This window comes from Capra hircus, chromosome 6, assembly GCF_001704415.2.
Source record: "Capra hircus breed San Clemente chromosome 6, ASM170441v1, whole genome shotgun sequence".
Taxonomy (NCBI): Eukaryota; Metazoa; Chordata; class Mammalia; order Artiodactyla; family Bovidae; genus Capra; species Capra hircus.
In genome coordinates, this window is record NC_030813.1 from 18129625 (window position 1) to 18273803 (window position 144179).

Consider the following 144179-nt stretch of genomic DNA (forward strand, 5'->3'; position numbering starts at 1 on the left):
TCCTGAATATGTCCTGAGTATCTATCTTCTCTGTTCCCACCACCACTGATTTAGTTCATTTAGTGAGCAAGCATTCATCTTCTCTTGCTCACAAAATAGCTATAAAATGGTCTCATTACCTTCAATCTCACTTTCTTCTAGATTGTCTTATACAGGTTTGTCAGAATTACTTTTAGAAAAGCTATTCATCTGCTTAAAATCCCTCATGAATCTCCGTTGCCCACTGGTTGGAGAATAAATGTTTCTTGGTAGTTTACAAATCACCCATGGTAATTTGTAATCTTACCAGTCATTTACTTTTCAGGCTTCAACTCTTGCCAGTGGTATTCACTTGTCTCATTTATCCTTGTAATTCCAGAAAACATAAGGCTTTCATGGGTCCATGTCTGAATATATGTCATTCCAACTGCATTGGGGTCCCCGTCTTTATCATGTCTGCCTGGTAGACCTGATTCATCCTGTAAAACTTATCTCAATACCTTTATAATGACCTCTTGAGAAACCATTGAGAGTTCCCACCACTGACTGATAATGGGCTTCCCTGGTGGCTCAGAGGTTAAAGCGTCTGCCTGCCACGTGGGAGACCTGGGTTCGATCCCTGGGTCGGGAAGATCCCCTGGAGAAGGAAATAGCAACCCACTCCAGTATTCTTGCCTGGAGAATCCCATGACGGAGGAGCCTGGTGGGCTACCGTCCACCAGGTTGCAAAGAGTTGGACACGACTGAGTGACTTCACTTTCACTTTCACCACTGATAATATATTTGTAATCTATTGGCTTAATATCTGAATCCCCATCATTCCTCTCTGCCAGTATCCAGTGACAGTATTGTTAATTGTCTAAATTGAAATAAAGTACAGTGTTCCTACTAATTAAAATAATGGTACCCAGAATAGTGTCTGATATTCACCATGCCTTCCCCTCACTATGGTTAGCATTTCCTACTCCACAAAGTAACTATAAATTCAGATCCACAGGAATCATAGTCAAGCTGCTCCTGAACAACTGACAGAGTCACATATAATTGCTCTCCGTAAATGCTGATTTCATAAATCCTGTTTTAATCTCATTTGAATCTGGTTTTCCAACCAGAAAGTGAAAGTGAAAATCACTTAATCCTGTCTGAGTCTTTGCGACCCCATGGACTCTAGTCCGTGGAATTCTCTAGGCCAGAATACTAGAGTGAGTAGCCATTCCCTTCTCCAGAGGATCTTCCCATCCCAGGGATCAAACCCAGGTCTTCCTCACTGCAGGCGGATTCATTACCAGGTGAGCCACAGGGAAGCCCTGAATGTGGTTACCCATGCAAATCTGGTTAGCCAGATGCAGTTATCAAGGAAACTAGACCCCGCCTCTCTTCCTTCCCTTATGCTTAGTTGCTAAGTTGTGTCTGTTTCTTTTGCAACCCCGTGAGCTAGCCATGGGGTTTTTCACTGGAGTGGGTTGCCATTTCCTTGTCCAAGGGATCTTCCCAACCCAGGAATTGAACCCGTGGCCCCTGCCATGTCTCCTGCATTGTAGGTGGGTTCTTTACCACTAAGCCCCTGGGGAAGCCCTTTCCTTATATATCAAGATTAAGTTGTTACCCATGTTTATCTTACCCATAGCTAAAAGAACTGAATCAGCATTGTTTATCAAAGTCATTATAAGTGACTTTATTTTTGGTATTTAAATTTTTTTCAGTCTATTTCAATATCTCACAGAAGATAAAAATTAATTTGTAAAAGTTTTCTAATTTACAAATTATTTCCACTTTTCCATATTGTAACATAAGGCAATTTGTGTAACATTCAATTTGTTTAACATTTTCCAAGCTATAAGATTTTATTAAATATTAAATGCTATGTATTTTTTGTTCTGATTCTGATGTTTTAATTAATAGGTCCATTTTACTTAATTTAAGCTTAGACATTTAAAAGTACTGCCCCCCTTAAACTGTGTGGAACACAGGCAGAATGATAAATACCAGCTGGCAATGTTAAATAATTTCCTGCTAAAGGGGACGTATTACTGATATCACACCTCCTCCTCATTCCGTCCATGAATAATGATGTTCTTGACAGGACAAAGCAAAAGATTCACAGACATGCTACCCTTGACACACCTGAATTTCTCAAACCAAGAATAGCAGCTGTGTATTTAATAACTTTTGCCATGTGAATAAAAAAAATCTAACTGGTATGTTTGTAAGGGTATTGAAGAGACGTGTGTCCCCACAAAACAAATCTGAAAAAAGGAACGGAGGCAATTTAGGTGAAAGAGAATTTGTTAAAGCAGCTTGAGTTAATTAAATCTCTTGCTGGCCTTATTTATTTGGTTTCTTGTCAGTACGCCTTACTTCTTCTCTCAATTTAGTGTTGGCTATCTTGAAGTTGACTGGCTTGAATGGGAGGACCACACCCTTAATTTGATTTTCCCCCTGAGTCATTTCATTCAACAAAGAAATTTTACTGGGCTTTTTTTTTTTCCTTCATAGTCTTTTTAAAATGCCACATTGTACTGTGTCTAGAAAATAACTTGGGGTGTGGTTACTGGTGTGCAGAACATGGAACTTACAGGAAGCAATGTGATTAGAAGTCAACTGAATATTTGAGGGAATTAATTCCCACCCAAAACTCAATCCTAGTTTAGAAACACTGGAACCCAGAATTTTCATGAGTGGAATATAGCTTCAGTTATTTAAGAGCCTTCACAGAGGGCATGCTCCTCAATATATCCACTTTAGATGGATATCCTCCCGGAGGGCAGAGGCAAGGACCAAGGAGAACTGTGGATGAGGGGGTTCCTCATAGAGAACAGAATCAGATTAAATCAATAAACTCTTCCCCACCCCAGAACACAGAACAGGTGGCCAGTAGAATGTCTGTCCAGTGACAACCATATGTATCCCATTTCTCCTCTTTCTGGTTGGGGTGTTTATTGAAGTTAATCCTGTCCCCGTTCCACCACTGAATATACTGAGTAATGAGTAAATGTGGGAAAAGGAGGAGCAGAAAACAGGTTGTTTTAGTCAATTCGGCATCAGTGAATAAGGAATCTTTTGCAGACTTGATGGTGTATTGAACATCACCTGAAATTTTGGATCTGAAATCTGTAACTGGTGAGGATTTGGTGTTGAACTTCTGGGGAGTGGATAGGTGTGGTCTGTGTGTGGGAGGAAGATCAAAATGGATATTTGGTGACCAGACGGATTATGAAAGAGGAGAGGCTGGCCAGATAGCAACTTGCTTCCATCTTCTTGGACAGACAAGAAAGGTAGATTTTTCAGTTTCCCGTGTATTTAGAAGTTAGAGGCATGTGTCATGTGACTATATATCATACAGATAATGGAATGTGAGTGGAAATGGTTTATGCCAATTCCAGGCTTGGCTTCTAAAAATCTCTTGTGCAATCACACTGTCTTGTCTTTTCAACTTGCTGATTGGGTGGGTGGATGGGTGAAGTGGTAGATTCCAACAAGACTCTGGAGGATAGTGGATCCACATGGTGGAAAATGTCAGCTCAAGAGTATGGCATGCAAGTCGAGCAGTCGTACAGTGTTAAGTGAAAGGAAGTGAAGTCGCTTAGTCATGTCTGACTCTTTGTGGCCCCATGGACTGTAGCCCACCAGGCTCCTCCATCCATGGAATTTTCCAGGCAAGAGTACTGGAGTGGGTTGCCATTTCCTTCTCCAGGGGATCTTCCTGACCCAGGGATTGAACCCGGGTCACCTGCAATGCAGGCAGATACTCAAATGCTTTACCATCTGAGCCACCAGGGAAGCCCTGTACAGTGTTAAGGTGATCATATACTTTAGTCTCCAAACCAGGGCAGTTTTAAGAGTAAAGTGGGGGGATGTACTATTAGTAATTGTGCAGAGACCACAGTGTATCCCAGGACAGTCCAGGACTAATTTAATATACCATTGTTTTATGTAATGTAGGTGTCTCAGGTGTGGGCTTATTTTTGTTCAGTCACTAAGCTGTGCTCAGCTCTTTGTGACCCCATGAACAGCAGCACGCCAAGTTTCCCTGTCCTTCACTATCTCCCAGAGTTTGCTCAAACTCATGTCTGTTGAATCAGTGATTCCATCCAACCATCTCATTCTCTGTTGCCCACTTCTCCTCCAGCCCTCAATCTTTCCCAGCATCAGATGAAGTCTAGATTAGTATGAAGAGTTCCTGGAAAGAACCAGACAGTGAAAGAGGCGGCAGTTAAACGTCTGTCCTGACAAAGGGCATTTCACTACCAGGAGAAACTTCCGACAGGACCAGCTAAGAAAAAGCCTTTTCCGCTTTATCTCTAATTCTCCCTCCCCACCATGACCCTGGAGATTCTAGAAGAAAAATATTGAATAGGAAAAGAATATTGAAGAGAAAGTTATAAAAACACCAAAAAACATTAATGACGTCTGATTTCTCCACTGCTGATTTGCAAAAGCCCAGATCAGCTACGTACTTTGAATTGGATGAATAACTGGACTTTTAAATATCAGAAAATGAGACTTTTTTTTTTCTTAAAGTATCTGCAAAAATTATAGGATCTACTTGAAATGATAGCAGTAATAATAGCTAATGTTTATGTAGTGATTTAGTACATTTTTCTTTATACATTATAATAGTTTTAATACATGCCAAATGCTGTTCTAATTATTAGTTCAAGTATTCACATTAGTTTAACATATATTCACTAACATATACATTAATTATAATTAATTGTGGGAGCTAGGAGCTGGGATTAGACTCTGATGGTTTGGTTTTCTCGGATCTGAGCTTCCTACTACTACATATTGCCTCCTTCAGATGAACTGCCTCTGCAGAGAGCAATCAAAGATAGTAGTGGGGGAAAATTAAATTGCTATACAACAGTACCTCATTGATTCTAACCTATTTAATGAAACAATTAGACATGCGTAAGAATGCAGTGTCAGTGTTTAAGAATCAGTGATAACTAGAAAACTGGAGAGAAATTTGTGATTCTAGAACTGTAGACCTGATATAATCACCCTAACCTATCAAAACTAAGAGAACAGATGAATTTAAGGAGTGGATACAAGGTGTCCAATTAAGAGTCTGTGGAAATACTTCCTGTCAATCATTGTGTATCTCTGTAGAACAGGGAGAGGCAATGGGGATGTTGTGAGAATGAAGAGCTTGAGAAGAGAAACAAGAGAAGCGAACAGTGTCCCTGGAGACAGGACTTCCAAGGAGAATAGTCATCAGTGTTATACAAAGCAAAAAGGATGCTAATGCAAAAAATCATGAATAGGGCTTTTGTTAGTTCTTTTTTATTTTTTAAAGGAAGAAAATTTTGCCTTGTTAAAATCAATTTCCTGCCTATGAGAGTCAAGATCAAATGAAATAGCCTTCTTTTTCCAGATTCTACCTGGACTGTGCTGAACATGTGGCTAGACCGTAGCTGGACCACATCCAGCAATGTTAAGTAATCCTGAAGGATGTGGTTATTCTGTAGCTTTATCACAAATGATTTGTCTAATTTTTATGATTTGTAATTGTGGGCTACTCCAAAGAACAGGGTATCTTAGGCTTTTCATGATAAGGCTAAACACGATTGGAAACCAATGATGTTCTTTTTCTCGGTAAAGTAAATTTAGTGTCAAATCTGGGTCAGAAACTAGCTTTATGAAAGGGGTTCCGGATGTCTCTGCAGTTTCCTCTTTGCATCAGAGGCCAGAATCTAGTCAACTTGGGCCAGATTATTGCCAGTCTGTGCAGCTGCTCTTTCCATTGCTTCTCCCCGTGGATGGCCACCAATTGAGTTGTGCTGAACCATTATGAGGTTCAGTAGTGTTTGCAAACCACACACTGCCTCCTTGTAGACCATTGATAGGAAAGAAAAATGGAGGCTTTACTCTATACAGATGAGACTGCCACAACTGTAGATTAAACTGATGAAATATATTTATAATTTGTTTGGAGTATGAAATGACAAATTAGAGCAGATAAGCACTAATCTAGCACATTGCCCCCATTCCTCTTTTCTTTCTGTGCTTACTCCTTAAACATCAGGTTCACTTTGTCTATTAACACTTTGCAGGAGCTTGCCTCCTTTCTGAGTGCCTTTAAGGTAATAGCTATTAAGCTCTTTTATTTCTTAAATTACAGATTTAGTCAACAAGATTTGCTTTATTGCTTTGTCATTTTCCATTTGTAATAAGAAATGCAAAAATTTTCTTTTTAAGTCTTTTATTAGTATTTAGTTTTAAAGCGGCAGACTCACTGTGAACCTAACTTTTTCTGGACTGTAGAGCCACCACTGAGAGAGCTGTCCTTGTTGCTAAGTTGTGTCTGACTCTTTGCGACCCTGTGGACTCGAGCATGCATGCCAGGCTCCTTTGTCCTCCACTGTCTCCCAGAGTTTACTCATCATCTCATCCTCTGCCACCCTTTCTCCTATTGCCTTCAGCCACTGCGAGAGCCTGCAGTAAAAATAAAGGGGACTAGAGATACTTCTCATTCACTTAGGACTTCCTGGTTTAGAGGGATTCCATTCATACCATGGAAACTTAGTAGATTTAGCTTCCACAGTCTGATTCTCCAATTCTTTATGCCTTAGAATCTTTAGCATAAAGGTTGTGATGGATAGATTATTAGATGCAATAAGTGCTTGGCTTTTACAAATATTAGAAGATATTAGCTGAGGTAATAACTTAATTCTTCTAGTGGATGACTGCTCACCCATCTTTTATAGTCTCCTCAGTTCAGCTCAGTTCAGTCTCTCAGTCGTGTCCGACTCTTTGCACTCCCATGGAGTGCAGCACGCCAATCCTCCCTGTCCATCACCAATTCCCGGAGCTTGCTCGAACTCATGTCCATTGATTGGTGATGCAATCCAGCCATCTCATCCTCTGTTGTCCCCTTCTCCTTCTGCCTTCAATCTTTCCCAGCATTAGTGTCTTTTCCAATGCGTCAGTTCTTCGTATCAGGTGGCCGAAGTATTGGAGCTTCATTAGCAACTGTCAAAAGTCATAGAGCCTTTTTTTTGACACGTACCCTTTGCTGTATTTATTTTTGGCTTTGCTGGGTCTTCGTTGCTGCGTGCAGCCTTTCTCTCCTTGCGGAGCATGGGCTTCCTATTGTCGTGGCTTCTCTTGCTGAAGAGCACAGGCTCTGGTCCCACAGGGTTCAGTAGCTGCAGTACAGGGCCTCATTAGTTGTGGCTCTCTGGCCCTAGAGCATTCAGGCTCCAGTAGAGTGGCTCATGGGTTCTGGAGTGTGGGCTCAGTAATTGTGGCACACGGGCCCAGTTGCTCCATAGCATGTGAAATCTTTCCAGACCAGGGATGGAACCCACATCCCCTGCATTGGCAGGCAGATTCTCCTACATATCCTTAAGAGGGCTTTATCTTACAAATGCTATTTTGGTATCTTATTTGAGTAGTTTAAAGAAGGTACCCAAAGAAAAGAGTCCAAGTTGGCCAGGCCTAATTGTAAAGATCCAAAGGGTATTCTAAAGAAACAGGTCAAATTAGCAAATTTACCATAAGAAGGCTACTTGTTCTTTTATTCCTAATGATTGGTTAAATTGTTGCTTTTCTGTATACAAAGAGGAAACCTACGCAGAGATTGTAAGTCCTAAGACCTATTGAATTTATCTGCAGCGTTGTCTCCATTGACTCTCTAAAATGCCCTATTCTTAAGGAGAATCTGAAGGAGGATCGTGAAGAAGAAACAAAAGATATCTTGGACATCTTTAAAAAAATTTTAACATTTTATAATGATTTAAATGTAAGCAAATCAGAGACACATGGATTACATTTCCCTTGGAATACACATGGGTTTGAAAAATTAAGAGAAAACAGGCTTGGCACATTGTGGTTGGGTATGACTGAACGTAAAACATTTGGGGAAAATATTTAGTTTTTTTTTTGACAAGTGCCAAAAATGCCTGAGCTCACTCATCTGCTTTCTCTCTCCTTTGCCTCCAGCATCAGCCTGAAGTTAGAGGGCTTTCAAGGTGAAAGGATGAGGTTTTGTATTTCCTTGTCAGGAAATTAATCTTGCCTTATCTCTCTCTCCCTCCATCTTCTTTACCATATCTCCCACTACATAGAGAGATGTAAGAATTAAAGATTTTAAAATTAAAAAATATAAATAAATTAAAAAAAAAAGAGTGATAACAATTTTGGGACAGTGTGTTTCAGAGTTGAGCAAATTCACATAATAGTACTAAACTTGGCAGAAGCCAGAGAGGGGGCAGTAAGAAACCCTTTCGGAGTCAAACTGACTGAGTAACTTTAAAGAATTAACTTGCCTTGCAGTCGTATTGTGCAGTTGTTGGCTGCACTGTGCCTTGCTGCCAACTCGCTCCTTCCCTCTACCACAGATATTTATTGCGCACCTATTATGTACAAGGTAATGTTCTAAACACTGCCAAAAGTTGAAGATTTGATCTTGAGGTATTGCTGAGTGGTGACAACTTAGTATGAACATGTAGTAGATAAATGCCAGGTTGAATACTGTGAGGTTTCATTCTCTTTTGGGCATTTTCAGGTGACTATGGAAAACCTATTATTTGTTCTCTACTTATTCATCAAATCTGCATTTATATGGTGTTTATCTGGCACATATGTCTCTTTGATACTGATTCTATAGTGGAAGAAACAAACGTGATTAATTCGTAAATACATGGTCTGATTCTACATAGTTGTGTTCTAAATGTACGTCTGTAGACAGAAAGCCATTTCAGGGTGATGTCACAGTGGGCAAGACATGGCCTTGCCCTAACATCTCCCTGGAGCTTGACTTTTAAAACTCAGCAACCCCTACCCCAAGTTCCCTATTGTTGTTGTTTAGTTTCTAAGTTGTGTCTGACTCTTTTGTGATCTCATGGACTGGAGCCCGCCAGGCTCCTCTCTGTCCATGGGATTTCCATGGGATTACTGGAGTGGGTTGCCATTTCCTTCCCCAGGGTATCTTCCCAACCCAAGGATCGAACCCATGCATTGGCAGGTAGATTCTTTACTGCTGAGCCACCAGGGAAGCAAGTTCTCTATTACCAAGGTTCATTGGAATTATTTGTTTTAAAAAGTGACAAGTAATAGCAGATGAAGGAAATAAGAGACTTTAAGTAGCTCGTAATAGGCAAGATAGTTTCAAATCAAGGTAAGGGAGATTTATCATGGCATAAACAGTTGAGTTGACTTTTCTGCCCTCCATTGTTGTAAAATATGGAGTCTGGAGACATAGACCAAACCTGGAAGTGCAAAGATTCATTTTTTGAGCTTTGGGGAAGGGATCTTACAAGTATCCACATTTATTAGGTCTGTAGAAAAAAAGTTCAGTCAGGTTTAAAGCCTGAGCGAACTAGGGCATGAAACCTGAAAACTGACCTTTGCTCTACTTAGTCTTTTGGGAAGCACACTAGGGTGCTTCTTGTACTTGGCGGGCAAGCAGTCAAGATTTTCAGAGCAAGAGGATATCAGTGTCCTGGGAGAATGTCAAAGGGAGTTTCTCAAAGGACCTGGCAGTCCTACTATCTGTATGTTTATCTCAGTCTTTGCTTTTTGCTCCTTTCAACAGATGATTGCCACTGAGCAAATATCTCTTTGCTTAACAGTGTACTAAAGTTTTGCAGTATATGAAAGTTACTGCCAATCACTTTCATGGAAAGATAGATTCTTTAAAAATCATTTGCTTTCCCTTTTTCTGTCGCACAAGAACTTCATTCCACGACACTGTGTTTTGGATAGCTAGATCATAAGGTAATTCTATTTTTAAGTTTTTAAGGAATCTCTATACTGTTCTCCATATTAGCTGTATCGATTTGTATTTCTAGCAAGAGTACACAAGGATTCCCTTTTCTCCACATCCTTGCCAGCACTTCCTATCTCCTATGTCTTGATAATAGTCATTCCAAAGATGTGAGGTGGTATCTCATGGTGGTATTGATTTGCATTTCCTTGATGATTAGTGATGCTGAATGAGTATCTTTTTATGTATCTGTTAACCATATGGGTGTCTTCTTTTTTTTAAATTTATTTTATTTTATTTTTTTTTTAAATTTTAAAATCTTTAATTCTTACATGCGTTCCCAAACATGAACCCCCCTCCCACCTCCCTCCCCACAACATCTCTCTGGGTCATCCCCATGCACCTGCCCCAAGCAAGCTGCACCCTACGTCAGACATGGAAAAAATGTCTGTTCAAATCTGCTGTCGAGCTTTTGATTGAATTGTATTTTGCTATTGAGTTGTATGAGTTTTTAAAAATATTTTTGATATTAACTCATCAGATATATATGACTTGGAAATATTTTCCTCCCATTCTGTATATTGCTTTTTCCTATTATTGTAATTTTTTTTAACTGTCTAGGTTTTTTGTTTGATACAGTCCCACGTGTTTGTTTTTGCTTTTTCTGCTTTGGCTTTTGGTATCATGTCCAAAAAATTATTAGTTGCCAAGCAAGAAGATTTTTTTCTTATGTTTTCTTCTGGGATTTTCATGGTTTCAGGTGCTTAATCCATTTCAAATGGATTTTTGTGACATAAGATAAGGATCCAATTTCATTCTTCTGCATGTGATTGTTCACTTTCCCCACCCTTTCCCTATTGTATATTCTTGACTAGCTTATCATAGATTAACTGATAATATATACACAGGTTTATTTCTGGGCTTTCAATTATGTTCCAGTGGTCTATATGTCAATTTTTTTTTTTAATCACAGTAACATACTGTTTGAATTACTACAGTTTTGTAATATAGTTTGAAATCAGGAATTGTGGTGGTTCCAGCTTTGTTCTTTTTTCTCAGTATTGTTTTTGTTTATCCACAGTCTTTTGTGGTTTCATGTGAATTTTAGGATTGCTTTTTCTATTTCTGTGAAAAATTGCCATTGAAATTTTGATAGGGATTGCAATTGAATCTATAGATGGCTTTGAGTAATATGGACACTTTAACAGTATTAATTATTATGATCTGTGAAAATGGAATATCTTTTTATTTATTTGTCTTGAACTCCTTTCATCAATGTCTTGTATTTTTCAGTGTACAGATCTTTTACTTCCTTGGTTAAACTTAACCCATAAGTATTTTATTGCTTTCAGCGCTGTTCTGAATGTGACTATTTTCTTTCTTTTTCAGATATTTCATATAGAAAGGCAGCTTATTTCTGTATGTTGATTTTGTATCTTGCAACTTTGCTAAATTCACTGATTAGTTCTTGCAGTTTTTGAGTCTTTAGGATTTTCTATATATAAGATCATATCTCCTGCAAAGACAATTTTACTTCTTCCTTTCTGATTTGAATGCTTTACTCTGTTGGCCTCTTCATTGGTTTCCTGAATGTCCTCCTGGCATGACACCTGGCCACCCCTGAGGAAGTGATCTGAAAGAGAAAGGGAGAGAGAGAGGAAAGAAGGGCAGGAGGGAAGGAGGGAAGAGAGATTTTGAGAGGGCGCGTGAGCTTATCAGCCCAAGACGAAAGTCTCAGTCTTCTATTCTGTAATTTGGGGGGTGACATGCCATCATGTCTGCTGGAAATTGCTGTTTCTAGAGACTAATCTTAGTATAATGTGGGAAGCTCTACACAGGATGTAGGTGTCAGCAGGTGGGACTCTTTGGGGACTGGGTTCCACAGTACATTTGAGAACCAAAGTAGCAGGGTATTCTTGGGCTTTTTCACTCCACCTATTTAATTATCGATGTTTATTTTGCTTTCTCAACTATTTTTTCTAGGTCATTAATCTTTTACAGACAGTAAAGGGTTTTATTTTTTTAATTATTATTATTCATTGGTTACAAGAATTTCTAATTCTTTCACTCTGACATTTCAAAAAGGCCTCGGGTTTTTCCACAATTTAACCAGCAGATGGAGCATGAAAACCTGACATTTTAATAACTACTTTTATCAGGTTACATGCAATACTGTCTTATAGCTTTGAGAAGGGCCTTAGCACTGGTTTAATCCTCTCATCCTACGGGTTAAAAGCAGTGATAAGAGTTAGTGCAAGAATCTAGGTTTCCTGCATTTCCCTTGCACCACATGCCTCAGCTGGAATCACTTGATGGTGCCTCCTCAGAGCATTGAATTCCATTCATTTCAATTATTTATTCAGTTCCTACTGTGGTGAATTCATTCAATAATGAATAAAACAATCCATGTCCCATAAGAGAATGCAGTTTGGTTGAATACAATGTGTGGTGCAGTGGCCAAAGCAGCAGATGTAAGAGACACAGGTTCAATTCCTGGGATGGGAAGATCCCCTGAAGAAAGAAATGGCAACCCATTCTAATATTCTTGCCTGGAAAATTCTACGGACAGAAGAGCCTGGTGGGCTACAGTCCATGGGGTTACAGAGTTGGACAGGACTGGGCATCCATGCAATATACTAAGAACCACAATATCTTAGGATTTAGGGCTGTGAAATCTAAAGGCCATGTCATAGGTGTTGGGATAACGTGAGCCTGAGCATGTATCTTAAAGAATTAGCAGAAATTATCTAGGAGGAGTTTGAGGGATAGAAGAACATTTCTGAAAGAAGGAACATGAGGAAATGTAGAAGGGATAAAAATAGCCTGGTACCTATGGAAAACCAAATAGTTCAGTATTTCTGGTGCATGAAAGAAAAATTAAGGGTAAAATCACTTAGGTTTACTGAGTAATGATTGTACTATCACAATTAATAGGACAGTCACTCTTATAATCACCTTGTAGTGACTTGCAGACTTTCCTTGGTCAGGCAGTCATTCAGTCTGCAAACTGTTTTTGAAAATGTACTGTGAACCAAGCTCTATTGTAAGTGCTGGGAACGCAGCAATGATTAATAAAGAAGAAATTCCTGTCTTACATGGAACTTACATCACAAGTGAGAAGTTAGAGATCTAGAGAAGATAATAAGTGCTTTGAAGAAAAATAAAGCAAGGAAAGGGAAAGAGGAGAGAATGATGTGTTGAGAAGACATAATTTTGAATGAAGTCATTCAGGTAAACCTTATTGAGAAGCAAAGACCTGAAGGAAGTCCTTTGTGGAAGACACTTGCTCCTTGGAAGAAAAGCTATAACCAACCTAGACAGCATGTTAAAAAGCACAGACATTACCAACAAAGGTCCATTTGTCGAAGCTATGGTTTTTCTAATAGTCATGTATGGATATGAGAGTTAGACTATAAAGAAAGCTGAGTGCCGAAGTATTGATGCTTTTCAACTGTGGTTTTGGAGAAGACTCTTGAGAGTCCCTTGGACTGCAACAGATCCAACCAGTCAATCTTAAAGGAAATCAGTCCTGAATATTCATTGGAAGGACTAGTGCTGAAACTGAAACTCCAGTCCTTTGGCCACCTGATGCAAAGAACTGACTCCTTGGAAAGGACCCTGATGCTGGGAATGCATCAGGCAGGAGGAGACCCTGAAGGCAGAAGGAGAAGGGGACAACAGAGGATGAGATGGTTGGATGACATCACAGACTCGATGGACATGAGTTTGAGTAGGCTCTGGGAGTTGGTGCAGGACAGGGAAGCCTGGCGTGCTGTAGTCCATGGGGTTGCAAAGAGTCAGACACGACTGAGCCACTGAACTGAGACTGGTTGAGAAGATTATAGAAGTCTTGTAAGTCAAAATGTGATGAAACAGTTGTTGCAAGTGGAGCACAAAGAAGGATTATGAATCAGGAATTTCACAAGACAATATATACCATTTGTTCAACATAGCACACATATATGTACTATAAAGACAGCGAGTTTGCCAGTACACCAGTGACTAGAGGAAGCCAAAAGTCTGAAGACACATGTTTCCTGGAGTTCATCTTAATGCTGCCAGTGTTGTGAAATGGATGCTTTGCAATTCTATGCCAAAGAATTTCTGCTTGCTTTTTGCTTTGTTTATTCATACTTAGTTTATTCAACTTATGTTTGAGTGTTGGTGAGTTCATAGCACTGCACTGAGTGTTCCTATATGCACTGTCTGTGGCAAACTAGTGGACCAGCTGTATTTGGATATATTTTAAGGCAGATTACAAAACAATATTCAAGTCTACTGGGGCTTCCTAGGTGGTTCAGTGGATAGAGAATCTGCCTGCAATACAGGAGATGTAGGTTGGATCCACGAGTCTGGAAGATCCCTTGGAGGAGGGCATGGCATCCTCTAGTATTCTTCCTGGAGAATCCCACTGACAGAGGAGCCTGGAGGGCTCCAGTCCATGGGGTCGCAAAGAGCTGGACATGAAGGAAGCAACTGAGTGCTAATGCGTTCAAGTCTTTTGCCTCCTTTACCTATAAAGACTGTGTATCCATCCTAAAGGAAATCAACCCTGAATAGACATTGAAAGGACTGATGCTAAAGCTCCAGTACTTTGGCCACCTGATGTGGAGAGCTGACTCATTGAAAAAGACCGTGATGCTGGGAAAGACTGAAGGCAAAAGGAGAAGGCAGTGGCAGAGGAAAGATGGTTAGATGGTCACCAACTCAACAGACATGAGTTTGAGCAAACTCCAGGAGACAGTGAAGGACAGGGAAGCCTGGTGTCCTGCAGTCCATGGGACTGCAAATAGTTGGACATGACTTAGCTACTGAACAACAACAATCATATTAGAAATGAAAAATGCAAAGATATCCTTTTAAACTTTGGTCTGTTGGCTTCTTATTTCATCTAAATCTCTATTTCCCAAGATGTTTTATTGCAAAATGATAATCTTCTAATTTTGTATATCTCTCTATATAAATAGGTATATAAATATACTGAGCATCTATTCTACTTTTCCATAGCCCATGAGAAAGACAAAAAGACTTTTATTTATGCCTTTGAGGAGCTCAGAGTATAGAGTAGATCAATAAATTGTAATAAGTTTTCACATATTCTCTAAGTTAATATTAAAATTACTTTTAATTTTCTTTCCCTCTCAAATCTTCAGGAAGGGCAGAGACTGTATTTTATTTGTTAATTTCTGTGCTTCTAGTTCTTGCTAACTGTCTAGCATAAATATTTAGTGAATAAATAGTGGACCCTTATCTGAATTGTTTTCTTTGTTGATTGCTTATATGAGAAACCCCACATAAATCAGTCTAGAGTGGTTTAAGTAAACCACTGTGTTATGTGCTGTGTATGCTCAATCAAAGATGAGGAGGATGATAATTGTTCCAATTACCCTAGTGCTGTGTTTCTACAGTCATTTTATTTGGTGCAGGCTAGGCTTGCTAATTACTTTATACCCAAGTGGAAAATCATTAAAAGGCATGTCTCTGCAAAGTAGGGGGGTAGGGGTTGCAAGCTGACTTTCAGGGTTCCTCTTTTACTTATGATTTATGAGTCTTTAACTGCCAATCTCCCTTGATATGTAAACACATGGTCCTTCTATGTTGATAAATCAAGTAAATTTTGTGTGTTTTATAGCGTAATATCCCCTTGGGACACCATATAACATTGACACTACAGGGATAAATTTGGACAGACTTAGAATAGAGTCTGTTTTTTAATGATCTTTGTGGGATTTACTGCTAATGTGGTAATTTGGAAAACTGATTTTCTTTTCTTTTCTTTTCTTTTTTTCACCAGAAACACTGTCTTTACATTGAAATAGCAAAAAGTTCAGTCATCACCGGCTCCTTTCTGATTTCATCCCATAATTTTGGAGTCACAGAGGGTTTCAGGGCCAAATGTAACTTCTGAATTAACTCTTAAGTCACCAACTTGAACTTAAACATATAGTTTGGACTTCCCTGGTAGTCCAGTGGCTAAGACTTCATGCTCCCAACAGTACTGGGGACATGGGTTCGATCCCTGGTGAGGGAACTAGATTCCACATGCCACGACTGAGAGTTTGCATGCCACAACTGAGACCTGGTTCAGCCAAATATGTAAATAAATACTTTTTAAAAATCCATGTATTTTGATTCTTAGTGTCTTAGTGTAGTCTTAGGGGTATTATTCAGAGAAGGCAATGGCAACCCACTCCAGTACTCTTGCCTGGAAAATCCCATGGACGAGGGAGCCTGGTGGGCTGCCATCTATGGGGTCGCACAGAGTCGGACATGACTGAAGCGACTTAGCAGGAGGAGGGGTATTATTATCTAAAGAGGAAGCTGGATGATAAAAGTGGTTTAAAAGTACTGTTTTTTTTTTTTTAATAGTTTCTGGAACCAAAAAACAGACTTTCATTTTACAAATGAAACAATTAAAAGATGCATTTTATTCTTGCCAACTTTTTGCCTGGAAACACTTTTGTGTGTGTGTTTGTAAAAGAGAGGAGGAAAGGAGAGCTGTATCAAAGGATTATCAGTTATGACAATCATGGGTTAATTAGTAAAACACCTTCATCTAAGATACACCTTTTCTTTTTAATTTAAACAAATAATTTTTACCCAACATTGCTAAGGCAAGGTTATCAATGCAGAGACTGTTCTTCAGGCTCTGTCTTGTTTACTGGGTGAATAATTTCTGATTGCTCTAAACCTTTCTCTAGGTTTGACTTCCTTTCTAAGTCACAGCACTGGCTAGTGATGGACCCAGATATACTGTGCCGTGCTAAGTTGCTTCAGTTGTGTCTGACTGTGTGACCCTATAGACAGTAGCCTGCCAGGCTCCTCTGTGCTTGGGCTCCTCTGTCCAGGCAAGAATAGTGGATTGGATTGCCATTCCCTTCTCCAGGGGATCTTTCTGACCCAGGGATTGAACAAGAGTCTCTTACATGTAACCTGGATTGGCAGACAGGTTTTTTACCACTAGGGCCAAGTGGGAAGCCCCAGATTTACTATGAAATATTAATAAGCAGAAGTATATCTGCATTTTCTAAAATGACTTCCACATTCTTTCTTCAGAATAGAGGTTATATTTACTCTTTAGACGTTGTTGTTGTTGTTTGGTCATGAAGTCACATCTAACTCTTTGCAACACCATGGACTGCAGGCAAGCCACGCTCCTCTGTCCTCCACTATCTCCTGGAGTTTGCTCAAATTCATGTCTGTTGAGTCAGTGATACTGTCTAACCATCTCATCCTCTGCTTTAGGTGACCTACATTAATTTTTTTTGAGTGCCCCCTTTAACAGTGGTCGGGCAATGTTTACTTGACAATATCACTTTACATAGGAAATAGCACAACTGAATGTAGTTTTAGCTGGAAAGAACTTGAGAGATCTTCTACTCCAAAGACTCATTGTGTGGATGAGGATTATCTTAGCATAGGCTGCTATAAGAAAATGTCATAGACTGAGTGGCTTAAATAATCAACACTCATTGCTCACAGTTCCTGTGGCTGAGAAGTCCAAGATGAAGGTGCTAGCCAACTCAGTTTCTGGTGAGAACCCTCTTCCTGGTTTTAAGACTGCTGCCTTCTTACCATGTCCCCACATGATGGAGAGAGTGAGATCCCTCCCTCTCTTCCTCTTCTTATAAAGCCACTAATCTCTTCATAGGAGCCTCACTCGCACGGCCTCATCTAACCCTAATTTCCTCCAAAACGTCTGATCTCCAAATACCATCACAGTGGGGGTTAGGGCTTTAACATATGAATTTTGGTTGGTGGTGGTGGTAGAGGCACAAACATTCACTCCAAAGCAAGGATTCTGAGATCAGAAAAGTCAAATGATGTGTAAGATCATGGAGAAAGTTAATGGCTCAAGTAGACCTAAGAGTCTCATCTTTTAAGTGATTTATTATACTTTGGATTTCCCCATTAAACTCACAATGGAAACACTCTAAGGCAATGATTATCTAATCTTCATCCCATCCTCAGATGATGAAAGAAGGTGCATGTCAGCATTCTAATTTTTTGCATAGATGGAGAAGTACAGAAATTTCCTCTGAAAGTCATCATGATCCCTGCTGTGAGGCCTATAAAAGGCATTTTCTTTGGGGAGGCATTAACTGGGAGCTATGACAAGACTGGAGAGTTGCTCCATTCCCTTCCCAAGCCCTTCCCCTTGGTTATAATAAATGCCAGGAGTGAAGACAAGTAGATCCTACAGCAGATGTGTTGATGAAATTACTTGGTGAGAGGGAAAATTGGAGAAGTTTAGCTTGACGGACAGGAAATGCAGCCAGTTGTATAGCTCCATTAACTCCAGATAGCCTTAAGACTGGACTTCACTACTGAGTAATGAGTGAGGCCTTAGAGGAGGAGATGTCATCTTGGCTGCCCCAGCCTTGACTGAGCTCCCTACTGAATACAGCCAAGTAAGTCAGCTACACCATCTTGTGCAGAATAACTGCCCCATTATTCTGTGAACTTAGCTCACAGAGTCATGAGAAGTAACACACCGTTGTTGTTTTAGACTGTTAAGTTTTAGGATGGTATGTTATACAACAAAAAATAACTGAAACAGTTTACACAATCTATATGTTGGCCCATGCATCTACTCTTTCCTGCCTTGGAACATCTTTAGTTCATAGACTGACCCAGTTACTTTCCCAGTTTCTGCACTAAGATAGAAATACATGAGAATCCTTCACATGACTGCAATCCTCTGTCATAAATTGTCAGCCACTGTATGCCTCTCCTCCTCTCTCCCCATTACTGCCAGTGACTGCAGGCAGTCAGCCTGGAACCTAGACATTTCAGCGAGTTTCAGGCACCCCTGTCGTTCTCAAATTGCAGCTGTTCCATGGAACCAGGCTCCTGCCTTGGTCTCCCACTGTCTGCTCTGTCCCCTTTCACTGTCTTGAACTGGACAGTCCTCCCACTAAACCTTAGAGGATGGTTGGAGTACTGGTTTCCTACCTAGCCCCTGGTGATTCTTTGTCTTTAAGAATAAATGCTATTTCCAGGCCCAGACAGTTAGCAGGGGAACAGAAGAGTTTGTAAAACACACGGACAAACTCTTTGGGATGCCTAACAGTGTTATAGAGCAGACGAAACATGGACTTTGGAGTCTTACCAACCTGGTTTATATTCTAGACTGCCATTTACTAGCTTGTAATTTGGGGTCAACTTTCTTCTAAGGTTCCATTTTCTAATTTGTGAAACAGGTACTAAGTCACCAAGTTATAGCTGTTGTTAATTTCTACCATACGACACTGCTTCTGCAGCTCTGCTGGTTCCCCATCCTTGCTGGCGGTGGAAGATGTCTTACTTCTCCTGGCCAGCACACACATTGAAGTTCCAGCTCACCTCACACCCAAGCCAGCCATGTCTAGACACTTAGGGTTTCCCAGAAGAGCAAGCTACTTGACAAGCAAAACGACAGTTGGAAGGCCACACTTAACTGATTTCTTGTAGGTCTTCTGCTGCGTTTTCTTTAGACTTGGGCTGATTTTCATTAGCTCTTGTGCACACGAGCATGTTCAGATTTACATGTCTGCCCTACTGTTCCTTCCTTCTTGCTACGATAAATCCTTTGGAAATCTGGTTAGATTTAATTGATGATTGTGAGGCAGTTTGGCACTGTTTCTAACGAGTATCCGAGTCGCTGTTCAGTCTCCCCCATATACATGTGTGTGTATGTGTGTGGCGTGTTATGTGTACATGACTAATCTTTTATGCACACTGTCAAAATTGGGGGGACAAAAAGCAAACAAAATCTATAATTTTGTAAACAAATCCAGCCCATTTTGATGCTGTGCTCGATTTTGTAAGTTGTTTTAATCACGTAGGAGAAGACAAAAGACTTTGGGAGTGTTTATTCTAACTCCAAAACTGTATCCCTGTTACTGTGCTGGATGCCCTGATGACTGGGAGTGATGCAGAAGGGAGGAGGTAATATGTAAATACACTAATCAAATCAATGCAAATCATAATACATCCTTTTAAAGGGTCTGGGAGACAGCTGTGTAAAAAATGCTTTTCGTTTTCATAGGTTTGGGTGAACCTCTTTAGCAAATCCCATCTCCTTGATTCTGTGATTCGAGCTCTGTTGTGTTTTACTTTGATTATTTTTGGCTCTTGTTTTTCTGTGGGACTACATATGGTAGAAGTTGGCACTTCAGGCATAAATGGCTAGTCTTATTTTCTTCTCTTTGTGGCCAGTTGGCTTTGTAACTTTTGTTTTCAATAACTGAGCTACAAAAGCATGCGAGCAGAGCTTTTGTGAGGTTTCCCTCTGTGACCAGAGTGGGGGATGGTGATGTGACAACTGTCTCAAAGGTTTTCTTGGGAAAGTATGGATCATCATCATTGGAGAAAGAATTTTTCTCTTTTTCTTTTATTCCTAAAAGATTCAACAAATTATTTCACTTTACAGAATTCTGTACCATCATTCCAGTGCCTTAATTAGGTCACAACTTTTGGCCACTTGTTTTATATGCAGGAAATATTGGTATCAGTGTAAAATTTAAAAATTCAAACAGATACTCCCATTTCCCTGGGATCCTAATGGAGATGAGAAAGAGGAGGAAGTGTTGGAAGGGGGAGTTAAAAGAAACCAGAATGGTCTTCTGAGTTGTCTTAAGGAGAAAGCAAGAGAACAAGAACCTTGTAAAAAACAGTTTTTCAAAGTTTTCAGTTTTTAATCAAAATAGTAAAAGACAGGCGTGAGGCAGTGTGAGCATATTTTATGACAAGGTACAAGTTTTAGTGGTGAAATGGAATAATCTCTAATGCTGAATTTTAGAAATAAGTTGTGTTGGCTCCTTCATCCCTAAATTGAAGATCCTGGAGTAATGTCTAGGGAATAAAAGGGACACAGAATCCCTCAGGATCATTCTGGAAGGTGGTATTAATAAGGTGAGGTATCTGGCATGTGTCTGTAACATTTCTAGTGTGTCATTTCCTGGGGGAGGGTAAATTATGAGAGTGGAGGTTTCTCTCACTGAAACTCTGGAAGAATCCTCTGGGTACAGTTTTTCCTGGAGGTAGGAGAACAGATAGAATGCCTGATATAGTTTCCAGAGGTCAGATGCCTATAGCTAATTCAGCCTGCTTAAATGATTTGCATTGACACCACTACGTTTGTCTTTTCGTGTACATTTCTGTCCAATTCTCTCTGTCACATGGGTAAAGAACCAAGAAAGCTCTCATATTAAGTACAGTCAGTATTTCTCAAAAACAGATTCCTAAGAAACCAAAAGAGAATTGGAAGGTATAAAAGTACACTGAACATTATTAATCGGAAAGAAGAAAGAAGATATAAGACTAAAAGTCACTTGAAATGCCAAGCCCCGCTGAATGTATTTCCTCAATATCTTCTGAAACAATCCACTTCTCTCTTAACCTGTTGCCACTACCATGGTCTATGTATATGTAGTTTCCTCTCTGGATTACTCTGACAATTTCTAATTGAATTCACTCATGTTCTGCTTTTCTGTCTCCATCCAGTATCTGCACTATTGCTATTACCCTTTGGATAAAAACCTTTCAGTCACTCTACACAGTCTGTTGCATAAAGTCAGACTTCCTTGTGTGGCTCCCAATGCCATCAGGACCTTTTTTCTTATGCTGTGTCTGTGTGGTGCTTAGTTGCTCAGTTGTGTCTAACCGTTTACAACCGCATGGACTGTAGCCCGCCAGGCTTCTCTGTCCACGGGGATTCTCCAGGCAAGAATACTCGAGTGGGTTGCCATGCCCTCCTCCTTCGTGACCCAGGGATTGAACCCAGGTCTCCCACACTGCGGGTGGATTTTTTTTACCAGCTGAGCCACCAGCCCTCAACTAGCTCTATTTAGCTTTGCTCTCACAGTATTAGACCTTTTTACATTTATGGCCTTTCTGACTGGAGTGACTTTTTAACCCCTTATTTTTCCCTGTTTCACCTCTTCCCCCCCAAAGTAGTACTTATATGTTTAAAAAGAAAAAACAAAACAAAACAAAACAGTGAAACACCCAAAACCAAAACAAGAAACAGGATCCTACAGAGGATTGGTAATGGGAGACCTTTTCCAGTGTCAATATCAGGATTATGATAACATCATGAGCCGTTTGTCTTACCTTAGGCAGAAAACCCCTCATTCAAACATCAAACACTTAAAAAATATTTTAATGCATTTATTTTAATTGTACAGCTGATTTGCAATGTTGTATTAGTTTTAGATGTATAGAACAGTGATTCAGTTATTTACACATATATATGTATCTACTCTTTTTCAGACTCACTACCCCCTTTCCCTTTGGTAACCAGAAGTTTTCTGTGTCTGTAGGTCTATTTCTGTTTTGCGTATAAGTTCATTAGAATCATTTTTTTAGATTCCACGTATAACCGATATGATAGGCTATTTGTCTTTTTCTGTCTGGCTTACTTCACTTAGTTTAGTAATCTCCAGGTCCATCCATGTTGCTGCAGATGGCATCATTTCATTCTTTTCTATGGTTGAGTATATTCCATTGTGTGTGAGTGGGTGTGTGTAGAACACATATCTTTATCCATTCATCTGTGGATGGACATTTAGGTCCTTCCATGTCTTGGCCATTGTAAGCAGTGCTGCTGTGAACACTGGGGTGCATGTATCTTTTCCAATTATAGTTTTCTCCAGACATATACCCAGGAGTGGGCTTGCAGGATTATCTAGTAACTCTGTTTTCAGTTTTTAAAGGAACTTCCAGATTGATCTCCATAGTGTGTCTACCAATTTATTGGTATGTTGCTACCGACAGGGTAGGACAGTTACCTTTTCTCCACATTCTCTCCAGCATTTATTATTTGTAGACTTTTTGATGGTGGCCATTCTGACTGGTGTGATGTGATACCTTGCTGTAGTTTTGATTTTCATTTCTCTAATAATTAGCAATGTTGAACATCTTTTTATGTGCCTTTTGGCCATCTGTATGTCTTCTTTGGAGAAATGTCTATTTAGATCTTCTATCCATTTTTTGACTGGATTTTTTTTTTTTTATATTGAGCTGTGTGACCTGTTTAGATATTTTGGAAATTAATCCCTTGGTGGTCCCATCATTTGTAAACCTTTTCTCCCATTCTGTATGTTGTCTTTTTGTTGATGGTTTCCTTTGTTGTGCAAAAGCTTTTAAATTTAATTAGGTTTTTTTAAAATTTTTGATTAGGTGATTTATTTTTGATTTTTATTTTCTTAACTCTAGCAGGTAGATCCAGAAAGATATTGTTCAGATTTCTGTCAGAGTGTTCTGCCTAGGTTTTTTTCTAGCAGTTTTGTAATATCTAGTTTTACATTTATGTCTTTAATCCATTTTGAGTTTACTTTGTGTATGGTGTTAGATAAGGTAATTTCATTCTTTTACATGTAGCTGTCCAGTTTTCCCAGCATCACTTATTGAAGAGGCTGTATATTTTTGCCGTTGTGTCATAGATTAATTGACCATAGGTGCAAGGGTTTATTTCTGTGCTTTCTATGCTGCTCCATTGATCCATATGTTTGTTTTTGTGCCAGTACCATGCTGTTTTGATTATTGTAGCTTTACAATATTGCCTGAAGTCAGGGAGAGCTATTCCTCTACCTCCCTTCTTCTTTATCAAGAATGGTTTGGCTATTGCAGGCATTTTGTGTTTTCATGTAGATTTTAAGATTATTCATTCTAGTTCTGTGAAAAAATGCCATTGGTAATTTCATAGGGATTATACGGAATCTGATATCATTACCTTGGATAGTATAGTTATTTTGAGTGATTGAAGGTCAGTATTTAAGTCTTGATTTATGTTTTTATACATATGCATAAACTGAAAGTTTAATAAGAAAAAAGCTACCATTTATAATAGCAAAAAGAAAAGGGAAAAAAGTGAGTTACCTCAAGTAGATTTTATATATTTAAGACCTACATGAAAAAATTGTTAGGGTTTCTTAAATGGAGAGATCCATTGATTTAGCCTGTTTCAGCTTCTATAACAGAGTAGTCTGTGTAATCTATCTGCAGACTGGTTAACTTATAAACAATAGCAGCTTATTTCTCACAGTTCTGAAGGCTCTGAGTCTACGACCAAGGCATTAGAGTGGTTGTGTTCTGGTGAGGATACTCTTCCTGGTCTCCTCCTTATTGTATCCTTACATGGTGGAAGGAGCTAAGGATCTCTGTAGGGCCTCTATTATAAGGTACTAATCCCGTTTATGAGGATTCTAACCTTGCCCGATACTTTGGCCACCTGATGCAAAGAACCAACTCATTGGAAGAGATCCTAATGCTGGGAAAGACTGAAGGTGGGAGGAGAAGGGGAACACAGAGGATGGGGTGGTTGGATGTCATCACCGACTCAATGGACATGAATTTGAGCAAACTCTGAGAGATGGTGAAGGACAGGGAAGCCTGGTGTGCTGCAGTCCATGGATTGCAAAGAGTTGGACACGACTGAGAAACTGAATAGCAACCTTGTCCAACCAAAAGTCTCACTTTCTAATACCATCACCTTTAGGGGTTAGGATTGTAACATTTGAATTGAGTGAGTGGTACAAACTTTCAGACGATAGCAGGTATCTTTGTTCATGAGTATAGACTCAGTATCAGAAGGATGTTACATCTTTTCCTTTCAATTTGTTATGTAGAAGCATATGAAATGGTGAGCTTTGTAGGTCAAAAACAGTTTAATTTCAAAGTCAAAGGTTTAAATTAATATATAAGTGCAGTTATAATTCAGATACAAATATGATTTTTATAGGAATTTGATAAGTTTTTCTATAATTTATATGGAAGATCAAAAGCCTAAGGATACTTAAGGCAGTGCTGAAGAAGTATAAAAAGCAAACGTACTTACTCTATCAGGTATAAATAATTATCTAGTGACAGTAATTAAGATAGTTTAGCATTGGTCCAGGAAGAGACAGTTAACCTATAGGACAGAATAGAGAGCTCCCAAAGAATCCTATGCCTATATGGAACAGGTGTCATCACAGATCCCTGAACTATGGTAGGCTGTTCAATAAATGGTGCTGCAGAAACCCCCAAATGTGTTAGCAATAAGATCACAAATCTGCAGACAATACTAAGCTCCTCTAAAGCAAGAAGAAACACTGATATAAGGAAATTATAGGAAGAGCCTTCATGACCATTGGTGCAAGGGTTGCAAATGAGTTTCAGTGTTCAGAATCTGCCTGTTCCATGACACAGAAGCCGTTCTGTATTATCCGTGTCTGGTCCAGGTCCAGGTAAATTCTTTATTCTTATTTCTGAAGCCTCTTTTCTAGTCTACTTGTTTATGGGCTGCAGGCCCTCGGAAGTTATGGATACAGGAGGCAAGATGTGTGAAAAAGTTCTTATAGACTCTCAAAGAATCAATAGCCTCTATTTAAACAAGCTTAGTTTGGGATTCAGTTCAGAATATTCTGTGCCCATCACAAACCCACACATCCCTCCTCCCCTTCACCACATGATTAAATGGAGTTTCACTTTTATTAGTGAACATCGGATGATGTGAATTTAAATAGTGAATCTGGTGAAATAAATATCATAGTAAATAATTCCAAATGCAAATAAAATATTATGTTTTTATATGCTCTTTTGAACTAAATATTTAGTGATACAGTTGAGCTCATCAAAATGATGTTTTCTGAAATCTTAGACCAGCTCATTAATAAAACTGCTCTTGCTGAGTAACATAGTAATCTACAATCTATTTGGGTGTCATGAAAGGTTGTACAATTAAATTGAAGTATTACATTGTTAGCAATGTAATTATCTTAAAAAATGATTTAAAATCATTTGATGAATTAAAATACACACAGACATCATTATCATGGACTTAATGACTGCCAGTGAATAGCTTTCATTTCAAGCTGAAATGAAACTTTCCAATCCCTAAAAAGGAATCTGTACCAAATATCCTTTAGTCCTTGAGGTAGACTACCATGGACTTTGGTAACATGCCAAAGAATGTTTAAACTACTGCACAATTGCACTCATCTCACACACTAGCAAAGTAATGCTCAAAATTCTCCAAGCCAAGCTTCAACAGTACGTGAACCATGAAATTCCAGATGTTCAATCTGGTTTTAGAAAAGGCAGAGGGACCAAAGATCAAATTGCCAACATGTGTTAGATCATTGAAAAAGCAGAGAGTTCCAGAAAAACATCTATTTCTGCTTTATTGACTATCCTAAAGCCTTTGACTGTGTGGATCACAACAAACTGTGGAAAATTCTTCAAGAAATGGGAATACCAGACCACCTGACCTGCCTCATGAGAAATCTGTATGCAGCTCAAGAAGCAACAGTTAGAACTGGACATGGAACAACAGATTGGTTCCAAATAGGGAAAGGAGTACATCAAGGCTGTATATGGTCACCCTGTTTATTTAACTTATATGCAGAGTACATTATGCAAAATTCCAGGCTGGAAGAAGCACAAGCTGGAATCAAGACTGCAGAGAGAAATATCAGTAACCTCAGATATGCAGATGACACCACCCTTATGGCAGAAAGTGAAGAACTAAAGAGCCTCTTGATGAAAGTTAAAGGACAGTGAAAGAGTTGGCTTAAAGCTCAACATTCAGAAAACTAAGATCATGGCATCTGGTCCCATCACTTCATGGAAAATAGATGGGGAAACAGTGGAAGCAGTGTCAGACTTTATTTTTCTGGGCTCCAAAATCCCTGCAGATGGTTACTTCAGCCATGAAATTAAAAGATGCTTGGTCCTTGGAAGAAAAGTTATGACCAACCTAGATAGCATATTAACAAGCAGAGGCATTACTTTGCCAACAAAGGTCCATCTAGTTAAAGCTATGGTTTTTCCAGTAGTCTTGTATGGATGTGAGAGTTGGACTATAAAGAAAGCTGAGCGCCAAAGAATTGATGCTTTTGAACTGTGGTGTTGGAGAAGACTCTTGCGAGTCCCTTGGACTGCAAGGAGATCCAACCAGTCCATCTTAAAGGGAATCAGTCCTGAATATTCATTGGAAGGACTGATGTTGAAGCTGAAACTCCAGTACTTTGGCCACCTGATGTGAAGAACTGACTCACTAGTAAAGACCCTGGTGCTGGGAAAGATTGAGGGCAGGAGGAGAAGGGGACGACAGAGGATGATATAGTTGGATGGCATCACTGACTCGATGCACATGAATCTGAGTAAGCTCCGGGAGTTGGTGATGGACAGGAAGGCCTGGTGTGCTGCAGTCCATGGGGTCACAAAGAGTCGGACACAGCTAAGTGACTGAACTGGAGTGAGTCCTCCAGGTGTCCAAATACCTGGACTATGTATCAACAATTGAGATTTTAAATTAGTACTCAAATGTTACAATTGAGGTGATCAAATCACAAGCTAAATATAATATTCCAACCAAACAACCCACTGAAGAGCATGTAGCAGAATTAAGATTTCAAACTTACCACAAATCCCAGACGTTTACATCCCTCAAATAAATGCATTCCATTCAAAAGCAAACAAAATAGCTTTTCAACATAAGAAGTCCTTTGAGTTTCAGAAAACCCCACCAAAGCCAAGTAAGTACTTCATCATGCAAATCAACTCCTTTCAGGGAGATGGCCAGTCAGCAGCATGCATGGATGATACTGAGAAAAGCAGAGATTGTTTTCATCTTCTCAGCAGGGCAGATTCCTTATGCCACAGATTAAATGCAAGCCCTTCCCTCAACGTCTTTAAAAGGAACAGTTTACAGATTTTTAAAAGGATGTTTTAAATGAAGCAGGTTTCCAATAAATATTTTTTTCTGTAACCTCTGAGTTAGCATTAGAAAGAGCAGTTGTGGTAAAGTGGATATAGACACACAACACTGGTGTTCCTGAATATGGTGACCACCAACTATTGATTTAATCATTTGGAGAAAACTAAGAGTCCTAGCAATAGGTATAAAGGGTTGTTATCATATTGGCTTCCCTTGTAGCTCAGCTGGTTAAGAATCTGCCTGCAGTGTGGGAGACCTGGGTTCCATCCCCAGATTGGGAAGATCCCTGGAGAAGGGAAAGGCTACCCACTCCAGTATTTTGTCTTAGAGAATTCCATGGACTGTATAGTCCATGGGGTTGCAAAGAGTCGGACACAACTGAGTGACTTTCACTCTCTTCATTAGTGTGGCATTGAGTGCATTGCTAACTCATCCAATTATTGAAAAATAGTGTTGATCTCTGTTCATATTCTAGAATATAGAGGAGAGTGGACTGGAGTTGAAATTGTGACTGATTCTCAAGAGAACAGTACTAAATGGAGGCTCAGATGTGCCTTTCAGGGGCTTTGTGGGAGGAAAATGCCACATTTAGTAGGTACATCTTGGATAAAAACCATACATGGACATGAATGATGAGGATCTGATAGTGGGGAAGAAATAGGGTAGGTAAACTTTCCATATTTGGGGCATTTTAGCTCCTGGAAAATTTAGGGCAGAAAATTGAGGACAGTGAAAAGAATTTTGTTAAGTATGCTGTATGTTTGGATATAGTCTAATTTAAAATTTTTTTTGAATTTTCTTCTAAATTTCTTAGAGCTAGGACTAAATTTTCTTAAGTGTGACCCTATTGCAGAACTCAATTATGGTTTCTAAGTACATAAAGCAATTGTTGTCTTGTGAAGAGAAACCTAGCTGGTCAGTGTAACTCACTGCATATGTCTTAGAGAAGACATGCCAATCTCTAAATCCATCTCAGCAACATAGGAGAGGGCCATACCCCAATCACTATACAGCTATGGTGAATGTTTGATTTGGAGATCATTTGCAAGCAATTGACACCATAAAATGAAGGTGTCTCTTAGAGGCTTAGAGAACGCTGACAAAGGAATCGAGCAGTTATTACTCCATGCCTCATCTTAGACTAGAAAAATACAGCGAAGGAAAACACTTAGGTTTAAAGGAAAGGACATGAGTCACAACCAGAGAATTTGTGACACTGAATATAAACCTGTGTTGTGTGAAGGAAATGGCAACCCGCTTCAGTGTTCTTGCCTGGAGAATCCTGTGGACAGAGAAGCCTGCTGGGCTGCTGCCCATGGGGTCGCACAGAGTCGGGCACGACTGAAGCGACTTAGCGTGTGTGCATGCATGCTTGTGTTGCGTGGGTGCACAACCTGGCTCAGGAGCCCCCTGGAAGGAAGGAGTTAGGCTCTTTCTTCAAGTAAGTAGAAGCAAGGCCAGAAAATAAATTTTGGCTATACTTTGATCATTTATTTACAATTATACCCAGCCTTCTGGTCTTTGCTCCAATCACGATAATATACTTGTTTGTCCTCTATTCTCACAAATTCTAATTGTTGCTGAGAAATTGGCTTGTCCTAGTAGGCAAATACCAAAGTGAAAGATTTTGTTTTGATCTTGCAGTCTCTTTAATGATTTATAAAGTAATATTATATACCAAAAGGTTTTGAAATACCTTTTAACTCTTTATCAAAATATGAATTTTTAGCATAGATTTTACGTCAATACATCTTAAAGTGCTGCGTTAGCTAAATCATTTAAGTAGAACATCCTGCCGAACTGTATCATATAATAGAGTGCTCATTGTCATTTTCATTTGTATTCTAAAACATACATTATACTAGAAACAAAATTGTGAGTATCTAGAGAGTCTTTCTGGGTCAGGAGTTATAGTGGATGATGATGTCATTACTGGCTATTAAAATAACAGATGCAATTGTGAAGTTAAAGCTGACTGAACCCAATGTAGTTCTTTGTTTCTTAGCCTTTGAATTCAAAGTAGATTTTCCTGATTGAGGATGAGATAAAGGAGATGAAATAGCACTTAAGGATTTTGTAGCAAGAGATTTTCACTAGAGTACCAACTCCAGTTCTGGTGGAAGAGAACCTCTGAAAGGAAAATTCTCTGTTTTTGGATGGAAAATGCACTTTGGAGCAAAATCTCATCTTGCTAACTTAATTTTAGCTTATGTTTTTTTTCTACTGTGTTTTGGTACATTAAAACATTTATTTAAGCCCTTATGAGAGTGGAAATGAGAATTATGGAAGATAGATATATTTATGGCAATCCACTCCAGCACTCTTGCCTGGAAAATCCCATGGACAGAGGAGCCTGATAGGCTACAGTCCGTGGGGTCGCAAAGAGTTGGACACGACTGAGCGACTTCATTTCACTTTACACTTTGTTGTGTCATCAGAATTCTTTTTATATTCCAATGGTCAGGTTGGAGGCTGGAGCTTTGATTTCTAACGGAATCCACTGGACTCTGTAAACCTATGAATCTTTTGTATTTAATGATTAGAATACCTAAGAATTCTATATCATTTATTAGTTTTCATCCTAAAATATAAATTCTTCATCATATTGATTATGTCTTTTGCTTGTTTGATTACAAGAACCATTTGATTCTACATTTATTTAGTGAAGAATAATGAAAAAGAACACAGCAATGGTGCCTTTCCCCAGAGAGAAAGAATTATTCGATAAAATAAAACTGCTAGCTTTTGAGCAAGAAGATCTTTGAAGAACATTCTCAAACTTGCATTTTTATTTGGTTTTAGAGGTCATCATTTCTTAGAGCAAATTCTATAATTGATCAAGGGATGAAAATTGAATGAGAAAAACAGATAGACTGAAAAACATTATCTCCAATGAGATGCTTCTGTCACCTTCAGTTTTTTTCTATGAACAAAGGCAATTGATGATGCCCATTAACAGTTGCCCCTTATTATTCAATTTTTAGTTAAGACTATTATAAATATAGAAAGTTTCTTCCACAGTCCTCAGCTGGGGTTTTGGGCTTAGGATTTGATAACCAGCAGTTAAAGAACCATTGAAATTATAGGTCACCAGTAGTTTGCTTGCTAAAGGAAAAATGAATGAAGCAGATAGCTTTGCACACAGTAGGTGCCCAACAGTTGGTAATCAGATGAATGAATAGGTCAAAAACAATGTTAATTTATTTTAGTGACTATTTTGATGTTTTAGGTTTGTTCTGGCTTAACAAATTTGATAATTGTTGAAGTAGTTTGTTCATATCTCCTCCTTTCCAATTCAAATCAAGTCTAAACACTAGTTTCAATATATTACCTCCCTATTAAAGTCCTTTGATGAATATATTGACCTCAGGATAAAATGAACCTTCAGTTTAGTTGCTCAGTTCAGTTCAGTCGCTTAGTTGTGTCTGACTCTTTGCTACCCCATGATTTGCAGCACGCCAGGCCTCTCTGTCCATCACCAACTCCTGGAGGTTACTCAAACTCAAGTCCATTGAGTTGGTGATGCCATCTGGCCATCTCATCCTCTGTCGTCCCCTTCTCCTCCTGCCCCCAATGCCTCCCAGCATCAGGGTCTTTTCCAATGAGTCAATTCTTCACATGAGGTGGCCAAAGTATTGGAATTTCAGCTTCAAAATCATTCCTTCCAATGAACACCCGGGACTGATCTCTTTTAGGATGGACTGATTGGATCTCCTTGCAGTCCAAGGGACTCTCAAGAGTCTTCCCCAAGACCACAGTTCAAAAGCATCAGTTCTTTGGTGCTCAGCTTTCTTTATAGTCCAACTCTCATGTCCATACATGACCACTGGAAAAATCATAGCCTTGACGAGACAGAACTTTGTTGGCAAAGTAATGTCTCTGCTTATTAATATGCTGTCTAGGTTGGTCATAACTTTCCTTCCAAGGAGTAAGCGCCTTTCAATTTCATGGCTGCAATCACCATCTGCCGTGATTTTGGAGCCCCCTAAAGTGAAGTCTGCCACTGTTTCCCCATCTATTTTCCATGGAGTGATGGGACCGGATGCCATGATCTTAGTTTCTGAATGTTGAGCTTTAAGCCAACTTTTTCACTCTCCTCTTTCACTTTCATCAAGAGGCTCTTTAGTTCTTCTTCACTTTCTGTCATAAGGGTGGTGTCATCTGCATATCTGAGGTTATTGATATTTCTCTCTGCAATCTTGATTCCAGCTTGCGCTTCTTCCAGCCCAGCATTTCTCATGCTATACTCTGCATAGAAGTTAAATAAGCAGGGTGACAATATACAGCCTTGACGTAGTCCTTTTCCTATTTAGAACCAGTCTGTTGTTCCATGTCCAGTTCTAACTGTTGCTTCCTGACCTGCATATAGGTTTCTCAAAGGCAGGTCAGCTGGTCTGGTATTCCTGTGTCTTTCAGAATTTTCCACAGTTTATTGTGATCCACACAGTCAAAGGCTTTGGCATAGTCAATAAAGCAGAAATAGATATTTTTCTAGAACTCTCTTTCTTTTTCCAAGATCCAGTGGATGTTGGCAGTTAGATCTCTGGTTCCTCTGCCTTTTCTAAAACCAGCTTGAATATCTGGAAGCTCACAGTTCATGTATTGCTGAAGCCTGGCTTGGAGAATTTTGAACATTACTTTACTAGCGAGTGAGATGAGTGCAGTTGTGCAGTAGTTTGAGCATTCTTTGGCATTGTCTTTCTTTGGGATTGGAATGAAAACAGACTTTTTCCAGTTTTGTGGCCACTGCTGAGTTTTCCAAACTTGGTGGCATATTGAGTCAGCACTTTCACAGCATCATCTTTCAGGATTTGAAACAGCTCAACTGGAATTCCATCACCTCCACTAGCTTTGTTAATAGTGATGCTTCCTAAGGCCACTTGACTTCACATTCCAGAATGTCTGGCTCTAGGTGAGTGATCTTGTTTGATTATCTTGTTTGTGAAGATCTTTTTTGTACAGTTCTTCTGTGTATTCTTGCCATCTCTTCTCAATATCTTCTACTTCTGTTAGGTCCATACCATTTCTGTCCTTTATAGAGCCCATCTTTGCATGAAATGTTCCATTGGAATCTCTAATTTTCATGAAGAGATCTCTAGTCTTTCCCATTCTGTTGTTTTCCTCTATTTCTTTGCATTGATCGCTGAAGAAGGCTTTCTTATCTCTCCTTGCTGTTCTTGGAACTCTGCATCCAGATGCTTATATCTTTCCTTTTCTCCTTTGCTTTTCGCTTCTTTTCTTTCCTCAGCCATTTGTAAGGCCTCCTCAGACAGCCATTTTGCTTTTTTGCATTTCTTTTCCATGGGGATGGTCTTGATCCCTGTCTCCTATACAATGTCATGAACCTCTGTCCATAGTTCATCAGGCACTCTGTCTATCAGACCTAGTCCCTTAAATCTATTTCTCACTTCCTCTGTATAGTCATAAGGGATTTGATTTAGGTCATACCTGAATGGTCTAGTGGTTTCCCCTAGTTTCTTCAATTTAAGTCTGAATTTGGCAATAAGGAGCTCATGATCTGAGCCACAGTCAGCTCCCAGTCTTGTTTTTGCTGACTGAATAGAGCTGCTCCCTCTTGGGCTGCAAAGAATATAATCAATCTGATTTCAGTGTTGACCATCTGGTGATGTCCATGTGTAGAGTCTTCTCTTGTGTTGTTGGAAGAGTGTCTTTGCTATGACCAGTGCATTCTCTTGGCAAAACTCTATTAGCCTTTGCCCTGCTTCATTCTCTGTTCCAAGGCCAAATTTGCCTGTTACTCCAGGTGTTTCTTGACTTACTACTTGTGCATTCCAGTCCCCTATAATGTAAAGGACATCTTTTTTGGGTGTTATTTCCAAAAGGTCTTGTAGGTCTTCATAGCACTGTTCAATTTCAGCTTCTTCATTGTTACTGGTTGGGGCATAGACTTGGTATACCGTGATATTGAATGGTTTGCCTTGGAAATGAACAGAGATCATTCTGTGGTTTTTGAGATTGCATCCAAGTACTGCATTTCGGACTCTTTTGTTGACCATGATGGCTACTCCATTTCTTCTAAGGGATTTCTGCCCGCAGTAGTAGATATAATGGTCATCTGAGTTAAATTCACCCATTCCAGTCCATTTTAGTTTGCTGATTCTCAGAATGTCGACGTTCACTCTTGCCATCTCCTGTTTGACCACTTCCAATTTGCCTTGATTCATAGACCTAGCATTCCAGGTTCCTATGCAATATTGCTGTTTACCGCGTCGGACCTTGCTTCTATCACCAGTCACATCCACAACTGGGTATTGTTTTTGCTTTGGCTCCATCCCTTCATTCTTTCTGGAGTTATTTCTCCACTGATCTCCAGTAACATATTGGGCACCTACTGACCTGGGGAGTTCCCCTTTCAATTCTGTACATATTCTAGATAAAAGTCTTTCATCCAATATATGATTCACAAGTATTTTATTTCATTGATGAGTGGTCATTTTACTTTCTTGTTGGTGTTGTCTGAAGTACAAAATATTTAATTTTCTAAAATCCTATTTTTACAAAATTTGTTTTTTTCCTGTGCTTTTGATGTGATATCTAAGTGAATATTGATTAACTCAAGGTCACAAACATTTACTTCTGTTTTCCTCCAAAAGCTTTAAAGTTTTAGCTCTTACATTTAGGTCTGTAACAGATTGTGAGTTAATTTGTGGTATGAGTGAGGTAGGGGTCCAACTTCATTTTTTTGTTTGTGAATATTCAGTCATCCGAAAACCATTTGTTGAAAATTCTATGCTTTCCCCTGTGAATTGTCTTGACACCTTGTTGAAAATAGATGGATAATATAAGGTTTATTTCTGGACTGTCAACTTATCTTTTTATCTGTTTATTATGGTAGTTTCCTATTATTGCATCACAAATTATTACAAACATAATGACTTAATACGAATTAAAAATCTTACAGTATTTTGAAATGGTCTCACTGGGCTAAACCCAGCTTCTTTGCAGGGCTGTTTCTCTCTAGAGGCTCTGGGAGAGCTTTACTTTTGCTAGTTTCTAGACACTGTATGTATTCCTTTACGACTTCCCTGGTGGCTCAGATGGTAAAGCGTCTGTCTACAATGCGGGAGACCTGGGTTCCATCCTTGGGTTGGGAAGATCCCCTGAAGGAGGGCATGGCAACCCTTGCATTTCTAGGATAAGTCCCACTGGATCATGCTGTATAATCCTTTTCATATATTGCTAGATTTAGTTTGCTATTATATTGTTGAGAATTTTCGTATCTATTTTTACAAGAGATATTTGCCTGTAACTTTTCCTTGTGATGTCTTTGCTTTGATTTGTTATCAAGTTAATACTGCCTCATAGAATGTGCTAGGAAGTATTCCTTCTTGTATATTTTTGAATAGTTTATAAAGGACTTGGGTTAATTCTTCTTTAAATGCTTGGTAAAATTAAAAAGTAAGACCATTTAGGTCTAGCCTCTTATAGTTTGATGTTCTAAAATTGATTCAATCTTTTATCTGTTACAGATCTGCTCAAATTTTCTGTTTCTTTTTGAGTCAGGTTTGATAGTTTTATGTCTTTTTAGAAATCTGTTAATTGTTATTTAATGGCAAACAGTTCATTCCAGATCCTTTAAAATTACATTTCATTTTACATATTTACACTTGTAGTTTATATAAGTATAAACTACATGTATGAAGTGCTCATGTTTTCAGTGTACAGTTCTATGGCTTTTAAATAAATGCATATCACCCAAACCCTGGGAAGATACTGAATATTTTCATTATTTCAGAAATTTTCCCTTGTGATCTTTTCCAGTCTATTCCCTTCCTTTTGCTAAAGGTAAGTATTATTCTAATTTCTTTCACAATAGCTTAATGTCCATTCTTAGGAAACCACGAATCTGTTTTCCACTACTGTGAATTAATTTGATATTCTAGCCTTTTGTATAAATGGAATCCTAGTTTGTACTCTATTTTTTTCTGACTTCCTTCACCCAGCATAACTATTTTGAGATTCGTTTATACTGTTACATGTATCAGTATTCTTTTTATTGCTGACTAGTATTCCATTGAATAGATATACCACAAATGTTCTCTCTCTGAGTGGCTTTCGTTCATTCCCCTTTGCAAAACTCTTCCTTTGTAATCACAGACTCAGTTGTCTTTCTCTCCTTCCCTAATTTTCTCGGGCACTGGGCTCCATCTTAGTCTGTTTCATCTTTTCCTTGTCTGAGCTTCCATCTCCTCCAGTCTAATATTTTATTCTTTTTCCATTACTCATTATGAAGAACAAAAATGTAAGTCATTATGAATTTCCCAAAGGTTGACATTCTGAGTATAGGAATTTAGGATGGGCTTATAAATTAGAGGTGCTTTTCCTTATGTTTGTTTTGGGATTCTCAGAACTGTATGATGTACTCATTTAAACTTCAGGGTGCATTGCCTCAAAAACCATTATGACAGAAAGCACAGTATAAATAATAAATAAATAAAATATCCTTCCAGTTACCAGTCTTTGATATGCCAGGTGTGGTTTAAGGAACTTCTGGTAAATCCTGGATATGGAGCATTAAGGCAGATCTGTTATCTATTATTAGGGCCTGAATATAGGAAGCCCATTTTTAGATGGTTTCCTCCCCCTGGGTATCTTGAACTGGGTGTTAAAGAGTGGAACATATGTTTTAGATGTAGAAATTCATGAATAAAATGGCCTTTGGGTAAGCCTAGGTATTTTAAACATCTGGTCCTCAAATGCAGAAATTAGCTTTATATTCCTCTTGATGTAAGAACTGTCATGTAGATGGGGGAAAATCCAAGGCCACGACAACAGCCTTCTGACTGATCTCATTGTTTTCATTCTGTCTGCATATTACCATATTTTAATATTCCTATTTTTCTGAAGTGCAGATTTGATTGTTTCTTTCTAATTAAAAAAACAGTCCTTGGCAGTCTTCTGATTTCCTGAGAATAATTTTCAGTTCCTATCACTTGGCGCTAATGGGCTTTTACTGCTTATTTCCTTTTACCTACTGCATCTTCTACAAATCTCTGCTGTAAGCAATGTGGCTAGCCTATGTATTTTCCTATCTCTGAATTTTTGTTCTTCTGTTTGGCTTGCCTAGAATACCTTTTCTTACTCCTGAAATTATAGCAACTTTCATTACTGGACTCCAGCGTCACCCTCTGTGAACTCTAACCCTGAGCGTTTTCCACATCATAATTACTATCTCTTCTAGCTATTCTGGAGTTAACACAGCTAGCATTTGCTATTCACATACTAAGTGGTAGGTCATTAACAGACCCATAGCTGGTTAGTGGCAGGATTCAACTGCAGTGTTTCATCTCTGACACTCTGACATCCTGTATGCCTTTTATCATGACACTGATAACCGACTATGTTGCATTTTACTTCAAAAATATTTACCTTGGGGCTTCCCTGGTGGCTCAGTGGTAAAGAATCTGCCTGCCAATGCAGGAGACACGGATCCAATCTCTGATCCGCATGCTGGGGAGCCACTCAGCCCCTGTGCCACAGCTCTTGCGCTGGTGCTCTGGAGCCTGGGAGCCACAACTATGGGAGGTGTGACGAGTGTGCACCCCAGTGCCTGCGCTCTGCAAGAGAAGCCACCACGGTGAGAAGTCCGCACAGCAAAGTAGAGAGCAGCCCCCACTCGCTGCAACTAGAGACGAGCCCGTGTAGCAGTGAAGACCCAGCAGAGCCAAAAAGAAATAAATAACTACATACAGTTATTAAAACAAATATTTACCTTGGGCGTAGACATTTTACTCATTCATCAAGTGTCCCACAATGCCTTACAGAAGGCCTTTCATCACAATGTTTAATAAATTAAAAAAATGTTTCCCACATTCTTTCTGCCTATGCCAGGCATCATTTCTGACATATGGAAATGGTGTCTCCATTTAGTGACATTTTCCCTATGACCCACGGTCAACAATGGACTGACTGGAATCCCGTGTTCCCAATTCCTATGTGGCTCAGCTGGTTCATAATTCACCTGCAATGAGGGAGACCTGAGTTTGATCCCTGTGTTGGGAAGATCCCTTGGAAAAGGGAAAGGCTACCCACTCCAGTATTCCGGCCTGGACAATTCCATGGACTGTATAGTCCATGGGGTCACAAACAGTTGGACATGACTGAATGACTGCACTTATCATTTACTTAATTTCTATTCATGAAAGAAGAAATCTGAATTTCTTCAGACTTCTTGCAGGTCCTCATCCTTGGTTCATGTACCCACAGCCAGAGAACAAGAGGTACTGCCAAAATAACCTTACAGCTGCGGAGACAGTTCTCAGAGAGGGAGGACTTAGAACAAGAGGCAGAAACCTTCAAATAGTTATCTTAGATAAATAAATGTTCCTATCTTAATATGATAATGTTTTATTTGCTATGTTTTCCATGTGTTATTCTGGTAATAATATTGTAATCTGTCTGGATGCTTCTTCAGTGAAACCGTGGACAGAAAAAGGCAATGGGTTTGAATAGTTTACTTCTAGAGCCCTATTTCTTTAATCTCATTGAGCAGGACAACAGCAGAAGCATTATGATGTCTTTGTTTTCAGAGAAAAAGTTGTCCAAGTTGCCCATATGTTTGAGCTGATTTTGTACTTTATGGCTCAGATTATTTTTAAAGGTTTAATTACATAGTGTAATCTATGCTTCTGGTGTTAATAAGTGACTGGATACCATGCCATGCCATACTGACTTTTAAGAGGTCTCTAAGGTTTCAAAGAAACAGCTAACCACTTAAAGAAAAACCTACTTGGATGCAGAGGGCATAAGTCCTTCTCAGTGTATCTCTCAATGTTCCATCAAAAACTCTGTATAATCTTACTGTCTCTGACAGTGAAAAGAAGTTGTTTTTCTCACTGCTTTCCTCCTTAGTAAGTTGGTGGTTCCTCATATAAAGGATTTTACCCCTCATCTGGGTAAAGTGTCAGATATTTTCCATCATTTCAGTGGTAACAGCAGCCAAACCACTGCAGAGTGAGCCAGGCCAAAGGGAAGGATGTCCAGGAGTGGACCACAAATTGCCTCCCCGGATCTCGTATCATAGTTAATTAATTGAGCGCTGACAGTGTATTTGCTTCTCTGTTAAGCAAGGGAGAAAAAGCAGACTCAACTTTTTGCATTCAAGGTCTGAGTCAGTCAGACACTATAGGGTAGGCTGAAATACCCCAATGGTTATATCTCAAGTACGAACTGCTTTACCTTCATAGTGTAATTTCTTCTCAGGCATTAGGGAAATTATGATTTAATAACATTAAAAAATATGACATTCAGAAAAAAAAAATGGAGAGATGAAAAGCAGTTGCCTGATGAAAAAAGAAATCTTTCCTTTTGTTATCCAAATCCTGTTTTCTTACCCTCAAAGTGTTAGCTCGAGTTAATTTCGCTTGCTCTCTGTGTAGAAGAAAATAACCCTCAGAAACGAACCCAAATTCATTTTAGTTCCCTGGAGATTTGTGGTTCTTGAATATAAATGCAGACTCCTTGTCTATGTGACAGGAGGTGAAATTGGGTGAAGGCCAAACTGAGTCTTCAGAATATAACCATGCCTTGCAAATGCCAATTATTCTAATTGGCTTACCTCTCCTGTTAACAAGTTCCTTTGCTTTCTTAGACAGTTATATAGGGAATTCTCCACAAGTTCTTCCAGTCTCCTATGACCCAGATATAGTCTGTATAAGAATAAAAATGTGAACAAATCTTGAAGAACTTGACACAACTTTAGATTGTTGGTTTCTCTAGGGGCAGGAGAGATTAAGAATGTGTTACCTTCATTCAAGTCTGTGCTAAGTGATTGATGAATTTAATAAAATGATTTGATTTTTGATCGTACTATTTCTTGGAATAAGTATCAGTGAATCACAGACGAGAACTAATTGCGCCTACATGTAATTCTGAATCCATGAGGACGAACATGTATTTGTTTATTATACTGAGTGAGGAAGAAGGAAGATAGAATTATGGTACAGGAAATAGAAGTCAAAGTGGAAAAAAATTGTTTACTGGCAGATATGGTGGGATAAGAGGTTACAGCTAAAAACACGAAGTATGAGTTTTGAGTTTCTCAGATTAAAAAAATTACTTATGACCAGCAGGTCGTATTCTATCACTTCCAAATCTCTTTGTGGCAAAACATTTTTTATTATCTCTTGATGCAGAACTTAAGAGATATAATTTCTTCTGCAAACCAACCGTGTATCTTCTATAGTAAATCAGATGATTCACAAGCAATTTAAGTTGTGATTGATTTCTTTTATGAACACAAAGTTTTGGCTGAGAGTTTTTGGTTTGGGCTCAATAGTCGTATATTTCTTATGCACCTATTATGTTCTGGGCCTGAACTTGGAACTAGAGTCTATGTTCATTTTATTACCATGTTTTCCATACTCAACATCTCAATAAACAGACATGATTGCACTTCTGATAGAAGGCAAGCTTAACTTGTGGATTTAAATACTCATATTTACTGTAGCTCTAACTCAAGACCAGCCTGTTTCAAGTCATTTTCTCGCTTCTTTCTGTGATAAAAATATTCTGGCCAGCAGAGCTGTTGTGGGATTTGAGCTTGTTGTAAGTTGACTAGTATGGATGTCAACCCGAAGGCCACTCAGTGTAGCAGAGCAGCCCGTGGGATTTGGAACACTTTGGATTTTTCCTCCAAAAGCATCTATAATGAACAGAGTTATTTCGAAAGCATTCCCTGCAGTTCATGCCTTAATTCAATCATCTGGGAACAGGAAAGCAGATCCCTCTCAATACACCACTAACTTGGATTTCTATGGTATTATGCACAATCTTCTCATTTATTTTTACAGTGATAGAGCGGTTTCCGAGCCAAGTTCTCCAGGCGTTTGGGGAAGAAGGAAAAGGTTTTGAATGCTTCCAAATTCTTTAGGTGACAATTGATGTTTTTTATTTTCTTGTTCTTCTTTAGAAATGAAAACAAACATACTAAACTCTACACCTTAGAGCAGAAGGATGTGATTCTTGGCCTCTCGGATCCTTCTGGCAAAAATCAACTCCTTTGGCTCATAAATATTTTGTTTCCACCCCTTCTCTTTAAATTCTTTACTTCACTAGCTTTTACTAATTTGCTTTATTACTTTGAACCAGAAAATTAGAAAAGAGAACCTAACTACATAGGAGAAGTAGATAGGACCTAATAACATTATTCATGAAAACGGTGTCTATCATCCCTTTTAGCATTTGCTTAGCAATTCCACAGAAGGGATAATTTACTAGATTTCTGAACATTTTATTAGTTCTCAGATGGACATACAGTAAATTATTACATGGAAATTAGGTCAGTAAATACATGCTGATTTTTAAGAAAAACCCTTCTAAATAAACAAAAAATGTCAGTGATCTTGTACTCACCTTTCTATTTATTCACACTGTTCCCCCCAAATATTTTTCTCTCACTTATTTTTTTTTGAATTATTAATGATAACTTTCAGCATTTACTTTGTAATGAAGATAAATTGGTAACAGGGTGCATTTCAGACCAAGCAAAATCTGCATTGACTGAAGTTATTAAAGAGTGAAAATGATTGTAAGAAACAAGTCTCCAAGAAGCCTAAATGAACAAAAATGCCTAAACAAACAAACAAAAAATTTCATCGTGAGAAATTCTTTTCCTTCTGTGTAATGAAATCCAATCAAATTGCTTTCATTGGAACTATGTTTTAATGACTTAACAGTATTAATTTTAACAAGTCATTTCCAAATAGAATGTATCGCAAGTATTTTCTTTCAGTATCTAGTTGAATTAGAGCCATGTGAATGTGTTTGCAGTATCCAAGAGCAATGTTAAGGAGTAGAACGGGTTTATGTTTCTGTAACAGAATTGAACGTAGCAAGAATAAAGAGTAAGCTTTGTTTCCAAGAAATAACCAACTATGGAGGAAATTTTTACTGCTCTAGGATTCTATATTATCCTAATAGTTTTAGGACAATCTCTAGGAGGTTAGTAGAGAAATTAGATGTTGGTATATGGGAAATTGCTTCTAAGGCAAAAGGGAATGGGAGGAGTTCCTTGGTTATTTTTATAAAGTTAACCCTCTGTCCTATAATTTATATTACTTTCCCCTCCAACTTCATGGTTCAACTCCTGAACTGGAAATTGAAATTGCTTTAATTTCATTGAGGGATCAAAGAAAAATCCTTTTAATTTTAGGTATTGCTTTATGGTTTAAGAAATAATATTTATATATTTTGGTTGTGTTGGGTCTTCATTGCTGTGGGCTCTTCTCTAGTTGTGGCCGCAAGGCTTCTTGTGGCAGTGGCGTCTCTCGTTGCAGGCCAGAGGCTCCAGGGTCAGGCTTCCTGGACTCTGAAGTTGTGTGTCGTGGGCTCTAGAGCACAGGACAGTTGCTATGGACACAGTCTTAGCTGCTCCGTGGCATGTGGGATCTTTCTGGATCAGAGATTGAACCCATGTCGCCTTCATTGACTAGTAGACTCTTTACCACTAATCCACCAGGGAAGCTCTAACTTTGGTTTTGACTTTACAATATGGGAATGCATAAAAATGAAACATTAATGGAATAAAATTTAACTCTAGAGTAAGAAAATTGGTGTTTGATACATTAATCCCAGAACATTGGGTTGCAAGTAGATTCAAAGTTAGTTAATAATAGGTATTCAAAGTAATAATGATAAGAACAAGGTTAATCAAATTTAATTTCTTTTAGATAATGATTTTGTGCTAGAATTAGCTAGGGCTATTTGAGGCAGTCTTCATATAAAGCTATAAGCTTCTTGATGTAGGAAGTCCAGATAAAAGAGATTATATCTAAGATGCTTTGACATAATCATCATCACTAAAGAAGAATGGCCAATTAAGAATTACAATCCACCTCTGCCATTCTCTTCCAGAAGCCCAGGTTAATTATTTTGAACCAAAGTTGAAAGGTATTACTGCGCTCTCTTGCTTCACCTGATAAAGTTCTGATAGATATTTAGAAAACTGGATAAACAAATGAGTGAATAGAACTGTGACCATAAAACAGAGAATCTGGAAGAACACATGGATCTTCTGCCTGCTTCTTTCTTGAGACAGACCACATGCATCCCTATGAACTTAACACTTGTCAGCTTAACATTGGGTTAAAAGGTGTAAAACCCTGTTATACTTTGAAATGGCTCTTCTAATTATTTTCCCCACAAAATATAACAAGAGCAACAAACAGCTGTGTTTTGTCCCTTGGAATCTGCAGCCCTGAATACCAAAAAGAGAGTGATACAGTTTGGGTTAAGTAAGCTGTCCTGGTTGTTGTTCAGTCACTATGTCATGTCCGGCTGTTTGTGACCTCACGGACTGCAGCATACCAGGCCTCCCTGTCACTCACCATCTCCCAGAGTTTGCCCAAGTTCATGTTCATTGATGCTATCCAGCCATCTCATCCTCTGCCGCCCTCTTCTCTTTTTCCTTTCAATCTTTCTCAGCACCAGGGTTTTTTCCCAGTGAGTCAGCTGTTTGCATCAGGTGGCCAAAGATTTGGAGCTTTGGCATTATTCTCTCCAATGAATATTCAGGGTTGTCCTGGTACCTGGCTTAAAAGATGACCCAGAGAACACAAAAGTAGCATGTTCCTATGGAATGTCTTCTTTCTGGACCTCTTCTATCTCAATCTATTTTCTTGAATTGGGCACTAATCAGATTTTGAGAGGCACAGATCATGATCCCAGTAAAGGCACTCTGCTTCCCTCTTTACTATTTAATAAATTTAACTTTTATTAGAGGTTAAATCTGATTTATCAAATTGTTTTAGCATGTTGAAAAATATAATGAAATAGGAGCCCAGAACTTCATAAAAATTGCACCCAGTAGAATTCTGTTAGAGAAAAATGTCAAAGGGTAAACTAGCAAAATGAATTATACCTTTAACTGCACTCTCTAGGGACACTATGATTCTGTTCTACCATCCAACAAGGAGGAAGCCATGTCTCACGTTCAGTCAGTCTTGGCTTGGTATGGGAAGCTGGTGTTCCTCTATCTCATCTTGCTTTGATGCTGATTTCATATATACTCAGTCTTAGGTCCCTATCAGAGAAGACTGACATTGGCACTTCATCTTCCTCTTTTAAAATTTTCAGTACTAGGTTTGATGGGTTTGATGGTGAATTGGTTTTTGGAGGTGAGAAAGAAGCATTTATTTATCTAGAAATTGTCTTAATCTCTGTGAAAGGATGTGTGACTCTTCAGCATCAAGTTCATGCCACGTTAGCATTCTATAGAGAAACAGTTACAAGCTGCTTGCATTATAGGTGTGAGTTTTGGGCAACGTCCTGGGCATATTTTTACATCCTTTTTTTTTGTTGCTGAAAAATGAAGAATCAGTAGTTCTCTGTGCCTCAACAAGGGCTGAAATGTCACTTCAACAAACACAGTGACCGTAATGATAACTAGTGTTACATTTTGCAGTTTAAAAGTACTTCTAAATAAGCTGTGGTACATCCGGACACTGGATTATTACTCAGTGCTAACAGGAAATGAGCTATCAAGCCATGAAAAGACATGGAGGAAGCTTAAATGCATATTACTAGATGAAAGAAGCCAATCTGAAGAGGCTATATACTGTTTAATTTCCACTATATGACATCCTGGCAAAGACAAAGCTGTGGAGACAATAGAAAGATTAATGGTTGCTGGGATTAGAGAAGAGAGGGGATGAAGAGATGGAACACTGAGGATTTTCAGGACAGTAAAACTGTTCTGTAAGATACTACAGTGGGGGCCACATGTCAGTATACATTTGTCAAAACCCATAAGACATGTGACATAAAAGTGAACCCTAGCCTAAACTCTGGACTTTGGGTGATAACGATGTGGTGATGTTGGTTCATCGGTTATAGTAAATGTACCACTGTAGTGCAGAATGTGAGTAGTGGTGAAGGTTGTATGTATAGGAACAGAAAATCTATGGCACCTATGTACTTTTTGCTCATTTTTTCTGTGAACCTAAAACTTTTTAAAAATTATGTTTCCTAATTTAAAAACATACTTCCTGTATTAATCTTAACAATAATTCTATAGTATGCTTAAAACATGTTATTTTCATTTTTAACAAATACTGATCAAATGCCTACTTAACTCTTCTAGGCACTGGGATCAAGGTGGCAAATGTCCTTGCCCTGGGGAATTACATGGCTCTGTTGATTTGACTGCTAAGCAGTTTGATTTAAAATTCAAGCTCGGTTCCCTTAACTCTGTACCTGATAGTCTTTCAACTACATTTCACAAGTTACCTGTGTCTAAGCCTCAGTGGCAGAACAGAATATAGAGGATATAAGACAAGGTTAGAGTTAAGTGGTCAGCAAAGCATCACCGATTATAAACATAGGCAAAAGGACATTGCAGTCTGAGATTCTATACCTATTCAAGGGGGAAGTTGTGTAGATACCTAAAAAAAAACAAACTGTTTGTAAATATGAAATACTGAAAACTTAAAATATTTGCTTTAGAGTATGATGGTGCCTTAGAAACACTTTTTTTGGTAGATGAATTGCATTCACAACTACAGAAAAGAGTGATTTTCAGAAGTATTTCTAGTATTTCCATGGTAGATTTGATCAATATGTGGTCGTTTACAGCTTGGCTGTACAATGGATCTTTTTTCTTTTGAAAATATGTCTTTTTAAATAGACTCTCTGGAAGAAGTTTAAAGGGAATGTGTTGATGCTTAACTCTATTATAACACACTAGATGTGCTTAAAGTTCTTTTCTCAAAATTGGTCTAGATCTCACTGAGGTTCTTTTCAAGTACGGAAATTCATTTCAACAACATCATTCGTTTATCATCAAGATCCATCCCTGCTGTGGCTAAATTAAATATTTTTCAAAACCAAAATTTAATTATTTTTGAATCATCCATTAAAAACCCCCCTTAAAAATGAAATTAAGTCCTGATTAATTAGAATAGGAAAAAAAAAATCTTGGCATTTCTTTAGGGTTCTACCCTAGGGTTTTCCAGTTTATCACGTTATAAAATAAACTCAATTTCTGTGCTTATTATTAAGTAACAGTGACTTCTAATGTTAGGTGGTAGAAAAAGCTCTGGGGTGCCGAGCTGCTTGGGTTTGAATCCTGGCTCTACACTGCCTTGAGGAAATTGCTTAGTTTCTCTGTGTATTCTGTAATTTCACTATAAATTGTATTAGTTGTAACTGCTCTATAAGGATTATGCGAGCCCACCAACATAAGGCAAGCTTATGGTAGAGAGGATTGATCAGGACACATTTTCCTGTTTATTATCACATAAAGCCAAGGATAGAGTTAGCATTATTTTGGCTTCTTTGGATGATGTAGAGATGTTTTTGGTTGCGTATTAGCTTTTTTAGGTTCTCCCTGTGATGGTATTTTTATCAGCTCCTAGTGTAGGACTTGCTCAGGGGTCTCTGACTTCCCCAAAGTTCTCACGGATCGCTTCTCGAATCACAGCCTCAGTCTCTGAGCTTGGTTGGATTTGCTTTTCTGCCTCCTAGAGACAGATTCTCTAGAAAGACTTCTTACCACTGGAGGCAGAGGCAGGAGGGAGGAAATGATTAAAGAGCCTTAATGGCAGCTTCTTACCAGATTACTTTCTCTCTCCTGATGTTAGTCATTATTGCTGCAAGTTTTTATTTTCATTCCAAGTCTTACTTATTGCCCATGGCTTGCATTTCAATAGCAAAACAACTAGTGCTGGGTTTATGGTTATTGTTCTTTTATGTAATCTTGTCCTTCTAGCATCTTGCCAAAGATGCTTATGATTTCACTATAATAGCAGACATTTGGTTACTTCACAAAAGTCTCACTCAGTTGTCTGGTGTCTTCCTTCCTATTTCCACTGTTCTCTCTCCATCTCTATAATATGCCACACTGCATTCATCACTCACAGGTATCTCTTTAACAGGATTTGAAGCTAAGATCCTGCCTTTTCATATTAACCAGACTGTTGTATGGCAATATTTCAAATGTGTAACACATTTCCCCCACCAGGAAGTAGTTTAATTCGTGGTGAAGCTTAGTCTAGGCATCCACTTATGCTTTTCTAGTTTTTTTGTAACAAAGAGGAGGAGCATCTGAAAACTGAACTTTACCGGAGATACGAGCTACAACACAAGTAGGGGACAAAAAAAGAATCAGTAGACATCAATATTTGTGATTCATATTCATTTTCACTCTAAATTAAAAATTATTCTAGAAATAGAATTATAGGGAAGTATTAAGTATAATGTAATAATTATTTATTTTCCCACCAGCAAGAAAGAACCACCATTTATATTCTGATGTGTTTGCTTCCCATTTTCATTATTTTCTGTTTTAATGAAAAATCACTTTACCATATTTATAAAATTGATATATGCTGATACCGTGACTCCAGACAGTGCAGAAAAAGTAAAATTAAAAAGATTAAAAAATTTCAGTCACTTCCATCATCTGAAACCAAACATTATTATCATTTAGTAAAGATCATTTTGGACATACGTTTATTCACATAATATAGAGGAAAAAGATGGAGAAGATATAAATCCTTTAATAAAACTTAGATCAGATACTGATACTATTTCTGATAAAATTAATATGTACTTTGAATTGAGTTAAATGTAAGACAAGCTGAGCTGAAATAAAAAGGAATAAAAACTTCATATTATAAATAGATACATAATATATTTTACATCCATTTTGAAATCTATTTCTAATGCTAAAATTATTTTGTTTGCTCTTACTATTTTATAATTAAATTTGCCTTTCTAAGTCATATATCATTCTAGTGATTTATCCTTGGCCTTTAAGCTTTTATTATACTGGATTTATGTCTTATTAAATTATAAGATACTGTTCTTTTCTTGAGTTATTTTCTTCTAGTCCACATCCCTAGTCTTTTTACATGCTCTCTTTCCCTCCCTTCTTCCCTTGTATTTTCTCTGCTATTTCATAGGGTTTTGTTCATGCTTCAATGGTTTTATCTAGGTATTCAGTTTGCTATTATATAGAGTGGATGAGTTTTTGACTCTTTCAACATTATTTGAGTTTTCCAAACTATGTGCTATTGGCGGGGGTGGGGAGGGGTGGGTGGTGCAGAGAAGGAAAGCGGAAGAGAAGAGGGAGAGAGGGGAGGGAGTCTTTAGTTTTTGTTAGAACACCTGGGCTCTGTTCTCTCTGTTGAAATATTTTGAGCTTTCTAATTATTTCTTACCTGGGAGTAGTAATAGAACTTTTACTTCTGTAAGAGAAAGCCAAAGCCATTTTCTAACCTTCTGTACATCCCACTGTATCTTAGGAAAAGGAACAAGAGAAAGACTTACATCTAATGTCCTTTTGCCTAGATTCGGGCCATTAATGAAAATTCTTATGACTTTATCTTTCAACAGTGTGCATTGTCGTAGGTGCGGTTGGGTTAAGTTTCTGAGCACTGCTGAAGCATTTTCTGTTTCTTTTATTGGGAGCTGGGTTTTTGCAGATACTGTGTTAGGCTTTGATTTTGTTGCAGATTGTCACAGATGCTTTTCCTCTCTGTAGGCACACTTCTCTGCAGTGTGGCTTCCTCCTGTCAAGAAGGTAGCATTTATTTCCCTACCCTTTCAATCTAGGCTTTGCTGTGTGCTTGCTTTGGCCGATGGGATGTTTGTAAACATGACATGAAAAGCACTTGAGCAGTGAGGTTTGTTATTTCTTGCTGTTCCTGGAACTCCTTGGCCACTATATGTAAAAGTCTAGGCTAGACTGCCAGAGGATGAACAACATGCGGCTAAGTTTTCCTAGTATCTTGGATGACAGCATGCCTGTTGCCAGACGTGAGTGAAAGATCCTTGATCACACAGCCGAGTAGACCAACCCACTAAACTCATGAAAGAATCTAAGAGAGATCCGCCAAAGATCAGAACAGAAGAGTGACATAGATGACCCATAGAAACCAAAGCTAAATGATGGCTTTCTTACCACACTAAGTATTGATTTATTATGTAGCAAAAGTGAATTGATCCAGTACCATTTTGTTACTAGTTACAGGAACAGGAAACTTCCAAAACATAGATAAATTGCTCAGTCAAATTTGCAATACTTAGTTGGTTAAGGTTGTTAATTAGGGCACTTCTGAATATTGTGCTGTGTGTTGTGTGCTGTGCTAAGATTCTTCAGTTGTGTCAGACTCTTTGTGACCCCATGGACTGTGGCCCACCAGGCTCCTCTGTCCATGGGATTCTCCAGGCAAGAATACTGGAGTGGATTGCCATGCCCTCCTCCAGGGGATCTGTCCAACCCAGAGATGGAACCTGTTGGCAGGTGTGTTCTTTACCACTGGTGCCACCTAATTGCAATATAAACTCAGCCAAAATTAATTGTTAGTTATGTAATACTTTGTAACCCAAGAATACTGGAGTGGGCAGCCTATCCCTTCTCCAGAGTATCTTCCCAACCCAGGAATTGAACCCGGGTCTCCTACATTGCAGGCGGATTCTTTACCAACTGAGCTATCAGGAAAGACCTCTTTGTAACCCACCTTCCCATAAGATAAATTCAGAGACTTCATACATTTAAAACATTTTGCTAGATGTGTCTATATTCTTCTGACAGTCTAGGCAATCACAACGGTCCTTCTGATTGGCTTCTAGCTGGGACAGCTCTGTTTTAATAAGCTTATGCTTCTAGTTTCATAGGGACCAAAAAAATGATTAATTGAATTCACCTTCTCTATTTTTTTCTATGCTTATCTTTACCCTTTCCTTGTTTTGAGTTTTATTCAGAAAGGTATTAATCATACACCAGAGGAATTTACAATGAATTCATTTTGGTCTGTCAATATGGGACATCTCAACGCAAATCCTACAAAGGGGCCACAGAAAATAATGGCAAACAAATGCTCAGAAGCAACTTATTATTGAATGCAGTAGAATGTCACGTTTGTTTTCAGCCTCAAGGGCTTAAGATCCTTTTAATGGGCTTTGTTGGGAAAGATCTGAAGGCTTTCATGTCACAAAGCCTGGAAGGTTGATCATTTTGGCTGTTTTCCAGGTTGACCTATTATTTTGAAAGACAGCCTGACTGCAGATACAGTTTCAGTTTTCGGTGCTGGCAGACCAGGTTACTAGTCCAGGCAGGTGTCTCCAACACTGATCTGGATGGCTTGGAACCTTGACATTTTGCTAGATGAGGATACATTCCAGGCACATTTGCATGTTTCAACCCCATCAACTCAAGTCAAAATTCATACTCTCTGACTTGGAATGTGCACCAAATATTAATAATAGTAATTTGGTTTAGTGAAAACAGACCCCCATTTACAGTCTGAAAATTATGATATGAATGTGGCTCCACGACTCATTAGCTGGGTGACCTTTGGCAGGTCTCGTAATTAACTTTAGCTTCAGTTTTTAAATCTGTAATGTGAGAGTGATAGTATACTGCTTCCCACAAGGAACTGTTGTGAGTCGAGTCAGTGTTTATCACTTTGTCAGTTATAATGCAGGGTATAATAAAAGCATTACTGCACATCTAGGATCTCTAGGAAAAAAGGATCCTTGCGAAGAGTCAGACACGACCGAGCGACTTCACTTTCACTTTTCACTTTCACGCATTGGAGAAGGAAAGGGCAACCCACTCCAGTGTTCTTGCCTGGAGAATCCCAGGGACGGGGGAGCCTGGTGGGCTGCCGTCTCTGGGGTCGCACAGAGTTGGACACGACTGAAGTGACTTGGCAGCAGCAGCAGCAGCATCCACGACACCCATTTTTCTCCCTCATTATCTGTATCCAAATACACACTAAGTCTTGAATTCTGCCTCCTTGGTAGCATTCAGATCCGTCCACATCTCTCCGTCCCTCTTGCCCTTCAGTTTCTCATCTGGATTACCACCACAGCATCTTTAGTCATCTCTTTTCCTCTTATCTTAATTTCTCTCTCTTGTTTCTCACACTGGAGCAATCTAGAAACTTCAGTCTATACATAATTTTTAAAAAATTCAATCTAATGGTGTAACTCTCTTCAAAGCCTTCTGTGGCTCCTCTAGCCCATCACACAGAGTTTACTGTGTGAGGGCCGCCATGCCTTGACCATGCCCACGTCTGTAGTCTTTTCTCTGTCTCCTTGCATGGTTTTTCTTCTCCTTTGTAGTTGTTGGACATGCCATGGACGTTTCTGTCAGTGTTTTGTTCTGCCTGGAAAAACCATCTGCTACTCTTCTTGCCAGAACCATTTGTCTCTCAAGCCTCAGATCCAGGTGTCACCTTCTCTAAGAAGCCATTCACAGCAATAAATCACCGTGTGCTGCAATGATTAGTTTACCTGACCAGCCTAAAAGGTAGAGGCCTTGCGTTACTCATCAGGCCCCAGTTATCACGTCCTATTGACTGCTGGTGTGTCCATGTTTAGCAGGGGTTCTGCCAATCTGCTACTAAAGTAGTCCAACATCACAGTTAATATTACTATATTTGGAGCCAGACACGTATAAATTGGGCTTCCCGGCTGGGCTGGTGGTAAAGAACCTGCCTGCCAATACAGGAGACCTAAGAGACACAGGTTTGATCCCTGGATCAGGAAGGATCCCCTGGAGGAGGGCATGGAAACCCACACCAGTATTGTCGTCTGGAGAATCCCATGGACAGAGGAGCCTGGTGAGCTACAATCCACTGGGTCGCAAAGAGCTGGACATGACTGAAGGGACTAAGCATGCGCACACACACACATAATTCAGAGTCTAATCTTTTCAATCCATTTCCAGGTTTCAGCCCCAACAACTCAAGGCAAAATTCATACTCTGACTTAGAATTTGCACCAAACGCTAATGATAGCAATTTTACTTAGGAAAAATAGATCCCAACTCAGAGTCTAAAAATTATGATTTAGACTTGGTTTCACAACCTATTAGTTGGGCAACCTTTGGCAAGTCTCATGCAGTTTTTCAATCTGTAATATGAGAATGATAGAACACTACTTCCCTCAAGGAACTATTTGCTGTGAGTCAAAGGACAGGAATGAAAACAATATCTCTTTCCTAGAATAAATCACTATGTCCTGTAAGGGCTCAAGAACGGTCATTATTTCCGGTTTTAGTTTTTATCAGTAGATAAACCTAAATATCAAACTTATGTCTATGAGTCAAATGCATGGTTTCTAAGGTGTGGATTTTGAGACATCCATATTGATGCTTCAACATACTAATTGATTACTTCCAGGTTCCTTAAAGTAAGATTGACAGAAAAATTGTACTGTGAATGAGATATATTTTATTAGATTAAAGAATTCCTGTCCTGATGCAGTGACCACCAAACGTTTTATTTCTGGTTTTGGATCCTAACACTAAAGAAAACACTAAGTAAAACAAAACAATACCAAACCCAAATTTAAAACAATAAAACAGGAGTTTAGAGACCTGTTAGAGCCTGGATCACATTTTCCTAAGTAAATTCAATGCCTACATAAGTTCTTCTACCTGGGTTCTCAACACAGCAGCCCCTGAAAGAACCGGGAATAAAGGAATCACAAGGCTAAACATATTTCCATTTAACCCTTGCTGCTGCTGCTGCTAAGTTGCTTCAGTCGTGTCCGACTCTGTACGACCCCATTGACAGCAGCCCACCAGGCTCCCCTATCCCTGGGATTCTCCAGGCAAGAACACTGGAGTGGGTTGCCATTTCCTTCTCCAATGCATGAAAATGAAAAGTGAAAGGGAGGTCTTAGCGACCCCATGGACTGCAGCCCACCAGGCTTCTCCATCCATGGGATTTTCCAGGCAGGAGTACTGGAGTTCACCCTAAAACACAGTTGCTCTTCTGGCTCCTTGTTGACCTGCTTTGGTGCTGATTCATTCACTTACTCATCCCGCAATTGCTAATTGAACACCTACTATGTTCCAGGCTCTGTGGTGGACACATACCACTGTGCGAATGTTTGGCTGTCTTCTGACTTATTCTTCACTGTGCCTAGGCTCCTCTTGCTCTTATGCCTCCCTTAGAGTTCAAGTTCCCACTGGTATGATTCAGGGAATGAGGAATACCTAGACAGTGTTTAGTTCTGTGTCAGAGTGCCTGCTTTGCTTTGATTCATGATTTATTTTGCTTACTTTTCAACCTACAGTAAACATAGCTGTATCTTCCTCTGCCTCCTAAATGAGTAGTTTTCCCATAAACTGCCAACTTTTAGTAATGGGACCATCCAGAGGCCCTGACTAGGTTGTTGCCACAGACACAGCTCTCTACTCTCTTACCTTTGAATATTCTTTCCAGCTGTACCTCTGCTCAGAAATCAATGTTGTCCCCAAATCACCATCTGGTGGCCTAAACCAGCATTGCTAACCAGCATCCACTAGCCATCTCAATCCATTTCTGCAAGGCAGCATTGCAAAATAGGAATATAATACAAGCCGCATGTGAGTGCTATTGCTCAGCCATGTCTGACTCTTTGCCACCCCATGATCTGCAGCCTACCAGGCTTCTCTGTCCATGTGATTTTCCAGGCAAGAATACTGGAGTGGGTTGCCATTTCCTACTCTAGGGGATATTCCTGACCTAGGGATCGAACCCACATCTCCTGTGTCTCCCGCACTGTAGGTAAATTCTTTACTACTGGGCTTTCCTGGCGGCTCAGACAGTAAAGAATCCACTAGTGCCACCTAGGAAACCCTAATACAAGTCACATACATAATTTTAAATTTTCTAATAGCATAATAAACAAGTGCTATTAAATAAACATTAATACTAATTTTAATTATAAATTTTACTTAACCAAATACATAATCTATTATTACTTCCACATATGAAAGTGAAAGTCACTCAGTCTTGTCCAGCTCTTTGCGACTATACAAGTCCATGGAATTCTCTAGGCTATAATACTGGAGTGGGTAGCCTTTCCTTTCTCTAGGAGATCTTTCCAACCCAGGGATCGAACCCAGGTCTCCCTCATTGCAGATGGATTCTATACCAGCTGAGCCACCAGGGAAGCCCAAGAATTCTGGAGTGGGTAGCCTATCCCTTCTCCAGCAGCTTTTCCCAACCCAGAAATTGAACCGGGGTTTCCTGCTTTGCAGGCAGATTCTTTACCAATTGAACTAGAAGGGAAGTCCACTTCAACATATGGTCAATGTAAAAAAAAAAACTATCCATGAAATATGTGTATACACATACATGCATTTGTCATACAAATGCAGTATATATTTGTATATTTTAGAAATCCAGTGTATATTTTACATTTCAGTATGTCTAGATTCAGACCAACCACATTAAGTGCTTAGTAGTCCCATGTAGCTAATGGCCACCATATAGAGCAGTGCAAGTGTAAGGGTTATCTGTCCATTCATCCATCCATCTATTTATCAAAACATGTCTTAAACACATATGTTGTGCTCAGCACCGTTAAAAATTCCCATATTGTACAATAGTCCTTGTTCTCAAGTAGCTCCAAAGTACATGGAAAAGCTGACTAGTACTTTAGCTATGTCAGAGACATGATAGTAATGATGTGGTATACACATGGTGCCAAGCGTACCCAGAAGAGAAACACTTGGGACAAAAATAGTTGCTAGAGGAGATGATATTTGAACTTAGTCTCAAGATGTGAGCAGGAAGAAAAGAACAGGACATATACTCTTAGGGGAGGGAATAGTATAAAAAAGGCACTGGGATATGAGTGAGCTTGACAGAGCGTGATGCATATAGCAGATACAAATGTTTGCCCAGGACTGAGGCCAACAAAGTGCAGAGAGATGAGGCAGGAGAGACAGATAAGAGATGTATCACAAACGGCCTTACAGGCCTTCTCAGCTTATCCTGAAGCTGGATGGGAGGCGTTGTTTCTGTGTAGTGAATAAATATATAGTAGAAAAATGCAATATAATAGTGTGGTGCTGAAGAAGAGGAACTCTGGAAACATATAGCCTGCGTTTGAATCTGGAGCTTTATGTTATTATGTCTCCTTTCTGTGCATGAGTTTTCTCACGTTAATCATAGATAATATTCGTATCTCAATTACAGGGTTGTTGTGAGACTGTTCTGAACGGTTACAGGGAAAATTCTTAAATTGATTACCACAGGAGGCTTGATAAGTGGCAGACCTTACAATTTAAACATTTTAGGTAGTAACACAATGAAATTTGTGTTGCAGAGATATTGCAGTGTCAGCTAAAGGGTGAGGAGTGAGTCCAATAAGGAGATTGCTCAAAGCTTTCAGTATGATGTGATGCAGGGATAAACCAGGGCGCAGGTGGTAGACACGGGGAACACTGACAACTCTGAAAAGCATACAGAAGGTGTGAGGGCTTGGTAGCTGAGCTGGTGAGGGAGGTGAGGTACTTAAGAGTCTGTTAGGACCCCTAGAGTCTGTCTTGGGCACCTGAGTAAATGATGGCACGTTTTTACAACCTGGGAAGTATAGAAAGAGTGAGTGTTTGGTGGGCATGGGAGTTGGGGGTGAAGGATGAACAGGAGAAAATTGATTAAAAATTATTTATATAATTGGATATATCAATCTGGGTTTAATTATACAATTCAGTATATCAGTTTGGGGTTATAAAGAGACACTCCAGGGTGAAAGTTTGATAGAGATATGGGTCTAATACTCAGGCACTGACTTCTCATTTTCCACAGTATGATTAAGGATCTAGTTAGTGTTGATTAATGTTGCAGATTTTGAGGACACAATGCACATCCTTTCAGAATAATCAGTTCTTGACCGATAGGTGATGTTTATATACAATTTAAAGCAGCTTATCTTAAAATTAATTTTTAAAACAATAGGAGTCTGAGTGACACAAAAGAAATTTAGTCCATTTTACATGAACTTAAAAAGCACAGGTTATAATCTAGCAACTCCTCACGCATGTAATAATGACTGTAGTGTGTGCAGGTGCAAGAACTTAGGGGTGGGAGCTATGACCAAGAAGTATTTCCCCCTTGTTTAATTTTGTCTATAACTAGAAAACATTTCTATCATATAGTAGCGATCCCTCATTCTTCCTTCAGGCTATCTGTTAAGAATGGAATGTGATTTTTTTTTTTTTTTTTAAGATTCAAACTCAAGTCATTCAGTAAATTCAGGAAATATCTATGTAAACTAATGCCAGAGAAGTGGATCCCTGGACACTGGGGCTCTGTTAGAGCCATTTGTAGGGGAAAATCCCCAGACCCAAGTGAAGGGGTTCATTTAACAGATGTGCACCTGGCAAGCACTGAAACAGGGAAATAGAGAAAAGTTCATTGTGACAAAGGACAGATATAGTTTGAGAGCTAGAGAAACCAGTGGGCAAAGATGCAGAATGGGAGAGTTTAGAGTAAGCCAGAGAAATGGAAAGATGAAGCATGAGGTCTGTGATAGATTTTGCTTTTGTTCCCCCAGTTTATTGCCTCTTTCTATATAAAGATTATGCTTTTCTGTTTAACAGACATCAAGCTTGGTCCTGTGACTACTTTGACCAAGGGAAAGTGAGCAGTACCCTCGTATGCCCCTTTCAAAGCGTTCCATCTTTGTTCTTTCTCTTTCAGGTGAACTTCCTGTTCCAGATGGGAGCTGTCAGTCATGCCCACGCAATGTAAGTTGAAAAGTTAATTTTTGTTGTTGAAAATTACAAAGATTCTGGGGTCATCTGTTAGCACAGCATAGTCTAGCCAAAGCTTATCAATACAAGGTAGAACTTGAGCAAACTATGAGATTATGGGCAGGTCAAGGGCTGATTTGATATGAAACCTAAGAAGAAAGCTTCCGGTCTCTGGGCCTTTCCTCGTGTTATCCCTGCCTTCCTGGGTGTGGTTCCTTTAGTGTTGTATCACTGCAGTGTGGTGTCAAACAGCGGCTCCCTGACACACTAAAGATATGACCTTTGGCAGATTATTTAATGTTCTGTTACTCTGCACCTTAGTTTTCTCTGTAATAGGGAAAAGAAAGCCTACGTGTGTTTGTAAGTAGTTTGTTGTATGGTTAAGTTGTTGTAGTTTGTTGTAAAGATTAAGCAAGGTGATGAGTGTTTCACAGATACCTGATATATGGTAAGTACTGAGTAAATAGTAACTATGATTACTATTTTGGTTTCCCTGAATCAAATATGCTTAGAATTGAGAATTTCATTAAAGGTATTGCATATGATAACCCACTCAATGAAAAAATTCATCTATGGAATTACTATAACAGATATTTGCTTAGAACTTACATGGTGGTTGCATATTTCATAGCTGCTTCTCAAAAATAGAAATAGACACCCAGTTTTCTGGATTAAATAAGTGATTTATTGTGTGTTATGATACTGATATTGATTTTCATGCATTAAAGGAGAGCGCTGTTCATTGAACTGCTTTAGGACAAGGCTAACTGATAGGAAATGGGAATTAGCCTCTGTATTGTGGTAAAATAATTAGTTATGGTACCAGACTTACCATAAAGGATGGAGGAAGGTTTCTAGAATAGGAAAACATGAATTTCTGTAACTATGTGTTGTGGCCGAAATAATGCCCAGCACCCCCAAAGATGTCCATATATTAATCTCTGGAACATTGAATATATTAGGTTACATGGCAAAGGAAATTAAGGATGTAGATGGAACTAGATAAAGCAGAAAGAAAGAATTCTCCCCTGGATGCTCCAGAAAAAACACAGCCCTGCTGACCCCTTGATTATAGCTCACTGAGACCTTTCCAACAAATGGTGCTGAAAAAATTGAATATCCACATGCTAAAATAAAAACAACTTCAATCTTTAATTAACTTAAAATGAATCAAAGATCTAAATGTAGAACCTAAAACTGAACACATCGGAGAAAATGTTTGTGACCTTGAGTTAGACAAAGATTTATTAACTACAATACAAAAGCACAATCTATATAAAAAAAATAAATTAAACTTCATCAACATTTAAAACTTATGGCATTTTAAGGAATTTGTTAAGAGTATGAGAAGACAATTCATATTTTGTGAAAAAATATTTGCAAATGTTATATCTGATGAAGGTCTTGTTTCCAGAATATATAAAGAACCTTCAAAATTTAATAATTATGAAATAGCCCAATAATGATGTGTGTAAAATCTTTGAATAGACATGCCTCTAGAGAAAATAGATTAACTATAAGTAAGCACATGAAATATGCTCAATAGAGAAATTAAAATTAAAAACACAACCCGATAGTACTCTTTGCCTGTATGAACAGCTCAAGTTAGATGATTGGCCATGCCAAGTGTTAACAACAGTGAGGAAGAACTCCCACCCACTGGTGGTGGAAATTTAAATGGTAAAACCACTGTACAAAGTGATTTGGTAGTTTCCTAAAAATTTAAACCTACTGTTACCGTATGGTCTATTCACTATAGTCCTAGTTACTTACCTAAGATGATGGAAATTACAGGTCAGTACAAAATCTTGGACATAAATGCAGATAGCAGTTTTACATATGATAGTCAACAATCGGGGAAAAACTCAAATGTCCAGTGATAAGGGGCTGCATAGATACATTGTGGAACATTCATAAAATGGAATACTACTCAGCAAGAAAGAAGACTGAACTACTGGTACACACACAGTGTGGATGAATCTCCAAATAATTATGCTGAGTAAGAAAAAGAGTTCATTTTGTTTGATCCAGTTTACAAAAGTCTTTAGAAAATGCAAATTAATCTACAGTGACAGAAAGCAGACCAGCGGTTGTCTGGGGATTGAGGAGAAGGAGAAAGGCAAACAGTGGAGAAGAGGGGAGGGAGATATTTAATAGGGGCAATAATAAACTTTCAGGGGTGATGGATATGTTCACCATACTGATTGTGGTGATGGCTACTCAGGTAAATGCATGTCGTAACTTATCAAACTACATACTTTATATATGTTTATTGCATGTCAATTATACGTCAATAATGAAGAAAATAGACCCTGCCCTTTATTATCCCTTGTGTTGTGGTAGACGATAAGATCAACTGGAGTGCAAAAAACAAAGTCAAGTTTGGGTTGACCTTTAGGTTTCATAATACGAATTCTCATTAAGTTGGATTGTGAGACTAACAAGAATATAGAGACACATACATTCACACTCATATATACACACATTCTCGGGACCAGTTCTTTCTTTCTCTGAATAACCATTTTATGTGAGAATCTGCAACATTTCACATGAAGTTTTAATTTAAAATGGAGATTCCCTGATTTAAGAATTTTAAAGTCGTCATTTGATTTAACATATCATTAATGTTTTATGGACCACCAAGTAGCTGTTTTTCTGTAGTAGCATTAGTGAATTTCTAGCTTGACATTAATCACTCTGGTTTTCATTTCTGTACATCAGATGGCAGGGATTTCTGATCTTTATGTGAACCAGTTCTCCAGTATATTTTGGCTAAGCTCTTAGTACACTAACATTATCAAAAAAGGAAAATGGCAAACAGTCAAATTATACATATTTAAATTGTATTGCTTTTTTCCACTCTTTTTATTCTTCATAGGGTAAATTCTTTATTGAGTGCCCTATTTAAATCTTCTTTTGTTAGCTTGAAGACATATTTTGTATCTGTATCTGCTGTCAAATTATATAGGTATATTATTTTCAGTTTCTGAATTTTTAGGATAGTTTGCAACTCATGAACCTCCTCACAAAAAAAGTATTTTTGGTGGCATTTTATAAATTATGTACCATCTCTGGAAAATCCCTTTCAGAGACATGTTTAAGTGAGCTGTAGTGGCTCATGATGACTAATTCTTTCTAAGTCAACATGTGCCTTACACAAAAATAGCATGTCTTGTATTGTACCCTTCTGTTTATAAAAGGACCTTCTTGTGTCCTCTCTCTCTATTCTTTACCCTTGCCTCACTCTCTGCCTATTTTAAATTATAGCTACATTTATCCTAATTGTTCTTCTAAACAGTAGTCTAAGTAAAATGTGATTTATTATCATGTGGGAGGTTTCTTCCTCTGAGTACTGATTTCTTCTTTTATTATTTGCCCTGATCCTATATTAGGCCTTTATTATAGTAAATTATAAAGTTTGTGCTTTTTTGGCCATCTATGATGTCATTGCACGTGACTGCCTTGCAGAATATTTAGAATTATATCACAGACTTGAACTCTTGGTAATCAATTTCATTTTCTAGTTCAAGGGAGAGACAATGAGTGAGATTATCATTATGATAATGAGAATGAATGAAGTTATGAGATATAATGGAATGCAAAGTTCTTTCAGCTGGACTTTCAGTTTTAGTATTTTTGGATTAAAAGAAAATGATACTCCATAGAAAGTATGTTTGATTTTTATTATCTCCTCCTCAAACATAATGCTAATCTTCACTTGTTAGGTGGGAATTTGATTGCTACAAATGCTCAACTTTTCTTTGACAGGTTAGCAGAAGAGGGCCATTGTAAAAATGCTGACCTTAATGGCAACCTTCAGAAACATGGGTTTCATCTATGACCCCAGGTCATTAATAAAATAGGACAATTTCAGAGCAAGCCAGGACAATATTCCATAAATGTATACAAAGGTTGTTTCTTATTAAAATTATAAAGTTTTCAAAATATTAACTCATTACAAAATTATCCATCTGTGATGCATTATTATTGAATACATGTAATTTGTTTTGTCTTCAGTGAAGAGTGAAAAAAAAAATACCTGGAGTGTTCACAAAGATGGACCCTTAGTAGAGTAGTTTAAGAGTGTGGACCCTATGGATGACAGCCTGGCTAAATGGATGCCTTACTTGACTCCAGGTTTTATCTTCAGCAAATTCTTAAAGTTCCTAATCCTCTGTTTCTCAGTTCTAAGGTAATAATAGGAATCACTTTCTAGGGTTGTATTAAATCCTGCAGTAAGGTGGGTGAACTTAGAAGAGTGACTACCATGTAAAAGGTTTTTTTTTTTTTTTTTTTCAGATACAACTGATATAACATTAGTTTCAAGTATATAACATAATGATTTGACATTGGTATATGTTGCCCAAATGATCACCACAGGAGGTCTAGTTCATATATCACCACGCATAGTTAACAACTTTTTTCCTTGCGATAAGAAATTTTAAGGTTTACTCTCTTAGCAGCTTTCAAATATGCAATACAGTATTATCAACTATAGTCACCACGCTGTACATTATATCCCCAGGACTTAACGTAGTTTATAACTGGAAGTCTGTACCTTTTGACCCCCTTCACTTATTTGCTCACCTCTAGCCCCTGCCTCTGGCAACTGTCAACTTGTTCTCTGCATCTATGAGTTCTTTTATGGAGGGATCTCACATATAAGTGAGATTATACAATACTGTCTTTTTCTCAGTAATTATTATTATTTTTAAGAAGAGTATTTTATTTTTTATATTAATTTTTTATTGAAGGATAATTGCTTTACAGAATTTTGCTGTTTTCTGTCAAACCACAGCATGAATCAACCATGGGTATACATATATCCCCTCCCTTTTGAACCTCCCTCCCATCTCCCTCCCCATTCCACCCCTCTAGATTGATACAGAGCCCCTGTTTGAGTTTCCTGAGACATACAGCAAATTCCCATTGGCTATTTGTTTTACATGTGGTAATGTAAGTTTCCATGTTACTCTCTCCATACATCTCACCCTCTCCTCCTCTCTTCCCACTAAATTGCCATCTATATAGCCTTGCAGAAAGCACATAAGTCACATGGGTACAGCAAGATGAACTTTCACAAAACGCATTTTGAAGTGTTTGCTTTCAGTCTCATGCCGGGATCCCTTTTTAGTTCTTCACTTTTGTTCTTCCATCTTTCCTTCCTGCTTTAATTTATGCTGTTTTGTTATGTTTTATTTGAGCTCTCTCAAATCTGGAACAAGGAGGGATAAAAATAAATTCATAAATAGATGAATAGGTGACTGGATGGACACGCAGTTCTCTGACAAGACCAGGAAGCTGATCTGTTCAGAGTCACCCGTACTTCAGGCCATGTCTCCATTCTAGATGTGAGGACGTAGCTCCCAGGAGGGGTGAGGTGGCTGGACTAGAGCAAGGGGAGGGCCCAGGGGCCATCCTTGCTTGGCCCTAATGCCAGCACTCTCCTCCTACTCTCTTGTGCTCCGGGTCTCCACCTGTATCTCTAACTGCTTGTTAGTTCACACCTCCATTCTACATTCCCAGTGGCAACAAGCACCTTCGTGGCCTTCCTGTCTTTAGAGTCCTCTGCTGCAGGCCCAGTCATTGCCCCTAATGACTGAGGGAAATGGCCAGTGCCGGGAAGAAGCTTTGATATTCCAAGGAGTGACGGCTTTCTGACAGTGAAATCTAGACTCATTAGTATTATTTTTTTCCCCCACTCAGGGCAATAACAAACAGCTTCATTTATCAGGAGCAACAGAGATTTTAGCTATCAAATTTCTTATGCAAAGGCTGACCTGAAGTCAGTGTTAAGAAGGAACATGTTGCTCTTCTAAAAACAAGTGTTAATTGCTCAGTTGTGTCTGACTCCTTGCAACCCTGTGGACTGTAGTCCAACAGGCTGCTCTGTCGATGGATTCTCCAGGCTAGAATACTGGAGTAGATAAACTCCCAGTCAAAAAGTGTGGGGTAAGACAGAGAATATACTGGATCTTAACCGTTGACTGAAACATTTCTAGAACTCAGTTGCCTTTTCTATAAAAGTACAGATTTAAATTAGATGAGGTCTAGGGTCCTTTCCAATCCTATCCTTTCTCCCCCATTACTCACTCTCCCCCCCAAAAAAACCCCACATGATTTGGGGTTGGTAATGATGTGAGAATCCTGAACACTCAGGTGGCAAAATGTTTCTGGGTAATAATACATGTTAAAGCAATTGTTTAAACAAAGGGAGAAGCCAATTCTTTTGATACTAATTTGACTTGAAAACAACTTTACTGGACTTAGTTCTTTTTCTGACATGGTTTTCAAACAGGGGGTGAGTTGAGGGCCAGAGTCCTGAAACAAACATTGCTATGAGAATATCTGACTTTCTCAACTGTAGATCCTTCAACCTTTCAAGGTATGGAATCAAATAAACAGCCTAAAAATACAGGCTGGATTGGAGTTTTTCAGAGCAAATGAGGAGGCAGAATTCTAGAGGAATTAGCTCAGGCAAGCTCCCCCAAGGGGCTCCCATTTGAAATACTCGCTTCAGGTCTTATCATGGAAATGAAGCCCTGAAGGCTCCAAGGGTAGCAAAACAGTCAGGCGCTCAAAACGAGGGGGCAGGCCGGGATAGGTCGCAGACAACCCAGCCCAACCCGGCGAGGCCGGAGCTACCTGGCCCCACTCCCAACCTAAGGAGGCCCAGACCGGCCTCAGGACTCTGTAAAACCATCCCCTAGGCCCCTGGAGCCGCCTTTGTTCTGCAGGATTTGGGTCTCACTCCAAATTCTTCTCTGCAGTCCCTTCAGGTTTCTAAGAGAAGCCTCTTCCTGCTCAAGACCCTCTTCACTGCAGGTCCGTGTGCCCTGCCATCTCGGTTCACTGTGCGCCAGTACAGTGGGAGGAGGCATTTAACATTTACTAGTTAGATATTTGCTTCTCCAGGGGCTCAGTGGTAAAGAATCTGCCTGCCAGTGTCGAAGATGTGGATTCAATCCCTGATCCGGGAAGATCCTCTGGAGAAGAAAATGGCAACCCACTCCAGTGTTCTTGCCTGGAGAATCCCATAAACAGAGGAGCCTGGTGTGCTATATTATAGTTCATGGGGTTGCAAGGAGTCAGACATGACTTAACAACTGAATAACAACAATCAGATATTTGGGCTGAGTAGTGATGTGTGTGGTGGGCTGTGCAGGGAGTTAAAAATATCTAAAACTAGGCAGTTCAGTTCAGTCGCTCAGTCGTGTCTGACTCTTTGCAACCCCATGAATCGCAGCACGCCAGGCCTCCCAGTCCATCACCAGCTGCAAGGTGGATGCAAGTATGAACCATGGACAAATTTTGCTCCTTCCTTCCTCCTTCCTATATTTCCTTCCTCTAGCTATTGTTATTTTTCTTAAACAAAGATCCTTATAATATTATGTGTATTCTTGCCTTGTTTTCTACATCCCAATGAGCTAGGCTAAGAATAAATAAATTGATGAGAAGTTGATCGTGTAAGAATTTTATCTCTGATGCATGTTCATGTCCATGTTTTCTTTATATTCCAGAAGAAGATTTTCTAGTTTTCCTCAGAGAGGGAGGATGTTGTCCATCTCAAGGGAAACAGGTCACAGAGAGGAGACACAGCCTACGCTTTATTTTGTTCTATAACTTCGTTGAACCACAAGCTCTCGTTAATTAAATGAGGGAGCTGAATTAAATATTCCCTTCCTAAACCAGGAAGCCAGCTGGTGTAAACCTGTTTTCCTGGTGGTCTTCTCTCACTCATGGAATTGGAGTTTTCCAGATAACAATATTTTCTCTCTTGCTTTCACAGTTTAGTTGGAAGATAGTCTCTGTTCACTTGAAATCTGATCATGTGCTTTCTAGGCTTCCCAGGTGGTGCCAGTGGTAAAGAGTCCACCTGCCAATGCAGAAAGACACAAGAGACAGATCCAGGTTCGATCGCTGGGTTGGGAAGATCCTCTGGAGAAGGAAATGGCAACCCACTCCAGTATTCTTGTCTGGAGAATCCCATGGACGGAGGAGCCTGGCAGGCTACAGTCCATATCATCGCACAGAGTGGGACACAACAGAGCACACAATGACTTCTGTATTGATTTTAGCCCTTTTGTGCCAGAGACATGTATATTTAATCTCTTTAATTATTCAATTTCTTGGCTTTGGTTTTGTAAAACTCTTATTCTCTGGCCAACACTGCAGTCTCTCTTTCATTATTTTGCTTTGTTTCATTTTATTTTCTCTGCTTATACAACGTTGATGTATATGTATAGGACATTTTCAAAATCTGTGCAGAGATCATGAGGATTTAAATAATAGATTTATTTGCAATATGGGGTCCTTTTCTTTCTCAGTTATTATAATCCATCTTCCAGATTTCCAAGTCTCTTAATCTTGAAGTACATTTCCAGCCATTTTTGCTGCTTTATTCCTGTCAGATATTGAAGTTTGGCTCCACCCAGCTCTTCCCTTACTGGCCTAAACTCCTCTCCGTCTCTGGGTATTGGTATTTTAATGCTCTTCTGCTGCCACCTGAAAAATATTACAGGTTTCAGATTGGGTACCACATCATCATGGAAAACAGTTTTTCGTGTTTTTTTTTTTTTTTAATCTCCTTTGTAAGCATTTATTTTCCTTGTACATTCTCATCTACATCTTTTAAAGTCTACAGAAAAATAAATATTTTTTTTGCATTTTTCTCCCTTCTGCTGCTTTCCCCTGTCATGTGTTTTCAAATAGTTTGTCATTTAAAACTCTGTATGCTTTAGGGGCAGGATAGATTGATTTCTCATGAAAAGTTACTTCCACAACCTAATGATAACCATAGAGGGGAGATTGTAAATCTGACTATAGATATGTGAAAGATGTCAATGGGGACAGAGAGACCAGGAGAGGAGATGAGCTTTGTCTGAGATCATTCAGATCTCAAATGTTTGAGGATGGATTTTAACTTGGATTTGCTCAGTATACAAGCTCATGCACTGTATTGGTAGATTTAAGCTACAAGTGTCAAAAAAAAAAAAAAAATGGAGAAGGCGATGGCACCCCACTCCAGTACTCTTGCCTGGAAAATCCCATGGACTAAGGAGCCTGGAATGCTGCAGTCCATGGGGTCGCAAAGAGTCAGACACGACTGAGCTATTTCACTTTCACTTTTCACTTTCATGCATTGGAGAAGGAAATGGCAACCCACTCCAGTGTTCTTGCCTGGAGAATCCCAGGGATGGGGGAGCCTGGTGGGCTGCCGTCTATGGGGTCGCACAGACTGAAGTGACTTAGCAGTCAAAAAATACAGCTAATCAGAGTTGAAGCAAATAGGGTTTTATCCTCATAGAAGAAGAAATCTGGAGGGAAGTGGTCCTGTGCTTGGTGCAGTGACTCAGGGACATTGTTGAACACTCAGGCGCCTGGAGTCTCTCTTTAGCGTGTTAGCTTCTCAACTCCATAGCATTCGTGACTTCCACAGGTCAGGGACTCATTTATACTTTAAAAGCGGGAAGGAGGAGAATAGTCACAAACACCTCTTTAATTTGAAATCAGTGTTTCCTAGAAGCCCTTCTTTTCTACCCTCAACAGGTTTTTTCCCCTTATATTAATATATCAGTAAGACTTTGTTACATGACTGTAAGGAAAGGAAAGTAGAGATATATTAGTATTTAGCTTTTCAATCGTTTATGGGGGAAGAGGGCAGGGCAGAAGGGGTTGGATTTTCAATGTGATGACCACTATGGTCTAAATTTTGTGTCTCCCCAGAATTCATATGTTAAACTCCTAATGCCCAGTGCGATGGAATTGGAAGGTGAGGCTTTTGAGAGGTTCTTAAGGGCAGACCCTTCTTGAGTAGGGATAGTGCTCCACAGAGATCTCTCACCCCTTCCACCATATGAGGACAAAATGAGAAGTCTGCGGTCTGGAAGAGGACCTTTAGCTAACCGTGTTGTCACCATGGTCTCAGACTTCTAGCTTCCAGAAATGTGAGAAATAAATTTCTATCCTTTATAAGCCATCCAGTCTCTAGTATTTTGTTATATATCCCAAATGAACTAAGATACTGATCAACAACGTCGTAAGCATTCTTCACTAAACCCTCCTGCCGCAGCTGACCTGGGCATGAGCTTGGTCTTGACAGAGGGGCCTCCTTCAGCAATGCAGCCTGTCACCTTGTGTTCCGTGAATGGATAAATGACAAATCCATTGTGCCTTGTTTGCTCTCTTTAATGATAAGCAGGAATAATCACAGTATTTAGTATTTTCAAACATAGTTCACTTCAATATCATTCGAGAAGATTTGCTATATAAACATTTAGTAAATACAATCTCTGACCAAGTTTTCAAAATAAACAATGCATAAAATCTTGAATTAAGGACATGGTAGAAGGGGATGGCTATTTTGACTGTCATGATTCAATTAATAAAAGTATCACACCTTATTATTTTAACTTTGATACTCAAAAATTTATAAGGATTGTAAATTATCTCATATTTCACTACTGATGTGAAATATCTTTTAGATATAATTTTCATCTGGAGATGAATATGAATCAATATACTAAAAGGTGAGGGCAGTATTACATTTTATTGCAAGAACATTCATCTAGCAAGCCTAAGGTTCAAAATGATGGTAGTCATTGCAAGACCTTTTCTAAAAACATTTTAATACTAATTCCAAATATGTGTATATAAATACACACACACACACACATACACATTATATATGGGATAGCTCAGCAAGTAAAGAATCCGCCTGCAATGCAGGAGACACAAAAGACACTGTTTTGATCCCTGGTTTGGGAAGATCCCCTGGAGAAGGAAATGGCAACCCACTCCAGTATTCTTGCCTGAAAAATCCCATGGACAGTGTAGCCTGGTGGGCTGCAATGCAAAGTGTCTCAAGGAGTGGGATACAACTGAACAACTAAACACAGCATACAAACATACACACATATATGAAATACTTGATTTCACTCTTTTTGAAATATCTGGAGTTTATTTATTAGGATGTCTTTTAAAAACAGCTTTTCTACCCTTAACAATGGATCCTTGTGGAGGACAATTATTGTTAAGATGGCTGTTACCATCTATACTTTCATTGCTCATTTTTTGGTCTGTTTTGTTACTCTTCAGTTCAGTTCAGCCGCTCAGTCTTGTCCGACTCTTTGCGACCCCGTGAATCGCAGCACGCCAGGCCTCCCTGTCCATCACCAACTCCCGGAGTTCACTCAGACTCACGTCCATCGAGTCAGTGATGCCATCCAGCCATCTCATCCTCTGTCGTCCCCTTCTCCTCCTGCCTCCAATCCCTCCCAGCATCAGAGTCTTTTCCAATGAGTCAACTCTTTGCATGAGGTGGTCAAAGTACAGGAGTTTCAGCTTTAGGGTCATTCCTTCCAAAGAAATCCCAGGGCTGATCTCCTTCAGAATGGACTGGTTGGATCTCCTTGCAGTCCAAGGGACTCTCAAGAGTCTTCTCCAACACCACAGTTCATAGGGTCTTAGTATTTGAAACAGTGCATGGCACATCGTGGTCAAAGAATACTTACTGAATGAACAAATGAATTACATCCATGAATAGCAAATTAAATGAGGCAAAGAGTAGAGGGAAATTTCAACCAAAGGTTCAAGGGTTAGTAAGAGGATTCCAGAGGATCTAGATATTTAGAAAGTAAAGAATAGCTACAGACTTAAGACTTAAGAAAAGTAAACCCCAACGAATTGGAAGTGGATGTTACAGCTAGACAGGAAGTCCCTGGCTGGGTTACAGGAAGAAAGGGGCCTGGGATGCATGTGGATTTGCATTTGAACGTAAGGAAAATAGGAGTGAGGGGGATGAATCCTTGGGAACTGCTTTCAGATCTTGCCCCTGGCTACAACAAGATTTTGCTCTCTCTTGATTTGACCTATGGAAGTAGCCGACCAGTATTAAAAATTGTAAAGTTCTGTTTTGAAAGTTTGGATTCTTTCTGTCTTTGGGTTTGCTACTGTGCGGTTACTACCAAGTGAGTTTTGTAAAAATCTAGACTTCTTAAAGCAGTGTCTTTCTAAAAAATTCTTAGCTTTCTTTGCTTACAGAAAAAACAAAACAAAACAAAACAAAAACCTGACATATTTCTCTATCAGAGGCATTTGATTAAATTCTGAGCCCTCAAGCAAACGTATATAAAAAGATTTTCCTATGCTGTGTTAATTTTAAAAATAAGCAGATCTCCAGTGGAGAGGTTTCTTCTTTTGTAAGCCCTCAGGGTGGGGGATATTGCTACGTATGTTTTCTTCTAAATTATGCAGTTTTGATTTATCTTCTAAATAAGCAGTGCCTTGTGTCAAAGGGAGAGTTGGAAGAGGAAGCAGAAGAGAAGCAGTCCTGGTCTGCAGAGTGTCTCCAGAACATTTTAGCAGGAAGAGGATCTCATTTCAGTATATTCAAATTTATCTTTTCTCTGAAATTAAGACTTTTTTCATGAATATTGGAAACAGAAGGGTTCTCTCCCCCACTTCTGTAGCTAAATAATTAAGCCTGTTGCAAGACATACAGTCAAAATGGGTTTCCTAGTTACAGATGCTAAGGAATAGTGACAAAGTTTTCTTATTATAGTCATCACCATCAGCAAACATTTGTTCTTTGTAGACTGTTTCTTAGAAATAGATTAGTTTTGAAGAAATTGATATATGTTTGTCTGTCTGCAGTAAGGAAAATACAAAACAAATTTGTTTTCATCATTTAGCTTTGGTGCATTGTTGCCATTCTTTAAATCAATAAAACACGACTCAAAGTTTACATGGCAAGTGAGGAAGGCAGGGAAGGAATGGGGAGAGGTGAGGCGAGAGGGAGCCTGAGAAAATGTTGAGCTGAATCTATTGCATTCAGATTCAGAAGAAACATACCAGGCCTAGTTTTGCACCAGACACCATTTATTTATGTTGTTTAATTAAGGGTAATCCTAGTTAGTACAAGTAAACGTTTGCTTTCTATCATTTACTACTGTGTTTGATTTTCTCATTTCTCAAGGTTGAGAATTTGTGGTTGTTACAATTCATGGTTATTACACTCATTTAGAAGCCACATTCCTCAACTACATGCTTTCCAAGAGCTGGCATAGGAATTATTAATTTTTTACTTTATTTAAGATATTTTGATTTATATTTCTATGGTAATACATGCATTGATAACTAAATTTTAAATACACAGAAGACAATCTAGTGAAAAGTGCTTTTTCCTCCTATGCCGATGCTTAAGCCAGTTTTTTTTTTCTCCAGAGGCAACCACTGTAAGCAATTCTCTTTTTATTCATGTGAAATCTTCTCTACATATATGTTGTTCAGTCACTCAGTCATTTGCAACTGAGCAACCCCATGGATTGCAGCATGCCAGGCTTCCCTGTCCCTCACCATCTTCTGGATTTTGTGCTCAAACTCATGTCCATTGAGTTGGTGATGCCATCCAACCATCTCTCTAGATATACACACACTCCATTTTTTAAAACCCAAAGATAACCCATTTTGTTTCATCCCTTCATGTCTCTCTCTCTCTACCATATTTTGAAATAATTTCTTATCAGTACCTATAGTACTGTTATTTTTAAAGGTTGTATTGTTTTTCATTTTATGGCAGCAATACATTTATTTAAAGAGTAACCAATTGACTGGGACTTCCCAGCTGGTGCCAATGGTAAAGAACCCACCTGCAAATGCAAGAGACATGAGAGACGTGAGTTTGATCCCTGGGCTGGGAAGATCCCCTGGAGAAGGGCATGGCAACCCACTCTAGTATTCTTGCCTAGAGAATCACATGGACAGAGAAGCCTGGTGGATTACAGTTCATGAGGTCACAAAGAGTCAAACACTACTGAAGCAAGCAAGCAAGCAAGCAAGCAAGCAAACCAATTGATGGGGCAAATAAGGTAAAATAGATGAAGCTTCTAGGAGCTTCGCACATTGCAGGCAGCTGCTTTACCCTCTAAGCCACCAGGGAAGCCCCTATTGGGCTTCTGCCTGCAATGTAGGAGACCCGGGTTCAGTTCCTGAGTTGGGAAGATCCTCTGGAGAAGGAAACGGCAACCCACTCCAGTACTCTTGCCTGGAAAATCCCATAGACGGAGGAGCCTGGGAGGCCCCAGTCCATGGAGTTGCAAAGAGTTGGACATGACTGAGTGACTTCACTGTTCAGTTGTAATAAGCTAACCTGCTTCTAGAGTTTTCTGTTCTTTCTGTTAGTCTATCTGTCATCTATCTACCTACCTACCTACCTATCATTTATCATCTGCCTTGAAAGAGAGAGAGAGATGCTACATTATATGGATAAAAAGCAAACATTAGATGGATTGTGATTCTGATTTAATCAAATTTTCCTCATTTTACAGATGAAGAAAGAAAAGTTCTGTAATTAATGGAAAGGCACTGCTCTTAAAGCATTTTTTCCTTTCATCTCTGCCAATAGCCGCCAATAATTCATTCCTTTATTGACCTAAGCATTGAGACTCTGATGCGTGCAGGCATTGTATGAAACTTATTGGATCCAAATGAACTTGCATTCTTGTTGGGGAGACATACAAATAATGAAATGGAGAGAAATTCTAATGTAATACATAGGAAAGAATGTAATGATGTGAGAACAGATTATGATTTTAGATGCCATAGAAACAGAACAAGGAAAACATTCATAGATTGGAACTGTCAAAGCAGCTTTCAGAACTTAGAAGTTCTAAGAACTTAGTTCTAAGTCTTCACAAAGGATTTTGATAGAAAAATAAAAAGTTAGACATTCTAAGCAAGCAGAAACTATGTAGAGAAAGATTCTGAATATGAAGAGAACAGAGATTGCCAAGTAGAGTGTCATGGTTCACACGGTGAAGGTGAAGTCGCGGCTTTGCATAGCTGACGGTCTCCTAACAGAAGTCCTAGATATACCTGTGTGTGAGGGAAGCATATTAAGAGCACAGCCTCGGGGGAAGGCTTCCAGGGTTTGGATGTCACAGGAACTGACATCAGCTATGTGATCATTAACTATTTAGTTAACCTATCTAGAAGCTACAGTTTCCTTTATCTATACAGTGAGTAATAGGACTTACTTCAGAAGGGTGTTGCAAATATGCAAAGATCTAGAGCAGTGTATGACATATTGTAAAGCACTCTATGAAGATTCTGTTCCTTTAATATTTTTCTACTGTTAAATTTTATTGTTTTTCTAATAGATTTTTTTTTTTCTGTTGAGAATATAAAACCATTCTTAACTCTCAGGCTGTACAAAAATGGGCGGTAGGTTGGATTTGCTCCTTAGCCATAGTTTGCTGCTACCTATTTCAGATATTCCCACATAAATCTTTTATTCTTTAAAGTTTGCTAGAAATTAATGCTTTTATTATATGATGAGTACTAATCTAATCACTTCCTGGACAGTGAAACAATTTAAAATATGTCTTGTCAATATTCTAGTCATGTATTTTAGTTATATACATATTTTAACTTCCATAAGACACATATATTGTTTTACAGAGTCATTCATTTATGTTTTCCACATATTTGCTTATTGTATGATACTCCATTCTTTTCTGCATATTTAGAATTACTTTCTTTTGCCTGAAGAACCTCTAGTGTTTGGGTGAGGAGTGGGGAATGGATTTACTGCCAATAAATGTTCTCCACTTTTGTTTGTCTGACATAATCTTCATTTGTCCTTTATTTTTAAGAATGGTCTGGGTTTAGAAGATATCACTTCATTCTCCTTTGACTTCATTCCTGTTGAGGAATCAGATGCCAATCTTACTGTTGTTAATTTAAAAGTGTTTTTGTCTCTGAGTTCAGTTCAGTTCAGTCGCTCAGTCATGTCCAACTCTTTGTGACCCCATGAATCGCAGCACACCAGGCCTTCCTGTCCATCACCAACTCCCTGAGTTCACTCAAACTCAGGTCCATCGAGTCGGTGATGCCATCCAGCCGTCTCATCCTCCGTCGTCCCCTTTTCCTCCTGCTGCTCTTAAAACTCTTTATCTTTGGTTTTCAGAAGTGTATCTAGATGTTTTCTTTGTATTTATTTTGTTTTGGGTTTATAGCACTTCCTAGTTCTGTTGCTTGGTGTCTTTCATTGTTTTGGAACTTCTTGGCTGATATCTTTCAAATATGGTTTCTCCTGTTTCTATGTTTTCTTTGGGGTTTCAATTACATATATGATAGATCTTTTTTCCATGTTCCATATATTTCTTACATTGTCTTACTTTTTCTTAAAAATAAAATCTCTGCTTTCATGCAGGTGTTTATATTTTTACTTGTATTCCATTTTACTAATACTCTTTTCTCTGGTGTCTTATATGCTTTGTTGAGTTTCTTAGTGTTAATTGTATATACTAGTTCCAAAATTTTAATTTCCATAATTTAAGTTCCATAATTTTCTTACTCCAGTTCTCTGGTAAAATTCTCCATGTAATCACTTAATTTCATAAGCATATTAAAGATGGTTATTTTAGACTGATACCATTATTTGAGGTATCTATGAATTTACTGTTTTTTATTTTATTTGGGGGGTTTCAGTTTTAATTCTGTATCCTAGCATACCTGTTAAGTCTTGATTGAATACTTCATGTATTCAATAAAAAAGTTATACTGCCTCTGGATAATGTTATCTTTTTCTAGTGTTGACTTTTTTAAGCTGTCAGGCATAGAATGTGGACCTGTCATTGTGACTGACTCAGAGATTACAGAATTTGAGTCTGAGTTTCACTGTTCCTAAAGGTTGAATTATTTATAGTTTACCTTATTTCTAGATTGTAGTCCTTGAAGTATTTCAGTAGAAAGCCTGTTTTATATTTTCTGGTTTTTTGTTTGTTTGTTTTCAGTTAGGGTCCATCCTTTTTGGTAGGCATTTTTGCTTCTTTAGTATCATGCAACTATTTGTAACCTCTGCTTGTCTTTACTACCTCTTAGCTGCTTCATTCTGACCTTTGTCTTTTTGCCATCTTCATCTTAGGAATCTGAAAATGCCTTTTGGAACCCAGAAACATAATTGTGGGTTCATGTCAAAGTATTTCTCTTTTGGGGGAACATGTGTCTTTTTAAATCCTGATTAATATTGTTGCTTTCTAAGCTTTTTTTTTTTTTTTTTTAGTTTTATTTATTTTTTTTATTTTTTAAATTTTAAAATCTTTAATTCTTACATGCGTTCCCAAACATGAACCCCCCTCCCACATCCCTCCCCATAACATCTCTCTGGGTGAAGAACTGGGTTATCCTGAACTTTTATAGTTGTTCTTGGTGGAAGAGTTGGTCTGTAAAATGTTGCTCTCTAAGTTATTGTGCTAAATTTTGGATGGTATAAGATGTGGTCCATTTCTTTAAAATACTTCAATTAATAGAAATGTACACACACACATATGCACACATATAAATATATGGTAAGAACTCTAAGTGTTCTAAGTGTGGTTAGTTGTAATGTGTGAGAGTACTGTAAAATTCTTTAAATAGCATATGATTATTTTTCTTATTTATTTCCTTGTTTGTTGTTTGTCTCCCTCTAGAATGTAAGACCCATGAAGACAGGGTCATAGTTATTTTATTTATTGCTGGTACACAGTATAATCTTGATAAATATTTGTTGATAAGTGATTGCTGGATTTGTGTGGCTATGAAGTTAATGTTGTATTTTATATCTGTCTGGACTTCCCTGGTGGTTCAGATGGTAAAGTATCTGTCTACAATGTGGGAGACCTGGGTTCGAGCCCTGGGTTGGGAAGATCCCCTGAAGAAGGAAATGGCAATCCACTCCAGTACTACTGCCTGGAAAATCCCATGGATGGAGGAGCCTGGTAGGCTACAGTCTATGGGGTCGCAAAGAGTCGGACATGACTGAGCGACTTCACTTTCACTTTTGTGAAATCACTTCAGTCGTCTCTGACTCTGTGCGACCCCATAGATGGCAGCCCCCCAGGCTCCCCCATTCCCAGGATTCTCCAGGCAAGAACACTGGAGTGGGTTGCCATTTCCTTCTCCAATGCATGGAAGTGAAAAGTGAAAGTGAAGTTGCTCAGTCGTGTCTGACTCTTAGCGACCCCATGGACTGCAGCCTGCCAGGCTCCTCCATCCATGGGATTCTCCAGGCAAGAGTACTGGAGTGGGGTGCCATTGCCTTCTCCGTGTAGAAGGCATAGCACTTGGCAAATATGCCACACATACATTTCACTTCTTTGAGAACAATCTTTATGTAGAGTAATACTGATGACTTCACTGACATGTGAAAATAAATTTTTCCATTTTATAGACAGGATACTTGAGATATGGATGTTTAGTCATTTGCTTGACTTAATGACTGCCCTAGGATAGAATCTCAGGGTTTTGTTCTTCAAGTCACATCCAGGTGAAATGTACAGAGAATTTTTCCCTAGACTCTCATGGCTAAAATAGTATAACTTCTAACTCTTCCTTCTATATTCTCACATATTCTGTTTGATCATTTTTAGCCACTAAGGTGAATCTATAGTATAAGTTATAAAATTGGTTTTAAAAATATTAAACACAAATTATACACATATATCCCCACATGCATGTATATTGTTGTTCAGTTGCTCAGTCGTGTCTGACTCTTTGTGTCCCCAAGGACTGCAGCACGCCAGGATTCCCTGTCCTTCACCATCTCCCAGAGTTTGCCCAAACTCATGTCCATTGAGTCAGTGATGCTATCCAACCATCTTGTCCTCTGTCATCCCCTTCTCCTCCTTTCTTCAATCTTTCCCAGCATCAGCGTCTTTTCCAATGAGTCAGTTCTTTGCATCAGGTGGTCAAAGTATTAGAGCTGCAGCTTCAGCATCAGTCCTTCCAATGAATATTCAAGACTGACTTCCTTTAGGATTGACTGGTCTGATCTCCTTGCAGTCCAAGGGACTCTCAAGAGTCTTCTCCAACACCACAGTTCAAAAATATCAATTCTTCAGTGCTCAGCCTTCTTTATGGTCCAGCTCTCACATCCATATATGACTACCAGAAAAATCATAGCTTTGACTACATGGACCTTTGTTGGCAAAGTAACATCTCTGCTTTTTAATATGGTGTCTAGGTTTGTCTTACCTTTTCTTATAAGGAGCAAGTGTCTTTTAATTTCATGGCTGCAGTCACCATCTGCATGTGTGTGTATGTAGAATTCAAGGGATGTAAAAGTGGCAATTTACATAGATTTTAAAATTTGTTTTAAATAAAATTTTATATCTATTCATGTGCATGTGTGCTCAGTCATGTTTGACTCTTTGTGGCTCCATGGACTATAGCCCACCAGGCTCCTCTGTCCATGGAATTTTCCAGGCAAGAATAGTGGAATGAGTTGTCATTTCCTACTCCAGTGGTTTGCATCTATTACACACACACACACACACACACACACACACACACATATATACAGATATAGTAATAATTCAGGTATATAAAAGAAACACATTTTATCTTGGAACATTTTGAACTTGAAATGCATTTCCAACATGAAAGTGCGTATTAATGAAGATGAGCTATGTTTATCTTCATCTGTCTGCTTGAGTTTAGTTTGTAATCAGTTTGCTAGGGATTAATCACCTTGGTGTGTGGCTGTCACCCTCGAGTCATCAGCATTTCTCCTGTCTTTTGTGATTGCTCGCTTTATGCAGGTATAGTAATATCGCAAAACCTATATAATTTCTTATGTTTACTTTCAAAGAGATTTTTAAATTATGTTTCAAGTATACAGTATTATAGTTCTGACATCTGTAAACATTACAGAGGGATCATCACCTCAGATCTAATTGCTATTCATTGTCCAGTTGACCAGTTTCACCCATTTTGCGTCCCCCTTCACTAATCCATTCTCTGTATCTAAGTTTGCTTTGTATTTTTGTTTGTTGGTTTTGTTGTTGTTTAGATTTCATGCATGAGTAAAACCGTATGGTTTTTATTGCATAGGTCTTTCACCTCCTTCGTTAAGTTATTCCTAGATATTTAATTTTTTTTGATGCAATTATAGATGAGTGTTTTTCTCAATTTCTGACAGTTTGTTGTTAGTGTATAGATCCACCACAGATTTCTTTATATTGGTTTTCTATCCTGTGACTTTACTGAATTCGTGTGTTAGTTCTAAAAGTTTTTGGTGGATTCTTTAAGGTTTCCTGTAAATAGTAGTATTTGCAAATAGTAATGGTTTACCTCTTCTTTTCAGCTGGGATTCCTTTTTTTTTTTTTCCTTGCCTCTTGTGGCTAAGACTTCCAATATTGTGTTGAATGAAAGTAATGAGAATGGGCATTCTTGTCTTATTCCTAGTCTAAAAGGAAAAGCTTTTAGTTTTTCTTCACTGAATATGATGTTAGCTGTGGATTTGCCACAAATGGCCTTTATTATGTTGAAGTATTTTCCTCTGTTGCCACTTTGTTGTGAGTTTTTAACATAAATGGATATTGAATTGTTTATGTCTTTCTGCATCTGTTGAGATGACTGTATGACTTTTTTCTTCATATTGTTAATCTGATATACCATGTTGATTTTGTGGATGTTGAGCCATCCTTGCATCTCTGGAATAGATTTCACTTGATTATCATGTATGATCCTTCTAATTTATTGTTGGATTTAGTTTGCTAATACAATTGACCATTGAACAAGGCAGGGGTTAGGGGTACTGCCCATTCATGCAGTTGAATTTCTGTGTATGACTTATAGTTGGCCCTTTACAGTTCCTCTGTATTCATGGTTCTGCATTCCTGGACTAAACCAGTTGGAAATCGTATAGTACTATAGTATTTACTGTTGAAAAAACCTGCATAAAATGGACCTGAGCAATTCAAACTTGTGTTGTTCAAGGGTCAACTATATTTTGTTAATAAAATTTTCATCTCTATTTATCAAGAACATTGACCTGTAATTTTCTTTTGTGGTGTCCTTGCTGATTTTGGTGTCAGAGTAATGCTGGTTTCATAAAATGTATTGTGAAGTTTTCCCTCCTCTTCAGTTTTTTGGGAAGAGTTTGAAAATATAGATGTTAATTGTTTTGTGAAACTTGCCAGTGAAGCTATCTGGTTCCGAGCTTTTCTTTGTTGGCAGCTTTTTGATTACTGTATCCATCTCTTTATCAGTAATCAGTCTATTTCTTCATGGTTTAGTCTTGGAAGATTGTATGTTTCTAGAAATTTATTTATTTCTTCTACGTTGTCCAATTTGTTGCCATATAATTGCTCATAGTAATCTTATGATCCTTTGTGTTTCTGTGGGATAGTTGTATGCAAAGAGATTTGAAGTGTTTTAATATCTTCAGTATAAAATTCATTAAAACAAGTGATGAAGGTTAGTTATGTTCATTTTACAGACAATAAACTGGTTGCATATAGATTTAAGTTTACAAAGAACATGTTTAATAACCTAGAAATACCAATACATCAAAATAGTCTCTTCCCTAGAACTGTTGATACAAATTAATACCTAATCATGTCCTTTAGGATCAATTAGAGCTGGAGTAAAATCCACTTCTCCCTTCTTCATTTATTTCTATTCCTTTTTAAGAATACAAGTTCTCTCTTGACATTAAAGAAACTGTCTTGGGGGGAAAACACACAAGTTAAGTGTTATTTTGCCTTTGTTTCTTCTTTCTGGTCTTTCTTTCAGTTACTCTTTCTTTAGCTCTCTATGGGACTGTTGCATATGTGGGATGTTTCTGAGAACTCTGACTATAGGCACAACATGTAATGTCTCAGCTTGGATTATGATAAACTACATTGAGTGGTTTTATAGTACAAAAATATCATATGTTAAATTATGTACTGTACATATGGAATTTGTATAGCATGGTTTAATATCATAATGCATTTGTGTCTGCATATATTGGTGGAGGTATCCTTTATAAAATTTTCTGGGAGGAAACATGGATTTAATTATAAGTGGACATTTTAATTAATGTTAGCTTATAGATGAAACTGAATTGTTTTCACCTCTATGGGATGTTTTTTGTATCTAATTTCCACTGTACGTATTAATCTTTCTTACTTTTGACACTCTTTTTATTGAGAATGCCTTAAGAGGTTTTTCTTTCTCTTTTTCTTTGTTCATCAGACTCAAACAGTCATTCAGATCTAACATTGACTTCATGGTTAGTTCTGTTCTTTCATTGTGTAGTTCGGTGTTCCATGACAAATAGGACACTCTGGCATTGTAAAGTTCCCAGAGAGGGGCAAGGAGCTAGAATAATGGGCAATATGAAAAGATGAAGATGGGCACGAGTTCTCTTTAAGGCTGCTGTGTTTCTACGTCTACCAAGAGGGTGACTGTGTTGCATCCCATACCCATTTTTCGTAAGGGTGTTAACCATCTGGTTCCTCTTGTTTTCCGCTTCTTGCTCCTTCACATCTGTTGCTTCTTCATTGTTCTACAAAAGCTTACATTCCATATTTGATGTTCATTTCCATAAACATTCCATATTCATGAGAATGCTTAGATTTTACCTGTAGGTCTAAGATAATTACAGTGAAACAGCAGCCAAGGTCATAAGAAAGATCATATCCAGATTAGACGGCTCACTGCCATGAAATCCCTGGCAAGGAATAGCTGCTGGTCATGTTTTGCCTGTCCAGACAATCATTTGAAAGGAGCACCAGAGTTAGCAGTCTGACACATCCTTCCTGGTTGGGTCACTACATTTGAGTGTGCTTAGCTATTTGTAAAGCTATCTTGAGAGAAAGAGCATGTTAAATTGGAAACACATGGACAGAATGACACACACAGCCTTGGAATTCAGAGCGCAGTGCGGCAGAGTTCAATCAGGTGCTTGACATCCTGACAGTCTTGTCTCTGTAGGAAAAGAAAACACCTGGAAACCCTGGGTTCGGTGGTGATAAGTTCACATTTTGGGGCTATTTGCCTAGATTGGTTCCCCTCTGTTTTCCTTTCAATAGATCTTTCCATCTGCAATTTTTTCTCCTTCCATCATTCTCAAACTTCTTCAATACACATCTCTTGTTTCCATCCTGTCATTCTTCGCTAGAATCAATTTAAGTTAAAATCAAAACTGGGTAGCAGGTCAGAAAAGGGATGAAAATTTTCATGGTCCTTTCCCTTGGATACTTGAGTTTCTTCATGTTCTCTGTAACTTATTCATTGCTACTATCTTTAAAACAATGCTTCTAGCTATAATTTATAGAGGCTAGATTCATACTGCTTGGCTGCAAAGCAAATGAAGAGGCAATCTGACATGTAAAAATCAGTAGCATTAATTTCTTTAAGTAAAACCTTAAAATATATTGAATTTTGGGTAAAGTTATAAACATATGGAGTGAAATTATACCAAACAGCTTATTTAGAAATTAGCATGCTCCTCTAATTTTACTGTTAGCTCTAGATAAACTAAAAGCAATAATATGAGCAAATATAAATTCATATGGACATTCTGTCAGGTGTGAGGCAGTGTTTTATCTTAAAAATAATGATCAACCAGGAGTCAGGAGGCCTGTGTTTCATCTTGGTTTTGCTATTAGCTTGCTTTTTTAACTTTTTAAAAATAAGATGGGGGAATTTATATTAGGTAAATGAAATTGAAATTCTGGCTGAATTCAAGAGAACACAGTGCCCTCAAATGTGGTTAAGGACATTTAGTAAGTTAATGAGGGCAGGGGAGCTAAGTGGACATTTGGTTTAGGTCTGGGTTGGGGAGATTATTACAATGGCTGTTAACCTGTAAATGGAGGTGTCAGGAGGTAGAATGTTGGAAGGTATTAGAATGGAAAACAGTAGAGATTTTTCTGATTTGTTGCAAAAGAATTCAAGCTTGAAGAAGATAATGAATGAAATTTTCCTGGACAAATTGAAATTAGAAGGTGAAGTGTGAAAAGAGGTAGTAGTAACAACATAGACTGGGGCAATCTTGAAAAGCATTTTTAAGTGGAGTAAAAATAATCTTTGAGAAGATCAGATAAGAGAGTAATTGCTTACTGATTGTTCAAAGCAGCACGTCATTGACTACCAGTGTGTCCTTCTAAGTCGGATTTTTCTACATCAGCTCTGATATTTTGAGCTGAATAATCCTTTGTTGTGTGTATGGATCATATGACTGTTGGATATTTAACAGCATCCTTGATCTTTACCCATTAGAAACTGATAACCCCCCTTCCCAAGTTTTGACACTCAAAAACGTTTTCAAACATTGCCACAATTGCTGCCACTTGAGAACCAATGTTTTAAAGAAACAGATAATTTTCCAGAGGTCCTATATTCTACTGGTTAAAAATTTGGGCTCTGAAGACAGAGTTATAGAAGAAGATTTGAGTCTTTTACTTTTCTCACTGTGGGCTTTGAGTAAATCCCTTAGCTTTTCTAAGCATCACTTTCTTCATTTGTAAAATGAGACTAGTAAAAATTACCCACCTTCTGGGATAATTAGGAAGATTAAATGAGACACACACGGAAGATATAGTGTAGTGTATGACACATGGAAGTTACTCAGTATATACCAGAACTTGTTCTTCCTATCATTTAATAGTTATAAAAAGGCATAAGAATAGAGGAGATAAACATAGTTGTTTTTTTTTTTTTTACATCTTTAATTATTTATTGAGATAGACAAGTTTAGCATTTACATCTTTAAACCATGGTTCAAGTGATCACAATCATTGCTTCTCCAGTGGGCTTCACTTCAACCCTCTAGAATGTGTCTGTCAATATGTAAGTCATGAAATGACATCGATTAGACAATGAGGTATCATTATTAGTGGGTGTTATTGAATATGAATTAAATATAGTTGTTTTTGAAAGTAGATGCTTTGGCATCAGAGAATTTTGGGAGCCAAGTATCTGGGTCTCACTATACAGGCTGAGTCTTTAGAGGCATTGGTCTGTTGAATCTATTAGTCAATAAATACTATTTGAGCATCCATTAGGTGCCAAGCTCTATTCTAATGTTGAATGTTGAGACATGAGCAAAACACAAAATTTTTCATGATCTCACATATTAATGGAAAGACAAAATTGATAGATATGACTTCAACTAAGTAGGGGTGTAACAGACATTACTAACTGATCATCAAAGTTTATTCTCCCCTTGTTTTACCAAAGCTGGTCCACAGCTTCCCAACTATACTAAGATTCTAACTTTAAAACTCTACTCTAAATAGTAGCCATTTGAGTAAGTGCTTTGTATTAGTCCAAGAACAGAAGTGAAGTCTGCCACTTCCAGCCCTGACCCGTAAAAACTTCCTCAAAGGGTTTTTTAATGATTTTTGTTTCTTATCATGAGCTGGAAGGTCACAACAATTACCAGAGTGACTAGAACAATCTTCAAAATCACATGTTAAAAGTGGCAGAGCTCCTATCAACCTGGGTTCCTGAATGAGAGTGTGGAACAAAGACTGCTTTCCAGGCTGCAAATCTACAAGATTGTCTCAACGTTTCAATGGAAGTGAAATAAAATCTGAAATAAGACCCTATTGTGTTTAAGTCATTGCAGTATGGGTTGATTTGTTCACCAATTATGGTTATCAAATGAAACAGGTGATCTAAAAAGATTTCTGTGAGGGGAGAATATTTGAGCTGAACTCTGGCAAAAGAAAATAAAGTAGCCTTGCTGGTGCTAAGCTGCTTGAGTCGTGTCCGACTCTGTGTGACCCCAGAGATGGCATGTGCACCTAAATGACTGTTTCTAATGGGAAGAACAACCAGTGTTAGGGAGCCACCTTTGACAAGTAGCCAGTACTAGAGCCCCTACAATCTAGAGGGCCCATGCTGGTGGGTAAGGTGGGAGCATACAGGTAGAAATGGCATTAAGACAAAATGAAAGTATGGCCCCTACGTCTCCCTAGTTTATAAAGACACACCTCCATGACAATCGGAAGCACTTCTTCCTTTCCAGAAGAACAATTGGCTCCTTTCTGCCCGAATTTTTTTTTTTTTTTAAATCTGGCCCTTCAATTGGCATATACATCCATCACATAGTAGGTACATGTTCAGATTGAAAATTCAGTTGAAACTGACTTGGGCAAAGACCATACCTGAAATCACTGGACATAGGTTAATGAGGGTCTCTCCGGCTTCATCTGATATAGATGAAAAGAGAATCTGCTTTGCAAGTTTCTCTGACAAAATGACCAACGGTGTAAACTCTTGAGATGCGTTAAGCATCCTGGTAGTGTTATGTTGTTCAGACTTTATTAACCCTTGTTTGGATAAGAGTTTTACTTATCTCTGAGCTATACTTTTTCTGTAAATATCTATATTTGAATTAGGTTGAGATCTCAAAGAGAAACATAACTCTTTGATATGTTAATATCCCATTTATTCAGAAAACTAATTTGTGCTCAGTTTTGGGTTGTCAACCCAGTAACATGGCTGTTTTATGTAAAATGGAGGCTGACTTTTGGAGACAACAAATACTCTTTTGTGCATTTATTTAGCAAAAGTCATATAGATGTTCTGTAATGTTTTCAATGTTATGTTGGATATACATACATTAAGTAAAACTGAAACAAGCTAGAAAGTAACAATATAATTCACCCTTCAAATTCCATTCACCTCAGCATGAACTCTTTGGTGCTCCCATCTTACAGCATTTTGCAGTGTTATTCTCAGTAGCTTAGTCTCATGACAAACTTGGAATAATGGAAGAAGTACTTCTTTTAAGAAGACCAGTATATTTCATTTTTGAACAAAGAATCTTTCATTCCTGGACTCCCTTCTCTCAGAAAAGAACACCATTTTCTATCTAATTACTCAAGACAAAATCTAGGCGTTATCCTTGTTTACTTTCCATTCATTGTTCCTTTTCCCCAAGTCTTCATTTTGGTCCTATAAAGCCTGTCTCCCAAATATATTTTAAATTAATCTATTTATTGCTATTTCTATTATTAACCAACCATCATTTTTTAACTGACCTAAAATAACAGGTTTCACTGATTTCTATTCTTGTTTCACAAGAATAGAGATTTCTATTCTTGTTTCATGAATATAGCACCCAGACTGATCACCTAAAATCACAAAAACATCATAGTTAAACCCAAATATCTTGCTCTGAGTTATAAAGTACCACATGTGCTGATCCTTGCATGTTCCTCCTACTTTATTTTACGCTATTTTGTCCTGTTCCTTAGTCTACCACCACGCTGAGCAGACCAAATGTGTTCTCACTTTAGGCCTTGGTACTGTCACTTTAGTAGGGAATGCTTTGGTCTGTGATCTTTGCATGGTTACCTCCTAGTTGCTGCTCTGCTTTTAACTGAGTAAAACAGTTCCTGTTAACACAGCAGGCATGGAACAAATATTTGTTGAAAGAGAGCTAATGGGAAAATGGGTCCTTTTGTGATATGGAAGACAGTGACATAATAGGTTGATGACACATGGTCATATACCTATGGGGCACGCAGTTTTTCCTTTTGAATTTTATTACATGATGCTCAAGGTCTGTTGATTCCTTAGAGAAGAATTAAGCAATCATTTCCTTTTAAAATGGTTCTGTCTGTAGATTGCATTTTCAGTTTCTATATTTTTGGCCTATTTTTCATGGCATATTCTAAAGAAGCACAGGCAATTTAGATGGAATATGCAATAAGAGTAAATCAACCCGAAGTGACCATAATGGTCTCATTTCCTGTTTCCTATATATCTCTCTCATGGGTATGGAGTTCTTAGTAAGTAGGATCGAAGATGGATATTTGATAGAGGATTGGACCCCTGGATGTTTTTCAGTCATTAAATCTTTTACATCTTACAATTCTAGAGTTTCCAGAAATCAAGTTACAGCTCAGTTCATACTTCTTTTCTATAGGCACCTTCTAAACCAGATTAACCTGTTATTCTAATTTACCTCTATTTTTTTTTTATTCATTTGTTACTGAAGAACATTTCTCCATGGTTCAGAATGAGTGTATACTTTTTTCTGTGTAGTATAAAAAAGGACAAGTGGTAATATATTAATCTGATGGCATTTGCTAGAATATCTGGAAAGTAAAAATTGACTTTTTTTCAAGTAAGTGCTAAAATGAAACAGAAAGAAAGTAGTTCTTAAAATTGCAGGCCAAATGATGTAGACAATAGCAAAGACATGAATCAAGCAAGCTGCATCTGTTCCCTTGTATTGTGAGTTAGCCTCGTATATTCTCTGTTCCTCAGATAGGGAGTAAACATGCAGCACCTTTCATGCTAAGCTTTAAATCAGTGGCTGGAACTTAGTTACTTAACGGAGGCCTTTGAGGTTTTGATCCTGATGATTCATCTAAAATATATGAAAGTTTATGAAAAGTATATATAGACATTCATTTTAACTATATATTTTGCAACTCTAGATTTTAAACCCTGTTTAGGTTATTGATTGTGCCTAAGCTCGTTATGTAAATTCTGGAAGAATTTCTGAGATCAAAGCTCTTTCTGTAATAGGAGTGCAGGTTTGTTTCCCATAAACACTAGCATTACTGTTTTGGTTTATAAATGGCTCATTTTTTCCCCCAAAAGTACTTGTATGATGCCATGCAATGTTAATTATATTTTGACTGCTATATTTTTATTTATAAATGGAAATTGAGTATAAAATTTCAAACTTCAAAATTTACAGAAATGCTTATTTGAAAAGACAGCATTTTATTGTTCAATTGCTAAGTCATGTCCGACTCTTTGTGACCGCATGAACTGCAGCATGCCAGGCTTCCCTGTCCTTCACTATCTCCTGGAACTTGTTCAGATTCATGACCACTGAGTCGGTGATACTATCTAATTATCTCATCCTCTGCCGGCTGCTGCCTTCTCCTTTTGCCTTCAACCTTTCCCAGCATCTGGATTGTTTCCAATGGGTCGGCTGTTCCCATCAGGTGGCCAAAGTATTGGAGCTTCAGCTTCAGCATCAGTCCTTCCAATAAATATTTAGGGTTGATTTCCTTTCGGATTGACTGGTTTGATCTCCTTGCAGTCCAAGGGACTCAAGAGTCTTCTCCAGCACCACAGTTCAAAAGCATCAGTTCTTTGGCACTTAGCCTTCTTTATGGTCCAGCTCTCACATCCATACACAACTACTGGAAAAATCATAGCTTTGACTATATGGACCTTTTCCAGCAAAGTGATGTTTCTGGTTTTTAGTATGCTATATAGGTTTGTCATAGCTTTCCTTTCAAGGAACAAGAGTCTTTTAATTTCATGGCTGGAGTCACTACTGCAGTGATTTTGGAGCCCAAGAAAATAAAATCTGTCACTGCTTCCGCTTTTTCCCTTTCTATTTGCCAAGAAGTGATGGAACCAGATGCCATGATCTTAGTTTTTGAATGTTGAGTTTTAAGCCAGCCTTTTCATTCTCCTCTTTCACCCTCATCAAGAAGCTCTTTAGTTCATCTTCACTTTCTGCCATCAAAGTGGTTTCATCTGCATATCTGAGGTTGTTGATATTTCTCCTGGCAATCTTGATTCCAGTTTGTGAGTCATCCAGCCTGGCATTTCACATGATGTATTCTGCATACAAGTTAAATAAGCAGGGTGAAAATATAGACCCTTGACTTACTCCTTTCCCAAATTTAAACCAGTCAGTTGTTCCATGTCCAATTCTAACTGTTGCTTCTTGACCTGCATACAGATCTCTCAGGATAAAGGTAAGGTGTCTGGTATTCCCATCTTTTAAATAATTTTCCACAGTTTGTTGTGATCTACATAGTCAAAGGCTTTAGTGTCATCAGTGGCTACATTAAAAGCAGAAGTGGCTGTTTTTCTGGAATTCTCTTGCTTTCTCTATGATCCAATGAATGTTGGCAATTTGGTCTCTGGTTCCTCTGCCTTTTCTAAATCCAGCTTGTACATCTGGAAGTTCTCAGTTCATGTACTGCTGAAGACTAGCTTGAAGAATTTTGAGCATAACCTTACTAGCATTTGAAATGGGCACATAATCATTGTTATACATTTTTTTTTTTCAAAATAAATTGACCTTTAGAAAGTCTTGAAATGCTCGGTTTTCTCATGACTGTGGTCTGTGTAAAGCTGTGTGTTGTGTTTTGCTCCTTGTGTATAGATGAGTTGATAGTGTATTTTATACCAAAAAACAAAACTGAAAACTCAAGACTTTTCAATGAAAGTTTATGTATGTTGTGAGATATTAGAAAATGAGGACAGTCCACTGTTGGATTTGTTGCATGTTCTTTAGCTAAATTGTCATTTCATTTGGATAGATCATTTTTCTATCTAGTCCTGGTTGTTAAGATGATGGTTCAATTTCTCTGAGTTCTAAACAGAAGGTCGAAAATAGACAGCTAAAAGGAAAGGAAATAAGCTGATTCATTGAAGCAAACGAGAAAGAGAATCTAATCTCCCAACAGGGACTCTGTCCATTTCTGCAGCCTCTGAGCCATGGTATCAGTTGCTGTCAACACTGTTTATGTGGAAGATTGCATTGACGTAGTGTAATTGATTCTACAACAGCATTGTAACACAATGAAGCAAAATAGCCTATCCAAGGCACTCAACACCATACTTAGTCAGAAGACCAGACATAATGTAAAACCCAGGAAGGATCATGGAAAACATACAGAAAGGTGTATTTTGGAGTTAAGTGCTTTGGAAATAAAGGTGTTTTGCCGTCCCTGTTAGTATAGTACTGAGTATCCCTGCCTGTCACATGGGAAACCCAGGTTCGATACCCCAATGGAGAGGCAGCACACCCTTTCGGAGAAGGGAATGGCAACCCACTCCAATATTTTTACCTGGAGAATTCCATGGACAGAGGGGCCTGATGGGCTACAGTCCATAGGGTCACAAAGTCGGACATGACCGAACGACTACATTTTGGAAGTAAAGTGAGACAGAGCATAAGAAACTTTTGATATTTTTAAGTTTAACATGATGATCAACTTCTGGTAATATTTTTAAATTGGTTAAAAATGATGTGGGGAGGGAGGTGGGAGGGGGGTTCATGTTTGGGAACGCATGTAAGAATTAAAGATTTTAAAATTTAAAAAACAAAAAAAAAAGAAAGTGAAAAAAAAAAGTAGCGAATTATTTTGAAACCCTGCTTTTTATTCTGTTACATTGGGACTATAAGGTTTATTCCTCCAATATCTAGTGGACAGTGACCTAGGGCTTTTGGAGCTGGATGTGATCTGGTGCCTTAAAATGAGTGCTATGTTGCATTGTGGCTCCGAGAGTAGTCATAGCCATGTCTCTGATGAAAAATTTTATTTCTTTTCTTTTAAGATAAGATTAAGAAAACTAAAGACCAGGATAATTAAAACCCCATGGACAAGTTTATTTGTTATTAAATCATTACAACCGATGGCTTCATATTGGCTAGACTGATGATTTATTACTGACAAATAGAAACACAACTTCAAATTTTGTTATCTCCTTTTCTTCATCTTTTCTCTCAGTATCTCAGTTCTTGATACACAGTCTCATAATTTTATCAATGTATTTCTAAATTGCTATTACTGTAGAGTGGTGATAAAAGACAAGATTAAAGTGATACTTTCTTGCTAGAGAAATAACATTTGCCCGTTTGTAATGCCTATGCGATTATACATAGCAAGATTTTCAAACACACATAGGATTTAGATAGACATACACACAAATGTACACATGTTAATTCTTCATTAAAATATGCATTCTATGGCATTGAAACATGCATAATATCATATATGAAACGAATCGCCAGTCCTGGCTCGATGCATGATACAGGATGCTCGGGGCTGGTGCACTGGGATGACCCAGAGGGATGGTATGGGGAGGGAGGAGGGAGGGGTGTTCAGGATGGGGAACACGTGTACAATTTTTCTGTGTACAAATGTTAACACCAGTCAGGATTCCATGCACAGCAGAAAGAGCTAAAATTTGGAGAACAAGCAATCTGAGCATTAAAAGTGATTATGCTTCTCAGGAATCACTGAAGAGCTTGCTTAGGTAGTAAAGCAAAGGGAGGACATGGGGATAGTTGAAAGCTCTCTTGGATTGTAGGTAGTATATTTTACATGGTTATTTGTGTTTTTATTTATTTAGAATTATTCAGACAAACAAAAATGTATAAAGAATACTCAAATGAACAGCTCTGTGTATCCACAACTGGCTTACCCAAGGGAAATATACAAACCCAGCCAAAATTCCTCTTGGGTCTTTTCCTAATTGCAGACCCTTCCCTTCCTTATAGTGATATATCCTCTCCTGAATTTGATATTCATCATTCCCATACATCTCTTTCTTTCCTTCCTTCCTCCTTTCTTTTTAAAATTTATTTGTTTTTGGCCATGCTGGATCTTCATTGCTTTGCATGGGCTTTTTCTAGTTGAGGCGAGTGGGGGCCACTCTTGCTTGCAGTGTGTGGGCTTCTCATTGTGGTGGCTTCTCCTGTGGTGGAGCACAGGCTCTAGATGTGCAGGCTTCAGCAGTCAGAGTGTAAGGGGCTCAGTAGTTATGACTCATGGACTCTAGAGCGCAGGCTCAGTGTGCTGTGGAGCATCGGCTTAATTGCTCTGCAGCATGTAGAATCTTCCGGGACCAGGGATCAAACCCACGTCTCCTGCATTGGCAGGCGGATTCCTATCCACCGCACTACCAGGGATGTCCTTTTTTTTTTTTTTTTTAAATGCATATATCTCTTGGCTATAAGTAGAGTTGTTTGGTGTGCGTTACATTTTACGAGTCAGATACCACAGTGTATACATTTTACACCCACTGTTACAAGATTCGACTTAGTTTCGAGTACTCTAAATGATTAAGTGGTTTTATATAATTGTACACTTTTATGCCTTCCCAGTTGGTACTAGTGATAAAGAAACCACCTGCCAATACAGAAAACATAAGAGATGCAGGTTTGACCCCTGGGTCGGGAAGATCCCCTGGAGCAGGGCAAGGAAACCCACTCCAGTATTCTTGTCTGGAGAATCCCATGGACAGAGGAGCCTGGAGGGCTACTGTCCATAGGTTCCCGAATAGTCAGACATAACTGAAGCAACTTAGCATGCATATACACTCTTTTACATTACATTATGCTATTAATCTTATCAAATAATTGGTTTGATTCATGGTTGCATATTTGTAAGACACTTTCAAGGTGACAGAAGTATAAATATCTTTTCAAATTATTTATAATAAGCATATACTCTATAATACATTATCCACTTGTTCATTTGTTACTGATAAAATGATATTTAAATGATTTCCTGGTCAAGCACAGTGTTCAGTTCAGTTCAGTCGCTCAGTCGTATCCAACTCTTTGCGACCCCATGAATCGCAGCATGCCCGGGCTCCCTGTCCATCACCAACTCCCGGAGTTCATTCAAACTCACATCCATTGAGTCAGTGATGCCATCCAGCCATCTCATCCTCTGTCGTCCCCTTCTCCTCCTGCCCTCAATCCCTCCCAGCATCAGAGTCTTTTCCAATGAGTCAACTCTTTGCATGAGGTGGCCAAAGTACTGGAATTTCAGCTTTAGCATCATTCCTTCCAAAGAAATCCCAGGGTTGATCTCCTTCAGAATGGACTGGTTGGATCTCCTTGCAGTCCAAGGGACTCTCAAGAGTCTTCTCCAACACCACAGTTCAAAGCATCAATTCTTCGGCTCTCAGCCTTCTTCACAGTCCAACTCTCACATCCATACATGACCACAGGAAAAACCATAGCCTTGACTAGACAGATCTTAGTCAGCAAAGTAATGTCTCTGCTTTTGAATATGCTATCAAGGTTGGTCATAACTTTTCTTCCAAGGAGTAAGCGTCTTTTAATTTCATGGCTGCAGTCACCATCTGTAGTGATTTTGGAGCCCCCAAAAATAAAGTCTGACACTGTTTCCACTGTTTTCTCCATCTATTTCCCATGGAGTGATGGGACCAGATGTCATGATCTTCGTTTTCTGAATGTTGAGCTTTAAGCCAACTTTTTCACTCTCCTCTTTTACTTTCATCAAGAGGACAGTGTTAGGTATTAAAAATTCACCAGTGAGCAAAACAACTTGGTCCCTGTCTTGTGGACTTTACAGCCTAATTCAAAGACAAAGCTTCAATTTCACAAATAGTCCCAGAAGTGAATATATAGTACATTAAACAGGAATCTATTGATTGCCTTATATAAATTAAAGCAATAAAACCAATGAAAACCTTTGTTCTTGCAGGACTCATATTCTGATTGGGTGGTTTTAGGAGATTGAGGCAGAAAAATAGTAAATAAGATGAGCTAAGAGTAGGCAGGATAAGTAAGAAAAATACAAAGTATATTTAAAGGTGACATATGCTATGTGGTAAAATAAAGGATGGATCAGGACTAGGCGATAAGGGAGGGTTGCAGCTTTAAATATACTGTCCATAGAAGTCCTTACTTCTGAGAAGATGACAGTTGAGTAAATACGTGAAGTGAGGACAGGTGAGAGGCTGAACAGAGAGTGTGGGTGTGGTTACATATGAGGAGCATTTGAAGCAGAGGGAATATAAGTACAAGGACTTAAGGGCAGGCAGCATCATTTCTGAAGGATAGCAATGGGCTGGAGTAGAGCACATTATGGGAAGAACAGTGAGTTGAAATCAGAGAGGGAGAGGGCGTGGTGATGTGGGATACATCGATTGATTGATTTGCTATTGTCAGTTGTTTGGCTTTTGCTTGGAATGAGATATAGAACAATTGGAGGGTTTAGCAGGAAGATGGCAAGATCTTTAGCAAGATCCTCTGTGATCCTACTTCTGTTTAAATAGGATCACCCTACAGGCTACATTGAAAATAGAATGAACTAGGCATAAGAGCGGATCCACAGAGGCCAGTTTGTACAATAATTCTGTACAAATTTAGCTTGTACAATAATCATGGTAGCATGAATCTTAGAAGTGAGACTGTTCTTTTCTATGAAAAGTTTATAAAGAGAAAAGAAAGCAATAAACAAAGTTATAGTGGTATGGGTATGCAAGAGAAGATACACTTTGGACATAAATTTGTGTTGTATGAAAGATGATGGGAATGTAATTTTTTGTAAAATAGGTACTTTGCAATGAGAAAACTACATTGAAAAATTCAGGAATCAACAAAATTTAGTGCTTCTTTCTCTGTGTTTTAATAGTACATTATACAAATTACTATGTGAACATCTGTCTCACTATCCTTAATTGTAATTTCTTATTAAAAAGCACAGACATCCAAGACAAGGTTTCCACTTTTGCCACTATTATTCAACATAGTTCTGGAAGTCCTAGCCACAGCAATCAGAGAAGAAAAAGAAATAAAAGGAATCCATATCAGAAAAGAAGAGGTAGAGCTCTCACTGTTTGCAGATGACATCATACTGTACCTAGAAAACCCTAAATATAGTATCAGAAAATTACTAGAGCTAATCAGTGAATTTAGAAAAGTTGCAGGATACAAAATAAATACACAGAAATCACTTACATTTCTATATAATAACTGAAAAAATCGGAAAGAGCAGTTAAGGAATCAATCCCATTCACCATTTCAACAAAAAGAATTAAATATCTAGGATTAAACTCACCTAAGGAGACAAAAGAACTGTACACAGAAAATCATAAGACACTAATTAAAGAAATCAAAGATGATGTAAGCAGATGGAGAGATATTCCATGTTCCTGGGTAGGAAGAATCAATATTTTGAAAATGTCTATACTACCAAATGCAACCTACAGATTTAATGTGATCCCTATCAAATTACCAATAGCATTTTTCACAGAACTAGAACAAAATATTTTCACAATTCATATGGAAACACAAAAGACCCTGAATAGCCAAAGCCGTCTTGAGAAAGAAGAATGGAGCTGGAGAAATCAAGCTTCCTGACTTCAGATTATACTACAAAGCTACAGTCATCAAGACAGTATGTTAACTGGCACAAAAACAGAAATATAGACCAATGGAACAAGATAGAAAACCCATAAATAACCCCATGCACCTATGGGTCCCTTATTTTTGACAAAGGAGGCAAGAATATACAATGGTGCAAAAACAGCCTCTTCAATATATGGTGCTGGGAAAACTGGACAGCTACATGTAAAAGAATTAAGTTAGAACACTTCCTAATACCATATGCAAAGATAAACTCAAAGTGGATTAAAGACCTAAATTTAAGACCAGAAGCTATAAAACTCTTAGAGGAGAACATAGAACACTTGATAACATAAACCAAAGCAAGATCCTCTATGACCCACCTCCTAGAGTAACAGAAATAAAAACAAAAGTAAGCAAGTGGGACCTGATTAAACTTAAAAGCTTTTGCACAGCAAAGGAAACTATAAGCAAGGTGAAAAGACAACCCTCAGAATGGGAGAAAATAATAGCAAGTGAAATAACTGACAAAGGATTAATTTCCAAAATATACAAGCAGCTCATACAACTCAATACCAGAAAAACAAACCACTCAACCAAAAAGCGGGGAAAAGACCTAAACAGACATTTCTCCAAAGAAGACATACAGATGGCTAACAAACACATGAAAAGATGCTCAACATCCCTCATTGTTGGAGAAATGCAAATCAAAACTACAATGAGATATCACCTCACACCAGTCAGAATGGTCTTCATCAAAAAGTCTACAAACAATAAATGCTGGAAAGTGTGTGGAGAAAAGGGAACATTTTTGCGCTGTTGGTGGGAATGTAAATTGATACAGCCACTATGGAAAACAGTATGGAGATTCCTTATAAAAACTAGGAATAAAACCACCATATGACCCAGCAGTCCCACTCCTAGACATATACCCTGAGGAGACCAAAATTAAAAGAGACACATGTATTTCATTGTTTTTTGCAGCACTATTTCCAATAGCTAGAACATGGAAGCAACCTAGATGTCCATCAACAGATGAATGGATAAAGATGTTGTGGTATATATATACAATGGAACATTACTCAGCTATAAAAAGGAACACATTTGAGTCAGTTCTAATGAGGTGGATGAAACTAGAACCTATCATACAGAGTGAAGTGAGTCAGAAAGAGAAAGTTAAATACTGTATTCTAACACATATATATGGAATCTAGAAAAATGGTACTGAAGAATTTATTTACAGGGCAATAATGGAGAAACAGACATGGAGAATAGACTTATGGACATGGGGAGAGGGGAGGAGAGGGTGACCTGTATGGAGAGAGTAACATAGAAACTTACATTACCATATATAAAATAGATAGCCAATGGGAATTTGCTGTATGTCTCAGGAAACTCAAACAGGGGCTCTGTATCAACCCAGAGGGGTGGGATGGGGAGAGAGATGGCAGGGAGGTTCAAGAGGGAGGGGATATATGTATACCTATGGCTGATTCATGTTGAGGTTTGAAAGAAAACAGCAAAGTTCTGTAAAGCAATTATCCTTCAATAAAAAATAAATAAGTTAAAAAAAAAAAAAACAAAGACATCATTTTTCTGACAATAGTCCATATAGTCAGAGCTATGCTTTTTCCAGTAGTCGTGTATGGATGTGAGAATTGGACTATAAAGAAGGCTGAGTGCCAAAGAATTGATGCCTTCAAACTGTGGTGCTGGAGAAGACTCTTGAGAGGCCCTTGGACTGCAAGGAGATCCAACCAGTTAATCCTAAAGGAAATCAATCCTGCATATTCATTGGAAGGACTGATGCTGAAGCTCCAATACTTTGGCAATTGATACAAAGAGCCAACTCATTGGAAAAGACCTGATGCTGGAAAAGATTGAGAGCAAGAGTAGACCGGGGCGGCAGAGGATGAGATGGTTAGACAGCATCACTGACTCAATGGATATGAGTTTGAGCAAACTCCAGGAGACAGTGAAGGATAGTGAAGTCTGGCATGCTGCAGTTCATAGTGTAGAAAGAGTCAAACATGACTTGGAGACTGAACAACAAAAAGTACGTCTATCTGCATAAAACTGTGGACTCCTTTGGAGAGGGACATGGGTGTTGTTAATCTGCTTGTCATTGTTGCTGAAATGGCTCTGGGCATATGGTTCAGTTCAGTTCAGTTCAGTTGCTCAGTCGTGTCCGACTCTTTGAGACCCCATGAATCGCAGCAGGCCAGGCCTCCCTGTCCATCACCATCTCCCGGAGTTCACTCAGACTCATGTCCATCAAGTCCGTGATGCCATCCAGCCATCTCATCCTCTGTCATCCCCTTCTCCTCCTGCCCCCAGTCTCTCCCAGCATCAGAATCTTTTCCAATGAGTCAACTCTTTGCATGAGGTGGCCAAAGTTCTGGAGTTTCAGCTTTAGCATCATTCCTTCCAAAGAAATCCCAGGGTTGATCTCCTTCAGAATGGACTGGTTGGATCTCCCTGCAGTCCAAGGGACTCTCAAGAGTCTTCTTCAACACCACAGTTCAAAGCATCAATTCTTCGGCGCTCAGCCTTCTTAGGCACTTAATAAATTCACATTGAATAAATTCAATGAGTTAAAAAATAAACAATGTAGTTTTCAGTAGTCTGAGTGAACTAGTTAATATCAGGCACTGTACTTTCTGTATCTTTTAATAGTCAGTGTTGGTAGCTTATTGCTTTGGGCATGTAATTGCCTCCTGGCCTGGAACTGTGGTGATATGCTTAAATGCATTTGTGTATTTACTGTTACCACACAATATACTATCATACCCAGAAATTTTACATTATTGCTAACTTTTTTTAGTACCCTGAAGTACTACAGGATATGTGCCTGAGAATAAACTGTGTATCTGGCCTAATCTGGGGAAGGGTTAGGACATTTTCCCCCGAGTAGAGGGAGAATTTGTTGATCAGCTTATATGAAAAAAACCTTCATTTCTCAAATGATCCCATCTGCAAATGAAATTCATTATTGTTATTTATCATTTGTTGAGCACAAACTGTGTACTCAGTGCTATAAAAAAACTTCCCAAACTACAAGAAAACGGAGGATGACATGTCCATGCCTCAGGGCTTAACAATCTATACCGAGCACAGCATGCAATTCTTATATGATGGTAGCAGTAAAAGTGACTGTATCTTGAAAGTGATAGGCTCCTGGAGATTTTATTATGTTTTTATGATTAGAGAGGGCTTACAAAGACATTTTGTCCAAAAAAACTTACCAAATGAAAAATTGTTAGGGATAATACTTAGAGGGAAGTAGTAGTCAAATGATACTCAAATGAGTTAGACTGACCTTATCCTAGAGTGAACTCGAGTGCTTATCTATGTGAGGAGGTTACTGGTGAGTCAAGAAATGATTTGGGCAAATTAAAGTAAATAATATCCATGGACTCATATGCAGCTAGCATTTCATTGTTTTTCAATATGAATCTTCTTTCTAATAATGGAATCAATAATAAGTTCTAGTATTTATGGAGAGAATTGTGATAAAATAAAAAAATAAAACTTGTGATAAAATTGTGATAAAATTGTGTTTTCTATAGTAAACCTATAGAAAATAATTTCCTTCTTAGATTTCTCTGAGTTTTAACACACATTTAAATAACTCAAATACAATTATAGAATGTGTAAGAGATTCCAGACAAATAGCATAAGATTTGGATGAGATATACAAAAAGATAATGCTGTTTCTTTAAAACAACAGGGCATTGGAGCGTGTTTGTTAACGTGTCATGCTTTAGAAAAGTTTAGGGAGAGAAATGTACAACTGAAATTTTTCCCAAATCACATAGCTGAGAGAACAGACTTGGGGTTGAGTCAGGCATTTTCCTCATCAGCTTTTATGGGAAGCAGAGGCTACAGTCAGATTATCTAAAATATTACTTTAAAATTGCAGTACATGTTCTTAGAACTGTTGTCTCAACTCAATTGCCTCAACACTGTCATATTTACTTTATATACTCAGGTGCTCACCGTCACAGAATACCACCATACCGCCAAGCTTTGAGCTTGATGTTTATCTCTGTGATTACTTTTCTCCCTCCTAATCTGTAATATTTAGGGAGACTGTTGCTCACCCACAACAAAATAAACACACAACTTGGAGCACATCTATCCAATGGGCCACTGCAGCTCAGTAAAATCCTCACCCGAAATGGTCACTATATAGCAGACAGATTCTTTACCATCTGATCTCCCAGGAAGCCCATGATTTTCTCCTTTAATGATACTGCCTAAGATCACCCTAGGCTCCTAGACCCTTAGCTTCTGCTTTATCTTCTGCTGAATCTTAGCTCTGAATTCCCCATGATGCTTGCTACCACTTACTTTTCTGATAGAAGGGGGAAGATACAAGAAGAGGCCTTAAGTAGGATAAATTCAGAAGAATCATCATCATCTAGATAATTTTTGCTAAACTTTAAAAGTATGTAAAAGTAGGGAGTCAAGAAACACCTGGAGAAACAGGCAAAATTTGGCCTTGGAGTATAGAATGAAGCAGGGCAAAGGCTAATAGAGTTCTGTCAGGAGAATGCACTGGATATAGCAAACACCCTTTTCCAACAACACAAGAAAAAACTCTACACATGGACATCACCAGATGGTCAACACTTAAATCAGATTGATTATATTTGCAGCCAAAGATGGAGAAGCTCTATACAGTCAGCAAAAACAAGACCAGGAGCTGACTGTGGCTCAGATCATGAACTCCTTATTGCCAAATTCAGACTTAAATTGAAGAAAGTAGGGAAAACCACTAGACCATTCAGGTATGATCTCAATCAAATCCCTAACGACTATACAGTGGAAGTGAGAAATAGATCTAAGGGCCTAGATCTGATAGACAGAGTGCCTGATGAACTCTGAATGTTCATGACACTGTACAGGAGACAGGGATCACGACCATCCTCAAGAAAAAGAAATGCAAAAAAAGCAAAGTGGCTTTCTGAGGAGGCCTTATAAATAGCTGTGAAAAGAAGAGAAGTGAAAGGCAAAGAAGAAAAGGAAAGATATACCCATTTGAATGCAGAGTTACAAAGAACAGCAAGGAGCGATAAGAAAGCCTTCCTCAGTGATCAGTGCAAAGAAATAGAGGAAAACAATAGAATGGGAAAGACTAGAGATCTCTTAAAGAAAATTAGAGATACCAAGGGAAACTTTCATGCAAAGATAGGCTCAATAAAGGACAGAAATTGGTATGGACCTAACTGAAGCCGAAGATATTAAGAAGTAGAAAGAATGCACAGAAGAACTATTCAAAAAAATCTTCACGAACCAGATAATCATGATGGTGTGATCACTCACCTAGAGCCAGACATCCTGGAATGCAAAGTCAAGTGGGCCTTAGGAAGCATCACTATGAACAGAGCTAGTGGAGGTGATGGAATTTCAGTTGAGCTGTTTCAAATCCTAAGAGATGATGCTGTGAAAGTGCTGCATTCAATATGCCAGCAAATTTGGAAAACTCAACAGTGGCCACAGGACTGGAAAAGGTCCATTTTCATTTCAATCCCAAAGAAAGGCAATGCCAAAGAATGCTCAAACTACTGCACAATTGCACTCATCTCACACGCTAGTGAAGTAATGCTCAAAATTCTCCAAGTCAGGCTTCAACAATATGTGAACTGTGAACTTCCAGATGTTCAACTGGTTTTAGAAAAGGTAGGGGAATCAGAGATCAAATTGCCAACATCCGTTGGATCATGGAAAAAGCAAGAGAGTTCCAGAAAAACATCTGTTTCTGCTTTATTGACTATGCCAAAGCCTTTGACTGTATGGATCACAATAAACTGTGGAATGTTCTTTAAGAGATGGGAATAAAAGACCACCTGATCTGCCTCTTGAAAACTCTATTCATATCAGGAAGCAACTGTTAGAACTGGACATGGAACAGACTGGTTCCAAATATGAAAAGGAGTATGTCAAGGTTGTATATTGTCATCCTGTGTATTTAACTTATATGCAGAGTACATCATGAGAAACGCTGGGCTTGATTAAGCACAAGGTGGAATCAAGATTGCTGGAAGAAATATCAATAACCTCAGATATGCAGATGACACCACCTTTATGGCAGAAAGTGAAGAAGAACTAAAGAGGTTCTTGGGGAAATTGAAAGAGGAGAGTGAAAAAGTTGACTTCAGGCTCAACATTCAGAAAACTAAGATCAAGGCATCTGGTCTCATCACTTCATGGCAAATAGATGGGGAAACAGTGGAAACAGTGTCAGACTTTATTTTTCTGGGCTCCAAAAATGCCGCAGATGATGACTGCAGCCATGAAATTAAAAGACGCTTACTCCTTGGAGGAAAGTTATGACCAACCTAGACAGCATATTAAAAAGCAGAGACATTACTTTGCCAACAAACGTGCGTCTAGTCAAAGCTATGGTTTTTCCAGTAGTCATGTATGGATGTGAGAGTTGGCCTATAAATGAAGCTGAGCACCAAAGAACTGATGCTTTTGAACTGTGGTGTTGGAGAAGACTCTTGAGAGTCCCCTGTCTATCCTAAAGGAAATAAGTCCTGAGTATTTATTGAAAGGACTGATGTTGAAGCTGAAATTCCAATACTTTGGCCACCTGATGCAAAGAATTGACTTATTTGAAAAGACGCCAATGCTGGGAAAGATTGAAGGTGGAAAGAGCAGGGGATGACAGAGGATGAGATGGTTGGATGGCATCATTGATTCAATGGACATTAGTTTGAGTAAACTCTGGGAGTTGGTGATGGCCAGGGAGGCCTGGTGTGCTGTGGTCCATGGGGTCACAAAGAGTTGGACATGACTGAGGGACTGAACTGAACTGAAAAGTATGTAATTATTTGCTAGTTGTAGAATTTCACACCATTTTTCCTGAACCTTAGCTACCATTAAGCTCCAGTTTATAACATTCTCTCTTTCCCTCTGCAGAAGAACTTATCTTTTTTCCCATCAGGTAAAATTCTCAAATCTGATATTGTCTCTGTGTTGACTTTTGTTTTCTTAAATAGCTCTTTTCCCTTCAGTTTAGAGAAAAAAATTGTTTGTCTATGTCTCTAAATCTTACTACCTGTGTTCTAAAGATCATATCTCCACTCCAGGAGTTCTCCAATTTCATTATTGTACCTCTTTCCGTGCTTCAAATATTTCTTTTCTCTCTTTATATATATGCTGCTGCTAAGTCGCTCCAGTCGTGTCCGACTCTGTGCGACTCCATAGACAGCAGCTCACCAGGCTCCCCCGTCCCTGGGATTCTCCAGGCAAGAACACTGGAGTGGGTTGCCATTTCCTTCTCCAATGCATGAAAGTGAAAAGTGAACGTGAAGTCACTCAGTCATGTCCGACTCCTAGCGACCCCTTCCTCCATCCATGGAATTTTCCAGGTGAGAGTACTGGAGTGGAGTGCCATTGTCTTCTCCATATATATATATATATATAAGTTCAGTTATATAGCATATATATATATAGTTATATAGAGTCATAACATATGTTTATATATATAAAGAGAAAAGAAAAATTGGATTATACAATTATGGATATCTATATAGTTTTATATATGTTAATGGTATATATATAGTTATATATAATCTTATATAAGTTACATATATATGTATTATGTATATATAAATTATATATATCACATAACATGAGGCAGAGGGCAGGTCTTCAATTTCTCTACCTTTCTATGGATAGTCCTTCAGCTTCCAAGATAACGAGATAGCTAGTATCAATACTAAGGGTCAGACATGACTGAGCGACTTCACTTTCACTTTTCACTTTCATGCATTGGAGAGGGAAATGGCAACCCACTCCAGTGTTCTTGCCTGGAGAATCCCAGGGACGGGGGAGCCTGGTGGGCTGCCGTCTGTGGGGTTGCACAGAGTCAGAGACGACTAAAGTGACTTAGCAGCAGCAGCAGCAGCAGCAGTATCAATGTACTGTATGTTAGATAATAAGAGGATGAGAGAGGGAAAGAAAACAAAAATATATATATTTTTCCTTCTGATAGTTCACACACACGCACGCATGCATGCACGCACGCACGCTTCTCTGATAGCTCAGTTGGTAAAGAATCCCGCTGCAATGCAGGAGACCCCTGGGTCAATTCCTGGGTCAGAAGGTCCACTGGAGGGGATAGGCTACCCACTCTAGTATTGTGGCCTGGAGAATTCCACTGACTGTATAGTCAGTCTATGGGGTTGTAAAGAGTTGGATATGACTGAGCAACTTTCACTTTCATATATATATGTATGTATTTGGTTATGAAAGTGAAAGTGAAGTCGCTCAGGCATGTCTGACTGTTTGTGACCCCATGGAGTGTAGTGTACCAGGCTCCTCCATCCATGATTTTTCAGGCAAGAATACTGGAGTGGGTTTCCATTTCTTTTTCCAGGAGATCTTCCTGACCCAGGGATTAAACTTGGGTCTCCCACATTGTAGGCAGATGTTTTACCCTCTGAGTCACCAGGGATGTCCATTAGTTATTATATACATATATAAATGTTATGTATGCTAAGATAAATATCATACATATATGATGACTAATTTGTATATAGCTTATACGCATGTATTCATATCAAAATAAGGAAAAACCATATCTACTATAGTCCCCATTTCTGCAGCTACTTGTATGGTCATCACTGGTATTTTTTACTGCCTTATTAGACTACTCATTCCATATTCCTTTGCTCTCAGCAAGCACCTGAGCTGGTTGTGATTCTTTGCATGGTATGGTTACCAAAATTTTCACTCCTGAGTCATATGGGCTGCTGACAACCCTGGCTAAACTGGGTGTTTGTAGTTCTCTGTTGACTTTGACAATAGGACATGGTAGTGCTAGAGGGGCCCTTGATGATCTACTGAATTTCGGAAATATTCCTCCTTACCCTCATTGTCTTTTGCACATTTACCTTGATAATCAGGATCAGTCACCCAGGTAGTAGAGCAACCCATTTCTTTGCTGGCTAGCTCAGTGATAGGAGGAGCCAGAGGCCAGGTGGTAGTCTCAACTTGTGGGCAGTGGCACCTGCTGGCCTGGGAACTCTCTATTCTCTTTGTATTTAGAAATCTCAGTTTGATGATAGTGGTTTCCAGTGTAATCTCTAGCCTACATAGAAGGGCCATTACAAAGCTCTTTAAGGATGCTTGTGCTCACTTATTCCTCACAGCTATGGCACAGGGCACGTTATCTGGACCTGCAACAGGTAGGTGAATGTTTCCTTCATGATAAATCCATTCTAATATCCCAATATCCCTAAGCAGTTGGCTATCTTCCTCTATAGCAGGTTTCAGAAAACTATAGCCCACGGGTCAAATACAGCCTACTGTCTGTTTTGTAAATGGTTTTATTAGAACACAGTGTTTTCCATATATTTACATATTTTCTATACCTACTTTTATGCCACAATGGCAGAGCTGAATAGTTGTGACAGAGAATATGGCCTACAAAGTAAAAAAAAAAAAAAAAAAAATCTGACTTTTTAGGAAAAGGTTTGCTGGCCCTGCTTTATAAAGGAAGTTTTGGCATTTCAGCTTCATTTAATGTAGAACACCTTTGGGTTTATACTTCAGTCAATCAACTGAGCAAATTTCAGAGCCATTCCTGGCCCTTTTCAAGCTAAGACATCAAATCTGGGATTTCTACTTAACAGGCTCATATCAATAACTTCATCTCAACTCCTTAATTATATATCTTTAAGGTCAATTCCCACACATTTTTACCTGGATTTCTATTGGTCTAAATTGAAAAATTCATGCAATTCTTTTGGAGTGTATTTCAGCTCCATGGGTGGCAACATTTTGTAAATCACACTTATGGTCTTGCTGGGACTTGACTCTGGTTATAGGTCTAGAAATTATCCTATAATTTTGTTTCTATTATTCTTTCATATTTGACATTGTTGATCAAACTTTTACTTCCACTGATTTCCTTAATTGAGTCTCTTTATGGTTTTCTTAAATATCTGGTCACACTGTTTTCTTGTCATGTTCACAATTATTTATAGGTTCACAATTATTTATTTATAGGTATGCTGATTTATGCATTAATGACAAATAAGCAGCAATATGACTGCTTTATGGTAGACTAATGAGCTGGATACAATAGTTTCAGGTTATGTAGGTCCAACTCTTTTGAGCCCGTGGACTGTAGCCCGCCAGGCTCCTCTGTCCATGGAATTCTCCTGGGAATGGGTTGCCACTCCCTTCTCCAGGGGATCTTCCTGACCCAGGGATCAAACCCACATTTCCTACATTGACAGGCAGATTATTATTATTATTAATTTTTTTACCACTGAGCCACATAGGAATCCCCAAATATTGGCTTAGAGATTATTTTTTTAAAACTGCTAAATGATGCACGAATATATTCTCTACTTGACATACATAATGCATAAGATACTTATCTCTTATTATAAAAATAATGAGCATTCGTTTAGAAAACATAGAATGAAGATTAGCAAGGTACTTTCCTGGTGGTCCTTCCCTGATGGAAAAGATGGTAAAGAATCTGCCTGCAATGCAGGAGACCTGGGTTTGATCCTCTGGGTCTGGAAGATCCCCTGGAGAAGGGAATGGCAACCCACTCCAGTATTCTTGCCTGGAGAATTCCATGGACAGAGGAGCCTGGCGGGCTACAGTCCATGGGCTCCCAAGAGTTGGACCTACACAACCTGAAGCTATTTATCCAGCTCATTAGGCTACCATAAAGCAGTTATATTGCTGTTCATTTGTTACTGATGCATAAACCTGTATACCTATAAATAACTGTGAACATGACAAGAAAATAGTGTGACCAGAGCTCTAAGAAAATCACAAAGAGTCACTTAAGGAAATCAGTGGAAGTAAAAGTCTAATCAACACTGTCAATATTTATGACGGAATAGCTTCAGGCTAGCCTAGCCTATATGCTAATGAATAAATTGGGATAAAACTTTTATGTCACACAGTATTGTAGTCATATTCATTACTGAAGCCATTTTTTAAAATTATTTACTTAATTTATGTATTTGACCGCATTGGGTCTTAGTTGTGGCACGTCGGATCTTCATTGCGTTCCAAGTGATCTTTTGTTGAGCACATGGACTCTCTAGTTGAGGCACCCAGACTCAGTCGTTGTGGCACTCAGGCTTAGTTGCCCTATGATATGTGGGACCTTCCTGAACCAGGGACTATGTTCCCCGGACTGGAAGGGAGATTCTCTACTGCTAGATCACCAGGAAAGTTCCAGGAAACTTTATTATATTTAAAAAATTTCCCTGTGAACAGAGGCTGAGAGAGAGGCATAATGGACAATAACGTAATTCTTTGAAAGTTATGAAACAGTAATGGAACCAACTCATTATTATTAATTTTATATTAAATATCACTTACCTATGTGTACATAGGCATGGACTGTTTAACATGAGTCTTACACACAGTGTTCTGTACCATGAATACTTAGCGTTAATGATGCAGAGGATGATATCAAAAGGTCTCATACGGTTCTTGCCATACTGTTACCTTTTCACATGGCCACACTTACATACATACACAACAGATGGGTTCATATGGCATGGTGATTATTTACTTTTCACTGGGTGGAAGTGGATCATCATGAGATGAGCTCTTTATCTTCATGTTGAGTAAGCCTCTTAGGACAAAGAAGAGAAGAGGTTGGTTTTGCTATCTCAGGGTGGAGAAGGTAGAAGTGGGGATAGGAAAGGCAGGCACGCTTTGTGTAACATTATGGACATACATAGTAATTTCTGCCTAACTTTTTGGTTTTTCATCTCTCTAAAAATATTTCTATGTGGTCCCAATCCTTCCACCATTTGCTTTAGTTTCAGTGCCTGTATCATAGAAGGGTTCATATTGTCAGTCAGTTCAGTTGCTCAATTGTGTCTGACTCTTTGTGACCCCGTGGACTGCAGCACACCAGGCTTCCCTGTCCATCACCAACTCCCAGAGCTTGCTCAAACTCATGTCCATTGAGTTGGTGATGCCATCCAACTATCTCATCCTCTGTCATTCTGTTCTCCTGCTTTCAATCTTCCCAGCATCAGGGTCTTTTCTAATGAGTCAGTTCTTCACATTAGGTGGCCAAAGTCTTAGACCTTCAGCTTCAACATCAGTCCTTCCAATGAATACTCAGGACTGATTTCCTTTAGGTTTGACTGATTTGATCTCTTTGTAGTCCAAGGGACTCTCAAGAGTCTTCTCCAGCACCACAGTTCAGAAACATCAATTCTTCAATGCTCAGGTTTCTTTATGGTCCAGCTCTCACATCTGTGTATGACTACTGGAAAAATCATAGCTTTGACTAGATGGACATTTGTCGGCAAAGTAATGTTTCTGCTTTTTAATATGCTGTCTATTTTTTTTTAGTTTAAATTTGTTTATTTTAATTGGAGGCTAATTACTTTACAGTATTGTCTAGGTTGGTCATAGCTTTTCTTCCAAGGAGCAAGTGTCTTTTAACTTCATGGCTGCACTCACCATCTGCAGTGAATTTGAAGTCTGTTCATATTGTGCCTAGTCGCTCAATAGAGTCTGACTCTTTGCGACCCCATGGACTGTAGCCTTCCAGGCTCCTCTCTCCATGGGATTCTCCAAGCAAGAATACTGGAGTGGGTTGCCATTTCCCTTTTCAGTTCATGTGTAAAAGAACTCAGAAGCAGTCTTGAATAATCAGAACCCTTCTGCCACCCTGTCTAATGTGAATTTGTTTTCTAGCTCAGCTTTCTCATTATCTGGCACTGGTTTGGAAGCATGAATCATTTTTAGTCATCTTCTGTTAATTCCTTTGGTAAAGAGTCTATTAACTTTTGAATTTCTCTAAGATCCATATCTGAAATCCTTCCCCTTACCTTTTTTGCCATATCCACAATCTTTCTTGATTTCCTTGATTGGCTCTGTTGTAAACTCTGTGAAGTCATGTACAACATCTGGACAAAGTTTCCTCCCACAGAAACTTATTGTTTCAGATTTGATAGCTTTCACAAATTTAGCTAGAACAACAATGGCATCTTAAATGGTGTAATACTTACAGACTTTCGTGGTAATCCCTCTGGTGGAGTTCTCTTCCATAACATTGATAATCCTTTCCGTTGAGAAAGCCTTAAAGGTCTTTATGACTCCCTGATCTTGAACCTGAATTAGAGACAGTGTGCTTGGGGCTACCGCTTTGATGACTTTGACTAGTGGCATTGTCGAATATCAAAAGAACTTTGTAATGCTGTCCCTCACTGGAAACTACTTCCTGACTTCAGGGACAAAGTGTGGATGGAGCCAATCAATATAGCAAAGGGCTTTCCTTGTGGCTCAGCTGGTAAAGAATCTGCCTGAATGCAGGAGACCTGGGTTCGGAACATCCCCTGGAGAAAGGAAAGGCTACCCACTCCAGTATTCTGGCCTAGAGAATTCCATGGATTGTATAGTCCTTGGGGTAGCAAAGAGTTGGACACGACTGAGTGACTTTCCCTTTCACTTTCATAAATCAAAAGAGTTCTCACTGAGGTCTTCTTTTGTGGTACAACAAGGAGATGAGTAACTGATATTTATCTTTTCCCTTTGAGGTTCAAGGGTTAGCAGCTTTATAGGAAAGGAAAGTCCTGATCATAAACCTGACTGCACTTGCATCAAAGAATAGAGTTATCCTATGCCTTCCTGCCTTAAATTCTGGTGGTTACTTCTCTTCCTTACTAATAAATGTCATTTGTGAAATTTCTTTCTTTCCTTTTTTTTTTTTTTTTTTTTTTTACCACAATAGGACACTTCTGTCTGTATTGGTAAACTGTTCAAGTAGATGTCTTTCTCCCCAGTGATTCCCTTAATGACATTTGGGAGCTGGTTTGCTGTCTCTTGGGCACTAGAAGTTGCTTCTCTTGTCTATCTTGATATTTTTAAAGCCAAACTTCCTAAAATTACCAAACCATCCTTTGCTTACATTAAACTCTCTAGCTTTAGATTCTTCTCCTTTTTAAGTTGTCATAAAATGACTTTGATTTTGTTTTTGAAGTCGTATTAGAATCTACATAAACATATCTTTATTATATCAATCCTGCACCCACATAAAAGCTACATTTTCAGTACGAGATAAAAAGCTATTTTGCAAAAAGTACAAGGTTTCCTCACCTACTGGTATAATTGCAGTGACAGCTTGATGAATTTATTTTCCTCTTGTTTTTTTATTTTTTTACAGTGGTCCGTATCCTGGATTAATTTATCTCGATAGGATGTGTGGCCATAACTGCAGACCTTGATCTATAGTGTATATCAAGCAATTTAACCTTTTCTTGCAATGTCATGACTTTCCTGTGCTTGTTGGGAACACTTCCAGCATCACTAGTAGCACTTTGTATGGGCCTCATGGTGTTATTCAAGATTTATATGGTATTATAGATGGTGACTGCAGCCATGAAATTAAAAGACACTTACTCCTTGGAAGTTATGAAAAAGTTATGATCAACCTAGATAGCATATTCAAAAGCAGAGACATTACTTTGCCGACTAAGGTCTGTCTAGTCAAGGCTATGGTTTTTCCAGTGGTCATGTATGGATGTGAGAGTTGGACTGTGAAGAAGGCTGAGAGCCGAAGAATTGATGTTTTTGAACTGTGGTGTTGGAGAAGACTCTTGAGAATCCCCTGGACTGCAAGGAGATCCAACCAGTCCATTCTGAAGGAGATCAGCCCTGGGATTTCTTTGGAAGGAATGATGCTAAAGCTGAAACTCCAGTACTTTGGCCACCTCATGCGAAAAGAGTTCACTCATTGGAAAAGACTTTGATGCTGGGAGGGATTGGGGGCAGGAGGAGAAGGGGATGACAGAGGATGAGATGGCTGGATGGCATCACTGACTCGATGGACGTGAATCTGAGTGAACTCCAGGAGTTGGTGATGGACAGGGAGGCCTGGCGTGCTGTGATTCATGGGGTCGCAAAGAGTGGGACACGACTGAGCGACTGAACTGAACTGAACTGAAGCTAAGCACAATGAAAAGTATGGAAGAATCGTTAAGAGATCACTTTTAATTGAGATAGATTGTTTACTGGAGAGACAAAGTGCTCATAAGGAGATAACTAGTGTCACATGGTATTTTCAGCTAAAACAGCAGGAGCTCCCCACAATAGCCAACAGGAGGTGGCTACAAAATTATTACAGTGCTGCAGTATGTGTGTGTTACAGCTACTTTTCTTCTTTTTTTTTTTTTAAATTTTATTTATTTTTTTATTTTTTAAATTTTAAAATCTTTAATTCTTACATGCGTTCCCAAACATGAACCCCCCTCCCACCTCCCTCCCCATAACATCTCTCTGGGTCATCCCCATGCACCAGCTCCAAGCATGCTGTATCCTGCATCAGATATAGACTGGCGATTCAATTCTTACATGATAGTATACATGTTAGAATGTCATTCTCCCAAATCATCCCACCCTCTCCCTCCCTCTGAGTCCAAAAGTCCATACAGCTACTTTTCTGCAGTTATGGTTTAGCACTGCATCTTTATCTTTGTTTACATTTCTCTCAACTGCAAGGGGCACCATGTCTTGTCTGTTAGTGACAGTGTTTATGTGTGTACTTTTTTGATAACTTTGTATAATAGATTTGTGTGTGTTTTATGGTGTGGATGATAAAATAGACTAGTATGTACATATATTGTATGCATTCATGACATAATCTTTTAATTTTTTTGATATTTCTAGGCTACATGGTTGTCTTTTTTTCAACCTGTTGCAACTCTTCAAAAATTTAAAAAAATCTGGGTATAAGTGGACCCATGCAGTTCAAACTGTTGTTCAATGGTCCACTGTAGTAGCATTTTGTGGAAGTCATTATGAGATGGTAGTTTAGATTACTGACTCTGCTTTGAGACTTGTTAGTTCAAAACTCATATCTGACATTTACTGGTTCATTGATTTTTGGGCATATTTCTTAACATTTTTGCACCCAGTTTTCTTGTCTGTGAAATGAGGGTGATAATAATAGTACCTACCTCACAAGTTTATTGTGAGGATTAAATAAATACATAGTTGTGAAGCAGTTAGAACAATGCAGACTGTCAAAATGTTTGTTACTATTTTGTAATTCTAGGAGACTGTATATCACAGAAATAAAGTATTGCTTTAAAGTACCTCATAGAAGCATTGACTTTAGATCTCTTTTAAGTAAAGTCTTTCCACTGAGTCTTCAAAAATTTTTGAATATTTATGTAAAATATAACATTTTTAATTCAGCATACTTTATTTTCCTTCTGAAGGGTTTCCTAGCTCAAACATTTTAAATTATTCATAAAAACTAGCTTCCCATTCTTTAAACAATCCTTTCATGCAGGAATGTTTGTATATGTGTATATATGCATATATTTGCATATGTATGTGTGTAATGATGTATATGTATGTGTGTGTATAAGAGAAAGTTTACTATTTATGATTTTCATTCAGACCTTGACTCTGAGCATAAATGTAAAATGAAGTTCTGTGTTTGGCCTATTTCATCATTTACCACCAGCTTAAGTGGAATCATGTATATGGATAAAAGTTTCTTATTTTAAATCTTTGCAGATCTAGTACATATTAAGAGATTATTCATTAGCTTTAAAGAGGGGAAGAAAAACCTGGGCATTTTGTAACTTTTATATTGTTCTACCACAGAAATAACATGTTTAGGGACTATATTGTATTTGAATTTTGTGTCTCAAAGTATCAAATAAATGAAAATCAGAGTTTGGATACGCAAGGGAATACAAATCATTTTTGAAGGTATTCATTGTGGTTCAAGGATTTTATGACACGGGTCAACATGTTTCCCATTTAACAGCAGTTTATGATATTTATGCCATTGTTATATGAATTGTGTGGTTGTACTAAGATGCTCGATACATTTCATTCTTCCTGATTGGTGGCCAGTGAGGTCAGAACTGTTCCATTAATCCAACTGAGCACTCATATGTGAACTTTTGCCTTGATTCTTTTTTTTAACTTTTGAAACCACAAAATGCATAATAGTAATTAGTTATTCCAGGATGTTCATTTCAAGATTACTGCCTGGGGTGGTGGAAGCCCTATGCTATTTGGCCACAGACCAGTTGTGTAATCCCTCAGAAATGTTCTACATCTTGCATTGGAATACACTGGAAAGGATGTATTGGAATTGATGCACCTTGAAATGTACATTTGCTTCAAACTTCAATTCCGATAAACTATGGAACCATTAGCGATGGGCCAGCTGCATTTTGGTGCTATTCTGTGTTTTCAGACATCTTGTGAATGCTCAGTGTTCTGGTGAGAAAGTTTCTCTGACATATAATGTGTTTGACAGATATTTGAATGTGAAACCATTGCTTTCATACCACTGCTTAAATGGTTTCACTTATTTTTATATCTTATGTCTTTTTGTTAATAAGGAAGATATATTCAACAGAATGCACAACTGAAACACTGTGTATTACTCTATAGATGGTAACTTTCTTGCTGTGATTGTACTTTTTATGAGTTGGTATTTTCACTAAATATTACAGCATAGTGTCCAGTAAAACCATATGTTTCTGTTCTATACCCTTCACATTTGATTCTGTTCCCCAAGACTCAACTCTTTGTCTTTTTCCTTCACTCTCTCCCAGCCCAAATAGTTCTTAATTGTATTCTGTCCATGTAATCTTACTTGTTAGGATTTTTATTTTCTCATTTTCTTCCACAATAAAAATAATATAGTAATAATAATGGTAATATCAATTTTAGCAAGTACATTTCAGTTTAATTCCATAGATTTCAGTGAATTTTTTTTTCTGTGTTTCTTAATCTTGAAGCCTCTGTTGTCCTTCGATCACATTACCTTTCCCATTCATCTCCATTTTTCTTCCTTTTCCTTCACAGCTTTATTTTCTATTAGAAGTACTTCTGTGATTTATCTGTAGTGGGTATATGATAAACATTAACTAACTTTATGATCATTACCTTCCGTTTGCTTTCCTCCCATATATGTTTCAATAAAGCAGTATTGAATAGATCAGGAAATGAAATGCATTATTATTTTCTTGGTACACATGCTCTGTCTAAACGTGGGAAGAAAATCTGTATCTATGCACCTAGTTGGAACATTGTTAAGCTAAAAAGTTTTTTTGAGAGAAAATCACTTTGGTGATCTGTACATCTAGGTGATAGAAGTTCCATCTTCCGCCAAAGAGAGATGGTGAGCTACTAGTGGACAATGACCGTGTTTTATTCATCCTTGTGTTTCCCTCGAGTGCCCGATGCAGAGCCTCACACAGTGTAGTTAACTTAGAAACTGGCTAACCAGGTTAGTTAATTTATTCTAGTCTGGGGCTTTATGATGATCTGCCAAACTATCTCTGCTAAATAAATAATAAACTAGCGTGACTTTACTATACTTCTTTTGACCAGATGAGTTGCATACCCTCAACATAGCATATGTTACAGTCAAGACAGAATTTCTGAACATTTCACATGGTTCATAGCACTCTGGGGTGAAGTAAAACTGTCATTTACTTAGAGTTGATATCCTAGATGCCAGACTAGGAAAATGGAGAAATAGTTCTATAAACCAGAAAACTAGATTTGTCTTTAGCAATCTAAACATTATAATTGAAAGATATTCACCAACACCTAAAGGATGAGAGTTGGAGTGAACTTCCTAGTGTGGATTTGATTTCTCTTGAAATGATTACTAATTTTAAGTAAGGAAGACCCTAGGACAGCTAGGAGTAAGTTTGAATTTAATTTAAAACCAGCACATGATGGATTGTACTGCCAGCTATTGCAATGGAAATTTATTTAATTTTTTCTTTAGAAAGCATTTTATTTATATAGGACATCTTCCATTCATAGGAGATTATTTAGATAGGTTCTGTAGGAATATACATAGCTATTGTTCAATCAGTGGAGTTCCTGGTTTTATTTTTCTTAAGAACTGTTGATGACAGCATCCAGAAATGTTAGTGTTAGGTTTCTACGATTCTGAAATTGCCCAGAATATAAACTTCTCTAATTTAGTGAATGGAAGGAAGAAAATGCATGTTTTCAGCCCCAGTGGGTTTTGATGTGAATCCTAAACCAGGCTCAGTTTGGATTTCTTACATGTTATTTTGTAGACCACATATTAGCTTTAAGTAAAATGGCTGCATATAGCCCTACAAGGGTTTCCTACTAGTTAAGTGGTACTCATTAGAAGAATAGAATTATAGTGTTATTTATTTATTTTTAATGATATTATGTTGATATTTAATAATAATTGACCCAGTTTATAAGCTCTTCCATTTTAGCCTATACTGCCAATGTCAGTAGGGAATGTTTAATTATTTTGCTAACAGTACTGGGTGGAGGTCCATAAAATGATTTAATTATAGTATCTTTTCAGATTTAACTCGTGACCAGTATTCTAGATTTAGATGGGCACAGTACAAAATATATTCTTATTACAACATAGAATACAATGAGAAAGGTAACCTGGGGCTGTACAAAGAGCAAACATTTAAAAATTGTAATACATTTAAATTATTATTAAATTAATTTATCATAAACTTAATTTTGATTACATTTGTATGAATCCATGCCATTAGCCCTTATGAACTTATGATACATTTGTGACAGTCCTATCTGTATATTTACTGAACATAATAATATTTATTATGAAAGGTAATGCACTTTTTGAGAAAATGATAACTTACCAGTGCGTCAAAGCCAGCTGTTAGAACCACTTTATGAAAATGCACAACTTTCAGTTTTCCCAAGTCTTCTTATTTTTGTTTCTGATTAAACCAAATAAGAGAAGTTCTCTTTCCATATCTAAACATCTCTGAGTAAGAAAATGTCATTGTTAATATTCATTCAGGGCTATGTGAAAGGTGGAGGGAAATGAGAGAAAAAGTATGGAAATGAAGCACAGTTTTCTAACCCAAAGGTCTCCTGAGCCTGAGGTAAAGATCAGAGGAGGGGTCACAGTGGAGCAGCTGATTACAAGGTCTAGGGTAGATTGTCGTGCAGGCAGGAAATGATGAAGCCTGGCTGGATCCCAACAGGAAATCAGAACAGGAGAAAACTGATGCTGAGAAGAAGGGTCGAAAGCAGAGCAGCTGGAAAGAGAAAAAGAAACAGAGCCCTTCCCACCATATCCAGTAGGACATTGCAGGTGTATTTCATTTTGGCTCCAGTTCCTGAAACATTGATTATCATTACCATCAGCTTACAGGCAGTTCAGAATTCAGTCTTTCAAAAGAGAAGCCTAAGAGTATTTGATTCGCAGAAAGAAGTCCAAGTCTATGATGTGGAAACAAATAAACATCAGTTACGTATGTCTTGGTAAGTGAAGAAAATCACACAAGGCAGCTCTAGAAATAAAATATTTTGGAGGAATTTCAGAATTTCCTGGAGTAGATATACTGATTTCCTGATTTCCTGCATGTATGCTAAGTTGTTTCAATCGTGTCCGACTCTTTGCGATCTCGTGGCCTGGTACCTGCCAGGCCTCTCTGTCCATGGGATTCTCCAGGCAGGAACACTGAAATGGGTTGCCATTTCCTCCTCAAGGGGATCTTCCCGACCCAGGGATTTGAACCTGCCTCTCTTGCATCTCATTAGCTGGCCGGTTCTTTACCATTAGTGCCACGTGGGAAGCCCTTTACTCGTTTCCTACTTGTACCCATTATTAAAAGGAAATTGAATTATAATACTACATACCATTTTGCTTGAATATAACAGATGACGATGCTTTATTGTATCTGCATATGAAAAAATCTCTATGATACAAAACCAGAACTAGTCTCTGCTGTTAGCCGTCAGGATGTCCTTATACATGAGGAAGCGAGCGAGGGGCTCTAGGATGGTGAGAGTTTCTGCTTGTCATCTGGGTGCTTGGTTACGTGGCTAGGTTCCACTTGTAGCAGTTCATCCAGTGGTGCACATGGCCTGTGCATTGTTCTGTTCACATTTTATAATTCAATGAAATGTTTGAAGCAAACAGCTCTAGGAAATGGATGCTTTGGGATTCATGACTTGGAAAAATGATTTCAAAATGCTTAATAAAATATATGTAATGATAACAGGGGGCCCAGATGTTATTAAAATCAAAAATATCTTGACAAAGATGATTTTGTTTATTCCTAGATTTCGGTTGCAGGAAACAACCTCATGCAAACCCATTTTTTTTTTTTTAAGAAATATAGTTCTCAAGTTAACCCCAAATTGGCTTAATAGATCCTGTATGGTTTTGATAAAGCTGTTTTTCGATAGGTCTTTAAAACTCATCTTAGTTCTATAAACAGCTCAGCCTAACTATGGAACTGGTTTATCACTTTGATCAGCTAGTTGCTCTTCACTAGTTCAAAGTTTCAAAATGCTCAGCCAATAGGGAGTTCAAGCTAATTGCTGATCAGTAGATATTGATATGGGCTTCCCTGGTGGCTCAGCTGGTAAAGAATCTGCTTGCAATGTAGAAGACCCTGGTTTGATTCCTAGGTCGGGAAGATCCCCTGGAGAAGGGATAGATGACCCATTCCTGTATTCATGGGCTTTCCTGGTGGCTCAGACAGTAAAGAATCCCCCTGCAATGTAGGAGACCTGGGTTCAGTCCCTGTGTTGGGAAGATCCCCTGGAGGAGGGCATGGCAACCTACTCCAGTATTCTTGCCTGGAGAATCCCATGGACAGAGGAGCCTGGTGGGCTACAGTCTTTGGAGTCAAAAAAGAGTTGGATATGACTGAGTGAGTAACATACACACATGCACACAAACCCTCACACACACACACAAGTATGTGTTATTGGGAGGCAGGATAGGAGTTCAGGATTGGAAGGAAGGCTGGCATTCTGTTTCTTCTCCATGCAATGGCCTTTTGGTGACTCCATGCTTTGAGCTTGTTCAGGGAGACTTCAGATCTGTAGGGATTTGCTGCTGAGCAAGACTGATGGGAGAACAGGAATGACAGTTCTCTCTTTTACTAGCAGATTTAAGTGAATGGAACTGTGCCTCAACCAGAGCCCTGATCCCCATTCTCCTAGCTGAAACACATTGGTATGGACTCTTTCCTTCCTTAAAATAATCCTGAATGGAAGGGAGAATGGCATGGGTCTGCATGGTAACCTGTCTCCCTTACTGATCTCAGAGGGGACAACACCTAATGCTGTCCTCTGAGAAAAAGGAGTCAAAACCCAGCATGTTTAATTAAAAATCCTGAAAGTAAGGAGGGCAAGATACTGTTTAGGGTAAGTATTTCTAAATGTCATGTTGATAATGAAAAAAGTACTATTATAAATCTAAAACTTGTTTTTCATTTTACCAGTTCTCAATGCTTACTTACAATCACACCATTTCTTTACTAACAGACAGTTCCAAAGTTTTCACTCAAATTTTTCCTGGACTCGGGGAATAAATTGGCACCAATGTGCAGCCAATATTTTAAGTTACATAAACTATATTGAAGATGGTTCCATTAATTTCTTAAACCCATATCAGGTAATGGAAAACAAACTTGCATCTTGGATGGCCTTCCAAAAATGAAATATGGAGTTAGTGATTCCAGTAATTTAGAATGGGATGGTGTAAGATTTTCCTTCTTGGTTATTATGGATTACTGTTGTGGTGGACTTGTGTCTGTTTTAAATAATCCTGTTGATAGTAGAAAGTAGATTGTTTTTAGGGTAGGGGAATCCATATGCTAGTTTTGGATTTGACAATTACCTTACAAATATTAATGGCTACCAGTGTATGATAAATCAGTGTTGGAAAGGACAATGAATCTAATTAAAATGAACAAACTTATCCAAAAGTTTAGGCCCCTGTAGACAAAAAGTAGGATAAAGCAGCCAGCGCCCAGATGTGTCCATTTTCATTTTCAGCTAGTCCTAAGAAATATGAGCTCTCCTATAATTTCCATTGTCATTTTAATGGCAGACTTAAAAGTGCATAGCAACCTGAAGGAGAGAAAACTCAAAACAAAGTGCTTTTTAAAAATTAGAATGCTAGACTTCTAATTTAAAAAACAGATATGCAACAAGTCACAGAGGTTTATTGTATAGCACAGAGAACTATAGTCAATATCTTGTAATAAACATTAATGGAAAATAATTTTAAAAATCTGTGTGTATATGTATACCTGAATCACAAAAAAATTCTACTTTTTGAAATTTAGTAATGTTTATCTTGTTGCCAGTTTATGGACATCTAATAATAGCATATGAAATACAAAATTTTAAATATATTTGTGTAGGATATAAGATTAATATAAATAGAAATCTATTATATTTAGATTATTAATGACATCATTCAAGAAGTTCCTGTTCTTATTTTTTTTACACTTGATAAAATATTCTCAGAGAAATGTTAATATGTCTCATTATGATTATATATTTTTTCTTTTCCCTTATATTTCTTCTGATTTTTGCTTTATATATCTTTGTTTCTTTGTTGTTAGATGTCTAATGGTTTATGATGTCTATTTTTTTGTATGAATTTTACCTTTTATCATTAAAAATATTCATCTTTGTTTCATTTTAAAAAATTGGGGTTTCCTGGTGGCTCAGAGGTTAAAGCGTCTGCCTGGAATGCAGGAGACCTGGGTTCGATCCCTGGGTCGGGAAAATCCCCTGGAGAAGGAAATGGCAACCCACTCCAGTACTCTTGCCTGGAGAATCCCATGGAGGGTGGAGCCTGGTAGGCTACAGTCCACGGGGTCACAAAGAGTTGGACACGACTGAACGACTTCACTTTAACTTCACTTTAATGTTTCAGTCTTCAAATCCACATTTTCGAAAGTCATAATTTTTTGAGGTGTTAAATTATAAAAGTTATTATTTATGATTAGATTATGTAGCAAAAACAAGCAAAAGAAAATAAGAAAACAAATTTTAAAAGTGCACCTCATTTTTAATGTTATGTTATATCTTGGCTGTAGAGGGTGAAATGAAGCTGATTATGAGCAAATGTTAATTCTAAAGTTGAAAATGAAAGTCGCTCAGCCGTGTCCAACCCTTTGTGACCGCATGGACTATACAGTCCATGGAATTCTTCTAGGCCAGAATACTGGAGTGGGCAGCCTTTCCCTTCTCTAGGGGATCTTCCTAACCCAGGGATTGAACTCAGGTCTCCTGCATTGCAGGTGGATTCTTTACCAGTTGAGCCACAAGGGAAGCCCAAGAATACTGGAGTGGGTAGCCTATCCGTTCTCTAGCAGATCTTCCCCACCTAGGGATCAACCTGGGGTCTCCTGCATTGCAGGTGGATTTTTTACCAACTGAGCTGTCAGGGAAGCCCTAAATTCTAAAGCTGCCACATCACTAAAGTGGAATGATGCTTCATTGAAGACTTGTTTTCTATGAAAGCCACTAGAATATGTGTGCTTTAAAAGCAGGATCTTTGGTGCATGGTTGTATACTAAGAACTAGGATAATGCCTGGCTTTTAGTATGTATTGGCAACTGATTGGAATAAAACAATGACTGTGCATTATCCCAGGTATTTCTGTAGGCACAGTCTAGTGGAAAGTCATACAATATCTTAAAACACACGCAAACACAGCAACAAAGCTACTGGATAGGTCAGGGAAATTTAGCTAAGACTTGTACTGAAAAATAAGTGCCTGTTTGCTAACTGACTGATTGGGGAGGATGATATAAGCAGAAGAATGGGAGACATAGAGGCATGAAAAATATACTGTGCAGACATATCATATTCTGAAGCATCAAGAGTTTGTTGATAGATTAAGAGAAGCAAAGAGTGAAAGTGGAGAAAGCTGGATAGTTGAAATGAGGCCAATTGATGGAAAAAAATAGAAGAAAAAGATGTTCCACTCTCTTCCACCACCATATTTACCCCACTAATTCCTCCTCTCCCTGCCCCATTTCTTTCATCAATGTCCCCAAATTCTTTGCTCCATCCTGTTGCTAAGGATGAATGGCCTACCTTCATGTCATGGGCCGCTTTGCTACTTGTATTACAAACGTCATTCCTTCTCACCAGTTTAATGATAACATTTAAGAATTCATCATTCCTACATCAAAATTTTTAATCTTTCCTTCAGCCTGACTTGACATTCACAGCAGCCTAAAATCATGCTGTAATTTTGTCCATCTTATAAAAATTCTTTTCACTACTTATCTTTCTCCAGCCATGACCCAATTTCTCTTTTGTACTTTATAGCAAATTTCCTCAAAATGATATTGAAAAGAAGACTGTCTCCACGTTATCTTTAATATTTGCATAAACCTATTGTACTGTTTGAGTACAGCTATATCCATATTATCAGCATCATCATGACCTCCTCATTTTTAGACTTAAAGTTAACTTCAGTTCTAATATCATTTGACCAAACAGCAACATGACACTCTATGCTTTTTTTTTGGAGAAAATACGGGTTTGGGACACCGCTTGTTTTTGGTTCTCCTTCTGTCTTACCTGCAGTTCATTTTTGGTTTCCTTTGTTGGCATCTTCTAATGTTTTTAATCTCTAAATGTTTAAGTGCTTCAGAGTTCTGTCCCCAGACCAATGCTTCATCTATAGGAACTTTCTAGGTGACTTTATAGATCTCAAATTTGTATTTTTAACCTAACTCCTAGTATGAATGCTAGGCTTTGTGTATACATGCATAAGCTACTCTCAGCCAGTTATTTCCCCTTGCATTTCCTGTTATATATTTGTTTGTTATCTTCTCTTGAAGGACATAAACTTCATGAGGACAGAGACCTTATTTTGTTCAATGCTCTCAATTTTGTTGATAATTACTGCTTTGTCAAATAAAACGTATGCCTATCCTGTTATCTAGTATGTATTCTAAAGAACCCAGGCCCATAAGAATGTTTATTTCAATATTATTATGGGAGCAGAAAGGTGAAGTCACTCTTAGGGAATGAATGGGTAAACTGTAGTAGATGATCATTATTTATATCAAAAGCTTCAGCTTAGATATACACATAGCTATATGGATAGATATTTAAAATAATTCTGAGTGAAGAATATAAAAATCATAAATGTAAACATTATATATGTATATAACAATTTTATTTATGTAAATTAAAAACATGTGCACAAACAATACATTTTTTTAGTATTGCTCTAACAGGGATACATTATACACATTGGAGTGGTCGTTTAAGGGAAGAAGGGGAAAGGAGAAAGTTATATGGTAAAAATGAAGAGATAAAGGAATGAATGAATGGGTAAAGGAGAAATTGTGCCTGGGCCAATGGTGATAATGTGCTTTAAGCTGAGAAATACTACTATCTCAACCGTTTGCAGCTAAAGCACACCAGAAGAAAGTGTTGAATAAACAAAAGAGGTGTGGTAGAGTTTTCAAGTGATGAATAGAGGAGCAGAAGAATAAAAATGCCCAACCCAAAGGAGAAAGAAAACTATTTACTCTGTCTTTGAGTTCCTCTGCTCAAAATTCAACATCTTGATAGAATTCCATGAATCAAGTTCTGATCACCCACATAATTCTTGACTGTGCCAAGTTTTAAGAGGATAAGACTGGAAAAACAAGTATGGAGGGAAAGTGGGGCAGGATCAAGATCTATCTTCTCACCCTATTTGCTCATAGACTGGGAAAGATAGCTTTCCAAAGTAAAACCAGGGTGCTGTTAGGATGATGGTATGAAACTACATAGTTGAAAATAAAACCATTCGAGACCATATGATACCAAGATTTCTTTATTGATAACAATTAACAGTGACCCTCGGTGGCTATTGAATGAAATGACTCTTAGAAAATTTCACTATTTTTTTTCTCTTGAGAAAAAAAAAAGATACCAAAAGAGACTCTAATTTCCAACTGTAAATTGCACTGAGAGCTGCCCAGAATAATCTAAACTTCTAAAAATGATCATTTATATTCAGTTAGTGGAAACCAGGGGTACAGAAACCAGTGCGTAGTTGAAATCATTACCAGCAAAAAACCAAGAAAACACACATACATGAAGTCTTTCTCTCACACTCTGCACACATTCTAACACATACTCACATGCATGCCTGTACATACCCCGTTTCGCTAGGTTAATATTAATAGAATAGCCAAGTTTGTAATCATGTGCAATCTTAAGCTAATATTTTATTCTATGCATATATTTTATTTTTATAGCAGGCATAAATCTTTCAGAACATATTTTTTTCTCATATGCTGCTGCTGCTAAGTCGCTTCAGTCGTGTCCGACTCTGTGCGACCCCATAGACGGCAGCCCACCAGGCTCCTCCGTCCCTGGGATTCTCCAGGCAAGAACACTGGAGTGGGTTGCCATTTTCTTCTCCAGTGCATGAAAGTGAAAAGTGAAAGTGAAGTCGCTCAGTTGTGTCTGACATATAGTAGGTACTATTTTCCCAATTTTAATGAAATGATGACACCATTGATGTTTAAAACTCAAATTCTTTTTTATTGCAAGATTATATTTTTACTTTGCTTCTCTTGTGTTTCTATCTTGAAACTTTTACTTTTTATAATTTTATTTACTGGCATCTTTCCTAGGGAATTTGGGAGGAAGAAAGATACGAAGGGAATGGAGATGAAAACAAGACTTTTGAACTCCTGTAAGGTTTTGTTTTTGTTTTTTTTAGAGGAAGTAGATTCCAAGAATTTGTTCTTTCACTGATTTATCAAACACTTTCTAAGCATCTACTCTGTGCCGCATATTGAGTTACATGTGCTAGGTAATAGAAGAAGGTAAGGCTTCAAAATATCTTTCTAGACACTGTATGTATGTATATATTTAAATAACATTAGCTACCTATCAGTCCATCTGTTTACCTATCAGTATACTCCAATAACATAGATAATCAAAAGCTCTATGTATTATAACTCAGTCCTTGTTAATGAAGTTGGGGGAAAAAAAAAAAAGCCAAACGCATGATATCCTTAGATGTTGGTTATGGAAGTCTCAACAGAATTTCCTCCTGATTTCCATTCTTTAATTTTTTAAATTAGAATCTTTCCAAGCCCTATTTCTGCTCACTACATGCCACTGTTCTCTTCAGTCACTTTGGCAAAGCAAATCAAAGAAGTATCAGCCATTCCTGGCTTTAGCCTGAACAGCTTGTCTGAATCTTCCAGCTGATTGTCAGCGAGGAATGCAGGTTGTCTTCACTGAGCAACGGGATGTCACTCAATGGCAGAACATTGCCCTTGGGCTTTGAGATCAGGGAACCTTGAACCCCACAGAGTGTGACGGGACGGACTGAAAGTCCACAGATAAACCCCTCTGGTCCTCTGCTCCCTCTGTTTACTCGCCTCTGAGTTATCCCATTACTTGATGTGATTTCTGACACCAAGCATCCATTCCTGTGACGCCGTGCCCTTGCCAAGTCGAGACAAATGACCTATTTTGTGGCATTCCAGTTTAGGTAGAGGTGATGTCTGCTTTAGGACTTTTTCTGTGGCAAGGTCACTTAACTTGTTATATTCTTTTATTTATTGATTGGTTTGTTCTGACTCAGGGAAGGCACAATTCCATCTGGACTTGGGTATTGAATTCACCCTTTCATCTTTCCAACCTTTGGAATCTGTGTGTCTCATGGAATACAGAGCTAAGTGAGAGGTGTTCCTTTCTTTAAAAATAGATGCATTCTGGGCATAGACTACTATGGGAACATTTTTGGACATTTCACATTCCTCTCCAGTGGGTACCATAAAGTCATGGCCATGAAGGCTTGCCAAGAACAGCTAACTTGTATCCATAGCTCAGAGGTACTGATCTTAGCATTATTTGGCTTGATTTCTAATTTTCCCTCTCTGGTTGTCATAAAGTGTTCTGGAGCTATTCTGAGCATACTCTATTTTCATAATGCCCTTCTATGAGCCTTAGGTGACATGAGGTATGTTACCATGAGGCAATGGTGAGAGGTGAAACATAATTATTATTAGTTTGTTTATTTACTTTATAAGCCTATAGGATTTGGGTTATGTTTCGGAGTTATTTATATGATATTATTACTCAAGAATCTCCCTTTAATTATTGAAAGAACAGTGAGTGGTCAGTCATTTACATCCATTAGAATATTGAAAAACAAACCTTGATTTCAAGTTTCAACTGCATAAATAAAATGGAGATTTCGCTCATTTAGTCCAGTGGAAGGTATCTAAGATTTATCCTTAAATTGCGTTCTTTTTTTAAGTGTATTTTTCAATTATCAAACCTATTTAGCAACATTAAAGGGAATTATGGACTACCTCACATCTATCTATCTATCCAGTTTGCTATTCCTTTTTTTAAAAATTTTTATTTTTACTTTAGTTTACTTTACAATACTGTATTATAAAGTTTCATATAACTCTATGAAAACATATGTAGGTGGAAAATAAAAAGGAATAGCATGAGTTCCCATGAGTTCCCATGCTATTCCTTTTTATTTTCCACCTACATATGTTTTCATAGAGTTATATGAAATTTTATAATTGGCTTAAATAAATCACTTAGAATTTTTCTGTCATGATTATAGCCAGAATAACTTCTTCAGCTACTACTTATACCATACTTTCACCTCTGACATCATGTATTTTACCTGAATACATCAAAACAATGATTTGTTTTCCATAGAGATCAGGGAAAATTTTTTCACATTTTAGTTAGTTAGTTTGTTTTTCTTGAGTATGGGCAGAGGATATTTACCAATGTGAAAATATCAGAATACTGTTTTTCTAAACTGCTTTAACAAATAGAAGCTGTAGTCGTTGGGGTCAGAGTAGGTCTCCTTTGAAGGCCATGTGCTCTCTTAATATATTTAGAAATTGGAAGAAACTTCAAGGCATACAAAAACAGTGGCAGATTCCAACAACTATACCCAGACCTCTAGCCACAAGCAGAAATGCTGCAGTATCCAGTATGGTGGTCTGGTTCTAATAAAGCTAAGCCAGCAGTCAACAGTTATTTTTCTCACTGTTCCCCAAATTTTATCTCACTAAACAACTTTTGACTATTCCTTAATTCTTGATCTCCAAAAAATGTATCGATAGTAGACTGAGTGATTAGAACCCAGTTATTCTCTTTGTCTTTGTACAGTTTTCCACACTTCTGTACCCTTATATTTAGGAAACCATGCTGCTGAATGACTTCTTATTAGACTGTTTCTGTGGGCTCACTGGTGATTGCCGTTGTTAGTGCTTTTTGTTTTGCTTTGTAATGCATTATAGTTGGTTACCAAGCCTTGAAACAAGTGGTAGGTACAGTTTTTTAATAGTCTCCACAGCTTCCTAGAACAGTTGTGCTCAGAACAGTATATGCACTTCCTTGTACAATCAAAAGAACAATGACCAGAGTGCTACTCTTAAGACAAATGTTCCAACAAAAAGAAGAAACTTGTGATGGTTGGTAACTCATCCTCTTTGAACAAATGTGCTCAGTCAGGTCTTCTGTAGTTCAAGGAGACTCTCCTTTGACCTATTCAGTCCACTCTTTGACCACCCAGGCTCTACATCTTGACCGCCCATTCATTTTGACTGGGTTTAAACCTCTGAGACTATAGTTTTTACCCTGTTCATAGCAGGTTGACACTTACCTATGTCCACTAAGTTCACCTCAGTCACGCATCTCTAGTTGTCTGCTTCTTCACTGTTTATTTAGTGATGACTTCAACAATTTTTCTAACCCCAGACTCATATTTTCTCTGCTGCTGCACTGCTGAGTCGCTTCAGTCGTGTCCGACTCTGTGTGACCCCATAGATGGCAGTGCACCAGGCTCCCCCGTCCCTGGGATTCTCCAGGCAAGAACATTGGAGTGGGTTGCCATTTCCTTTTCCATATTTTCTCTAAAATTGCCTTATTCTTAAGAATACCTTATTTCCTGTTCCTCTATGTTGGATATGACTTGTTCAACATTGTTCTACCCCATCCTCCAATCTTTCTCAGCTTTTTTTTTTTAACTACACATAGACTCTTTATTCAGAGAAGGCAATGGCACCCCACTCCAGTACTTTTGCCTGGAAAATTCCATGGGCAGAGGAGCCTGGTGGGCTGCAGTCCATGGGGTCGCTAAGAGTCGGACACGACTGAGTGACTTCACTTTCACTTTTCACTTTCATGCATTGGAGAAGGAAATGGCAACCCACTCCAGTGTTCTTGCCTGGAGAATCCCAGGGACGAGGGAGCCTGGTGGGCTGCCATCTATGGGGTCACACAGAGTAGGACATGACTGAAGCGACTTAGCAGCAGCAGCAGCAGACTCTTTATTAACATAAGACGCAACAGAAATGACAGGCAAAATAAAATACTCTCATTTTAAAAATTCATTGTTCTTCTAGGTGGAATGTGATCTTCTTGAAGGCAAAGGCTTCGATCCACTTATTTCCTTAGCATTTAGCAAAATGAATAATTGTTGAGAATTCATCATCTTTATATTTTTAATCTCTTGATATATGATGGTTAATACACATTAAAACAATTCTGTAGTCTTTGATCAATTTAGCAGAGGTTCTTAACATTTTCAATATCAGAAAGTTTTTGAGAATCTGAAGAAAACAATGTATTTTTTTCCTTAGGAAAACAAGTGTATACACACACGCACATACACACGCCACCGCTTGTCTTCCCACCTTCTCTGTCTCTTTCTCTCACACACACACTCGTTACTGCCCAGTGGTTTTTATAGATAATATTTGCAGTATTATTTTGTGGGACTGTTAAATAATGATATTAGAAAAGAATGAGAACACTATAGAGAGGGAGAAAGACATTAAAAGGGTGAAAATAGGAGGATCAAGGGGAATAGGTGGTAATAGATAAAAGGACTAGAAGGCGTCGCAAAGTGGGCATGAAACATTGATTTTCTGGGATCAGAGAGGTTCAGGATTTAGGCTGAGGTCTGAACTGAGCTTTAGACTGAGAAGCGGATCACAGTACAGAGCAAGGTAATGGTATCCTCTACCCTCTGGGCAATACGAACCCAGAGAGAATGATTCCTTACAGAAGTCATAAGGAATCAATTTTCATTCTGGGATCATTGGATCTTAAGTCTGACTGTCATGAAGAAGAACTAGGAATATGGAGACAGCATCAAGTCTGGGAGGATGATTCAACCTTGAATTATACTGACATGTGGGTTTTGGGAGAGGAAAATGAGGTGCCTATCTAAGAATTTTACTCCCTACATTCTATCCTTTAAGGTTCACCTGGAGTTAGAAAGAGACTTCAGATGTAATAAACATGGGACCATTTTACATTCTTACAGTAAGGAGAGTAATTGTAAATGCTTATTGAGAATGTATAAACAAGAAGCGAGGCTGAGTGCCTCACATGGATTATTTCATCAAATCCTCACCATACTCTAGAATGAAAGAACTGTTATTTTTCCCATTGTGTGAATGGAAAGCCAGGGATGGAAGAGATGAAATAGCTTGCCAAGGTCACAGAGCCAAGGCATTGCACAGCTTGGACCCACATTTTCTGACATCAGATTTAACTTTGTTAACCACAACTTTAAACTGACTTGAGGCAGAATTGTTGTAGCAGAGGCTGCTAGTGGGGATGGAAGACATACCTGGCCTTAGCACCATCCAGCCAAGTAGATGTTAGTGATATAGTTGATTTCTTCTTCACAAGTTTTGAACAGCTGTGAGGTGTTTAGACTTAGCCCAGCATCGGTATATATAAATAACCCTAACTTGATCCCCTTTGATTTTATTTTTGGATGTCATAGCTTTGTCCTTTCTTTATTTTAGTTAAGCCTCAACTGCGTGTTCCCTGAGTAGAAGAACGATCCATTTCAGGAGCATATTTTATGGGATGCTGACACTGGCTGCTCCAGGGAGATCTCCGGGCTCCTGCCAGGGTGTAATTGGCACCCAGGAGCAGACAGGATCCAAAGCACCAAAAAGTGAACATGTTTCACAATAAGTCTATCTCAGCATGAAAAAAGCAATAAATTGTGAAAAGTCTGAGCAGCCTTTCTTCAAACACACATACAAAATTTTTTGTGTGCTGAAACATAGCTGATTGCCAAAAATGAGGACAACAGGGCTGTCTTTTTAACAATCTCCTTGTAACTTTTTAAAATGCCAATTATTCAAAATACATTAATATCTAGTGCCAGGGGATTTGGATATTCAATTAGTATTCATTCATTTATTAGACACTTTTGAACATTTACCGTATGTCAGGCCATATTCTAGGAATATAGCCAAAAACAAAGATAGGCATAAATTCACATTTAAGTAATCATTGTGGATGTAAACATGCTTGAAAGAAGCAGAGAAGGTGGGAAAAAAAGATATCCATCATTTACCTTTTTTAAGGTTCCAAAAATTCCCCTGCATTCAGTTCAGTCACTCACTCATATACAACTCTTTGCAACCCCATGCACTGCAGCATGCCAGGCTTCCCTGTCCATCACCAACTCCCTGAGCTTGCTCAAACTCATGTCCATCAAGTTGGTGATGCCATCCAACCATCTCATCTTCTGTTGTCCTCTTCTCCTCCTGCCTTCAGTCTTTCCCAGCATCAGGGTCTTTTCTAATGAATCTATTTTTCTCATCAGATGGCCAAAGTATTGGCACTTCAGCTTCAGCATCAGTCCTTCAATGAATATTCAGGGCTGATTTCCTTTAGGACTGACTGGTTTGATCTCCTTGCAGTCCAAGGGACTCTCAAGAGTCTTCTCCAACACCACAGTTCAAAAGCATCAGTTCTTCAATGCTCAGCTTTCTTTATGGTCCAACTGTTACGACATACATGACTACTGGAAAATCCACAGCTTTGACTATATATACCCCTGCATTATGAAGTTATACTTTTGGTGTCAGTTGATTGTGACAGTCATTCCAGTGGATTCAGAAATGTTTTATTTATATTTTCTCATTCGTAATTACTTGTCCATGCACCAGAAATAGTCACACAAGGACATGTGATATATTCTGATTTTTTTAAAGAAAATTTTGGTTTGTACATAGCTTGGTTTTTGTCCTATGCAAATTTCTCCCATAGATCTAGGATCATATTGGGTTGACCAAATTAGACAATCTCTGGAGAATCATTCCAGGTCTGAAGGTGGAATGCTATCTTGGGAAAACTGCTAGATATTCCCTGTTAAAAAAAGTTTCTGAAAAAATAGGACATCTCTTATTTGACTCATCTTTTCTATATTAGAATATTTTTAGATAATTTAGCACATATCCCTGAATCTTAAAATTATTAGACTATTAAAGGGTTCCTGAAATTTATTTTGTCTTTGTTCTATAATTAGATAATTCTTTCCAAAGTTGTATCATAAATATTTTCTTTAATTCTTTTTTCTTATTTAGGAGGAATGCAAATTGAAGCTCTTTTGCCTTTGTAACCAAGAAGAGTTAGACCTTCCTATGCCTAATAAAAAATGCATTACTATATTCAGTATAATTTTTCTAGTTTTTATTAAAAACTACTTTAAAATAGGGGGAAAAATCTGACCTTATCATTTTTCTTGTATATAGCAGATTCTTGAAGAAAACCATATAGACAAGCAGAAAATTTCTTAAAAAATTTTAAATGAGATAACATAGAATGAATCACCTTGCTTGCATATAATATCTGATAAATTATTACACTCTCTTTAAATCTGTCTAGATGGATTATTTCCATAGTGCCTCAGATTGATGCTCCATTTTCAAATCCCTATCCCAATAAGATCATAATTCAGTAGTGCTCACTAAGTTTTAAATCTTATGCAGCAGAAAAGTTTTGGTATTATCTTGAGCTTTATTGGGTACAGACATGTTACCACTTAAAGTATTTATATCTTTTTGAGAATTTACTTTTATAGAAGAGATCTAGATGGACTTTAGGATTATTTAGAATGAAAAGATATTTCTATAAAACTGTATATTATTAACCTGGCCTTTTAGATGAACTTGAGGTAGTTTTCAACTAGATAATTTGATCTAATTGATTATACACAATATAACTGAAAACCAGAGAGCAGTAGCAGTTTCTACTTGAATCTCAACTATAAGCCCTGGGAGTTTGCCTTTATTTAATCATTGGTTTCAGTGCTTTGTCTTAGGGCTGATAGAAAGGAAATGAAGAAAATGGTGGAGATGTTAACCTAACAATTGAATCTGAAAAAGTTAGGTCAAACAAGAAGTAAGGGTAAATCCAAATCATTAATGAAACACTTTCACTGGGTGCAGAGCTCTGTTTTATAAAAGATGATATAAAAGATGTAAAAATAAGTCCCTTCTCTTTAAGAATTTTAATATTATATTTACATGGTGGTTGAAATGACAAAAATTCATGGAGAAAAATGTCAAATGTTTGTTCAGTTCAGTCGCTCAGTCGTGTCCGACTCTTTGCGACCCCACGAATCGCAGCACACCAGGCTTCCCTGTCCATCACCAACTTCCGGAGTTCACTCAAACTCATGTCCATCGAGTTGGTGATGCCATCCAGCCATCTCATCCTCTGTCGTCCCTTTCTCCTCCTGCCCTCAATCTCTCCCAGCATCAGAGTCTTTTCCAATGAGTCAACTCTTCGCATGAGGTGGCCAAAGTACTGGAGTTTTGGCCTCAGCATCATTCCTTCCAGAGAACACCCAGGGCTGATCTCCTTTAGGATGGACTGGTTGGATCTTCTTGCAGTCCAAGGTTAATGCTTATTAATTCCTAAATCCTTTATTTAACTGTTAACAAGAACAACACCTCTTGGGACCCAAAGGAGAAAGTAAATAGAAAAAAGTAGCATTTGACATTTCTTGTGTCAGTAAATTAAAGAATAGATTTAAAAAGTCTTAAGAGCAATGAAAGAGTAAATTCAGTATCTACAAATTAATGGCAGGACATAGACATCTCAAAAATAGCAGTAGAAATAAACATAGTGGTATGATATATTTTTAAAGAGGTGAGAGACAATATTTCTAACTCAGAGTTTTATACCCAGCACAACTATTATTCAGAGACAAAAGAGAAAAAAAAAGTAGAAGACAAACACTGAAAGAATGTATAACCCTCAGAATCCTGGTGAAAGAACATGTAAAATTTGCATTTTCCAAAAAAAGAAATCCACTCCTAGGAGGAAGGCTAGAGAAGGAAGTAGCAATAGCTAGTAGAGATACTGGCATACATATGGGTAAATCTAAATGAGCATTGGCTATACATGATAGTGATGATATTAGGAAGATGATAATAATAACTGGGAGTTCAAAATCAATATCACATTTAAATACTGGATAACAATAAAATGTGTGAAGCCGAAGTAAAATTACTTCAAGGTGCTTTTATTAACTAGAAAGGAAAAGTTCTTTGGAGATTCAATCAGCAAAATTCAAACTGCACGAATCTCTGCAGAATCTCTGGAGTCAAACTGCCTGGATTCCCCACTGTGTGACCTTGGATGACTTATGTAGATACTCTATTTCTCAGTTTATTTATATGTAAAATATAGTTGATAGTAACAGAACCTATTTCATAATGTTATTATAATGAGTTTGAGGCTTAGAAGCATTTAAAAGAATACCTGGCACTATGAGAGTATCATTATGTGTATATACATATATTAACATATATATAATATATAATTACATATTTTAATTATGTAGAATATAATTTTAATTAAAAATAATGTATAGACATATATTAACACACTATATATATACACATATACATATGTGTATATGAAATATATCCTAAAATAAGAAATTCACAAATAGAGTTTTTCTCAAGATTAGTTATCATGGACTTTAAGGTTTTTGTTGGGTCTTGAGTAAGATTGTTATATGATAATGATATTTGAAGGGAACTAGAAAAATGCCAAAATATCTTTCTCAGTTTCAACGCAAGAGGCAAATTAGATGTTTTGTGATTATTCTCAGATATCATAGAATGGTATCTTTTTCTGTGTCTCTTTTTACTTAGATGATAATATGAGAATAATAAAGTTAAGTTTGAAGCAAATAGTGTGATACCTTTACCTAATGTGGTACATTTTTTTGTATTTTTTAGTTCTTACTAGTACTTAACAAAGAAATCTTGAGGCAAAATAACACAATTAACAAATATATTTTTGCATCATTTCCTTAAGCCTACTTTAATAGAAAGGGCATCTAGATGGTAGGGCAGCATCAAAATGAGTTAACTTACATGTTGCCATCATGTTGTTAGGTACTTTTACTTTGGAATGCATTAACAGGGTTTTCTTCTCCAATTATATTACATTCACTGCAATCATTGCTCTTGGAGAGTGCAAGACACATCCCAACCATGATAGTTCACACCTGAAATAAAAATTGTTATCTCTTTTATATTTTTAAATATATTTCCTTAGATAATCAGGACAAAGGGAGGTAAAGAGAAATATCTTTCCACAGCTAGAGGTTATTTCAGTTATAAGGAGCTCACCTTTTTAGGGGAAAAAAAAATCTTGATTGGACCTACACTTGGGCCATTTCTCACATAAAATGATATAAAAACTTGATGTCCTGTTACCTCATCCTATCTTCATTTCTGGCCTACTGTGTCTTGTTCTGAGGGCTGGGAACAGGGGACTGCAATTCTGCTCCTTGATGGCAGGTGCTGGGACTGTGTGCTCTTTTAATATTTAGGCAGGCAGTAGCATGGGCAGTTTACAGTGTTCAGCTATGGTTATTTCAGCATGGTCTTCCAGGAGAGTCTCTAAAACTGCCTCTTCATTCACTCTTGAGGATGGATTCCCTGGGGATCACTCTTTAGTCTGCCACTGGCCTCCACTGTGTAGCCCTGGCTCTGTTTCTGAAGGGTGCTTCAGGTCGAACAAAACAGTTCTGTCGGACTCTTTGATCTGATCCGATTTGGTCAGCTGGTAAAGTGAGCCTGCTCTCTCCAATCCTCTGAACTTCCAGTTTGGCTGCTGGCCTTCTACTGTGGCCTCTTCTTCTAATGCCGCAGGGTTCTAGCTCTTCACAGCTGCTTACCCTGGCATTGGCCCCCGTTCTGGCGTGCTGATTTATCTCTGCTGGTGCTGGCCCTGTTCCTCTGGCTTTTGTTCTTGGCAATGCTGCTGAGTTTTTCCCCTGACTCATAGTGAACCCCCAAATGCCTCAGGAAGGCCGAGATGTAATCACATTTCATTTGCTGCCCCCCCTATGAGGTACCAACTAAACTGAGATGAGAAAGAAGGAATCAGTGCTCAGATAAAAAGCTGAAGTCAACATTTACTCATCCCTGAGCCATAGTAGCAGGAAGAAAATGACGCACTGTTTGAGGTTTGGATTCTAAATTATAGTTTAGAGTGGTGAGGAGATTTGTTTTAGTGTATGTGTATAGAGTCAGTCTGAGCTTCCATCTTTACATTATAAGGAATTGCTGGGAATTACTTACAAAAAAGTTGCTGAAAGCCCCCCTAAACAATGGGAAGCTAAATCCTATTGCTGAGAATATACTTATAACAGAAAAAATATTAGTAAAGCACCATGTATGAAAATCCTTTTCCCAGTCCCCTATGAAAAAAAGTCTCTTTTTTCCCCCACCTCAGTAGGAGATCTTATTGCCGTGCAAACTCATTTGTCAGAGACTGAATATACTCCACAGTCCTTTGCAAAGGATGACATAGGCCATATGGTATTTTGACAGTACTAAAACATCTGGTCAACTAAAAGCCTCCATACTGTGGCTCTACAAAGGAAGCAGGTCACCTGAGGGAATCAGAGATGAAGAACTGCCAATGATTGAACTTGGAAATGGAAGTCTTAAAAGTGAGGAGAAGCTTACCATTCACTTGGTTTCTGGCTTTTCTCACTAAGGTTGATTGTGTTGTATTTTGTTATTTTTCGTCATGAACTTGAGTTTAATCATAAGGAAGAGCCTTATTCAGGAAATCAATCCTGAATATTCATTGGAAGAACTGATGCTGAAGCTGAAACTCAAATACTTTGGTCTCGTGATACAAAGAACTGACTCATCAGAAAACACCCGGATTCTGGGAAAGATTGAAGGCAGGAAGAGAAGGGGACAACAGAGGATGAGATGGCTGGATGGCATCACCGACTTGATGGACATGAGTCTGAGTGAACTCTGGGAGTTGGTGATGGACAGGGAGGCCTGGTGTGCTGTGATTCACGGGGTTGCAAAGAGTCGGACACAACTGAGCAACTGAACTGAACTAATGTGCAAATAGATTTGAAATCTTGATACAAGTGAATAAATAAAAATTATTATAACTGTCCTTAGTAAAGTATAAATAGAACAATAAATAAATAGAAATGAAGCTTCCCCATAGAAAAGCACCAAGTTCATTTGGTTTCATAGAAAAATTCTACTAAACCTTATATGATTTGATAATCCTGTCATTAAAAGGAATTATCGTTGATATTATCACTCCCAATGCACTTAAAGTATGCCAGGGAATATAGAAAAGAAAGAAACCTTTCTATTCCATGTTCTGAATCTAGTATAACATTAATCCCCAGAGCTGAATGATTGTACAAAAAAAGAAAAGTAATGAAAAATCTCACTTATGAATATCAGTGTAAAAATCTTAAGGGAAATATTAGAAAATTGAAATCAACAGAACATTTAAAAAATAATTGCATTATGACCAAGTGCTGGGGTTAAATTTAGGAATGCAATGTGGTTCGTTAATTTCAGGGGGTTCACTATTAGAAATTCTGTTGCATTGATATAACATATTAAGACTAGGAAGAAAAGTCATGATCATCTCCAAATGTAACAGAGAGGATATTTTACAGCTTTCAATATCCATTTATATTGTAGACGTTCAGTATAATAGCTATTGATTGTATTTACTTATCATGAACTTTCTCTATCCCCTTTTCCCTCTTTTCCCACCCTCTGGTTGGAAATATTAGCCAATGAAAACAACCCAAGAGAAAACAAGTGGAGGTATAAGAATTAGGAAAAAGTAAAACTATGTCTAGATGGAAAATAAGTGATTTTATATCTGTAAATCCTAAAAGAAATGTTGGAGAGCTATCAAAACAGTAGAGAATTTAGTATAATAAGTTGTTAAATTAACAGACAAAAATCAACAGGCATCATATACACAAGCAAAAATGTCAGTATATAAAATGGATATCTCATTTTCTATCAAAACAGAAATTAAATTCATTTGTATGAACTCTACAAGAAATTTTCAAAACTTAGGTGAGGAAAACATTAAACATGTTTGAAAGTTGAAAAGAAAGTCATACTCTTTTCTTGGATAGGAAAGTTCAATATCTTAAAAACTATATATAGATTTAAACTGCTTGTTAGTTTCAGGTAATTCCAATTTTTTTTGTGTGTGTGCTCTTTATTTTTTATTTTTTTTTACTTTACAATACTGTATTGGCTTTGCCATACATTTTTTTCCCAATAGCTGGCTTAGATGGGGACAGTGGAAACAGTGTCAGACTTTATTTTGGGGGGCTCCAGAATCACTGCAGATGGTGATTGCAGCCATGAAATTAAAAGACGCGTACTCCTTAGAAGGAAAGTTATGACCAACCTAGATAGTATATTGAAAAGCAGAGACATTACTTTGCCAACTAAGGTCCGTCTAGTCAAGGCTATGGTTTTTCCTGTGGTCATGTATGGATGTGAGAGTTGGACTGTGAAGAAAGCTGAGTGCCAAAGAATTGATGCTTTTGAACTGTGGTGTTGGAGAAGACTCTTGAGAGTCCCTTGGACTGCAAGGAGATCCAACCAGTCCATCCTAAAGGAGATCAGTCCTGGATGTTCATTGGAAGGACTGATGCTGAAGCTGAAACTCCAATACTTTGGCCACCTCATGTGAAGAGTTGACTCATTGGAAAAGACCCTGATACTGGGAGGGATTGGGGGCAGGAGGAGGAGGGGACGACAGAGGATGAGATGGCTGGATAGCATCACTGACTCGATGGACATGAGTCTGAGTGAACTCCGGGAGTTGGTGATGGACAGGGAGGCCTGGCGTGCTGCGATTCATGGGGTCGCAAAGAGTCAGACACAACTGAGCGAATGAACTGAACTGAACTGAAAGTTCATTTGGAAGGAAAGCAAACGAGAATAGACAGAAAAATACTGAAAAGAGGAAGTTTGTATATACAGTGGAGACACAGCTGCTGCTGCTGAGTCGCTTCAGTCGTGTCCGACTCTGTGCGACGCCATTGACGGCAGCCCACCAGGCTCCCCCTTCCCTGGGATTCTCCAGGCAAGAACACTGGAGTGGGTTGCCATTTCCTTCTCCAATGCATGAAAGTGAAAAGTGAAAGTGAAGTCGCTCAGTCATGTCCGACTCCTAGCGACCCCATGGACTGCAGCCTACCAGGCTCCTCCATCCATGGGATTTTCCAGGCAAGAGTACTGGAGTGGGTTGCCATTACCTTCTCTGGGGACACAACTAGCTATCTTCAAAATTAAATATATACTGAAAAAGGATATAAAATCAAGGTCATTTATTACTGGTACGTAGATAGACAGACTGACTAGTGGAATAAAAGAAAATTCAGCAACTAACAGAATCATGTAAGAAAATTTAGAATACTTATAAATGTCAACCACATATCTCAACAAATAGGAAAAAATAGATTTAAGTAGTGTTGGAGAATGGCAATGCAGAAAAAGACAACATGAGATTCATTCCTTATATTTTACATGAAGCTAAAATCCAAAAGGATCAGAGATTGTGTAAAAAAAAAAATACAGTTGTGTCAGTTCTGAAAGAAAGCATGGGTGACTTCCTACAGATGCAGGAATGGGAGAACTTTACTGAATCAAAATCCATAAGTAATCCACAGAAAGAGGCTGAAGTTTTTGATTGTGTTAAATTTTTGCATAGCAAAATATGCTGTAAATAAACATACAAGTGACAAAACTGGGAACAAAATATTTTCAACTTATAGTAGAGGCAAGTGTTCCTAATATAAAAACAATATCTGAAAATACAGGGATGTGGAACTATAGAAAAATGAGTTAAAATACAAACTATCCACTGGCTTATGAGGCAGATTGGAACTTAATGGCATGGTGTCAGAGGTGTGATGATAAGTATTTAATAATCAGCTCTCCAAAAGTGGGGGCGGGGGGAATAGTGATTTGTGATTTGTTGTTGTTCAGTCATTCAGTCATGTTCAACTCTGCGACCTCATGGACTGCAGCATGCCAGGTCTCCCTGACCCTCACCATATCCTGGAGTTTGCTCAAACTCAAGTCCATTGAGTCATCGATGCCATCCAACCATCTCATTCTCTGTCATCCCCTTCTCCCCCTGCCTTCAATCTTTCCCAGCACCAGGGTCTTTTCCAATGAGTTGGCTCTTCTCATCAGGTGGCCAAAGTATTGGTGCTTCAACTTCAGTATCAATCCTTCCAATGAATATTCAGGGTTGATTTCTTTTAGGATTGACTGGTTTGATCTCCTTGCTGTCCAAGGGACTCTAAAACATTCTTCTCCAACACCGCAGTTGAAAGTCATCAAATCTTTGGTGCTCAGCCTTGTTTATGGTCCAGCTCTCACATGCATACATGACTACTGGAAAAACCATAGTGGTTTTTGCATTTGCTAATTTCCCAGGTATAAGTAGTCCCACCAAGGCAGATTTCAAGAAACCAACTTGACATCACTGGATATAGAATTGGAACTGGTTCTCAGGGCAAGCCATTATAAGCTGGTCCAGTTTACTGTTTCATGGTCCGTGTTAAAAGGCCTAGGAAATCTTCAGACAGCTGTTGTAGCATGTGGTATTGTTTCCATCACCTCCAAATAAACAGCTGGTCTAAGACAGAGCCCTGCATTTTTCAGCCATTGATCAAACCTCTGGCTCCTTAAGTAGTGTATGTCACCTAGCTGCCTGGTGAGCAATTCAGTTTTTCTACCATGACTTTTCTCCTAGTATGTTATGTGATCATCCGTCAAATACTTACAGAATTTATTTTTTCTATTGTAATATGGTTGGTTAAAATATTATATTGGTTTCAGATGTTTTTGTTGTTGTTTGGTCACTAAGTCTTGTCCAGTTCTTTGGGACCCCCCCAGACTGCCACACACCAGGCTCCCCTGTCTTCCACCATCTGCCAGAATTTGCTCAAATTCATTTCCATTGAGTCAGGGATGCTATCTAACCATCTCATCCTCTGATGCCCTCTTCTTTGGCCTTCAATCTTTCCCAGCATCAGGGTGTTTCCCAATGATTCAATATTTTGCAGATTGTAATATAAAAGTTATTGCAAACTAATGGCTACATTTCCCTGTGCTATGCAGTATATCCACGTTGCCTATCAACTTTATACAGAGTTTGTATCTCTTACTCCCATACCAACTTGCCCCTCCCTCCTTCTCTATCCCCTCTGATAACCCCTAGTTTTTTTCTATAACAGTTTCTTTTTTGCTATTTACATTCATTTGCATTATTTTTTAGATTAAACATATAAGTGGTATGATACAGTATTTGTCTGACTTATTTCACTAATCATAATATTCTCTGGGTCCATACATATTGCTACAGATGGCAGAATTTCATTCTCTTTTATGGCTGAGTAGTATTCACATCTTTGTCCTTTTATCTATTGATGGAGACTTCGGTTGCTTCCCTGCCTTGGCTGTTGTACTGCCATGAATTCTGGGGTGTATGTATCTTTCTGAATTAGTGTTTTCTGCTCTATGCCAGTACTATGCCAGGTGCTGACATTTTATGATGAGCAAAGGAAGCTTAGATTTTTGCCTGCATTTGTAGTATCACTGAAGCAAAGACCCAGTCATTAAACTCCCCCTTGAATGTACCATTTCAAAACAATCAGTGTTAAATAGGTGTGTGTGTGTGTGTGTGTGCCCAGTTGCTCAGTCATGTCCAGGTCTTCATGACCCGATGGACTGTAGCCGATCTAGCTCCTCTGTCTGGGATTTTCCAGGCAGGAATACTAAATGGGTTACCATTTCCTCCTCTGGGGGATCTTCCGAATAAGGACCAAGATTTTGTGTTGTTACATAACTGAGCATACCTGACCTGTCCAGCATAGAGGTTGAGGAGTGGCTTCTCTGTGGAAGTGCAATCTGAAAGGAGATTAGAAGGTTTCAGGGGAATTAATGGGAACATGTGAGGGTGGAATATCCAAATAAAGGACAGAGTGTGTATAAAGGTCCTGAGGTGGGAGGAGTGACCAGTGGAAAGAAAAGGAGGCCAGAAAAGGTGAGAAGCAGCCAGCCAAAGGCAGAGTGGTCGAAGATGGGGTAAAAGAGAGCAGAGATCAGTCCTTCATGGCTCTTTATCCACTGTGCTTCTGAGAGTGTTATGCGTCAACTTGGGTGCAACCAGATGCAATCTCCAGCAGCATGTTTTCTTTATAATATACTCTACCGAAACGGCTGCTTTGAACTCCTCAAATACTCACATTCATGTTGTTGACATCTGGATTTCCTCCATTTTCTTGTGCATTTCCCATAATTTAAGCTCATGAGATAAATATCTGGTAAATATTCCTACTATTTAAAGGCTGCTGCTGCTGCTGCTAAGTCGCTTCAGTCGTGTCCGACTCTGTGCGACCCCATAGACGGCAGCCCACCAGACTCTCCCGTCCCTGGGATTCTCCAGGCAAGAATACTGGAGTGGGTTGCCATGTCCTTCTCCAATGCATGAAAGTGAAAAGTGAAAGTGAAGTCGCTCAGTTGTGTCCGACTCTTAGCGACCCCATGGACTGCAGCCCACCAGGCTCCTCCACCCATGGGATTTTCCCGGCAAGAGTACTGGGGTGGTAGTAGTGTAGGGAAGCTCTGCCCTTGCCTTCTTCCTGCCATTCCTCCCCTGAGGGGAGAATGACTCTGAGGCAAGGAGTTGGTGCCAACTCAGAGCCTTGCTCCCACTCCCTTCCAGATTATTCTCTACACATGGGAGCCTAGAATCCCTGCCTGAAAACACCAGTTAACTTTGGTTTAATTTTTATTCTAAAATAATGCTTATTGAAAATAGAAGCAGTTTTAAAAATTAAACAAAAACATGAAATATGTTTACAGACATCAACCAAAGAAAGACACTGTCAACTTTTTAGGATAATCTTATCTAGGATTGCCTTATGCTTTATAAACCAGTGCTACTGTATTGTTGAGTTTATATCCTATATAACCCCTATTTTAATTTTCAGTTAACATTATAAATAAAGTTTTCCTATACAATTCAATACAATGGTCACAAAGTAAACTATAATTTAATCTATTATTTGGTTTTCAAAGTATTTCCTTGCTTAACTCAGTAATTATTTGCCATTATAATGATCATTGCATTAAGCAGCTATCTATGTGCTTAAATGTTGTCCACAAGTCAGTTTATTTCCTTAGGTTAAATTTCTAGCAGTCAAATTGTATGAAATTTTTTAAGTGTTTGAAATATACTGCCATGCTTAGCTTTAGAAATTTTATATACTCTTTAATGTTCTGAACAAAGGTTATGAAGGTGCTGTGATGATTTCTTCACAATTTCCCTAAAATTGAGTGCTATCAGTGGAAAACTGCTAATCTGACAGAGTGGCTTCATTTGTGTGTGTATATGTGTACCATCTTTTCATAGTTCTTTATATATGGAGATGTTAATGTCTGTGACAATATCTCTGGGCAATTAATGTGGGAACGGTATTTCAACTGTGATATGTATTATCACCTAATTTGTGTTTTGCATTCTTATTTTGGCCAGTTTAATTTACACACAAAATTTAAAATATATGTGTAATTAAATGTGTTTATCTTTTATACTGTAATTTTTCCATTGCTTTTAAACTTAATGATCCTTCCCTATGCAGAAATCAAATTACATTCAGCAGTATTTATTTTTGTTGCATACAACTTTTGCAGTTAACTCTTTGGTCCACAAAGAGATTATTTCAGTGTATGAGAAAAACCTAAACTGACCACACATTGATTCCATCCCAATAGCTCTCCAGTTCTCTTTACTCTGTTGGTCAAGCAAGTCATCTTTGCCCCCTTGGTTTGTGAAGTCTTTTATCAGTTATAAAACATTGAATCAGGCTATTTTGTTACATTAACCTATTTATTTTTGGACCATTGTAAGAGTTTAAATTGTAGTAGTGTTAAACCACCTGACCTGCCTCTTGAGAAACCTATATGCAGGTCAGGAAGCAACAATTAGAACTGGACATGGAACAACAGACTGGTTCCAAATAGGAAAAGGAGTACGTCAAGGCTGTATATTGTCACCCTGCTTATTTAACTTCTATGCAGAGTACATCATGAGAAACGCTGGGTTGGAAGAAGCACAAGCTGGAATCAAGATTGTTGGGAGAAATATCAATCACCTCAGATATGCAGATGACACCACCCTTATGGCAGAAAGTGAAGAGGAACTAAAAAGCCTCTTGATGAAAGTGAAAGAGGAGAGTGAACAAGTTGGCTTAAAGCTCAACATTCAGAAAACGAAGATCATGGCATCCGGTCCCATCACTTCATGGGAAATAGATGGGGAAACAGTGGAAACAGTGTCAGACTTTATTTTGGGGGGCTCCAAAATCACTGCAGATGGTGATTGCAGCCATGAAATTAAAAGACGCTTCCTCCTTGGAAGAAAAGTTATGAGCAACCTAGACAGCATATTCAAAAGCAGAGACATTACTTTGCCAACAAAGGTCCATCTAGTCAAGGCTATGGTTTTTCTAGTGGTCATGTATGGATGTGAGAGTTGGACTGTGAAGAAAGCTGGGCCCCGAAGAATTGATGTTTTTGAACTGTGGAATTGGAGAAGACTCTTGAGAGTCCCTTGGACTGCAAGGAGATCCAATGAGTCCATCCTAAAGGAGATGAGCCCTGGGATTTCTTTGGAAGGAATGATGCTAAAGCTGAAACTCCAGTACTTTGGCCACCTCATGCGAAGAGTTGACTCATTGGAAAAGACTCTAATGCTGGGAGGGATTGGGGGCAGGAGGAGAAGGGGACGACAGAGGATGAGATGGCTGGATGGCATCACGGACTCAATGGACATGAGTTTGAGTGAACTCCGGGAGTTGGTGATGGACAGGGAGGCCTGGCATGCTGCAATTCATGGGGTCTCAAAGAGTTGGACAAGACTGAGAGACTGAACTGAACTAAGTGTTAAAATATGTATATACCACCCAATTACACTATTAGTTGTTGGAACTATGTCAATGGTTGTATATCTAAGAGGGGACTAGAAATAGAAGAAAAGCTGCTGACCCAGTTGATCTGAATGCACAATGAACTCTTTGAAGGAAGCCACTAGATTTTATGTGTTTGGACTCTGTCCATAGGGGCAAGCAAAAAGCTATCTATACTGTGCAAGCTCAGATGATATTTTCTATTGCCTGCCTGGTCAGAGGCCAGCAGGAGAATTGATTTCAGCACCGTTTTCCAGAGACACTATTGAAGTTCTGCTTTCAAAGCTCGCCAAGGCACTGAAGAGTGGACACATGGACTGATGTCTTTTGGCTTTTTTGTCCATCTGGTCATACTTTTTCTAAGGTTCCTGGGAGAGGCAACTGCTGTTCTTCTGTGCTAGACTATTAAGTAAAGAATATGATGAGATTTTCATTTTACTTTGTTTGAAGGTAGGATGGGTTATAATTATCTCCACATAAGCTACAGATAAAATATGGCGAGAGATATCAGAGAAGCATAATTGGATTGATGAGCTATTTGATGCATTTAAAGTCTTATCTGTGAAACCAGAAGTCAAGCCCTCTGTAAACTTCTCATACCTTAGAAATTGTGATGGCTATCAAACAAGTATTAGAAAAGACTGAGAAATCATCTAGTCTGACTCTTTTATTTTATAGATTAAGGAAAGAGAGAGAGATCCAAAGAAGCTAAGATCTGTTTTCATGGTCACACAGTTAATAAATTAGTACAGATAACTTCTAGTTAGTTAGGAATTATCTAAATAACTCCTGATCATTTATCATTTTAGTTCTCTTATCATACCCTGACTTCATTAATTAAAGTGGCAGTGACAATTTGAGCAACCCCAGAACCTCTAATACTCATCTTTTTATATGACACATATATGTAGAACTTGTGTTTGGAAACTTCCTGGTCAATTGCAATGGACCTCTTAAGAATTTCCCCATTTGTATTCTCTTTCCACAATCCCCAAAACCAGGCCACAGAAACATCAATTCATTGGAATTTAATAGTTTTCTTATGTGCTTTGAGAGCAGAATCTCTTAAAGCTTATATCTAAATTCAGACATATGATGTGCTTTCTGATACCACTTTTAACTCAAAAGCCAAAAGTTGCTGAAGCATCTCAAAATTACTGGCTTCAATACAGAGTTGTAATACAGTGTTATAATACAGTGTCTTACTCCCAACATGGTGAATCACATGCACTTTCATCCACTGTGTGAAAATTCATTAATTTAAAAAATTTCCACCCTTTATGATTAGAGGAAACAGTTGCTTAAATGGAAAAGTAAAATGCAAATATGAGTCAATACGGATCTATGTGATTTCAAAATGGGGAGGGGAGTATTGGAATCAGTTATTTTCTTGTTTATTATCAAGAGTGATCACTTTTTCAGGATACCAAAAAACAACCTCAGAAAGCAAATAGCTAAAATATGTCTAATTAATTATATGCAACTATCATAGTGTTGCAAGAGGGCATCAGAGGGCAGACACGCTGAAATCATACTCACAGAAAATTAGTCAATCTAATCACACTAGGACCACAGCCTGGTCTAACTCAGTGAAACCAAGCCATGCCCATGGGGCAACCCAAGACGGGCGGGTCATGGTGGAGAGGTCTGACAGAATGTGGTCCACTGGAGAAGGGAATGGCAAACCACTTCAATACTCTTGCCTTGAGAACCCCATGAACAGTAGGAAAAGGCAAAATGATAGGATACTGAAAGAGGAACTCCCCAGGTCAGTAGGTGCCCAATATGCTACTGGAGATCAGTGGAGAAATAACTCCATAAAGAATGAAGGGATGGAGCCAAAGCAAAAACAATGCCCAGCTGTGGATGTGACCGGTGATAGAAGCAAGGTCCAATGCTATAAAGAGCGATATTGCATAGGAACCTGGAATGTCAGGTCCATGAATCAAGGCAAATTGGAAGTGGTCAAATAAGAGATGACAAGAGTGAATGTTGATATTCTAGGAATCAGTGAACTAAAATGGACTGGAATGGGTGAATTTAACTCAGATGACCATTATATCTACTACTGCGGGCAGGAATCCCTCAGAAGAAATGGAGTAGCCATCATGGTCAACAAAAGAGTCCAAAATGCAGTACTTGGATGCAATCTCAAAAATGACAGAATTATCTCTGTTCGTCTCCAAGGCAAACCATTCAGTATCACAGTTATCCAAGTCTATGCCCCAACCAGTAATGCTGAAGAAGCTGAAGTTCAATGGTTTTATGAAGACCTACAAGACCTTTTAGAACTAACACCCAAAAGATGTCCTTTTCATTATAGGGGACTGGAATGCAAAAGTAGAAAGTCAAGAAACGCCTGGGGTAACAGGCAAATTTGGCCTTGGAATACAGAATGAAGCAGGGCAAAGACTAATAGAGTTTTGCTAAGAAAATGCACTGGTCATAGCAAACACCCTATTCCAACAACACAAGAGAAGACTCTACACATGGACATCACCAGATGGTCAACACCGAAATCAGATTGATTATATTCTTTGCAGCCAAAGATAGAGAAGCTCTATACAGTCAACAAAAACAAGACCAGGAGCTGACTGTGGCTCAGATCATGAACTCCTTATTACCAAATTCAGACTCCAATTGAAGAAAGTAGGGAAAACCGCTAGACCATTCAGGTATGACCTAAATCAAATCCCTTATGATTATACAGTGGAAGTGAGAAATAGATTTAAGGGCCTAGATCTGATAGATAGAGTGCCTGATGAACTATGGAATGAGGTTCGTGACATTGTACAGGAGACAGGGATCAAGACCATCCCCATTGAAAAGAAATGCAAAAAAGCAAAATGGCTGTCTGGGGAGGCCTTACAAATAGTTGTGAAGAGAAGAGAGGCAAAAAGCAAAGGAGAAAAGAAAAGATATAAGCATCTGGATGCAGAGTTCCAGAGAATAGCAAGAATAGATAAGAAAGCCTTCTTCAGCGATCAATGCAAAGAAATAGAGGAAAAGAACAGAATGGGAAAGACTAGAGATCTCTTCATGAAAATTAGAGATTCCAATGGAACATTTCATGCAAAGATGGGCTCAATAAAGGACAGAAATGGTATGGACCTAACAGAAGCAGAAGATATTAAAAGGTGGCAAGAATACACAGAAGAACTGTACAAAAAAGATCTTCATGACCCAGATAATCATGAAGGTGTGATCACTAATCTAGAGCCAGACATCCTGGAATGTGAAGTCAAGTGGGCCTTGGAAAGCATCGCTATGAACAAAGCTAGTGGAGGTGATGGAATTCCAGTTGAGCTGTTTCAAATCCTGAAAGATGATGCTGTGAAAGTGCTGACTCAATATGCCAGCAAATTTGGAAAACTCAGTAGTGGCCACAAGACTGGAAAAGGTCCGTTTTCATTCCAATTCCAAAGAAAGGCAATGCCAAAGAATGCTCAAACTACCACACAATTGTTCTCATCTCACATGCTAGTAAAGTAATGCTCAAAATTCTCCAAGCCAGGCTTTAGCAATATGTGAACCGTGAACTCCCTGATGTTCAAGCTGGTTTTAGAAAAGGCAGAGGAACCAGAGATCAAATTGCCAACATCTGCTGGATCATGGGAAAAGCAAGAGAGTTCCAGAAAAACATCTCTTTCTGCTTTATTGACTATGCCAAAGCCTTTGACTGTGTGGATCACAATAAACTGTGGAAAATTCTGAAAGAGATGGGAATACCAGACCACCTGACCTGCCTCTTGAGAAACCAGTATGCAGGTCAGGAAGCAACAGTTAGAACTGGACATGGAACAACAGACTGGTTCCAAATAGGAAAAGGAGTGTGTCAAGGCTTTATATTTTCACCCTGCTTATTTAAGTTATATGCAGAGTACATCATGAGAAATGCTAGACTGGAAAAAACACATCTGGAATCAAGATTGCCGGGAGAAATATCAATCACCTCAGATACGCAGATGACACCACCCTTATGGCAGAAAGTGAAGAGGAACTAAAAAGCCTCTTGATGAAAGTGAAAGAGGAGAGTGAACAAGTTGGCTTAAAGCTCAACATTCAGAAAACGAAGATCATGGCATCCGGTCCCATCACTGCATGGGAAATAGATGGGGAAACAGTGGAAACAGTGTCAGACTTTATTTTTAGGGCTCCAAAATCACTGCAGATGGTGACTGCAGCCATGAAATTAAAAGACGCTTACTCCTTGGAAGGAAAGTTATGAGCAACCTAGACAGCATATTCAAAAGCAGAGATATTACTTTGCCAACAAAGGTCCGTCTAGTCAAGGCTATGGTTTTTCTAGTGGTCATGTATGGATGTGAGAGTTGGACTGTGAAGAAAGCTGAGCGCCGAAGAATTGATGTGTTTGAACTGTGGTGTTGGAGAAGACTCTTGAGAGTCCCTTGGACTGCAAGGAGATCCAACCAGTCCATTCTGAAAGAGAGCAGCCCTGGGATTTCTTTGGAGGAAATGATGCTAAAGCTGAAACTCCAGTACTTTGGCCACCTCATGCGAAGAGTTGACTCATTGGAAAAGAGTCTGATGCTGGGAGGGATTGGGGGCAGGAGGAGAAGGGGACGACAGAGGATGAGATGGCTGGATGGCATCACGGACTCGATGGATGTGAGTCTGAGTGAACTCCGGGAGTTGGTGATGGACAGGGAGGCCCGGCGTGCTGCGATTCATGGGGTCGCAAAGAGTCGGACACGACTGAGTGACTGAACTGAACTGATCATATAATTAATAGCACGATTACTGAGAAACTGGCTCTGCATTATCTAGTCCAACCTTCTGTTATTATTAAATTAGATATTCGGTTTTCTTTTTTTGTAGAGATTTTTATGCTAAATTGCTTGGTGGAAATTTGTTTTTGTGTTTCTTTTAAAGAAATTCAGTGACTTAGAATATTCCATGGATAAAAAGAGAGCTTAGGCCTCCAACAACCGATTCCAGTATTCTTGCGTAGAGAATCCCAGGGACAGAGGAGCCTGGTGGGCTGTGGTCTACAGGGTCACACAGAGTCAGACACGACTGAAGTGACTTAGTAGCAGCAGCAGGCCTCCAAGGGTCTCCTCCTTATTTCTTTAGTATTAATGAAAGAAATTGAAGTTCATAAAGACTGCTCTTATTATCAAAATGTTCTCTGATTTTGAACATCTAGAGAAGATATTCTTATGTGGCAACATCAAAGCTTAAACTAGTAAAACTTATTGTATTGGCTAGAAGATGATACAATTAGATTTCCTCTTTACAAAAGGAAGGTTTTGACTATTTTTATTGTTTAATAGGTTGTATAAATGCTATCTTTTGTGCTTTGAGTCTGTTATTACATCTGCATTTTATGAAAAACTCAAAGTTTTGGTTTAGCAGATGGACTCATTGGAATTAGATTTGCTGAAAAAAGTCTTTCCAAATTATATTATGTAAAAAGCTAACACCGTAGACTTGCCTCAAGATTTTCTGGAACAATGATTAGGCATAAAAACTCTTTGGATGAGGAAATAGTTGTGCCTCATCTGCCGTTCCTTCTGGAGTGTTCCTGAAGAACACTCAGAGCTCCCTCAGGTGGGAAGGGCAGAGTCCTTCTAGGAAAGGCCTGGTTCTTACCTCCAAACAGGTCCATGAAAAAAGCCCATTGTCTTTCTCTCTGATTGACCCAAATTCCTCAGTGCAAAGCAAATAGTTTGTGAAATTTGCTTTTAATTTTTAAATGAAATGCA